The sequence below is a fragment of the Eumetopias jubatus genome, unplaced genomic scaffold (genome assembly GCF_037043125.1).
Source record: "Eumetopias jubatus isolate StellerSeaLion01/CBP00866 unplaced genomic scaffold, mEumJub1_p1.0 scaffold_3, whole genome shotgun sequence".
Classification (NCBI taxonomy): Eukaryota; Metazoa; Chordata; class Mammalia; order Carnivora; family Otariidae; genus Eumetopias; species Eumetopias jubatus.
The window spans coordinates 62965871-63110049 of NW_028274809.1; the positions used below are offsets into that span (position 1 = coordinate 62965871).

Here is a 144179-nt window from a genome sequence, read left to right on the forward strand (position 1 = left end):
AGATTAGATATTTTACAAGACTGATAATACAAAAGGGATCTAGGAAGCAGAGGAGTGGAGGAGAGAAAAGCTTAATGCTTCAACAATAAACTTGAATTGGCAGTGACACATCAGGAATTAAGGGGAGCGGTGAGGGGAAAGTCAATATTCACTTAGGTGGGGGAATTACTGGGAGAAGCCGTAATAAGTGATGGGAATGAAGATTTGAGATGAATCATCAAGGAGCCATTTAGTTAGACTGTTTTTTTCCTTATTTACTCTTCTTACTTAATTTCTTTTTTTAATATAGTTCTTTTTTTAATATTTTATTTATTTATTCATGAGAGACAGAGAGAGAGAGAGAGTGAGAGAAGCAGAGGGAGAAGCAGGCTCCCAAGGAGCAGGGAGCCCGATGCGGGACTAGATCCCAGGACCCTGGGATCATGACCTGAGCCGAAGGCAGACGCTTAACCATCTGAGCCACCCAGGCACCCTCTTCTTACTTAATTTCTTGTGGCATCTTCTGAATTCTCCTTCACAAAACCTGCAGAATGTATAAAATTGTGTGTGCATGTGTATGTGTGTGTGTGCGCATGTGCATGCACCTATACTTCCTTGAGAAGTAATGATGCGGAGTAGTTTCTGGAGCTATCTAGGAATGTAAGGAGTATCAGTTAGCATATATCTGGCTGCATATCCTAGTGGTGGTGACATTAGTAATAAGAGCAATGATTTCACATTGTATGAAATCTGGAGGTATTTGGTTTCAGGGTTGGTTCAGTGGCCCAATCCTATCATCAAGGCCCATGCTCTTTCTTTTTGCCCCATTATTCTTAGCATGTAGCCCTTATAGATATATGTAGATATAATTCCTTGGGGTCTGACTTGGAGGGAAATACTATAACTTAGTATATGAGATGTTATGAGTTGTGCTCTGCTTGGAACACTTGTATACACACACACACACACACACAACTCCATACACACTCATTTATACTAAAAATAAAGACATATGCAACATTCCAGAAGAGAAAGGACCTAGCGACTGTCATTTGTACATGCCCATAAATGACACGGGAAATCCCAAAATGAATTTCTGAGAACTTAGGCAGCCGCCCTTCCATACTCAATAAGGAAGTGAGGATGTGCCGAATCAGTGAACGTGGGATGGACTGTGGTCTAAAGGTAAGCCTGGCTGACTACATCCTGGGAGAGATAAGTATGGACTCTGACATGAGGTCAACTGAAAGCCTGGTCTGAACTGGAAGATTTCCTTGTACTATGGCAGCAACCTCAACATTTCTAGCAGAGTCAGATGCAGGTTTAATTTGGCTGCAAGTCCTTAATTTTATCCTACTTTAGTTTGAGATTTGATGCTTATGACCAGGGTCCCCTAATTAATCACTCTTAATCATTGTTATTTGGAATTGTGACATTTTCAAATGTGTGCCTAGACAAGTGTCAATGAGGAGCAGTGAATTAGTGAATTAGGTCTAGATAGCTCCTTGCTTTAAGGTAGCATTTCACAAACTAAGTTTCCTGTGTAGTAAGGAGTCACCCTGAGTTAGTAAGAGTGGAACTGGGGAGCTCTGAATGGCTATTTGCAAGAGAACAGTAAAAATAATGTAACTTCAATTTTTCTCCTCAAAGCTAAAAATACTAGTTTACCAACATCCACCTGGATTGAAAAGCTTACTGAAAAGAGAAGTAGATTTTGGTTTGATGAGGCTATTAGATTGTTGTCCGAAGATACGATGGGCTAATTTTGGTAAAACTGGTTCCTTGTTGCCAAGGCATGTTGTATTAAAAACGAATTGCCTTGCATTAAGCTAGGGAGTAGTAGATACTCCCACTCACACGTTTATAACCACTTGGCATAGATCATTATGACCTATGCTTGACTATAGTTTCCAAAACTGATACATCACTTTAAGGAGGGAGGTGTTCTGGGTGAAGCTAAGATACGAAAACCCAATCTTCCCAGAGCCTCAGCAGGCTTGTCCCTCTCCCGTGAGAAATGAACTCATTTTACCATTCAAATGACTACTTGACGCCATAGGCACAATCACTGGGTAACAAATGTTGTTCTGTAGCAGGATTGTCTCTGATTTTCTTTCTCTTTATTTTTTTTTTCACCTACTCTTCTCCCTTCTCCAGATACTAATGTTCCTTCATAATTTTTATGAGCCTTCAGGGGAAAATGAGAACTAGCTCACTTGAAGGTATGAAAAGATTTGCTCATGAATAAAGTCTACATTTTTTGTGTCACTTTTCCTCATTAGAGAGGGAATCAGAAATAGAAATTCTGGCCAAGTACTGAGAGCTGAAGAAGATAAATAGCTGTGGATTTCAATGCATCTCATCAGATAATTGTAAGCTACAACTTGCTGAGAGTGTGATGAATAACTCTCATTTGGTGTTGTTAGTTCTATAGGGGGAGCATAAAACACCTAAAAATATACTGAGGTGACCTAATTCACTATTTTTAACTTTTATCTCCATAACCATCCTAAAGGAAGCATGATTTGAAGACCAACATGAAGTGTTTTATGTGCCAAATGTTTTACTCTAAATGGCCAAACAAGTGGCGGTCTGGAGAAGGACCAGGAGCCAAAGCCAGACATGACCTAGGGTTGAGACAGACTGTACAAGAGCCAAAGAGGACCCCGAAGCCTGTTCAGATTAGAGCCAGCTTTTGGGAGAAGTGGGCCCAGGGGCACAGGTCTGGAGTGGGATGGGGCTGCCTCTAGATTTAGGACCACTGGACCATACCACCGAGTAGGAGCTTCACGCACCACCACATGGGACTTATCTGCATTAGGATAAACCAGGATTGCAATGCAGACAGAGACTTCGAATCCACAGAAATTTTGCCTGTGATGTCCAAATGAGGGGTCCATATTTTTTGCAGACACTAGAGGCTTCAGGGAGAAGAGCTCATATTTGGAGAGCATTCAAAACCTCCAGATAGATTTAAAAAATTATTATTAGTTCAAATTTTATTAAGCATTATTTTTGTCATATACTTTATTCTTTTCATTTAATAAATCATATATTAAAAATAGTTTGCTTTTATTGTATACAGTTTAGAAGATGCAGGAAAGCACAAAGAAGCAGATAAAACTCATCCACACTCAATTTTTATAACTTGCAGATAATCACATTTATATTTTTCTGCTAGTCTTTTTTACATGTCTACAAAACAAAATTAGGAATATACGGATTTTGGTAGATACAAGCTATACAAAATTCACCTAACTGCCTGAATGGAGAAGAATCACAGGATAAGGAAAGGGGAAGAGAAAAATATACAGGTCATTGGTTCACAGTGTTCCTACTACACTAACACTGGATCACCCCTGCACAACCAGAGAGCCAAGCTTTTTTGGATAGCACTGACTTATTTGGAAGGGCTTCTGGGAAAATATGTGCTATTAATATCTTATCATGGGTATCAATTGTGGATACCTTTAACTAGATGGAATGAGACTGAGGAAATTCATTAAAAAAATCTTAAGCATGTATTTTTAGGGCAGAGCCAGCCAGACTCACAGTGCAGTATGATTAAGGAGGTTACACCAATCATTAGCTTGGGGCATGTTGGGTCGGGGGTGAATATCCACATGCCATCCAGATAGACTGAAATCTCAGACTCCAAACTGAAACTTACCCATTTTAGGGCATAATCCCTGGGGGTCAGATCAACTAGTGGTGGGCACTTCTAGAGGATTCCTTTGAGGATTAGGTAAAAGGATGTCCCCGCATCCAAAATACTTTCTTTCCCACATGCAGCATGTTTGCCCAGGCTCTTGGCACAGGTAAGTTCAAGCAGACTTCATCACCCTCTAATGAAGCTATTACTACTTCCATTTTACTGATGAAGGAACTGAGGCTGGTGGAGATTAAGTAACCTGCCCAAAGTCACATGGCTGGGAAGTGAATTCAAATTGCTGTGATTCCAAAGCCCATCTCTTGAGATTGGCTAGCTTTTAACCACACCTCCTGGGTGCACAGCTAAACCTCATTTCCTAGTCTCTTCAGCAGTTAGATGGGGCCATGTGACAGAGTCCTGGCCAATGGCATATGGATGCCACTTCTAGGTTTGGTCTGTGGACACTGTCCATATGCAACACTCCATATTTTCTCTTCCACTGTGTGATGGCTAGACGCCAATGTCCAAGACCTAGAAAGTCACACGTTGAGGATAGCAGAGGCTCTATCAGCCTGGATTTCTGAGTGACTTATAGAGCCGAGCACCTTCTCTGGCCATCAACTTCCCTTCACTCAAAGACTGTTGAACTTGATGTGAGGGGGAAATAATTGGTAAGTATCATTACCTAAACTAAAATCACATCACAAGTAAGTGACAGAAGCAGGATATGAGCCCAGTTCTCATTACCCCATAAACCTGTGCTCTTTTCACTGTACGGTCTGTTCTGCCTCCTTTTGCAGTGAACTAAACTATGGAGATTGTATCCTTCCACATGGGTTGCTTTAAAAACAGAAAGTTACCCAAGGAAGTTCTAATTCCAACATTTTCTCTCTACTAGTCTTTATGCCACAACAACACAGCCAATTATATTGTGTCAAGCTGGATTTTCACAATTTATATTGACTTTTCAGGATAGTAATGACCAAGCAAAAGAGCCTGTCTTTGGTGTACATGTGCATGACTTCCTCTGGACTGAAGCTTCGGTCAGACTCTCTGCAACTCATCTTACTGGCACTGAAAACCCTTCTTTGCCTGTCTTCACCTACCTCAGCAAACTTAAACGCCACTGTTTGCCAACAAACAAAACAACCCCACTGTTTTCTACCCTCTTCTCTCATCTGGTTCTTCTTAATGCTGCCTGTGTGTGTTCTATGACCTTGCTCATGCTGTGTTCCTGACTGGCTCCTCCTCATACTCTGACACATAACTCCAATTCCCTCTCCTCGGAAACTCTTTCCCTGGTGATTCCTCTCCCCACTGATGTGTCATTTTTAAAAAAATATTTAAGAGATGCATTGAACATTTTGACTTGATGTTGTTCTGCCTTATTCTTAATTGCTTTTTATGTGGAGCTTTATCTTCCCTTTAAGATTTATACATTCTCGAAGACACTAACTCTAATGTGTACAAGTCGGCAACCAGCATAACATCTGACATGGTATCTTGCAAATAGAAGATGCTCAATGATTTGTGTTTGAATGATTCAAAGAATGAAAGTAATAGTGATTTCGTTTGTTTCTTCCAAAGTGTCCAGAATGATCCTCAATACAGTTTTTTTCTTCCTCAGTACAGTTTCTGGAACAATTGTTGGCTGAATTCTATATTCATCATTTGGGGCCTTCCCTGAGGCATTTTTGGGTATGAGTTTGAACCATGGTCCTAATTGGTCTAAAGTGACCTCCAAGCTTCTATGATAGTGGTTCTCCAACTTCAGCATGCTGAGTGCCACACCAAGAGGTTTTTTCAGGACATCTAAGGTGGGCCCCAGAATTCATATTTTTAACAGCTAACACTGATGCTGCTGGTCTAGTAATCATACTTTGAGAACCACTGCCCTACTGCCATTACAATGATACCATTTACTACTGTTCTCTTTCTTTCTTACTCTACTCCAGCTATACGGACTTCCCTGTGGTTCCTTAAAGATAGCAGGTGCTCCCCTGCCCCAGGGCTTTGCACTTACTGTTCCTTCAGACTCTCATGTACTTCCTCCCTCACCTCAGGTTGTTCCTCATATGTCACCTTCTCTAACCACCTGACTTAAGATGGTGAACCTCCTGCTCACCTCACAAACACACATTCACACATCCACATACTCCCTATCCCATTCCTTTCCTCTAATCTTTTTCTCCGTAGCATTTATCACCATCTGCACATATGTTGTGCTTGTTGTTTACTATCTACCTCTGCCCCTACCCCCACCAGAATATAGGATACCTGATGGCAGGAATTCACATCAGTTTTGCTCATACTGTATCCCAGAGTTTAGAACAGTGTTTGTCACACAGTAAGAACTCAAAAGTGTTTCAGCTGACGTTTTAACTGGAAGACAGCAGGTACCACAGCCCTACCTGTTTTCAGACCACAAGCCATAAAGAAAGCTCACCTACTGCTGAAACAAAATAGGAATGATTAACTTGGTATTCGTCCTGTCCTGGCTAGTCGAGGGGCCAGAGTTGAAGGAGAAGAAGATGTTATTAAACCTCCAAGGCGCTCAGGACAGGTCATTGCACTGTCCTCAGTTTTTGCATCTACAAGATGAGGTGGCTGAACAAAATATCTGCAATATTGTTTCTAGCTCTAGAATTCTCTTTTTTTAATCTTCCCGTACATCTACATGTCACACAAAGGGAAGGCTTAGGACACTGGGGCCAGTGAGAAGCTCCTTTCCATCCTGTGGCTTATTATCAACAATTTTACCAGAATAAAGGTCACAACATTCTACTGAGAATCTTCTCCCAATCAAGGCTACAACCCCCCAGCTGTGCTGTCTTTTTGGTTTTGTGTAGAGAAAATTTCTTTGTCCTGGGTCCTAACTGGTGCCAAACCCAATATCACTACATTTGTGTTGCCTCAGAAGTCAACCTGTCTCAGGGCTTCTCAAACCAGTTCAGAGAGCGGAACATGTTAGAATGTTCTTATGTTTGCTGACCTTGATATATGGAAATTTTAACGTATACATATAATAACATACAAAATTTGGGGCTAAATTATAAACCATCATATATATGGATTCCAGTAGAGACAAACAGTAGTGGATGCTGAATTTTTTTTAAAGATTTTTAATTTATTTATTTGAGAGAAAGAGAGAGAGCACAAGCAGAGGGGGAGGGGCAGAGAGAGAGGGAGAAGCAGACTCCCTGCTGAGCAGGGAGCCCCACGCAGGTATCGATCCCAAGGACCCTGGGATCATGACCTGAGCTGAAGGCAGATGCTTAACTGACTGAGCCACCGAGGTGTCCTGTGGATTCTGAATTTTTAAAAAGTTTATGGCTGACAAATTTTAAGTTGAGAAAATTTAATCTTATTATTTGATCTTCTTTTCTGTAAACTGAGAAGCACTAGCCCATCACCTGCATTTTAGAGCATGGGGTGGAATTTTACAAAGAGTGGTTAGGGGCATAGGTTCTATACCTTAGCTGTAAGACCTTGGGTGAGTTATTTATCTTCTCTGTGCTTCAGTTCCCTCCACTATACAATGGGGATGATGATGATAGTACCTAACCCCTATGGTTATTGAGAAATCCAAATAAGGGGGGTAAAAATAAAACTCTTCACCTGAGCCAGGTACTCAACAAGGGCTTGACCAACATTGGCTATTATTATTCATTGTTGAAGGCCAGAGTGAGGCGCACTCAGGAAAGGATTAGCTCAGGCAAGGAGAGAGAAAAAATAAGAGCATTTGAGAAAATGGAAGAATTAACAAGAAGGGAGAAGAACAGATCCGGATTTGTCTCTAATACGTACACAAAGCCATTGGAGAAGCTATATGTGTTTATTTGACTTGGATTTCTGTTAATTTAAAACTTTTAAAAAATCATTTATCTCTCCTTACACAAGGCTTCCTCTGGCAGGTAGAGTCTGAGGTCATTGACTGTGGAGGCCAGGGTGCAAGGGTCATGTGAGCACGCAGAGTTTTGAGCAAAAGGCTGTTTCAGGTGCTCTTCCTGGTTATCTATCTCCAACAGGAATATCAGGGCCTGCAACATAAGGATTTTCCAAGAGTAATATTTCAAATTGAGGGGAAAAGTCTCAAGGTTTTTCAGTTTTGGTCTTGTCATGTTTTACAGTAACTTCTTAAGACCAAGGGCTTATGATAAGAAGGGGTGGAGGGAGCCAAAATCACAGCGCTCTTGAGGGTGGGGAGGGGCGGGCCGTGCCAGGGTCTGTGTCTCCTTTCAAGGGAATCTACACCTTCCAAAGCCTGTTGGCACCCTCAGACGACTTCCCAAGCACACTGTTGTTTGGGGTTATTGTTTCCAGTGTGCTCAACCTTTCCTCAGATGTCACTGAACTGTGCTTGGGTTGGCCTTCGGGGCATTGACCTGTCAGCAAATAGATAATGTTTTCAAAAAAGCTTGAATTCTGTTCAGTGTTTTATAATGATGAAAACTGAAGTTGGAAAAGATTGTAAAACCCTTTGACTCTCCACAGTAGAGTCTCTTGTTTCTCTGGCTTCCTCAAGTTCACACTCGCAGGTAAGTGACTTCTACTCTCTATAGCAGTGAGGACTACATTCTGCAAGTCCATGTCCTCTAGCTTCTACTTCGTGGGGTGTTGTGTTTCTGGTTCACTAAAGGCTGTCCTCTTGTCATGTGATAAACAATACTGTAATGCTTGGATAGGAACTTGCAGAGTACACCGATAACTTCATAATATGATGTACAATACAGATGGCTCTTGGTCGCTGTCTCATTTATAAAGCAATACTACTTTATGCATCAGCTGTCTTGAGAATCTGTGTGTGTGTGCGTGTGGTGTATGGGGTGTGTGGTGTGAATGGGTGAACGGATCGAATAATCTGCCCAAAGTAAAAAAGCTAGTGAACTTCTAAATCTTGGTTTTATGAAAGCACAATGCTATTTGCACAGATAACCACAAATCCCATCCCAGAAAGCTGGTGCTGGTTTAATAGAGAACTATACCGGCTTTCTCTTTTCTCCAACACCATGCTCATTTCCTCATTCTCTCAGTTTTCAATAATTTAGATACTAAAACATAAGAGCTCTGGATGCATGGCTAGAGGGGGAAAGGTTGATTTCTGGAAACTGATTTCCCTTTTTAGGTTCCTAGCTAGTAGAAATCACATGTTGTTGATGATTTGAACACCTTGATCAAATATTGAATGATATCTGGGAATAAGGTATGCTATTTCCAAGTGTTTTGAGGGAAGACCAGCTTACTAGACATATTAGAGACAAATTATAATGACTGCACCCCAAACTCTTAATATTGGGATGTAATAGTGGTTATCATTAAACTTATAAAGTATTAACTTATTTATAGGCTCTTGTTTAATAGTTCTTTCTGTGTGCAGCCACACCCCCACCTCAGCCCCACATGCCCCCTACCCCTCCAGACTTGGGTACCCTCCTCCTCTGCTCTGTATGTAACCCTCTGCTGTTATCTCCGGAGCCCCCATTTCCCTGCCTGGGAGTTACTGTTTACATGCCCTGCCCCCCCACTTGATTGTAAGGCCTTGGAATAATTTGTGTGTCCTCCTACTAACAGTAATGGCGACAAATATTTGCTGATGAACGCTGGAAGTAGATTAGGAAGTAATTTAGGGAAAAAAAAAAAACCCTGCTCACTCCATGGTTTTAAAAGACACTGAAATTGCTAAAAAAAAAAATAAAAAGAAAAAAATGTCCAAGTTCCATTGCAAGAATTAAGTGTTAGAGTTGGGTGTTGCTTTGCGAAGATGGGAAAACTATGGGTGTAGAGACCAAGAAAAGCTGGGAGTGACGTTGACCTTAAACTCTTTTGTTTGAGAGCAATTCTTTAGTCCTCCATTTAATTTCATTCCCTTGCCCATCAGCTGCAGCCCTCAGGGCTAAAGGGGCCTCATTTTTATCCTAGCCTATCTTCCACATTGTCGACACACACTATCACGCTACAACCGGCTTATCTGCAAGGCAGTAGTTTTCTATTTTTCTTACTTCTTAGCATAAACTAATATTTCTTTCCTCCTTTCAATGATCCTTGGGAGAAACAAATCATTTGCTGGGTTTAATAATATCAAAAGTGTGCTACCTGCATTTCTACATGTCAGCAGTGAAAGGCATTGTCAGGGCTTAAAAAAAAATCAGAATTTGTGGCTTAGGAGGTGACTTTCAAATTCAAAAGGACCAGGAGCAGTTCTGCTTGTCTCTCTGAGCAGTCCAGGGAAGGGGGAGCGTGTGGTGCTGGCGGCCTTGATAGCTTTTACAAAAGCAAAGGCCTCACAAGAGAAAAGCCAAGGAGAATATTCACAGCGTGCTGTGGGGTGGGGTGAAGGCCACTCCACCCCTGAGCTTGGCTTGTACCCCTCACTATCCCTCCAGCACCTCAGTGGCTGGTAGGGCATTTAGATCTTCCTTATTATCTTGGTCTGGATGAGACAAACCTCAGCCTCTTCCTCCTGAATTCAGTAGAAGCAAGATCAACATGTTTCAAAGATAGTATTCGGGAGAAAATGAGATGGAAAGCAGAACAAATCTCCCCAGAGACAACTGAAAACATGAAACACTGATAGAGTAGAGAACTGACAAGAGCTTAAAGTGACAGGAGCTGGGCACTGATGGCTTAGCTATGGGGCACCACAAGCCTATTTCATTTGGTCGCTTCAGGCCTATCTGCCCGGGAGACAGATGAACTGTGTGGTCCATGCCCTGCTAAATGAGGGTGCCTGCTGCCTGGCCTGGCAGAATGTTTCACCCTTCCCAACCAGATTTCCTAGTCCCTCTGTGTGTGGGCTCTCAAGTTCCAAGCCTTATCAGAGCAGTGTCTTTTTTTTTTAACAAGTATAAAAATGATCATATATTTATCTTGCCTAAAAGTCCTTATTAGTTCCCTTGCCATTGGGATAAGGTCCCAAGTCCTCAGTGTTAAAGATGAGGCCCTGAGGAATCCAGCAACCACATCCTTCAGAGATGTCCATCCACTTTCCCTCACACTCACTGGACGTTCTTCTGTCCTTGAGCCTATGTGCTCTCTCTGGGGTCTGGGTCTTTTCATGTGCTCTTCCCTGGCTGGGATGCTTTTCTCTCTCCTGTTTCCTTGGCTAACTCACCCTCATCTCCTATGTCCCATGTTGAAAATGCATTGGCTCCAAAGCCTCCCCCAGCTCTCTAGACCAGGGCAGGGCCTCTGCTTGAGGATCTAGGAGATGCCCATGCTCTCCCTTCACTCACAATCACCATGCTTGTCATTTCTTATGTGGCACCTGTCTTCCCTGCCACACTGTAAGTTCCCCAAGGACAGGGCAGGTTGGAGGACTGGTGCTCCATATGATTTTTAGGTTGGGTAAATCAGGCAATATTTCTCCCCAGGCACCAAGCTGTCCTGAACTGACCTCATAATAGAGGAGTCAGCAAACAGTTTCTGCAGAAGGCTAGAAAATAAATGGTTTAAGCATTGGTGGGTGGGTGGGGGGACGTAAGTATAGTCTCTGTCACAGCTACTCAACTCCTCCATTGTAGCACAAGAACAGCCAAAGACAAAATTAAAACTAATAGACATGATTGAGTTCCAATAAAGCTTTATTTACAAAAACAGGCAGTGGGCCGAATGCTCCTATTATATTTGTATCTTCAGCCTGGAAGGATTCCACCGTCTGAAAGAACTATTTTCACCCCTGACCTGTTTTTTTTTTTTTTTTTCTCTCTCTTCTTTCCTTCCTTCCTTCTTTCCTCCCTCCCTCTCCCCTCTCCTCTTTCTTTCTTTCTTTTTCTTTCTTTCTTTCTTTCTTTCTTTCTTTCTTTCTTTCTTTCTTTCTCTTTCTTTCTTTCTTCTTTCTTTCTTTCTTCTTTCTTTCTTTCTCTTTCTTTCTTTCTTTCTTTCTTTCTTTCTTTCTTTCTTTCTTTCTTTCTTTCTTTCTTCCTTCCTTCCTTCCTTCCTTCCTTCCTTCCTTCCTTCCTTCTTTCTTTCTTTCTTTCTTTCTTTCTTTCTTTCTTTCTTTCTTTCTTTCTTTCTTTCTTTCTTTCTTTCTTTCTTTCTTTCTTTCTTTCTTTCTTTTCTTTCTTTCTTTCTTTCTTTCTTTCTTCCTTCCTTCCTTCCTTCCCTCCTTCCTTCCTTCTTTCTTTCTTTCTTTCTCTCTCTCTCTTTCTTTTTCTTTCTTTCTTTCTTTTTTCTTTCTTTCTTTCTTTCTTTCTTTCTTTCTTTCTTTCTTTCTTTCTTTCTTTCTTTCTTTCTTTCTTTCTTTCTCTCTTTCTTTCTCTCTTCTTTCTTTCTTTCTTTCAGCTCTCCTGCAGCATCAATAGCCAGACTGGTATCTTGAAGTCACACTTAGCAGCCTTGATATAATGGTCCATGGTGGACACTGACATTTTGTATTCTTTGGATTTTTGGTTTGTCCCTGATATGGCTTATAGAACTTTATCTCATCTAATTTTGACAGCTTCAAGTCCTCCATGGAACTGCTTATTTATCCCCTTTCTGAGGTTTGTCAGTGTGCTAGGTTCTGTCAGGCAACCCATTCAGGTGTTACTTTCTGACTTCTCTCTCTCCTCCCCAGTAGTGGTCTTCCAGAATATTGTTGCTAGTGTTCTAAAGTAGAATTATCTGTGATGTGTCTACCAGTAAAGGTCAGGAGACTGTCCTGTGTTGATAAGATTACACATCTTATCAAAGAAAAGAAAACTTCAACCCTGGGTAGTTAAACAGAACTACAGATAATCTGCACATAGACCACATGCCATTTAGCAAAGAGGGACGGTGGTGCTGGCATGGACAATTAAAAATTCTTGGGGCATTCCACAATTAGGTGGCCAAAGTCTGCCAGTCAGTGCTTAGAAATCTTGGTTTCTGACTTTCAACTCCTAGATTTTCTAAGTTTATTGAAAGACCATCTTCCTGGAAGACTTGAAAGTTCTCAATCTGTTTCCAAAGAGATTTTTTTTTTTTTTTTTTGCAGATTAAAATCATTTACTTTATGAAAAGGCAGAGTGAAAAGAAAATAGCATGGTAACTTATTTTCAATTCTGAGTTCTTCTGTGTGGTTAAAGTAAAATTTTGTTATTGTAAATTGTTGGGAAACCTTAATTAAAGCTTCCTGCAATGTGTGATACCCAAGAACCTTTCACACACTTTAGGAAGCTCAAGAACAAAATTGTTAGCTTAGGTACTATAGATAACAACTGAGAGAGTAGAATTAGATGACATTACATCTGCTGATATTGATGGGGAAATGATGTGACAAAACACCATAGCACGCTTAAATGATGGAATGTACCTGGTGAGGAGGAGACACATTCTTGCGACCCTGTGAAACAAACCTGTTTATCACTGAAAACTAGATTCCCACTCTGTTTCCAGGGTTTCAGAAACTATCAGAGATACTTTCCAGCATCTGCTATGTTTCCCGGGATCTCATCTAATAAAAAGGGAACTAACCAGTGGAAGAACACATGGTCTAATGATATACCAGAATTTCATTCTATGCTTATAATGATATGAGGCAATTCAACTAACATCTGGAAACATCGTCTTTCCGGGAAAATATCATAAGCAAGGCTTTTGCTTATTCATTCTAGTAATTTTTGTATCTCATTGCACTTTCCCAGATTGAACATTATAAAATTGCCACTGTCTTTGTGGATGCAGCAAGTCATAAACTTTTTCAACACCATGTCCTTCAAAAGTCATCACTGCCACTTCTGAGCTGGGCAGAGATAAGGGAACTAGCTCCAGTTTCTGACTGAGCAACCAACTGAAGGGCCAAGAACCAGCAGCTCTGACGTCCAAGGGCAGGAAAGGATGGATGTCCCAGCTAAAGTAAAAGAGCAAATTCAACCTTTCCTGACTTCAAAAAAATTAACTTTTTACTCAGATGTATTTGACATATAACATTTTAAAATTTTAAGGTATACAATTTGTTGCTTTGATACATTTATATATGGCAATATAATCACCACCCTAGCTTTAACTAACACCTCTATTATGTCACATAATTGTCATCTCTTTTTTGTGGTAAGAACGTTTAAGATATAGCCTCTTAGCAATTTTGAAGTATACAATGTGGTATTGTTGACTATAATCACTATGTTGTGCATTAGATTGCACAACTAGAAGATGTTGCAAGTTTGTATCCTTTAACATCTTCTAGTTGCAAGTTTGTATCCTTTAACATCTTCCCAATCCCTCCACCCCTCAACCTCTGGTAACCACTATTCTAGTATTTCTATGAGTTCAGCTTTTTTAGATTCCACATACAGGCGATATCATATAATATTTGTCTTTCTCTGTCTGGTTTATCTCATTAAACATAATGCCTTCAAGGTCCATCCATGTTGTCACAAATAACAGGATTTCCTTCTTTCTTATTGCTGACTAATATTCCATTGTATATATGTGTATATGTATGTGTGTGTATATATATGTATATAGTTTTTTATATATTCTATATATGTGTGTGTGTGTATATATATATATATATGCCACATCTTTTTTATCCATTCATCCATTGATGGGCACTTAGGTTTTTTCTCTATCTTGGCCATCGTGAATAACGCTGCAATAAACACAGGAGTGCAGTTATCTCTTCAATATCCTATTTTTTTTTCAATATCCTATTTTAATTTCTTTCAGGTATGTATCCAGAAGTAGGATTGCTGGATCATATGATAGCTGTATTTTTTATTATTTTTTTAAAGATTTTATTTATTTATTTGAGGGAGAAAGAGAAAGAAAGAGAGAGAGAGAGAGCACGAGCAGGGGCAAAGGGAGAAGGAGAGGGAGAAGCAGACTCCCCGCTAAGCAGGGGGCCGGATATGGGACTCAATCCCAGGACACCGAGATCATGACCTGAGCCAACGCTTAACCAACTGAGCCATGCAGGCACCCTTGTATTGTATTTTATTTTTATTTATTTATTTTTTAAAAGATTTTATTTATTTATTTTGACAGAGAGAGAGACAGCGAGAGAGGGAACACAAGCAGGAGGGGGAGTGGGAGAGGGAGAAGCAGGCTTCCCGCGGAGCAGGGAGCCCGATGTAGGGCTTGATCTCAGGACCCTGGGATCATGACCTGAGCCAAAGGCAGATGCTTAATGACTGAGCCACCCAGGTGCCCCTTGTATTTTATTTCTTAAGGAACCTCCATACTGATTTCCATAGTGGCTAAACCAGTTTATATTCCCATCAACAGGGCACGAAGTTTCCCTTTTCTCCAAATGGTTATCAACACTGGTTATTTCTTGTCTGCTTAATGATAGCCATTCTAACAGATATGAGGTGATATGTCATTATGGTTTTGATATGGGTTTTCCTGATGATTAGTGATGTTGAGCATCTTTTCATGTACCTGTTGGCCATTTTGATGTCTTCTTTAGAAAAATGTCTATTTAGTTTCTCTGCCACTTTGCTTTATTCAGGCCTTCAAAGGATTGAATGAATAATGCCCATCTGCACTGGTCAGGACAGTATTCTACAGATTCAACTGTTAATCTCTTCTGGAAACACCATCACAGCCATACCCAGAAATAATGCTTTACCAGCTATCTGGGCATCCCTTAGTTCACTCAAATTGATACATAAAATTAACCATCCCACCAACCTCAGACAAACTCACTCTGAAACCAGGATAAAAATGAAACAAAGCAAGTCCAGTGCATAATTTTGCCCAGGCACAGGCAAAAACAAATTCGTTGTGCAACCCCCCAAAATACCAAACATCCCTCTCTCTTGCTATGAGTGACTATTTCTGCACCCAATCATGAAATTGCTCTGGTTTTCTGACAGCATCCAATTTGGAGCAAACCCCCACTTTCTTGGATCCTCTCCCAAATCACCTAACTGAAGTCCAATTCCTATAAAGATGTTCTTTCTAACACCCTCTTACTGAGGCCCCCATGATCTCCACCACATGTTCTTCCTCACTGCAATAAGTAACAAATCCAGATTGTTCAACTACAGTTGTGCTCCCAGTGGTCTTTGGCTGAAGGGCACTGTCAATGCTATGGGGATGGAAATCCATGTTATAGATGAATTTTTGTGTTTGAGAATATTACTCTTTAATAGTAAAATAGAGATCCCAAAAATCATTGCATTCAGAAAGAAACGAAATGTAAGCAAACCCAGTGTGAAAGCAAGTGTACAGAATTGCGGAGGGCACAGAGAGGGAAAATGAAGAGAGTAGGTTGGTTGATCATCAGTCTCCTCCTTGATAGAGGGTGAGTTACTGCAAGTGACCCCAGAGGGAGGGGTAGGAAGACAGTTTCTAGGCTTGAAGCCCAAAAGGAATGTTAGCCATTTTCTCCCTTTTTGCCAACTGATGTGCAGACACAGTTTCATGTCATTCTCACACTAGTCCTGCAAGGCAGATTTTATCACCGTCACCACCACTGACTTGAATGATGGAGAATCCAGGGCCTGGAGAGAGGTTAAAAAACATATGCAACAACATGGAGAGAAGCCAGAGGGTCTGTGAGACTCTGAAGTTCATGGACAAGACGCTACACCACTGGCCTCTAAGTGCTGTCAAATATTTGCACACCAGTGGAAAGAAACCTTTTTTAAATGAGGAGCTAAGCCAGGAAAAAAAACCATTGAATACTGAATTTTTTTTAAAGTCTTCTTTTAAAATTATATGTAATAGTACAACTATTGTTAAAGTATTCTTATTTTCTCATTATCCAAGTATTTCTTTTCCTTTTGAAAAATAAATTTTTGGTTAAAATTTCAAAAATGATATAACCCGAGAGCATTGCATTCTGTGAATGTAATACTGCTATAGTGAATAAATTTTGTTGGTGAATAAAAGAATTTTGAATCTAGTTGATGTTCTTTTTAAAATTTTACTGATCTCCTAAATTGCTTAATGAAATGATATTTCTCACTCTACTTCTTAATATTGAGTTTATTTTTTAAAATTTATTTTTTATAAATCATGTTGATTGGTACTATTATGTTGATAGTTCCTTTGATAAGATGTAATGAGAAGGGTACTTTACCTCTGTGGTTTTCCTCCCCAAAATATACAACGCCTGTCTAATCCTGAGAAAAGTCCTGAGAAAAATATCAGATAAGTCCCATTTTAGGGGACATTCTACAAAATAACTGCTCAATACTCCTCAAAACTGTCAAGGTCATCAAAAACAAGGAACGTCTGAGAAATGGTGAGAGCCAAGAGGAGCTTAAGGAGATATAATGACTTAATATAATGTTTTCCCTCTACATCTTTGCAATACTTTGTATTACCAGATACTGAATCTTTGCCAGGATTTCAGTGAATGGTTTTAGCATTCGTTGCTGATCATTACCCAAAATCTATTCATTGGAGTTGTAGATAATGATTTCTCTAATTTTATGGGGTTTTAGAAATCAGCAATGGATACTGATTGTTATTGAATACCTTTTTTGCATCTATCAAAATGATCAAATTTTTCAGTAAATGATTATTGCATTCTGGGATCAACATTGCTCATTATATTTTGTTCATAAACTGCTGAATTATACTTAATGTATGTAGCAATTTTAAATCTATTTTCAAAAAGTAATTATAACTCTTATTTTTTCTTATAACATTCTTGTTTGTTTCAATGTCAAGGTTATACTTGTTTTATAAAATGAGTTGAATAGCTCTTCCCCTGGTCCACGTGGGACTTAGCATATCCTCAGTCTTGAAGATGCATTTACAAAGGAGCACTGCAGGTTACTCACCAGTGTTAAGTGTCGTCCTTCCAGACACTGACCCAAGAATGTCACCAGTTGACTGTGCAGCTCTAGTGGTTTTTATTTTTACTCATGAAAGGAGGGAAGGAAGGAAGGAAGGAAGGAAGGAAGGAAGGAAGGGAGGATGGAAGGAAAGATGGTAGGATAGACAAGCAGAAAGGACAAACGAATAAAAAGTAACTCTCCATTCATCAACTAGAGAAAGCCGTATCAATGGTTTGGCTTTATCTTTCCTAATAATTAGACTCATGGAGTTATTGACCGATTAAAAAATCTGCTTTTTAGTGAAGATTAAAATTGTTAGTGAAAGTTATTTCTTGTACCAAACTGTTCTTTCATTTGACTACTTTGTTTAAAGAAGAGAAAAGAAATAATTGCAATGGTTATTTTATTTTATAGGGTTATTGACTGCAGATTGCAGTCACCATGTCTGACTCAGTAATTCTTCGCAGTGTGAAGAAATTTGGAGAGGACAATTATGGTTTAGAGTCAGAAAGATTCCGTAAGTGGCCTTTTTCCTCTTACTGTCTCATATAAAAAGAGGTTAGACAAGCTAGTGAACTTTCAAGGGGCAGAAGAAAACCAACAATAATATGGAGAACAATTACTGGATGCATTTCTTACCCACAAATGGGTGGTTCTCTCCAGAATCAATGTAATGGAATGTTTGAAAATGATAGGAAAAACACATGATGTGTGGGTGAATGCGGGGTGGCTGCGTACACTGAAGGACATAGCCAGTGGAATTGGTTACCTTTTGCAAGACTGAAATCATGGCAGGTGCTACCTGTTAAGTTCCCATGCCTGGAGAAGCTAATGTCACCTCATCGTGTAATTCTCAACCTGTACAGTAAATTAAGAACCTAGGGGAAAAAAAAACGCACAAAGTGTGGGTGAATGAAAGTATCTCATCTGTAAATATCCAACATTGTTATTATTATTGCCTTTATCCATTGATTGTTATAATTGATTATAGTAGTAATTATTTAGTGAGAAACTACCAAGACTATGCTGGCCAGAATGAGATAATGGGAAAGAGGACCTAACATCTAGTGAGCACAAGTGATTCCAAGCAATTATTATTATTATTATTATTTTTTTTTAAAGATTTATTTACTTATTTGAGGGAGGGAGAGAGAGTGCCGAAGCAGGGGGAGGGGCAGAGGGAAAACACAGGGGAAGCAGTCTCCCCACTGAGTGCTGAGGGGGAGCCCAACTGAGGGGGCTCCATCTCAGGATCCTGAGACCATGACCTGAGCCTAAACCAAGAGTCGGACGCTTAACTGATTGAGCCACCCAGGTGCCCTGCGATTATTAGTTTTTTAAACAAATCCTATGATTTTACAACTTACAGAAGAAAAAATGAGACTTGAATAAATTTTTTAAAACTTGACAAAGATTACATAACCAATAATTAATGGAGCCATCATCCTAATCCAGTTCTGATTCCCAAACCCAGGATGTTTAATCTCTATCTGTACTATAAAGTCTCTTTACACTTACTTAAATTAAATGAATTAAAATGGCAGGGAATTGGGATGTGTTGTTCCATGGCGTTGGTTGACATTAGCACCATGAAATTCCCTTCCCTGTTTCTTCCCTATACCCATGACCCTGCACCTCCACTTTCACTTCCTACCCTCCTTTTGCTCTCATCTATGCTGGGGAAAATCATATCCAGCTCAATCCTGTGGTTTCTCCTGGCATGGGAGTGTCATCACCATCTTATTGTCTAGTTAATTTGTAGTCTCAGTTTTAAACAGATAAATTCTGATGTCTCCAAGGAACAAAACAATAAATACTCATTTTACTCAGTAGTTAAAAAAATTAGATTTTCTTCAGCTAACTTAAAAATGTTGGTCTCCAGCTGACATCCAGAAAATACAAATATCTCATATCCTGTAGAAATATTGAAAAATGTAGTCAAGCTAGCAGTCCTGAACCTGCAGAGTGTTTTCTTGTGTAATGAGAGACACACAGAGAGAGAGAATGAAAAAAAAGGAGAAAAAGGCAAATAGTCATTTTGCTGTGTTCCATGAATAAAGCTAATTTATGGGAATGTTTTCCTGGAGCAAAATTGTTAATGATTATGTTGTTTTGTCATTACTAACTGTTTTGTGCATTGTTTTTATCCTGACAGATAACAATGATAAGAATTCAAGGTAAGTGACTATTTTAACAATACATCATCTTTTCTAGAATAACTCCTTAATATTCCTTTTAAAGGCACAAAGCAGAAATAATATTTTCATGCATCTTGTACTTCCTATAAAATGGCATAGGTAATCCATTCCTTTTCTCTTTAAAACATTGCTGTAATTTGATTTCAAAAACCTTTTGAAATATTCCTTCTCTATTGAGTCCAAATCTCCTCCGTGTATCCAGCAACACACAGAATTTCTAACCTATATGGGCAGAGGAAAAGTTGAACAAGTATGATTTCATGAGCACAGGGGAGATCCATAAACCTCAAATTCTTCCCACAGACAAATACTAGAACCCTAAAATTTAATTATTAGATACTTCTCTTTAGTTTGAAAGTTTAAATCCTCATATAAAAATGTCAGTTAATCATACACTGGTATAAAAGTAGGACTAGACAGAGTAATCTGAGAAGACAGAAGGCAGGCACCAGGCAAGTTCCTAGAAAGAGGTGGTAGGAAGGCAGAGGTTGAAGTTATATAGGAAATTCTAAGTAATTACATAGGAAATTCTAAGTAAGTAGAGTGCTAGGGTCAGCCTGGGCCTAGAAGAACCACGCTTTTCTCACTGGGTAGAAAAAAGATAAAAATAGGTGTGGGTGTAGATGAATGGCAATGAGAGAATGAATAGGAGTTTGAGTGAATTCTTCAGTTTTTAGAGGAGATGAATCCATCTTCTGATACATGTGGTAATGTAGAATGAGAAGATCATGGTGAAAGTTTGAGAAAGCTGTGGAGGGAAATGGAACAATCTGTAGACAGATGAAGTACAGCGCTGTAGATTGAGCTAAGACTGGAGATCATACTCATTCATTCATTCATTCATGCATCCATTCATTTCACAAATATTAATTAAGTGCCTACCAGATGTCAGGCACTATTAAAGTGCTTAGGATACAGAAAAGAACAAAATGAGCCAATATATCTGTCCTTGAGGAGTTTACATTTTAGTGAGGGTGACATAATATGCACCAAAAATAAATACAATATATAGCATGGTAGCTAGTAATAATCTATCACTTTCTTTCTAAGAAGAAAAAAAGCAAACATGGAATGGAGATATGGAATGATGTGGGGAGAAAGCTGAAATTTTAAAGGCTTTGGCCAGGGAAGGTCCCATTGAGAAGGTGACTTATGAGGGAAAGTCTGAAGGAGATGAGGGGGTTGGTCATGCAGGTATCTGAAGAAAGAGCATTCTGGCGAGAGGAAACAGCAAGTGCAAATGGTCGGAAGTGAGAATAAATTTGACCTGAACAAAGATCAGCAAAGAGGCCAAGTGGCTCGGGTGCTGAGAATTGGAGTGCAGTAGGAGGAGACAAGGTCAGAGAGCCAATTGGCCATACCGTGGAGGGCCTTGGGCATCTCAGCAAGGACTTGGGATTCTACTCTGAGCTGGAGGGGAAGCTTAGGGCAGCTGACTGTCAGGCATGGCATGTGTTGGCATCAGTTCACATGGTGGAGAGCTTGTCTCCAGCAGGCCCCACAGCCTGGCTTTGGGAGGACAGGGGCAAACAGCTGCATGGAGGCAGAGATGGAGTTTCCAAAGATGTAGTGGGGAAAAGGATTAAGGATGATGGTGATGGTAAGAATGTAGTCCAAATGGCTGGTGTGGGATCTGGGAGGCATGGGGAAGGAAGCACAATCTTGATGGGGTTTTAACATTTGGAAATTAATGAGGGTTTAAAGGACTGCAGATCTCAACTAAGATGACAAACAGGTGTAGAAGGAGGAAGGAAGTGACAAAACAGGCTGCATAGGCTGTCCCAGAATGCCAACGGAGTAGTTTCTGGTGAAAGAAAGGTCCAGGGTGTTTCCATGAATGGATGACTCAGGTGAAGTAGAGATCCCTGGAGTGGAGATGGTCAAAGATGGGTTAGATACAACTTTATGAGACATGAAATGAGTAAGAAATACTAAGGAAATACAATTTTATGGGAAGTATGGGAGTTCTTAAAACTTTCCCATCATATCAATACTATTTAATGTATTTGAAGGTTTTTAAGTGTTAGAAGGAAGCTTTAAATCAGCTAATCCAACCACCTCAAGTTACATTACAATGAAATGTAAACAGAAACAGGTTGAGGGTCAAGGCTGAGGTCCAACAGTTTTATGTTAGAATAACTGGGAGTACAGAGCACTTTTTATTTTCTTTCAATACCTCTCAGAAAAACTTCACTGAATCTCTGCTGAACATGAGATATAGCTATACTGAAATCTCTGGAAGAGGTAAATCTGAAAAATAAGAGCTTGTTTTTAGGATGCCAGGTTTGGCAAGAATTTCTCAGTCAGTGGGGACTTTATTTCTCACTAAAGGATGACTCATAAAATTCTTACCCAGGGAGAATTTCTTTTTGTTTTGGAAAGAATGGTCTATAAATCCATATGTTTTTCTCCTCAGGTTACAAGATGAGAGGAAAGGTGACAGCAGTCCAGTTGGCTTCTTTCAATTGGTAATAAAACTGTGCTGATTTTTGACATAAATTTTGCAACTGCAAATTGTTCAGATCATGGAGGGAGTGTTAAATCTTTAGTCACTGGCAGGTTTTTAAGTACAGTGTTCACTTTTTCGGTCAGAAACTTTATGTAATAACATGCTAAATGGTTAGAGTATATTGGTAATTAAACATAAATCCTGGGGCGCCTGGGTTTCGCAGTTGGTTAAGCATCCAACTCTTAATTTCAGCTCAGGTCATGATCTCAGGGTTGTGAGATTGAGCCCTGTGTTGGGTTCCACACTGGGTGTGGAGCCTGCTTAAGATTCTCTCTCTCCCTCTCCCTCTGTCCCTCCCCACTCTCTCTCTCCCCACCTCTAAATAAATAAATAAATAAATAAATAAAATAATATTAAACACATAAATCCTATCTGATAGATTAGAAATGTGTCCTGGAAAATAATCACTAAGCCCATAATTATTTTAGTAAAGAAAATCATCACAGTAATCATATGATGTATATTTATCCTTATGACATATCTTTGGAAATTCCATAGTGTGGTATTTTCCCCAAATTTTCACAAGGTAGAGGCATCTCTAGGCACGAATAGTCACTCTTGTTTGTCAATATCAGTTCTGGGATAAATTCATGCTATTGCTGAATGCTTCACACAGTCTTTCTACACAGCAATGGCACCAATGCCAGTGACCACTTCCCACTGAAGTTGTGAATCAATGGCTAAGACCTGAAGTCAGTTCTTGAGGTAAAGAGAATGAATTCAAAGACTAGGAAAGAAATAACATAAACTAGCAATGTAAGAGTCTAGTGTTTTAGATAATTGATATATGACTTTTTTTAAAAAGAGATTTTATTTATTTGAGAGAGAGCAAAAGTGAGAGAGATCACAGAGGGAGAGACAGAGGGTAAACAGACTCCCCACTAAGCAGAGAGACCAATGTGGGGCTTGTTCCCAGAACCCTGGGATCATGACCTGAGCCGAAGACAGATGCTTAACCAACTGGGCCACCCAGGTCCCCCGATATACCATTTATGTTGATATAATTAGTGAAAACTCTACTTTTCAATGAAGATGATTCTAATAAAATTTGGTGCTGAATGCTATTTATCAGAATCTAGTAACTAAAATTAAATAGTCCTACTTCTCCTGCTTTTCACCATAGATGATCTCTGAATCCTTTGTTTTTCAAGTTTCGATTCTCTTCAACGACTGACATTTGGCTGATGTTTGTGGGAAGTTTATGTGCATTTCTCCATGGACTATCCCATCCAGGCGTGCTGCTCATTTTTGGCACAATGACAGATGTTTTTATTGAATATGACACTGAATTACAACAACTCAAGATCCCTGGAAAAGCATGTGTGAACAACACTATAGTATGGCTCAACAGCTCCCTTAACCAGAATGTGACAAATGGAACTCAGTGTGGGTAAGCTGCTTTTTTTTTATTTTTTGCTTTTTTTGCTCATATATTAAATTGTAACTCAAAATGTGTAAATGGGATTTTATTAGCTGAACTGGAGTGATATCCAACACAGAGCGAACAGAAACATAAATTTAACCCATATTTCTGCAAATTACTCTGCCCTGAGGTTCTTCCTATCTTACCAGGTTTTTAAATCCTAACAAAAAAACAGAATTGGAAATTATCCATTAAATGTGTCACCCAAATTTAAGCACTTGATAGACTATAGGCTTGAGGATGGACACTACCAGTATACCAGGAAGGTGAGTCATGAATTTTACTTGAGTCCTTGTCATGTCTCATGTCTTATATGCAAGACTTCTTTTAGTTTCTTAACTCCTTTCTGTTTCTTGGCTTCTGTGGCTGTGGCTAATGGTCAACTTGATCTTCCCAGCCTTCTTTCCATAATGGGAAATTCATTAGTGTGCTACAGCACTTGGAGTAGGGGCTGCTTTGTCTCAGTAGTTGAGTTTCTATGGAAGAGTGGTGTGGTGCTATCAACAGAAGGGAGCCACGCCGTATTAACTAGAAACCACTGTGGTACTATTCATTTTGTGATAAGCCCAACAGGCTGCCTTGTAAGCAGTGAGTCCGTAGTGTTCATGGTGCTGACTCACTGTCACAGCATGAACTTTGCAGCCTGGCTCACACTGCCTCAGGGCCAGAACAAGCTCATTTGCATGTATGAACCGGCACACTCAGGTTCAAGAGCCAAGGGCAGGGCACATCCTGACTAGAAAGTCACTTGGAATAGCTCCCTTAGGCGAATTTATATTTTTTACCTTCATTTAAAATTTTTTCTACATATTTCATTTAGATTATGAACAAATCCTTCTAAACCACCGATCTGTTCCATAATATTATCTACTGTTAGGGTCTTTCATTCATTCACTCATTCAACCAAAATTTTTTGAACATCAACTACACGCCAGGAACTTGTATAAGCCTCAAGGATACAGTGGTTATCTTGAGTCATGGTCCTTATCTTCAACATGGTGTTTAGGTCTAGTCGGTAAAATCATCATTAAATCAAAGACCATTCAAATAATTATGTAGTTACAGTTGGTTAGTACTTGACAGAAAAATACAAGACAATGTGCAAAGTGCAGAATTACCCTTTAAAAAATAATAAGCTTACTATTAGAAATAAATTTCCTAATGTGTATGTATTCTAAATTTGGAAGTAAGATTCAGAACAGTTTGTATAAAAGAATTACTGTTGTCAATAACAGTCTTTTAAGTCTTTCTTTTATGTTGCAGGACAAAAATGAATTGCTTTTTACAGAGTAGTTTGACTACAAAATGTAAGGTTAAATTACTTCCCCCTTTGAAAAAAAGGCATTCGGACTTATGTACGATGTAAATTGACCCAAATCATTAATAACATTTATGAAGGTAAAATTTTCTAGGGAAAATTCCTGAAAGTATAGCCTGTTATGCCTTAAAATTTGGTAATAAATGTTAGAGGGGCCAAAATTTGAGACATATCCATGATAACAAGTGCTCATAAATATTTATTAGATGATTTAAAGAATGAATCTACCATTAACATCTGTATCACTAACATCCAGTAGAAAGGAATTTACTGTGGCTACCCATTACTCACACTTTATTTATTCTTACTAGGTCATACACTTGAAGGTGAGCAAATAGTGCAAAGCAAGTAGGGGCTTTCAGAAGCTCATTGGCTTTTGCTGAATTCATATGATACAGAACATGTAAATGGATAATTGTCCTTTTTTTAAAAAATTTCATGCGAGTATCTGGAATTGTGTAGACCACATCTTTCTCAGGCCTTTTCTTTACCAGGATCTCCTTTGATGAGTTAAATACTTTAACTGTGAATTATTATGGTCCCTGACATGACTACTGTTTTACTTCTGGGTAAATATTTGTTTGGCTTTTATGTAGTTAAGATCACTGTGAAAATGGACTTGGGTGGAACAGAATAGAAGGGAGTGGACACTTTCCTACCTGTAAGTAATTAACAAGCCTCCAGAATTACTCAACTCTTTGGCACCTTTTTTCTTGGAAAAAGTATATCATTAAAAGTACAATTTCTCCACCTATTATATTAGGTATATTAGTCTTGGACAAGGCTACTCCATGATTTTATCAACATAAGCATGCATGTGTAATGGTAGGAGCAGGTTTTTCTCTTTCATTTCACTGGTTGGTTTCTACATATCAATTGTAATCCATTGGATGGAATTTTTAGGCAAAGCCTTCCAAATGGCTTTCAGTGCATAATGCTGAAAAGTATTATAGAACATCAGGCCTCCTGATTAGTTTATCAGAATTTATTTGCCCCTAATAGTCAAATAATAAGGCAAAAGAATGAGAAATGACTGAAGGGGAAGTCCAAAGAGTCCAAATACCACAGTGCTGCTTCTTTTTATTTTCTTTTATCCAACTGAAGTGTAAAAACTCAAATGGAAACCACAAAGTCTTGTGACTTAATTGTGGAAGTGACATACCATAATTGCTGCCATTTTCTATTAGTCACACAACCAACCCTGGTATAATCTGGGAAGGGACCATACAACAGTGTGAATACCAGGAGACAAGAACAATTAGGGGCTCCTTAGAGACTGACTACTGCAGCCATTGAGAAGATTGATTCCTCATTTCCCCTACATGTGAATGCATCAAAGTAGAAACCAGCCTGCATTTTCTCTTGGATTTCAGTCTGTTTTGTTAGCAATGTTCAGTTAGTGTAAGCATTCAAGCACTATGTTGAAGTTAGACACTGTAAAACCATACATTTTTAAAACAGCTTTATTGAGACACAATTCACATACCATGAAATTTACCAACTTCAGGTGTACAACTCAATGGTTTTTAGTATTTCACAGAGTTGTGCACCCACCACTATAATCAATTTTAGAACATTTTTATTACTACGAAAAGAAACCCATACCCCTTAGCGATAACTCTCCAATTCCCCCATTCTCTCCTCAGCCCTAGACAACCACTAAGCTACTTTCTGGCTCTGTAGATTTGCCTATTCTGGACATTCCATACAAATGGAATCCCACAATATGTGGTCCTTTGTGATTGGCTTCTTTAACTTAATGTTTTCAAGGTTCATCATACTGTAGCATGAATTAGGACAGCCTAGCATGTGTCTATCCTGGAGAATGCTCCATGTGCACTTCTGGGGAATATGTATTTTGCTATTATTGGATAGAATGTTCAAAAGATGTTTGGTAGATCTAATTGGTTTATGGTGTTATTCAAGTCTTCTATTCCTAGTTGTTCTATCCAATACTGAAAGTATGGAGTTGTGATCTCTGTTATCATTGAACTATCTATTTCTACCCTTGAATCTGTCACACTTTGCTTCATGTGTTTGGGGGCTCTGTTTTTAGATGCATATATGCTTAAAATTGCTATAATCTTTCGATAGATTGACCCTTTTATCATTACCAAATGATTTTTATTTCTAGTAACAATTTTTTAAAGTTTATTTCATCTTATATTAGTATAGCCACTCTTGGTTTGTTATGGTTGCTCTTTACCATGACACATCTTTTTCCATACTACTTTCAACTTGTTCAAATTTTTTAATCTAAAATGTGTCTCTTGTAGACAGCCTATAGTTGGAGCTTTTTTTTTTTTTTAATTTATCCAGTCTGACAATCTCTGCCTTTTGACTGGATTATTTAATCCATTACATATAAAACCAACCTACCTGAGTCTAAAAGAGTGGATAAAAGAAGGTTAGAGATCTCAGGACCCAAATAATGACATGGTTGTGAGTTCCTTGGATTTTCTTTAGGCCTTATATGTACTAGATTGGGTGTTGGGAAAGCTGTACCTAGAAATACCAATGAGCACAGACCACAAAACTCAATAAAATTCTGCTCTTTTTAGATAATAGACCACAAAGACGCAGCCTGACAGATGAATTTCAGGCAATAACTATTCTACTCCAGCCAACACCACAGAACAAAACAAAAGACAAATAACCTCACTCTTACCCCTGCCAGCAAAGGTTGAGTTGGGGGCCTAGACTTTCGTCTTTGCCAGGTATCAATGAGCCCCTGCTGTGTCTCTCCCCTACCCAACTCCTCTGGTGTCAGTGAAGAATATGTGGAGGCTTCAACCACCCCCAATGTAATGAGAAACCTCTCTCCCTACCTGCTTGGGTAGGATCAGAGAGTCAGGACATTCATCACCACCCCTGTGGAAGAGAAAATCAAGACATTTTCAGATGAGGGAGATGAAGAGAATTTATTGCCAGCTGACTTACCTAAAGGAATGGCTAAAGGAAGTTCTTTGAATAGAAAGGAAACAATAAAAGAAATCTTGGATATTAAGTAGGAAGAACATGGTAAGCAAAACCATGGGTAAATATAATAGACTTTCCTCCTCCTCCTGAGTTTTCTAAATTATGTTTGATGGTGGAAGCAAAAATGCAAACACTGTCTGATATGGTCCTATTGTAACACACTGTCTGAGGTGAGTGTGATTTGGAAATATTAAAGACAATTAAGTCATTGACAGGGGAGAGCAAGGGTACATAAAGGGAGTTAATTTTGTTTGTTTGTTTTCTAAAGATATTATTTATTTATTTGACAGAGAGAGACAGCAAGAGAGGGAACACAAGCAGGGGGAGTGGGAGAGGGAGAAGCAGGCTTCCCGCTGAGCAGGGAGCCCGATGCAGGGCTCGATCGCAGGACCCCGGGATCATGTCCTGAGCCAAAGGCAGCCACTTAATGACTGAGCCACCCAGGCGCCCCGGGAGTCAGTGTTGTTATACCCTGTGCAAACTGGTAAAATGACAACACTAGCTGACTATATTAAGTGATATTCCTATAATGGAATTCCTAGAACAACGACTAAAAAAGCTATACAAAGAGATACAGTCAAAACCCTACAGATAAATTAAAATTGAATGCTAACAAATGTTTGAGGGGTACCTGGCTGGCTCAGTCAGTTAAGCATCTGACTCTTGATCTCAGCTCAGGTCTTGATCTCAGGGTTGTGAGTTCAAGCCCAGCATTGGGCTACATGCTAGGCATGGAGCCTACTTAAAATAAAATAATAAGATTAAATAAAATATAAAAATTTTTAAAAAGTTTGAGTAGCCCATAAGAAATCAGGGGGAAGAAAACAGAAAAATAAAAAACAGAGAGAACAAACAGAACACAAAAAATAAAATGTTACATTTGAACCCTAACATATCAAAAATTATATTAAATTTAAATGATTTAAATATACTAAATAAGACAGAGATTGGCAGAATGGGTTTTATGATAATCCAACTACATGCTATTTATGAGAAAATCACTTTAACTAAAAAATATAGGCAAGTTGAGGGGTGCCTGGGTGGCTCAGTCGGTTAAGTGTCTGACTCTTGGTTTTGGCTCAGGTCATGATCTCCAGGTTATGAGATGGAACCCCGTCTTGGGCTCTGTGTTCAGCTGGGAGTCTCCTTGAGATACTTTCTTCTCTCTCTCCCTCTGCCCCTCCTCCTGCTTGCACTTTCTCTCTCTAAAGAATGGAAAAAGATTTATCATGCAAACAATCAAAAGAAAGCAGAAATGGCTATACTGATATGAGATAAAATAGACTTTGGAACAAAGAAAATTCCAGAGAAAAAGAGGGACATTATACAGTGATAAAAGGGTCAGTCTGCCAGGAAGACACAGCAATCTTAAATGTGTACTCACCAAACAACAGAACTGCAAAACATGTGAAGCAATAACTGATAGAATGGAAAGAAAAAAGAGACAAATCAAAATTATAGTAGACCCCTTAAATATCCATCTCTCACCAATTTATAGAACAGGTAGACATAAAATTATCAAGGATATAGAAGAACTCAACACCAGCAACCAACAGGATCTAATTGACATCTATAGAACCTTCCACTCAACAACCACATAATACATATTTTTTTCAAGTGCCTACAGATAGACCATACCCTGAGCCATGAAACAAACCTCAACAAATGTAAAATAACTGAAATAATAGAGTGCATTCTCTGACCACAGTGGAATCAAAGTAGAAATCAAAACGAGAGATAATGGAAAACCTCCAAATTCTTGGGAATCAGACAATAGACTTCTAAAAATCCATAGGTCAAAGATGAAGTCTCAAGGGAAAAGTTTTAAAAATTGAGCTGGATGAAAAGGAAAACAGAAAATGTAAAAATCTGTAGGACACAGCTCATACAGGGCTGAGAGGAAAATTTATAGCACTAAATGCATACATTACAAAAGAGGAAACATCTCAAATTAAACACCTAAGCTTCCAACTCAAGAACCTAGAAGAAGAGCAAAATAAGTCTGCAGAAAATGTATGAGAGGATATAATAAAGGTAAAACAAACAAATAACAGGAAATCAATGAAATACACCATAACCAAGTAGAGTGTATTTCTAGAGAAGCATACGTGGTTCAGTATAAGAAAAACAGTCAATGTAATCCACCATGTTAACAGGCCAATACAGAAAACCACGTGATGATCTCTATTGATGTAGAAAAAGCATTTAAAATTTCAATATCCATCCATAATAAAAACTCTCAGAAAACTAAGAATGGAAAGGAACTTCTTCAACTTTAAAAAGGACATCTACAAAAAAGTCCTATGGCTAACATTATACTTAAAGGTGGAAGATTGAATATTTTCTCCCTAAGGCTGGAAACAAGGCAAGGAGAGATGCCTTCACTGCTATTGTTCAACACAATACTCAAAGTTCCAGCTTATACAATAAGGAAGGAAAGGAATATTGATTTAATACTTAATACACTACTGAACTGTACACTTAAAAATGGTTAAGTTGGTAAATTTTATGTTATGTGTTCTTTATCACAGTCAAAAAATTTTTAATGAAAAAAATACAAATCTAAAAGGAAGAAATACACCTATTTATGTTGGACATGATATTATTGTCAACATAGAAAATTCCAAAGCATCTACAAAAATATCCTAGAACCAATAAATGAGTTTAGCAAAGTCATAAAATACCAGATAAATATACAAAATTTAGTGGTATTTCTACATACTAGCATTGAACATATGGGCACCAAAATTCAAAATATAATGCCAAAAATTAAAAAAAAACAAAACAAAATACAATGTCATTTACAATTGCTCAAAAAATTTATTTAGGTGTAAATCTAACAAAACATGTACAGGATTTATATGCTGAAAAATGCAACATGCTGATGACAGAAATCTAAGACCTAAATAGATGGAGAGACATACCTTGCTAATGAACTGGCAAATTCAGTATAATAAAGATGTCAATTCCCCCAAACTGATATATAGCTATAATAAAATTCCTATCAAAATCTCAGCAAGATATTTTTATAGATATAGACAAGATAACTCTAAAATTTATATCAAAAGGCAAAAGAACTAGAATATCTAAAACAACTTTAAAAAAGAAGAATAAAGTGTGAGGAAACAGTCTACCTGATTTCAAGACATATAGCTACAGCAATTAAGGTTGTGTGGTATTGACAGAGGAACAGAGCAGAGAACTCAAACATAGACCCAAGCAAATGTGTCCAGTTAATTGTTGGCAAAGGTGGAAAGGAAATTCAATGGAGAAAATACAAACTTTTTATCAAATGGTGCATGACTAGTTGGACATCCATAGGGAAAAAATGAACCCATACAAAAAATAGCTCAAAATGGATTTTGGACTTAAATGTTAGAAATAAACTATAAGCTTTTAGAAAAATATGTAGGCGATCATTTTCGTGTCTAAGGCTAGACAAAGAGCTTTCAGACTTGACACTAAAAGTACAATCCATAAAAAGAAAAATTGTTGAATTGGATTTCATCAAAATGAAAAACTTTTGCTCTGCAAAAGACCTTGTGAAGAGGATGAAAAGAAAATCTACAGACTGGGAGAGCATATTTGTGAATTATGTATCTAACAAAGGACTAGGATCTAGAAAATAAAAAGAGCTCTCCAAATTCAATGGTTAGAAAAACTCCAATTTGAATAATGGGAAAAACACATGAACAGACATTTCACTAAGGATATAAAGACAGCAAATGAGCACATGAAAAGGTATTTAGCAACATTGGTGGTTAGGGAATACAAATTAAAATAAAAATGAGATATCAGCACAAATCTATCAGAATGGCTAAAATAAAAATAGTAATAACACCAGAGCTGGTGGGGATGTGGAGGAATGGATCACTTATACCCTGCTGGTGGGAATGCAAAATGGTGCAGCCACTCTGGAAAATAGTTTGGCAATTTAAAAAAAAAAAAAAAGTATGCAAGTGTTATATAATCCAGAAATTCTACTGTTGGGGATTTATCCCAGAGAAATGAAAACTATGTATACATAAAAAGCTATACATAAAGGTTATAGATGCTTTATTTGTAACAAAAACTGGAATCAGCCCAGATATCCTTCAATGGGTGAGTGGTTAAACCAACTGTGATATATCTATACCATGGCATACTACTTAACAATAGAGAGGAACAAATAACTTATGAAACGTTAAAGAATTATGCTGAGTAAAAAAAAATCCAACCAATACCAAAGTTATATACTGTGTGATTCCATTTGTATAATATTCTTCAAATGACAAAACTGTAGCAATAGAGAACAGATAGGAGGTAGCCAGGGACTAAGGGGAGAGTGGAGGCTGGATGCAAGCATGTGTAGATGTAAAAGGGTGACATGAACAATCGTTGGGGTGATGAGAACATTCTGATCTTGATTATATCAATGTCAACATCCTGGTTGTGATATTGTCCTGTTGTTTTGCAAGGTATTACCAAAGGGTGTATATCTTTTTGTATTACTTCTCACAATTGCATGAGAATCCACACTTACCTCAAATGAAAAAGTTGCATGAAAAACAAACCGACAAAAAAATAGCCTCCTGGGTGAAAAAAATTGTCATAGATTCTCTGAAAGGAAATTCCAGCCATTCTGACAGTAAGCTACCACAGTGTACAGATGTTCTGTAAAGCAGCTTTACCCAGTGATCAGCCATTTGTCCACAGGTTGATGTCCTGTGCATTAAGACAGAGCCTCCAACATTCTGAGAGTAGGATGTGGGCACGTTTCTGCCAACCTGTATTGCTCATTTTGGAGTTGACACTGATTTCACTCTAAAATGTTAATGCTACCGGGTCTACTGTGCATGAAAACCACTGAAAGGAAAACTCCATGTTAAGCAATGCACCTTGTCATAAAGACCTCCTAGGTATTTAAAACGAAAGTCCTATGGCTTTAGTAAATCTGAAACCTTGAGGTATAAAATGAGTACTTTGATTTTATGCTGCATTTATTTTTCATTAAAAGCAAGTAAGAATCCACGTATCTTAATAATTTGTAAAATATATCTTACCTTTCCCCCCTAATTGTCATCTTTCTGCCCTCTCCTCTCTTCAACAAATGAGCCAGGAGAATCTTAATTTAGTTAAGTAGATGTACGTCAATTTTGCTGTTAAAAAGAAAGGCACCCATTTGGTGAGCCAAATTGCCTGCATACTTTAAAAAATCCTTTCCAGGATTTTATAACCACAGGAAAACTTTCCACCAGATGATAAAAAATTTGGTGTGCAGTCAAAGGAGCCAAGCCAGCCTGCTTGTTTCCTTCCTATCAGTCTGACAGGTTTGTCCTGTTGTTCCAGAAATATTCTCAAGTAGTTTCTAAAATCCTAATAACTTCTTATCCCCAAGAATAAAATAAAAATGAGTTCACCATTCATCTCTGGGTTGCCTCAGGAATGAACTGAATCATAAACTACACATGTCCTTAACCATACCATCCAGCAATGACATAATTCTCCTGAAGTTTGCCCCAATAAATTCTGGAGCTGGGTCAGTGCTCAGTATTTTCAGCGTGAGTGGGTCTGTTTGTACCTGGCAGCTGTGTCTTTCATGGCAGCCATTTTGTCCCCTCTGCTTAGAGCGTGTGTAGAAGGAATGCACCACAGGAAATCTAAGTAAAACTTTTTTTGACAAATACTCCAAGTTCTCTGTTTTTGGACACCCTAATTTCATTTCACAATGAAAGATTTCACAGAAAACTAAGAGTATGGCCTCATTTACACATTAGAAGTCTTTTTCTTCATTATGCATCCTATCCAGAGATACTTAACTTTTGTGAGAACCTCTGATTGTGGATACTTATATATAAGGTTTTTAGGTCTTGTTCATTCTTGGGGTTCCCTTAAACCATCATAAAAGACCAGAAATGTGGTGAACAGACATATTAGCTGTTTTGGAGACTATCCCTCCAAAGAAGGTTGACCAAGGCAATTATATCCCTTCCATATAAGTATTTTAAAAGTCAAAGCAAAATAAAGAAACATTTGTTGAGGTATTGTGTCTGCTATGTGTAAGGTATTGTGCAAGGCTTCGGGCAGTGTGAGCAAGCAGCCTAAACCAAGCCCTTGCCCTCAAGTGGCTTGCAATCTAGCAAATAAACATAAATCTATTCAGTATAAATACATTCAATGAAGATATTGAATAATAGTGCAAGATGGCAATAAAATCTGGCATGATAATAATAATAGCTTGTTCTGAATTAAAGAAATTTTACTTCACCACGTAGTCCAAGTTCAGTAGAGGGAGAGAACAATTCAAGCTTGTGTTGCAGAAGAGAGGCCTGACGGGAAGCAGAGAGCTCGGAGGATGAGAGCATCTCTGTGGAAGATGCTGCTTTCTGGTTTTCTAAAGAAATGGATTTGCTATCGTTTAGAGCATTCTCAAGGGTCAGAATTGTTATCAACCAAGATGTCAATGTTCCAACTACCCTATTCTTTATTTTCTGAAAGCAATTTCAGACTACTTTGTGCCTCCCCTCCCTAGCCTTGCCAATCCCCAAGCTCTGTGCCACAGCGTGGTAGTTGCGCTGAAAAAAACGCTGTGGAGCTTTCTCGCTATTCCCCACAAATTCTCACCTTAGAAATCGTCCCACAGAGTGAAACCCCCTGGGCTACAGTCAGCAGAAGGACTGGCTGATAAAGTGTTTTTGTCCTTCTTTGGGATGATGACACACACATTTTTTGAGTGTCACTTTGAGATGGAAGAGTTGGAAAGCTGGCTTAGATTCCTGGAGGAGGTAATAGTAAAGCCTCCTGATTTACAGTTCACGTCAGTGTCTTTGCAGACACCAGTCTGGCTTTTTAAAACCTCTCCCTAGCACTGATTACTCCATCACTGAGTAACGAGCTGGAGTGAAGGGCCTCGGTAGACAGAGCACTGGGCTGCTGTCTACTGACCCTGGCTTCCAACTGCCAGTGAGTCATTTCTGCCTATAAGCAGGAAGGGGGCGGGCGCGCCTGGGGGGCTCAGTTGGTGAAGCGTCTGCCTTCAGCTCAGGTCATGATCCCGAGGTCCTGGGATTGAGCCCTGCATGGGGTTCCCTGCTCAGCGGGGAGTCTGCTTCTCCCTTTCTCTGCCCTTCCCCCCCACCACTGATGCGCTCTCTCCTTCTCTCAAATAAATAGATAATCTCTTTTAAAAAAACAAAATGAAAACGAAGGGAGTAGGCAGCTTTGCTGGAGTTGGTACCACACGAGGTCTAGGTAGAGATTTGGTTGGATCGATGATAATTCTACATAGGTAAGAAGCCTTACCCATATTTCATATTTTATTTTCCTCTGTACCCGCAAATGTAATCTTTGGTAAGCTTGACCCTACTTCTGAATCTTAACATTTACACCCCCCCTCTTTTGAAGGTTGCTGGACATTGAAAGTGAAATGATCAAATTTGCCAGTTACTATGCTGGGATCGCTTTGGTAGTACTTATCACAGGATATATGCAAGTGAGTGGTGCCTCCATTTTATTTATAGAACAACATCTGGGCTCAGAGACATTACAACGGACTGCAAAGTGCACTCTTTAACTTTTAAGTTGTTTGGAAACCCTAAGGACTACAGTTTTATTTGGAGGTGGGGGGCGGTGAGAGAATGGGGAAGGATTCTTCTCAGACAGGGAGGAAAATACATGCAGTTGTCTAGAGGGAGAGTGACTAGACTGAATTTCAGTGCCCTGTCCTCCCCCACCCCCTCTATCTCATCTTCTAAACTCAAAAATAGGCCATTGTAGGTGTGTTTGTAAAGGGAGTGTGGGCACCCTGGAGAAAGCCAGGCATGAGGAGTTGGAGGAAAGCAAACTTTACTTTTTTTTCTCTTTCACTGCTAAAATCTCACCAATCTGTGTCCCAATCCCAATTCTGTAAAGTGAATCTAGTCTAGATTTAAGCCATGGAAGGGCCTGGAGTTGCTTAACCCTTATTAAAGAAGAAAAATATTTCATCTTTTACCTTATTCTGTAGAAGAAATAATGAATCCCCTCAACCCGCATTCATTCAAGATTTCCGGGAAGTTCATGTTCATTGTAAAGAGAAATGAATCCATTTTTCCCATTCTGGTACTGAGAGTACCAGAGTACTTTGCTTGGTTGGGGACAGCTAATTTGTTTTTGTCTTCCTTTCTCTGAAAAATCACTGTCCAACAGTCTGAAAACTATGCATACATACTTGTTGGCAGGCCTCTCGGGCGACGGCGGGGGGGAATACACTCAGAAGCTCCTTGCAAAAATAGGGATATAAGAGCAAGAATTTCTTTTTGGCACTGTGAGCCTTCCTTTACACATGCAGAAAGTGAAGCTTGGTAAGGCTAGATCTACAGGTGGCAAAACCAAATTCACACCCAAACCTTCCGGTTTCCCTGGCCACAGCTGTTCTGCTCACCCCGCTTTCAGCAGCAGGTGCCTGAGCTCACACAGCACGTCCCATGACTCGGCATTCTGTGAATCACTTTCCTCTCTTTCTCAAGGCTTATATTGAAAGTATTTTCTTCTGAAAAGAGAAGGAATGAATGAATATTTTTAACACCACAATGCCAAACATCCTTGCTCCATTTTCAGATATGCTTTTGGGTGATTGCTGCAGCTCGTCAGATACAGAAAATGAGAAAAATTTCCTTTAGGAAAGTAATGCGAATGGAAATAGGATGGTTCGACTGCAATTCCGTGGGAGAGCTGAATACAAGATTTTCTGAGTAAGTGGCTGGTAGGAGGTTTTAATATATGTGTCCGCTTTTGATCATAGAACACTTGTTTCTAAATTAAATAACAATTAGAAACACATTTTCAGTTATTTTGGATACATTTTGTCTCTTAAGTTGGGCTTTTACGGGTAGCATGTTTTTTCATAGGTAATGCTTTATCCGATATGATCATTAACAATTGAAAGCCAGGATACTACAATTTTGTTTGTAGGCCCTTGATTAAAATATTAGAAATGAAGGATTACAGAAGAGAGTTTAAAGAAGTAGGGCTATTTGGCCTCTAAAAGAGAGACTGAGAGATGTCACAGTCCATGTGTGTATAGGGAAAAACAATGTACTTAGAATGAATTATCTTGCCTTGTCTGTTGAGGCCATTTCTGCACATAAAAACAAAGACCAAAAAAAAAAAAAAAATCCAAAGTAGTTTGAGAAAGATTGAAACTAAACAATTGGATTTAAATCTGGTTTATACCTAAAGACCAGTTGGGGTGATTGATAGCCCCCCCTTCCCTTCCTCCTCCAAGTATTCTGAAAGAGCCCTGAGTAATTAGAAGCAATTGAACCCTATTGAATTGAACTTTGGAGTCCCATGAGGTCCCATGTGTGTAGTATAGTGAAGATCAAAGACTGAATGTTGGGATACTTAGATTCTAGCACTCATTCTGCCCCTTACTTACTGTGACTTTGAATAAATACTTAACCTTGCTGGAATACAATTGTCAAATCTCTGGGTAATATCTTAGGTCCTTTTTTTGCTATTAAGTCCTAAGCCCTGTTTGCTCCATCTAAACAAGAGATTATGAGAATGTTCCTAGGAATATGAATTTAATGTAATTATATTCAACCAATATTCTAGAGGACTTACCATATGTAAGCCATAAAGATAAACCACACAACTCCTGATCTCAGGGAACTTACAGCCTTGTAGGAGGGATAAAAGTTGCAAGCAAATAAATAAACAAAGCTGACACATTGATAGCTTACTATACTCTAAGCACTCTTCTATATACTTAATATATATTAACTAATCCTCATTACAACCCATTGAGGTAGGTTCTGTCTTTATCCCTGTTTTACAGATGAGGAAACTAAGGCACAGAAAGTTTAAGTAATTTGCCCAGGAAAAGCTTGTGCTCAAATTCAGAGTCTGGCCCCACAGTCTGTGATCTTAACCACTATTCTATACTGCCTATAAGCAGAATGCAATAATTATATACCCGTACACACACAAACACAGACTCATTACATTGCTATGCAAACACAGGGAGGACGATATTAGTTTTTCCTGGAGGGTTTTTATGAATTAGGTAGTGTGTGGGTTGCACCTTGAGGCTGAAAGGATTTAGCAGGTATAAAGAAGGAAAGTAGGGCTCTTCAGGACAGACCAAGAATATGAACTATAAGAAAGAAAGGCACAGATAAGATGGTTTCTGAAAGTCTTTGTCAACATTGAATGGACACCATTTGGCAAACCTGGGTTGAGGAAAACTTTACTTGGCTGTGAGGGAGGGAGAGGCTTGATGGTCTCACAAGCTATAGCAGGTTTCTTCACATGTGAAAGGCTGTTATGTTTCTCCTAGGCAATGGGGTACAGAGATGGCAGTAGAAGGGAAAGGCTGGGATTTCTCAACAAGGCATTTGAATTGACCAAATTCAGTTTTAGTGATCCAAGTCTCTTGTTTCTAGGGATATTAACAAAGTCAATGATGCCATTGCCGACCAAATGGCCGTTTTCATTCAGCGCATGACCACGAGCATCTGTGGGTTCCTGCTGGGATTTTACCAGGGTTGGAAACTGACCCTGGTCATTATCTCTGTGAGTCCTCTCATCGGGATTGGAGCGGCCATCATTGGTCTGGTAAGAATTTCTTATCACTTTTCTCCAGGACATCTGCCCTGAGAAACAGCCAGAAATGTGAAACTTGATTCCTTTTTCCTGTGTATGTTTAGTCAATATTATTTATCACTGTTTTGATTTATTTTGTTTGGTTATTCCTCAGTATCAAATAACATTCCATCAATCCAGGGACTGATGATATTTTAATAACATAACTATTATTGTATTAATAACAATAACAACTACATTTATTGAGCATTTACTCTTTTGCCACGCACTATTAGGAACTTCATATTTATTATCTCTAATCTTTACAACAATCTTATAAAGCATTAATGCCATTTTAAACATAAGAAATGGAGGCTCAGAGAGGTAAAGAGACTTGTCTGGGACTGCACAGCTAGTGAGTGACAAAACTGGATTCAAATACAAAGGAGCCTGATTCCAAATCCCCATCCACTCTCTCATATGCCTGTTGCTTCCCATGGTCTCCCAAGCTCAGATGTTTTCTTCAAAAAGGCCCAACAGATGTACTCAGATCAGTAACAAACACATAAAGGAGATTTCTGCATTCACATCTGTGCTCTCCATGCAGTCTGATCAGTTTCAGGAAGAGGTCACTTGACCCATTCCCAGCGGTATCCCCATTCCCCAGGCATGCAGGCCAAGAAAAAGTGTAGGAGTAGGAATTTTGGGTCATCCATTAGAAAACACTCCCAAGGATTAATAAATTCTTATATCATACTTTTAGAGCAGACACATCAGATAGCAGGTCACAGGATCAGGCAAACTAATAATTTGCTGTAAATGAGAATAGAATTCAGGTGGAAAGCTGAATACACTCCCATCATTGGGCAGCAGGAAACCAATCTCCATAATAGTTTCTAGCAAAATATTCTCAACAATCGACTGGCTATATTACTCAAATGTTTCCCAGGTAGTACAGACTGACAAAGGCAAAGAGCTCACTCCTCTCAATAGGTCAGCCCCTGACTCTACCATCTGGCTCAAGAAAGATATATTTAGCTTGTCAAAACTTTAGCTTCCTCATCTTGAAGAGAAGGATAAAGGTCATTGTGATGACTTAAGGCATAATCCATGTTATGAATTTAGTGTGGCATCTGGCACAGAATTAATTGCTCGAGAGACACTAGCTTTTATTTTTTCCAATCCACCATAACGTGTGAGCTTTTTGATAGTCTTTCCTACTAAACACTCTCAAGCTTCACTCCAGGGAAGCCTCACCATCCGTGGGGGATCTTCAGGGATTCTGCGAACATTTGATTCAGCTTCCCCCCGCCCCCATATACTTAATTTCTTTCCTCAAACCTGTGGTTAATATTCATACTCAGATGAGTCAGATGTCACATTTCAACACAGTGGAGATGTAGCCTGGGTAACTTGATTTTAACAGGCTTAGGGCATGGTTTCTCTTGCTATCTCAAGTGCCCATATTCCAAGTTCTTGTAAATGTGTCACTGATTTGGAATGTTGTAGCTCTGCACTGGTTTCTTCTTGAATTCAAGTCTGTGCATGTTTGTATAAAATGATATAAGCAACTTCACTAAGCAGTTCAAAAGCAGGACCCAAAGGAAAAAAAAAAAGTAAGAGCGGGCAAAATATATGACATGTTACATGTTATTGTGGGTTTCGTATGCCTGCGTCTAACTTTTATATTTACCATGAGAATCATGAACAATCATTAAATATTTTCCAATTTACATCTTTAAACTCCTGTATCAATTTAATGGGAGTATCCTGAGATTATTTAATGTACATTAAATTACAGTAAAACTATTAATATTCACAACTACTTAATTTCGTCAATACATAATTTAGAAATAAATTAGAAGAGGATTGTGGTAAAAACTGTAACGTCATTCGTAACACCTAAATTCATATTTTCATGTTGATGAAAATAGCCCTACTTTCCCTATTGTTGCCTTTTCAATTCACAACTTTTATAAAGTGTGGACTTGTGACATAAATTTGTTGTAACAATACTACATTTACTTATTTTATATCTTAGAATTCCGTTTAAGATTTTGTTTGAGAAGAGTTAAGCTGCTAAAAGTTTGGAAAAACTTGGAAGATAAACTCCTTTAGTCTGGGTACTATATATATTTTAGATTTCTGAGTTAGTCGAACTTCTACAATATTTGCTTTTGTTCATTCTGGTATCTTCATCTGTGCCAGGGATTTCTTTGGTGATTAATTCTAATTACAACTCAGTCCAAGTCCAATTTTAGAAAAAGTAATTTGTTAAATATTAAGTGTAATGTCTTTTTGGTTCCTTTTGTAAAGAGCAAAACTAGTTAGTTGAGCCCCTACAGTTGAGTCAAAATGGTGTAATATTTATCTGGAGCTTTCTCCTGTGCAATTACCTCTGCAGTATCATGAGCCTCTGTATGGTCAGGACTTCTCTCCCAATTATATACTCTTGACTAACCTCCAGTCTCTGTCTCTGGTGTTTGTCCATAAATTGTGCAAACGTCCTGTGGTCAATAGCAATGCAATGTGATATGGAGTCACCTGCAAACTTCATTAGTTTGATGAATGAAACACTGTGGTCTCACAGAATTCCCTATTGGGGACTTACTCTGTGAGGTTTTTGAGGCTGACTTCTAAAGAAGTCATTTTGGTATGCTAACAACCAGACATTCGTGGATGGGGCTTAACACGGGTCAAACTTGGACCAGATTCTTTCCTCCGTGAACACCGTTAACGGCGAGAATCTAGTCTTGTACGAAAGCACACCACGTACTTACTCTGCTAAATGAATCACTGAATGACAGACTGACTTACTTAATTCCCTGGTTTTGTTTTCTTCTTTTGAATTTTAGAGTGTGTCCAAGTTTACGGACTATGAATTGAAGGCCTACGCCAGAGCAGGGTCAGTGGCTGATGAAGTCATTTCATCTATGCGAACGGTGGCTGCTTTTGGTGGTGAAAAAAAAGAGGTTGAAAGGTTGGTTTATTGAAACGTCCGCCACTTTCCTGAATTTCGTCGTTTGGCCTACTACCCTGAATCTTCCTTATTTTGTACAAAGTGGCAGATTTACCTTGGTCTGTTTACCGTGAGAGAGATTTTATTCAAGAGGTAGCTGAGAGTAATTAGTTGGGCAAAGCACTACAAGGACCCCCAAGCCTTTAGCTGTGTGTTTTTGAAAACATTGTAGTTGGAGATTTTTAGAATGCCATTTTAGGTTAGGGATTTATTTCAACTCTGGTGGTGTGTATGTATGCATATGTATGCATATTATACCTCATGGTATGTATGCATATTATACCTCATGGCCCGTAACACTGTTTGCTGCGAGATACCTAAAATGCAGCTCACCACATTTTTATTCAGTGTCTTTTATTCAGCTACTGTACTACATGCTCTTTATAAAGTCTGATGAAATTTCCATTTACTCAAAGAAAATTTAGCGTTGGTATATTACAGACCATCATTCCAGAAGATTAATTCTTAATGAAACCCAAACAACACAGTTGTTGAGAATTTGATTTTGTTAATTCTTCCTCTTACCTAGTATTTTTTAAGTACCAGTGCCAGGTACTGATTTCATAAAATAGCCACCAATTTAATTCAATTCTTATTTCATGAGTTTGAGATCTAGTATGACGATGTCAGTCTCAATTGTTACCAAATAAAAAAGAGAATAGAATTTACAATTTCTATTCTCTTTTCCTTTTTTTTTTTTTGTTTGTTTGTTTTCCTTCTTTTGGTTTATAGAGTGAAGTTACCTAGTTTCTCACAAAAAATTTCAGTAGCATACTTCCTCCACCACAAAAGATACTCATTATTGTTATTAATAGCAGCTTTGTAAATGTTTTGAAAATGGAACATAGGATAGACCTTCACTTTGTCCTGCAAAATATTAAAAGTTCTCCATGAATTTATTTTTTGAGATGAAGGAAGGCAGTTACAGAATGTCTGAACTTCAAGACAATGCCAGTTATTAATGGCTAGATCATAGAATCACTGCAGCCTAGTGCTTAGATTGAATTTCTACATAGTTATCCGTATCCCATGGCTGTGAACCTGACCGGTCATGTTACAACATAGCATTCTTGGTCACGGGGCAGATGGGTGAGTGTACGGAGATGAGTTGGTGCAAACACTGGTTCTGAACCTGGGGGAAAAAGTTGCATCATTTTCTGATAGAAAGCATGCCATGTGACTTGGTAAAAACAATCCAAGCACAAATAGTACTAAATCCCTCACGTCCAAACATTTGTGTTGAAAATTCTTTTCTCTTGGGGTAAAGTTCCCACTTTTCTCACACTGTTCTTTTCCAAGAAGTAATCAGCTGTGAGGTTTGGTTAGGCATTGTTCCTTCAACACATTTCATTGCCAGGTTGAAATAAGCTAAATAACTACACGGAAGTTTGTCATTTTCTTTTCCGAAAGCTGCTGTGTGTCTGGGGTGATTTTTATGACCATTGAGTAAAAGCACAGCATTGTGGCTGATTTAAACATTCTAACTTGAGCTGCTGCTGCTGCTGATGTAGACACAAATGCTTTCTCTTCACAGGTACGAGAAAAATCTTGTGTTTGCCCAGCGTTGGGGAATTAGAAAAGGGATCGTGATGGGATTCTTTACTGGATTCATGTGGTGTCTCATCTTCCTCTGTTATGCACTGGCCTTCTGGTATGGCTCCAAACTTGTCCTAGAGGATGGAGAATATACGCCAGGAACCCTTGTCCAGGTACTTTGATCTTACTGACCTAAACATAACTTTTCCTGCTGGAATCTCGGAAAAACCTACAGTTAAGGCATTTTGTTTATTCATTTAGCGTCTGAGGGAGGAAAGCAGCAACGATTTGATGGAGTCCATCTGCAGAAACAAGCAATGCTTACACATTTTATAGTAAAGGAACACTGAGCATTTGAATTGATGAGACCAGTGATTTAATGATTTCCGCTTAACTAAAAATTCTATAGCTGTAAAACAATGATTTTCTGACTGAGTTCAAAAGATAATATGCCACGATAATGGGAAGTCAGGGATCTCTCAGCTAAAAATTAATAGCTCATGTATTTAAGCTTAATAATAGTACAAGATATGTGCTAATGGATGTATTTGTGAAACACAATGAGTTACTAAAATACCAAGCCAATAATATCTTCAACTGAACAGGTAATACGACCCTATTTTATTGTTCACTTGTGCTAGAGCCATGCTATCATGAATGCCTTGGTTGCTTTAATTTTCTGAATTTTTTCCGTTGTTCTTTCAAGAATTATTGAGCATCTACTATATGCCAGCACAGAGGATTCAATAGTGAACAAAAGAAATGTGATCTTTTCCTGGTGTGATTTATAGATCAGTGGGGAAGAGAGGCAATAATTAAACAACCCCATCAATGCCTAATGACAATGCTATAGAAGACAAGGATGTTAGCAGTGAATAGCAGGGTAACCGAGTGTGGCTAGGATCAGAGAAATCTCTTCTTCCGGCTCACAAACCCAACGTTTTTCCTCCTTAGCTTACAGCTCCTCTCATAACAGTGGGACTCTTGTCATTGTTCTAATTCTCAGCTCAACAGCACCTTCCCAGTAAGACCTCCTGTGCTCACCCAATCTTTTATTCTCTTGTATGGCTTGCTGAACTTTTCCTTCAGAGCCCTTGAATGAAATTGACCATTTGGGTTTGTTTACATTTGTGCCCACCGCTTCCTGCCCCCACACAGGAGGCCAGGGAGATAAAACATGAAATACATGTTTCATTTGGCCTATTAATTATTTAATTACATATATTAATCTTTTTTTTTAGATTTTATTTATTTATTTGAGAGGAGAGATCGAGCACGCACACACAAGGGGTGGGAGGAGCAGAGGGAGAGGGAAGGAGAGAGAGAGAGAATCTCAAGCAGACCCTGCACTGAGGGCAGAGCCTGATGCAGGGCTCAATCTCACAGCCCTGAGATCATGACCAGAGCTGAAATCAGGAGTCGGATGCTTAACCGACTGAGCCACCCAGGTGCCCCGTAATTAAGTATATTAATTTTTAAAGCATGGAGATGTGAAGCAGTTTCATATATGATTCTTAAATAAAATATTTTGGCTCAAGATTCTAGGTGAGGGGGAGCCTGGGTGGCCCAGTCATTAAGCGTCTGCCTTCGGCTCAGGTCATGATCCCAGGGTCCTGGAATCAAGCCCCGCATCGGGCTCCCTGCTCAGCGGGAAGCCTGTTTCTCCCTCTCCCACTCTCCCTGCTTGTGTTCCCTCTCTAGCTCTCTCTCTCACTCTCTGTCAAATAAATAAAATCTAAAAAAAAAAAAAAGATTCTAGGTGAGATAGATTTTCATTGTTCATTAAACAATGAAAAATGCCAAAATCTTATCTACTAGAAATTTGCTAGCTGATAGCTTATAATTTGAGATCTACTGCTTTAATATAAATACATTTCTAGGGAAAGTTGAATGGAATTTTATTTATTTGTTTAAATTTCTTAAACAAATAAATGTATTTATTTACAAATGATTATCAGCGGTGAGGTCAAACCATAGTCAATCTAAGCTACTGACTTTATCTCGTTAACAGCTTGATGATACACTAAGAACAACTTTTTAAAATTCAGTTCTTCTTTGCAAGATGAACAATTGGCATCACTTGAACTTGTTTTAAAAAATTAAATATAAGACGTGTTAAAGTGTCTTTTGAACCTTAAATGGATAGTATAGATGGAAAATGTTGCTGTTATTACAATTTAAGCACTTTCTTAACAACTCTAACATAGCTTTGCACATTTGAAAGTCCAGTGAAAGTATTTCAGGTCAGAAACCTGACTACAAAGTCCCTCATCTTTGTTGGTCTAATGACTCTTAAGAACTTTCAACATTTACCAGTTGACTGCAGTCCCAGATGCTTCTATCTGCTCGTTCTGCAGAAAAACATGCGCTGAGAAAAGACATCCTTCCGTCATTCCATGACTGCAAGGAGAGGACAAAGGTGTGCCCAAATAACAGTTCAGAGGGAAGAATGAATTGGTAAATTGAAAATTAAATAATACACAATTCTAGTTGGAAACACTGAATTTAAAAACGCCTTGGTTACTCTCTCTAGCAGGAATCCAGTGTTATGGTTCTAAGATAAATTGAGGCATACTAAAATTTTTAGGAGATTCTTTAAGCAAAAATAATTCCAATCAGGCAGCATCAAGCCAGAAGTGATGAGAAGCCACTCTCTACCTACAGAGGCCAGGGGTGGGAGGTGGGGGAGACTTTTATAGAGAAGAGGCAGAAGGAAAGCAAAACAGTGATTTGATTGGCTCTGGCTTAAGCAGTTGCCTTGCCTGGGGAAGCTTAATTGACCATTTGTGATTGGATGCCCTTAGGTTCTTGATGTCCTAACCTTGAGGCATTTGCGCTTAGGTTTTGGTTTGCTCATGCAGGCTACTAAGGCATTAAATCAACCTCAGCCTAATGGCCTCCTTGTTTAACGAATCTGACACTCCTCAGCTTCAAGTGTCCACTCTTGTCTATACCTTCTGTAAATAATTGGGATGAGAGAGTACTTATTATGTGCAGATGTGACATACTATGTGTCTCTAACATTTTAGTCATCAATTGTTAACCTTACCTCTTACTCCAACACCTTCCTACAAGCCTCTGCTTACACCTTAAGAAAGATCCCTTTGGGAAAATGAGAGACCTCCCCATTAACAGTATAATCATTGATTGTTCTTTCTCTCTCTTCCTCCCTCCCTTCCTCCACCCCTCCATCTCTCTCTTTCTCTCAGTCATGTTTGCAGGCACATCTTTGGCCATACTTCTGAGTAGCAAACTATGAAGTCTGAGTATACATGAGCTGAGTTGAGTGTTATCAATCCACTAAAGTAATTAACAATTAGGTTAACCGAATATATTTTTTCATGAATAAAATCGTTATTGGCTGCATGGTAATTGAGCATACATGGTAAGTGGTTCACATAAATGACTGTGATTGGTATCACCTGTACACAGACAAAAAACAAACCCTGTGATCTATTAGGAGAGAAGATGAAAGGGAATTGAAGAGTGCAGAAGGCTGCTCTGTTGTGCTCCCCAGGTTTCAGGACTCAATAATAAAAAATAACAGCAGGAATAGATAGTAACATTATTCAGTGTGTATAAGGTGTCAAGCACTAAGTAGCATATTTCATATAAATACCATATGTCATATCAAAACTTCATTCTGTATTGATGTCGTTGTACTACCACTTAAAAATGAAATGGAGCCACGAGGTTGAAAAATATGTGTTGAGAGGCATGCAGGGGGACATAAACTCACATGCCTGTGCCTCCGGGGGCCTGACTCATTAACCACTGTTTTCCTGCCTCTGGATCTGACTTCCAAGGAGCCACCTTTTCCTCAGCACACCCATAGATAGATTGTTCCCCAGTGGTCTCCCGGGCCTTTCGCACTCCCACGCTGCTGTCCACGGGGCTAGAGTAAAATGTTTGGGGTGGGAAATGATGGTCTGTTGGGATGGGTGCTAGCCATTGTGATGATACTAGGTATAGGCCTCTGTCCTGTCCCACACACTCCTTCCCTAAGTACCCCGAGGGAGACATTTGCAAAGCCAGGCTGAGCAGGGTTTGATTGCAAACCTCAGCTTAGGCCCCTAGTGATTCAACCTAGAATCTAGAGCAGGAGTCAGCAAACTATGATCCCCCAGCCAAACCCAGCCTGATGCCTGTTTTTGTAAATAAAGTTTTATTGGAACACAGCCACAATTATCTGTTCACTATTGTCTATGGCTGCTTTTGTAGTACATAGCAGAGTTGTGTAATTGCTTCGGAGCCCATTTGGCCTTAAAAAGCCTAAAATACATACTCTCTGGCGTGTTATAGAAAATGTTTGCTGACCCCTGATCTAGGACATGTGGAAGGTTTCCTTTGCTCAGTTGGAAAGAAATCTGATAAATGTGGTCTTAACCCAATTTAGAGATGTACTGTTCTGTCTATTCACTGTATCACTTCCTAAGTGTGGAATCTTGCTTCTTTCAACATCACTATTATTTATGTGGCTAACACTGGATTCATCACCTTTAAACTAATTATTTCATTTAATGCTCATAAAAGTCCCATGGGGTGTATGCTTTTAGTACCCCTGTGTTACAGATAAAGAAATTGGGGCTTGAAAGATGAAGTAATCTGCCCATAGGAGGAACTACTTTGTGTAATTCAGGACAAGGAACAAGAAAGATGAAAAGGGAATGTTTGTCCCACACATGGAGCGGGGAATTCAGGGAGAAGGCAAGAGGGCACTGGTGTACATCATCATGATATGTGGAATGGAGGTTACTGAAGACGAAGGGAGGTAGCTGGGAGGCTCTGAGGAGTCTCATGGTCCAGACAGAAGATCGAAAGAAAGCAGGGAAACCATCACAGACTGGGTTCATTTGACTGCCTGAAGACTACATTCAGGCAGCGGCCGATCTTCAGCTCAGCAAGTAACTCCGGTCCATGAAGGATGGTGGTCAATGAAACATCCCCCATAAGCATCATGTGACCAGCACCCATTTGGTCAAAAGAACTCTTGTGCTCCTCCTAGAGGCACGGGACAAATTGCCTCATTGCTTCTTCCTTTAGAAACAGCACTGATAAACACAGAGCGCTATTTGGTAGGAACATCTGCTCATGATCAAGTCGCCTTCCCCTAACTTAATGAGATGACTGGGTTGGTGAGTTAAAGGACAGTTTCCTCAGCATTGCCCAGGAACCTCGCCATACCAACTGCATGCCACCAGCAGCAGATGGGCCTGTTTGCGAAACAGAATGTCAGTCAAGAGCCTGGGTTCAAATACTGCTCTACCACTTAATAAATGTTGTAATGTAGGGTAAGTTAGGGAACGTCCATACACCTTGGTTTCCTCTTCTGTTGTATGGATTAAGTGAAGTAATACAGGTAAAGCACTTAGAAATATACAATAGTAAAAGTAGTAGTGGTAGTAACAGCGGTGGTTATCCTAGTAATAGTCTACTAGTAGCAACAATATAGTAGCAAACCTATATTGCTTGTACCTATCTCTAGAGCAATCAAGCTGATCACTGTCTTCATTGCTGCAGTTACCCTTTAACCAGAAGACTATATAAGCCTGTTTATATTACAAACTGAATTATCATATCACTATTCTAACTCACTTTGTGTCTATATGCTGCCTTGCTTAGACCTCATACTCATTTCAAAATATGTTCTTCTTTGTAGAATACTGTTCTACACTCTTGTAGTGTCGTGTTCTACACATAGATGGTCATTTAAATATAATGTAGTCTTTTAAACCATAACAATAGAAAAATTGGAGATACTTTGCAGAACAAAAACTATTCCAGGTGTTTCTAAAGAGCTATTTAGCTTTCAAACTCCCATGGAAGAATATTTCTGAGAAATATCTGAGCTCACGTGGATAGCCCAAATGATGGCACTATTTACAAATTGACAAAAACACACGAAAACTATGTTTGTCTCTTTTCATTTCAGATTTTCCTCAGTATTCTATTAGGAGCTTTAAATCTTGGCAATGCATCTTCTTGTCTGGAAGCCTTTGCGACTGGGCGTGCAGCGGCCACCAGCATTTTTCAGACAATAGACCGGGTAGGTGAAAGCCAAAGTAAAGGCCATGAACAGGTTGGGGGTGGGGAGAAAAATGAAGTTCTGAGGAATTTACCCTCAATGTTAAGAAAAATGAGGGGCTATCACAATGACCTTAATTCAGCAATACTTAATAGGGGCTGTCATCAGCCAGACCCCATAGTGAGATGGGACTGCAGGAGTGAAATAGAACAAATAAGGCCCTTGCTCTCTTATCATACTGGAAAACAGGCAATAAAGAAGTAAGCACGTTTATGGATCTAGAGGGTATTATGCTGAGTGAAATAAGTCAGACAGAGAAAGACAGATACCATATGATCTCACTTATATGGAGAATCCAAAAAGCAAAGCAAGTGGACAAACAAAAAAACAGAAATAGACTCATAAATACAGACAACAAATGTGGTTTCCAGAGAGGAGGGGGCTAGGGGGTTGGGGTGAAGGGGATAAACTGCCAGTTGTAAAATAAATAAGTCACTGGGATGAAAAGTACAGCATAGAGAATGTAGCCAGTGATACCATAATAACTTTGTATGACAGAAGGTAACTACACATATCTTGGTGAGCATTTGGTAATGTAATTGTCGAATCACTATGCTGTACACCTGAAACCAAACATACTTCAGTGAAAAATAAAAGTTGAAAAAAGAAGTAAGTACATTCAAAGCTAGGATAATATCAGTGCAATAAAGGGAATAAAATAGCGTGGTAACGGTTGGGGTGAGGGGAGGAGTCTTCAAGTGAGGGGAACATCATCTCTGAGGAGGTAGTATTTGCGCTGAGAACCGCAGGGAGAGTCAGCCATGCAAAGTGAGGTTTAGGGGAGGAGCCGTGCGTGGGAAGTGAGGGCAGGGAGGCTATTCCTGGAAGAGAGCACTTCTGGTTGGAAAAGGATTGGTGAATGCAAGGACCTAAAACAAGGTCAGTGTGTCTGAGCAGAGTGAGCAAGAGTACAGAGGCTGGAGGGAGAGGAAGGGGCCAGATAATGCAGGTCTTTAAAGCCAAGTTCATAGGTTTAGATTATCTTCTGACTGTGACAGAAAGCTTCTACAAGCTTGTAAAGGATTCTGGTAGCCTAGCTAGGATTTAATCTACTGAAGCGCATTGGAGATCCAGCTAGAAAGTCAAAATCTGAGAATAGAAGGAGGAAGCGGGCAAGATGTGTTGTTCTTCCTCTCTGGAAGCCATGGAAAGCCGGAAGTGTTTCTTTGGTCCCCTAAATCTTCAGTATTTATGAAGCATAAAACCTGCGTGAGGAGACTGCTCATCGCTTTATCTGTTTTATATCTGGGGCTTCATATATTGCAGTATAAACAGATTGTTGAAAACCACATAGACACATTGAGTTATCCAAATTCTACCTCATTCTTAGGGTTATTATATGCTCAGATAAGATGATGAGTCTAAAAGGCCTTTGAAGCTATTACAAAAAACTAAGGCCTTTAAAAATTACTTTATTGTCTTTACGAGAGACCCAAGAGGAAGAAAGTAGATTACACTATTGCCCCAGATAGAGATATGATGATGAATTTCTCTCACAAGTGTAGAAGGGAGAAGAAGCTGACCCTGGAGTGTTCTGGTGGCAGGGGGTAGCCCTCATTCTTGTCTGATTAACTAGAATGTTTAAATTCTAGATTAGGCTCACACTAACAACAACAGAGGTGAAATTCAGAATAACCACTAAAGGTTGGTAGTATTTGAGGATACCACTTAAGGACATTCAGTTAGTTTTAATTATCATCTACGATAGGTATTCAGATGTAGAGTACTATTGGACTCCAGCTTGGCTGACTAGTTGTGTGGCTTTAGGAAAGATACTTAACCTCTCTGAGAGTTCTCTACTTCCTCAACGAACAATTGAGCGTATCACCTGTCTAGTTAGGTTATAGTGACAATCACATAAATGAAAAAAGACAATTGTAAATTTTCTTCCATGGTATCGCAATAATATAATAATACATAATAATAATATGTTATATACTAACATAACTATAGATCAATACTACATATTATAATATTGTTATATATTGTTATTATATTGTTATATAATAATATATGTCATAGCAATATATCAACAAATGGTAATAATAATTAAGTTAATTCCATTTAATTAATGTGAAGGTATATGTCAATTATATATTGACATGTACTTCATATTCATTATAATTAATTATGTATTAATTCTTTGCGTATATTTGGTTATCTATTAATATATTATGTGTGTAATATGATATGCTAATACTATTCATATCTAGTAATATAATATGTCATATTAATATCTCAGTAAATGTTAGTATTATTACTATTATTAATAAATATTTAATCTGGAAGCACCTTTGGTGCAGTGTTTTACCTGGTTGTTGTTCTGTTTTATGAACAAATTCAAACCAGGATGGACAACAGATGCATATACCTTTGTTGTAGCTATATTCCTTTTATATTCTACTCCAGAAACCCGTCATTGACTGCATGTCAGAGGAGGGTTACAAGTTGGATCGAATTAAGGGTGAAATTGAATTCCATAATGTGACCTTCCACTACCCTTCCAGGCCAGAGGTGAAGGTAAGTGTTCATCTTTTCTCTAGGAATGACGGCATTTTTCTTCTTTGATGATTCATATCCAGGGCCACAAGTTACTTGTTTTTCTGAAGCATGACAGTTTGCAGGAAGAAGGAATAGAAGCACGTTTGTCTAGAAGTACCCTTAGGCATCATGTCATTTCTTAGGCAACAAGTCACATTCCTTTGGAGTAGACAATGTGCAAATCCCTCTGGGGAGGACACAGTCTGGCAACCCATTCAGGTTAGGTCAAATTAAGTACGATCCTCTGTTGAAATGAGTGGCAGGGCCTGTCATTGTAAGCATAAGCTGAATAAACTGCAAGGCAATCAGAACAATCCAGAAGTACAGATGCAGAAGGCGGAACACTGAGTGGGTAGGGTACTTCTGGCAAAGAAAAGCTGCTGCCTTTGTAGTTTTTCGCTTCCTATCTGTAAGTTCACAAGGGTCACTAGATCAGTCTTTGGAGGAAGGGTAATCTTGTGGCCTCATGCTCATGTGTCTTGGGCTAGGTGATTGCCCAGGGCACATGCGGAAGAACATTTAGTTTTCCTGTACCTACAGAGCAAGTATTTTTAAAGGCAATTTCATCTATAGGAAAATTAGGATCTACTCTCCTTGAGTAGGTTGACTTCAAAATGAGATTTATTCCTAATTTTTTAACAGAATACCTCTAGCCGGGGCGCCTGGGTGGCTCAGTCGTTAAGCGTCTGCCTTCAGCTCAGGTCACATCCCAGGTCTTGGGATGGAGCCCCGCATCGGGCTCCCTGCTCCACGGGAAACCTGCTTCTCCCTCTCCCACTCCCCCTGCTTGTGTTCTCTCTCTCACTGTGTCTCTTTGTCAAATAAATAAATAAAATCTTAAAAAAAAGAAGAATACCTCTAGCCACCCTTTGTTAATATTTCTGTTATGGGAACTAAATCCCTTGCAACTTAATTCTGATACTACATACCTAAAACATAGGTAAACACATACATACACACACACAAACATACACACATACATTATATATATATATATATATATATATATATATATATATATATAAACACAGGTACCTATATATTCTGATTAAATTGCTGAAGTATATTTTCTATTACTGTTACATATCACATATATATGGAAACATTAAATGTCACAACATATGTCAAAGTACCTTGTGAAAGATAAACCACAAGATAGTACTCAGTAAAGATTTTTTAATGGATGGCTAAAACTTGCTTTAGAAAATCTGTTCAGAACTAGCTCATAATAGCTGTTTCATAAATACCAGTTGAATTAAAACACATTTATTTCATTTCTGTTTTATCCTCTATTCCCAACACCAGTGGTTTGTTTTAATAAAATCTTCTTACTTACACCTATATGTACTCAGCCCTGCTGGGTGCCGCACGTCCCGGGCTATAATGAGAAAAAGCACACACTACGCTTGCCCGCCCTGGGGGAGATTACAGTAAATGAAGGTATATTTGCAAGCCTAACTCTCTAGTGTGAAATGAAAGACGTGAGATTCTGTCACACAAAGGACCCCAAACCACCTTTACATAAGAGGTATAAAAATCACCACTGAATTGGTGAAAATATCCAACAGATGCTTCTGAATTAGATTCCTGTTCTTCCCTTTCTAGACCTACCAGCATTCAGTCTCTACCTTTAACAGTGCTTTAAACTTAATAAACACATCACAAACATTTGTTAGGGAAAGTTTTTCAGATAAGATGTTCACATGCAATACAAGTGTATGACAGCTTAAAATTTGTACATTAGTTTATTGTTAATCCATGATCAGTAAATTAGTATTGTATTTCTAACTTAATGGCTTTCTTTCCTTAATTGGGACAGTCTCCTTGAGGCATCCTAGTATATCAGAAGTGTTTCGTTTTTTTTAAAAGATTTTATTTATTTATTTGTCAGAGAGAGAGAAAGAGAACACAAGCAGGAGGTGCAGCAGGCAGAGGGAGAAGTGCGCTCCCTGATCAGGCGCTGGGTCCCAGGACCCTGGGATCATGACCTGAGCCAAAGGCAGACACTTAATCGACTGAGCCACCCAGGCATCCCTATCAGAAATGTTTTAAATGTGGATTCTGGAGCGTACTTTTACAAGTTGGCGTGGTTTATTTACTTCAACAGTGTTACCACACATCATTTTCTTTCTTGGGTGCCACTATCAATTTATTAATGAGTAATGTGCTAAATGCTAAAACCTCATCATAGGCACTGTTTGCTGATTTTCTGGTTATTGACAGATATTGATAGTTACTGCTTTGAGGGCATAAGTAAATACATACAGAGTTTCGTCACAAAGCGTCCTAACTTACAAGTCTAATTGCTGACAATCTGAACATTGTTCTTTTCTTTTCTCTGCAGATTTTAGATAACCTCAGCATGGTCGTTAAATCAGGGGAAATGACAGCTGTGGTAGGATCCAGTGGATCCGGCAAAAGCACAGCCTTGCAGCTTATTCAGCGTTTCTACGACCCCAGTGAAGGCATGGTGGGTGTCTTCCAGAAGCCTCTCAATGCATGGGGATGGGAGAGTGCAAATGCGGATACATTGGTCAAGCACAAAGGCCTAGGGTACACAGAGACCGTCCTGACGCACACAGAATTGACTTCCTGAGGTTTTGACTGAATCGACTGGACTGATTCCCTGCACGGCGGTCGTGTTCAATGAACGACCAGCCCGTTTGCTCAGGGATGTGCACACACATTCAAAATGGTGTTGCTGCCTTGTCAGTGAATTTGCATTTCCATTTCCTTCTTTGTATTGTAACAAAATCATTATTGTCTCTTCAAGTTTTCCAAATGCCAAGTATAGGAAAAGTTGCATGGCTGGAATGAATGAATGAATGAATGATGACTGCTTTGAGAATTTAGGTTTTAAAGACAAATCATATAATTTCACCAACTCCTTCATCTCTTTTTTCCTCGTGTGTTTACTTGCCTATAAACATAGACTGAAACTAAGAAAATAAATAGCCACCATTGCCATTTGTTTATCACATATGTCAAGTCCTTTGTGAAGATGATTACTTATTTTCAAAATGAGCCCCAAGGTATATATGCTCATTTTATGAAAAGGAAGCAGAGTCAGAGAGATTGAGACCTGCTTCTGATTTGAACCCAGGGCCCTGAGATGTCAAAGGCTCTGCTCTTTCTACGCTCTCCAAGTCATTCTTGTCAACATCTCCTTGATGCTTTGAGATAGAATCATCTGAGTGTGTATCAAGTGGCTTCAATGCAAGGCGTTCCCTGTCATGGGTGTGCTGTTACACTGACATGACAAACATAATGGAATGTTTCTTTGTTATGGACGGTTCATCCTACAGGTATTCTTTGCTACATACCAGCATAACTATACTCTTGAATACATAGAAATCATGGTCTCTTGATGTAAGATTTTTACTTTTTTTGCTAATAGTGATTTTTGTTTATCCCACTTACATTTTCAATTACTTTTGAACAGTAAAGTTCTATTTGATGAATCTGGCCAGAAAGTAAGAGTTACTGTAAACCATACCTACACGATAGGGACCATGTCTTCTTTTCTTTGTAGCTTTTGAAGTCCATTTTAGGTCAGAAGTCAAACGATAATAAAAATATATAAAGTATGGTGAATAACTGACTTGACTCTATTGAAGAATTAGATTTTTTTTTCCATTCCTGGGCCAGTCATATTACATTAAATGACCTTTATATCATTTGTGTTTTTACAACGAATTGTTCTACAGCTAGACTTGATTTCAACTATATATCAACACTCCTATATAAACAACCTCGTTATGGGAGGAATGATTTCTGTTATAATCCTGTGGGTCTCTATTATTTCTCCCCATAGGTCAAGTAGAACATAACATTTTGATTCAGAACCCTGAAGGGTTCCAAGAGATGTGACGTTGTGCTTATGGTCTCTAGGTGACTTTAGATGGCCATGACCTTCGCTCTCTTAACATTCAGTGGCTTAGAGCTCAGATTGGGTTGGTGGAGCAAGAGCCCGTTCTGTTCTCCACCACCATTGCAGAGAACATTCGTTATGGCAGAGAGGACGCAACAATGGAAGATATAGTTCGAGCTGCCAAGGCAGCCAATGCCTACAGCTTCATCATGGACCTGCCACAGGTACCCCTGGCCTCTCATCCTGGGTGGGGTGGGGGAGCAAAACTCAGAAAGTTGTAAAAGGAAAAAGAAAAAGTTACACGATACTATACATTTCTTTCCATTTGAATCCCAAATCATTAAATTCTTAATGCCATGCTAGGTTTCATTCCTGGAAATGTACCATGAGTTTTCCCCTTTGCCTGAAAGCGTATTGTTGTTGATATATTAAAATCTACAAACAGGGGAACTTTCTTTTAAAAGCTCCCTTTGACAGAGGTACAATCTTCTTACTCCATCTGTTGAGCATTTGTCTAAGCAATTGATAAATTTGTTATGTGGCAATGACTTACACAATGTTCATTGATGCCTACCAGTGTCATTGTTCTTTCATTTTCTTGGGCTTAGGCAGCTAATTCTGTGGCCTCAGTACTGTATCTCACATATTCAAAAATTCCTCATTTATCTTCATTTTAGACAATGACAACAAAAACCAACTCTATATTATTACACTTATATGTATTTTGTGGCTTCTAAGTCAAATGGTCTCCTAAGTCAAAGAAGAGCTGTTATTACCAGTTAACATATATATAGTGCTTACTACCTACCGGACACTGTTCTAAGCACTTTACATCTCATTTAACTCTCACAACCATCCTGCTGGCAGCTACTATTATTATTTCTATCTGTGAAGAGAGAACTAAGGTTCCAAGAAGTCAGATAACTTGCTCAAGGCAGGAGAGTCAAGGTTCACATCCAGGTGGTCTGGCTCCAGAGTCTGTGCTCTAGATCATTTCCTATTCAGCCTTCTAGATTACCTGTGTGAATAGGATTGCAGCTGTGAGTATGATATAGTCCAGTGGTAAAGAGTATAAAGCTTTGGAATCAGACTGCCTCCATGAAAATCCCAGCTTCTCCATTTGCAAGCTCTATAAACTTGGGCAAGTTACTTTAGCCCCTTACACCCCAGCATTTCCTTACCCGTTGATTGAGGAGAACAGTAGTACCTGCCCCATGGGGCATCTGGGAGGACTAATGAGGTGATATGTGTAAAGAGCTCAACTTCATGCTTTATACATGGTAAATGCTCAACTCATGTTGGCTAATAATAAACAAGACAAGAGCCTGACATCATTGTGAGATTCCAATATAATGCTAGACATGAAAGATACTCAGTAACTTTTTGCTGTCGATGGTAATGATTGTACAGCCAGCTTGATCTTTCATTTGTAATATAGAGACAGCTTTAATATTTCTTTTTCTGTGTTGCTTAGCTAGAGAAAAGAGGGAAGAATTTGATAGGTGCTTTAACCCTTTAAAATGGGTTTTCAGGACCCTGATCAACCTTTACTTTGGTGGAAACTTTTTTTTTTTTTTTTAAGTAGGCTCCACACGCAGTGTGGTGCCCAACACAGAGCTTGAACTCAGGACTCTGAGATCAAGACCCGAGCTGAGATCAAGAGTCGGATGCTTAACCAACTGAGCCACCCAGGTGCCCCTACTTTGGTGAAAACATTTTATTTGAAGTTGAGCTTGAGAGAAACATTTATACAGCCCAGTGAACCCGGGAATGAAAGAATAAATTAGTTTCTTTTTTTTCTTTCAAAGATTTTATTTGTTTATTTGGCAGAGAGAGAGAGAGAACACAAGCAGGGCGAGTGGCAGAGGGAGAGGGAGAAGCAGGCTCCCCGCTGAGCAGGGAGCTTGATGTGGGGCTCCATCCCAGGACCCTGGGATCCTGACCTGAGCCAAAGGCAGACGCTTAACTGACTGAGCCACTCAAGCGCCCCAAGAATAAATCAGTTTCTTTATCTTACACACAAATATCGATCAGATAGTAACCTGTTTCAGGAAAGGGTATTTCTTTCAGTGAAAGTTGCGCCTGTGAAAATTCATGCTTGAGAAGGGAGCTAGAAAGGATCTTGTAATGATCACTGCCAGGAGCCATCAAATTGTTCGTCTTCATTACCGGTGTCATCTTCTTCCTAGCAATTTGACACTCTTGTCGGAGAGGGAGGAGGCCAGATGAGTGGTGGCCAGAAGCAAAGAGTGGCCATTGCCAGAGCCCTTGTCCGAAACCCCAAGATCCTGCTTTTGGACATGGCCACCTCGGCACTGGACAACGAGAGTGAAGCCATGGTACAAGAGGCACTGAGTAAGGTCTGTTGAAAGTCTGAGTTCATTTTACAAGACCATGTGGAAATGTGCTGTGGGAAAGGCAGCTCACTGAGAGAGGAGGGAGAGGGGGAATGGAGGGATGGAGAAGGGGAGGGAAAGAGAAGGACTACATGGGTCAGTGTCTCCAGTCTGACTGTTTAGAAAATACCGACTAGACTGCTCCTCACAGTTGAATAGAAGTCAGAATGGCTTGCTTCCAAAAGCAACAAATGCAAAATTTTAAATCTTATTAAATCTAACTTATAATATGGGATTTCAAAAATTTCAATTTTGATTTTAGCTGTTGATTAATAGCAGCAGCTGGACCAACGTGTGGGGTGTTCATGACCTTGACAAAGTGCGCCGGCCTTTTCTAATGCCTGCAGAGTGCCTATTTGAGGGTTTTCCCAAGGACCCAGGCTCTGATCACTTGTGGGTTCTGAGACCATCCAAATGTCAATGTCAGCTCTGTCTTACCGTTTGGTTAACAGTGCAATGTACATTCTTACAGATTCAGCAGGGACATACGATCATTTCAGTTGCTCATCGCCTGTCCACAGTCAGAGCTGCAGATGTCATTATTGGTTTTGAACATGGTACAGCGGTGGAAAGAGGCACCCATGAGGAACTGTTGGAACGGAAAGGAGTCTACTTCACTCTAGTGACTTTGCAGAGTCAAGGTGATCAGGCTGCTAACGTAGAAGGCATAAAAGGCAAGTGTCTTTTCCATTACACTTGTACATTCTGTAGAGCATTATGTTTGTTAGCTCTCATAGTTTCGTGGATTTCTATACATTTTAATAAACACTGTCTTATTTGTTCCCCCAAAAGCCCTTGGAGGCATTATATAGATGGTAAGAGAAAGGACAGAATCTCAGGAGGTTCAGTTACTTGATCGAGTCAGAGCTAAAACCCAGGTCTTCTGGGGAAGATGATTTTAAGGCCACCCCCTTTGTTCTCCTCTCCCCACTTTGCAAATCGGAAAGCCTTCCTAGAGTGTCCGGCGCCCAGTAGGACCTCTATTCTTGCTGATTGAGTAAAGCAATCAGTGACTAAACACTGCTCATTTTCACTAAAGCAAATAGCAAATAGATACATCAGGCCCTAGTGCATCCTTTGTTTTTTAGCTTGAATTTTCAGATTTGGTAACTTATCCCAACCTACATTAACCAACCACCACTTCAAACTTTCTCTACCATACCACATACCACATCTCGATTTGTGAACCCCACCGGGTAAAACTACTGTGTATATTTAACATATGTGATCTCTTCTGAAAAGATTTTTTTTCTTTTTCTTTTTTAATTTGGTGACTCTACCATAGAAATGACCTCTAGTGGGTTTCCCTTCCGTTTTTTATGATTCATTCTTTCAGATATCTATTTGTTGGAGATAACACAGGGGGTATCACACAGCTCAAAAAATTCAATCCTGAGTATTTTTTTAAGTTTATTTATTTATTTATTTATTTACGTAATCTCTATGCCCAAGGTGGGGCTGGAACTCACAACCCCATGTCCAAGAGTTGCATGCTCTTTGGACTGAGCCAGCCAGGCACCCCCTGCTGAGTATCTTGACATTTTATTTTTGTTAGAATGTGCTGGATACGCGTTAAGTTTTATTTGCCACAATGAAGTTAATAGAATGTTTTAGCATCAGACATAGTAATGATAGGCTAGGCAAGAGCACAGTAAGAAGTTTTCTTTTGATATGGTTCTCCTTATTGTATACACTAAGGAATCGTTCATGTTCTGTTGAATAGGAGAAGATAAAACGGACGGGGCCTCACTTGACAACAAACAGACCTTTTGCAGAGGGAGCTACCAGGCTAGTTTAAGGTAAGTTGAAGGCATGGGGCAGATGTTAAGGTTTTAAAAATATTCTTAGGAGCCCTCTGCACCTATGATCCTCAGGGAATATCTTAGGTAAAACCAGGATAGCCTTGAGCATAGCCCCAGGTTTCATGTGATATGAACGTGCAAATGAATCCTTGGTTGCTATATTGACATTTTCTGTTTCCAGTTCATGGGGATTTTTTGTTTAACTTTAGCTTCTTGTCTTATTGTGGGTAGGGTCATGACAGAGATGCTTTATAATTAAAATGTTGTTAATTGAGCTTAGAAAGGGTATTTAAAAAATCTGTTTGGTCTTGTCCCCTAGATCTAACCATGGTATAAACCATTGTTTTACATGGAGGTGAAGTTCATGGTTTTAGGGCCATTCTTTCACTTGCTGAGCTGCAGTTGAAATACAAATATTCCTGCTTCCAGAGTGACCCATCTGAATTCAAATCATTACTTAACTAGATGAAAAAAGAAGTGTTTTTTTTTTTTTAGCATTTGAAAAGAATTTCCTTAAACCCCAGCTATTTATTTATTTATTTATTTTGTGGATGAATATAGGGGTATTGACTTTCAAACATATTTTTGGAATATGCTATTAGCAAGACTGTAAGTTTTAGTTTTTCATCCTGACTTAAGAGTTTCAGTAAAAAATTCCCTTAATGTTAAAATCTGCATATTAGGAAGAATTCTGCCCAAGAGTATCTCTCTTCATGAAGATATTACTTAAGATTTTTTTCCCTAAGTTAGGAGGCTGTTCATAAACAATGGGTGACAGCAGATTTCCTTACTGTCACCTTTACCATTTCTAGGATGTTTAATTCAAGGCTGTACTCTGGGCAAAGGCTCAGTTATAAGACTTGCTTTTTCAAGGTAGTATATTGCTTATTGAAAGCTGGTTTAAAGAGGCTTAAAATAAAACATTTAGGTAACAACCCCAAGTAATTCAAACACAGATTTATCTTTAATATTCAAAGAATAATGTATATAGAGTTGTTGAATCACTATGTTGCACACCTGAAACCAGTGTAACATTGTATATCAACTATACTCAAAAAGAAAAAAAAGAATAGTTCACTGAGCTTATGCTTAGTTTTTATTTTTCCTTTTGAGAATAAGTCTATTCATAAAAATTTCAAGAAATGCTGGTTTTGTCAAATTTATTGAATTTGGAAAATAGTAAAGCAATAACTTCAAGTTACTCTGTAAAGTAAAAGCTAAAAAAATTGCCAAAATTGTTAGGTGATTTTTATAGATATTAGGCATTATGTTTAACCATGCTTCTCTGATTGGAGGAAAAAAATTATAAGGGTCATTGGAATCACAACCTGAAGATACTGACTACCTTCTTAAACACAGAACATGGCTAGGCACCTCTTTTGATTACTGGGCTAAAGGTTGTAAAGAGGAAGTGATATATTTCATCATCATGTCAACAAGAAAATAAATATTTTCTTAACTTTTCAGATGAACAAAATTCTACTTGTTTTAAGTAGTTTACTTACAGTTTATTATTAGGACCAAGTAACCATTTTTAATATAAACATTTCCTATTTGGCTATTAATTCTCACAAATTCTACATTTTGGTGACTAGGACGAGAAATCCAGAAATATAATCTATACCCAGAAAGTAGCTATTAACCTCCTGCAGAGAAAGATTTATAAGTTTAAGTAGGAAGGTCTGTTAAAAATATCTCATTGTGTATGCTGACAGATACTTTTGCTAAATGATGACTAAATTAAATGTTAATTTATATCTTATTTCCTTGGCTTTGGTCTTTCTGACAGCTCAGTCTCTCTTTAGTAATATATTTTGGGTTCAAGAACAATTTAATGGATAACAGGAACTAATTTCCTGAATAATAATGTTGAGAGAGAGAGAGAAAGTGGGAGAGTTATTTAGTCCCCGAATTAGCTGTTTTTATTTGCAGAGAGAAGTGCTACACAGCTTCTGAGAAAGGGACTGGCCTATGTTGTCGGTTTCTTTCTTTTTTTTTTTTTTAAGATTTTACTTATTTATTTGACACACAGAGAGAGAGAGCACAAGCAGGGGGAGCAGCAGAGGGAGAGGAAGAAGCAGGCTCTCCGCTGAGCAGGGAGCAAGGAGCAGGGAGCAGGGAGCAGGGAGCCCAACGCGGAGCTCGATCCCAGGACCCTGGGATTATGACCTGAGCCGAAGGCAGACGCTTAACCGACTGAGCCACCCATGTGACTCATGTTGTCGGTTTCTAAAAAGGCGTGTGATAGAATTCTAACTCTGGTGCTTATGGTGGACCAGAGGGAGCTGCCAGGTGGGCCCAGGTTTTCAGTGGGACAGGCTATGCTAGACAGGTAGCATGGTCTGTGAAGGATTCAGGTAGTAGAAACCAGAAGGAACAAGGGTATATGTTTTGCCGTGCTCAAGACTGGGAGGAAGTCAACCATATTTCCTTTCCCACATATTCTACCGTGGCTTCCTGTGCTCTGGGAGTCTCTCTAGGCCCATGACCTTACGTCTCAGCCCTACCATGTACTCTGCTCTGTCCGGTTGACACACGCCTCTTCCTCGTGCATTCTGAAGAAGACTTCTTGACCTTAGTTAACTAACCCAAAGAAGCAACTCTATTGCTGGAGAGTCTCGAGCCAGGCGGGAGGGAGTTGGGGAGTCCCAGTCGGCAGTTTGATAGCAGGGAGGTGGGGTGAGCAGTGGTTCCAGGCCCGATCATCATGAGATGTGGCAAGAGTGTGAATGTGCAAGAGCAAGGAAGAGGAAGGACTCGAGCTACATGCACCTGTTGAACCTGGGTGACTAAGAGGGTGGCAGTGCCACCAACAGGACGTGGGAACAAAGCAGAGGAATGAAGGTGTTAGTGCCTCCCCAGGAAGGCCAGATGAACATGTGTCATAAGCAAGCAGCCCCTGACGTTTGTCTTCACCTGGATACAAATGAGGGAGAGGGACTTGTGGATGGTTCCATCTAGATCCTTGGCTCTATGTCTCTCTCTTTACACCTTTTTATTGCAGATTAGGTGCTTTAATAATGTAATGCCCTCCTCTCGTCTTCAGCATTGCCTCTTACCACTTTTGCAAATGACTGGAAACTTAACTCAACCAGGAAGAGAATCAGTTTACCTGACGAAGTAGTCCAAGGATGTCTTAGCTTCAGGCAAACCTGGGGTTTTAATCAGGTGTCCGAGATGCACGCAGTTTCTCTTTCTTTCTCAGCTCTGCTTTGTTCCCCCCCTTCTTTTTTGCCTCATTTTTCAGGAGGCTTCTTTCCTTGAGGGTCTTGACATAATTGCCAGCAACTCCTAGCGCTGCCTACTTTCACGTTTAACCTAGAGGAAAGTAGGAGTCTCCTTCTCAGAAATCTCAGGAAAAAGACAAAACCACCTGAACCAATTTCTTATGTCTGTGCTACACTAAGTATATGTACTAAGGAACCCTGTTCTCTCCTGTCTCCATGCTTTGGTTTATATTATCCTCTCCATCAGAAATGCTCTTCCTACAAATACCCAAGTCCTACCGTAGCCACATTTTCCATGATGCCTTTCATGGGAACACCTGCCATATGTTTCTTTTTCCTTTAAATTTTCGTACTTTCTATTCAAACCTGCTTTATAGCACTTAGCACATTTCTTCCTTACAGGGTTAGGGTTGAGTACATGTTTTGCTCTTCTGTAAGATTTTAAACTCCTTGAGGGTGAAGTCTGTGTTTGACCAGTGTCTGTAATCCCCACACCGGGCATTGGCTTGCATGTCATAGATGCCCAATACGCTTCTGTTAAATGAATAAACGAATCAAATAAATTTTATTTCAATAAGATATTTGTTAATTAAATGCATTTCTAGGGGCAGTACATAGCCTAAAGAAAATCTCACTTGGGGGGGCGACTGGGTGGCTCAGTCAGTTAAGCGTCTGCCTTTGGCTCAGGTCATGATCCTCGGGTTCTGGGATTGAGCCCCGCATCGGGCTCCCTGCTCAGCAGAGAGCCTGCTTCTCCCTCTTCCTCTGCTGTGCTCTCTCTCTCTTTCTCTCTCTCTCTCTGTCAAATAAATAAATAAAATCTTTTAAAAAAAGAAGAAAGAAAATCTCAGTAGGGGCCCTATTTTCCTCCTACTAGCTCATTTGTATCCAGGTGGCCTTACACTAAAGTAAACATCAGGTGTAACTATAGAAAGAAAGAGGTATCAAAACTACAACCTACAACCAAAAGGAAGGTAAAGGCGCTGGGCCGTTGCCATGGTAGCAATTAGCAGACCGTGTGGATTTGGAATGGATTTGAATCTTGGACCTTTTGTTGGTAGACTGGTGGGACAGCTTTCTTCTCCTTCTCTCCCTCCCTCCTTGAGCACACTCTGAGTCAGAGTCTAGCTCGGGACTCAGAGGATCCAATTGAAATAGCTACGCCATAGGAATAGTTCTGTGAAACCTAAACAGGAAGCTCCCTTACCTGGTTGCGATGTGACCTGTCAAACATTCCTGTTTATTTGATACGTGTGATGTAAGCTTGAACAAGAGTTAAGTCCTGTTCCAACCTGCCCATAATCTACAGACTCTTTCATGTTTCTGTTTATTTGCAGAGCTTCAATCCGAGAACGCTCCAAGTCTCAGCTTTCTTACTTGGTACATGAACCTCCATTAGCTGTTGTAGATCATAAGTCTACTTATGAAGAAGACAGAAAGGTCAGGCACCAGTCATTCTTGGGGATTGGAGGAGTCTTTCGGGGACTATTGCATGACCTATAAACCTGAGAATATGAGTTTTCAAGGCATATATCCAGTAATGTTCACTATGTCAGATTAAATGGGAGAACCCACGAGGACCTGAGAAAACTCTAAATTCTACACAATATATTAAAAGAAATGCAGAGTAATTAATTACTTTAAGAACATCTGGTAACTAAAACTGGACTATAACATTTATTCAATGGTTTTTAGATGAACCATTGAAACAGACACAGACAAATTACATGTGCTTAGATTATTTGATCATGTATGTATAATTTTAAAAGTTTTTAAGAATACTTGAAAATAATTTTTGTCAAATTTTTAAATCTCCTCCTTAAATTATAACTACCTTGGCAAAAGTGTTTATTCAGCAAAGGTATTTGAGAACGTTAGCCCTTATAGAAGTTATCATGATTTTTTAAAAGATTTTATTTATTTATTCATAAGAGACAGAGACAGAGAGAGAGGCAGAGGGAGAAGCAGGCTCCCTGCTGAGCAGGGAGCCTGATGTGGGACTCAATCCCGGGACTCCGGGATCATGACCTAAGCTGAAGGCGGTCGCTTAACCATCTGAGCCACCCAGGCCTGCCCCGGTTGTCATGATTTTTGAATGAACAGGTTTTATGGACAGTTGTTTACCTCACGTAGTGAGGTAAATTTTTAAAGAATACATCTAAAACTAACACTATTAATGTTAATATAATTCAAAACAACACAAAGATGAAAGAAATAGGAGAGGAATCAACAGATAGAGCAATATTTCTTCCTAAGGATGCAGGTCCTCAAAGCTGTCATGGGCATCTTACTTTCACAGCAGGTACCCATAATCTCCCTCCTCGAAGCCTTTCCTAATGCCTGCACTTTATTCTTCGTCCTGAGGGTCTCACTTTTGATCTGCCACTACTCTTTATTTGAACCTTTCCATGACAGTTTTCTTATTGAGCCTCATTTGGGGTCATGTTGTCTTAGTCCCTTACTAAATGACAAGCTTCTTACAGTTAGTGACCATATATTCTTTGTGTTTGTATCACCTTAGGCCCTTAGGCCAGTGCCCTGTAGCTCTGAGGCTATCAGGGGATTTTAAAACTAGGCTGAAAAATTGTATTTCTGCAATTAAATAAGCTTTGCTAAATCCTGTGGTTTGGGACCCAAGATTTATCAAAGCAAGTAAGTCAGAGAATATTTCAGTTACAAGCACATCCATTATGCATGATGTCAATTCAAACTGGCTTTAAAAAAAGTTAAATGAGAATCTGTTTTGGAAATAATTAGAAGCCTTTGTTCACGCTGACAAACGTAGAATAAAGTACCGTCTTCCTTATGATCTTGTGACTGTGACAGAGGGATTATCAAGGCTCTCTTTGTTCTAGCGTATTAAGAATGAATAAATAGATGTCTCAATAGAGTTGGTTTAAGTAAATTTCATAGAGAAACACTTTTTCTCAGGAGCAGCAGAGAGAGGAAACGTATTTAGCAAGCATGATTGCTTACTGCATCTTGCCATTAAGGAGTCAAATCTTCTTCTAGATCTAGAGATGGGTATTCCGTTTATGTCCATGGTGTTGCCACTAATAGGGCAAGATGCCTTATATAAGGAGCCTAGTAAAGCTTCACTGACAAAGAACCAAATACTACATTGAGATTTCAAATGTGAGAGTATGTGACTTTTACATTATTTTTTTCTAGTTTCTGTAACTATTTGACAAGAAAAGCAAGAGAAAGGAAGGAAGGAGGGAAGGCAAGACAGAAGGAAGGGGGGAGGGAGAAGGGGAGGGGAAAAAAGGGAGGAAGGGAGGAAGGAAGGAAGGAAGGGAGGGAGGAAGGAAGGGAGGAAGGAAGGGAGGAAGGGAGGAAGGAAGGGAGGAAGGGAGGGAGGAAGGAAGGAAGGGAGGGAGGAAGGAAGGAAGGGAGGGAGGAAGGAAGGGAGGAAGGAAGGGAGGAAGGAAGGAAGGGAGGGAGGAAGGGAGGAAGGGAGGGAGGAAGGAAGGGAGGGAGGAAGGGAGGAAGGAAGGAAGGGAGGGAGGAAGGGAGGAAGGGAGGGAGGAAGGAAGGGAGGGAGGAAGGGAGGAAGGAAGGAAGGGAGGGAGGGAGGAAGGAAGGGAGGAAGGAAGGAAGGGAGGGAGGGAGGAAGGGAGGGACGAAGGAAGGAAGGGGGGGAGGGAGGAAGGGAGGGAGGAAGGGAGGGAGGGAGGAAGGGAGGGAGGAAGGGAGGAAGGAAGGGAGGGAGGGAGGAAGGAAGGGAGGGAGGAAGGGAGGGAGGGAGGAAGGAAGGAAGGGAGGAAGGGAGGGAGGGAGGAAGAAAGGAAGGAAGGAAGGAAGGGAGGAAGGAAGGGAGGAAGGGAGGAAGGGAGGGAGGAAGGGAGGGAGGAAGGAAGGGAGGGAGGAAGGGAGGAAGGGAGGGAGGAAGGGAGGGAGGAAGGAAGGGAGGAAGGGAGGGAGGAAGGAAGGGAGGGAGGAAGGGAGGAAGGGAGGGAGGAAGGGAGGAAGGAAGGGAGGGAGGAAGGGAGGGAGGGAGGAAGGGAGGGAGGAAGGGAGGGAGGAAGGGAGGGAGGGAGGGAGGGAGGGAGGAAGGGAGGGAGGAAGGGAGGGAGGAAGGAAGGGAGGGAGGAAGGGAGGGAGGAAGGGAGGGAGGGAGGAAGGGAGGGAGGAAGGGAGGGAGGAAGGGAGGGAGGGAGGGAGGGAGGGAGGAGGGAGGGAGGGAGGAAGGGAGGGAGGAAGGGAGGGAGGGAGGGAGGGAGGGAGGGAAGGAGGAAGGGAGGGAGGGAGGAAGGGAGGGAGGAAGGAAGGGAGGGAGGAAGGGAGGGAGGAAGGGAGGGAGGAAGGAGAAAAAAGCTGATTTTGTTGTTGCTGTTGAAACTGGCAGGTGGCCCAGCACAGCTGCAGAGATCAGATTCCTGGAGAGCTGGAGATCAGATTCCCACAGGGTTCCCATGACATGGAGGAAACCATTTAAATAAAATGAAACTTAAATCAAATATACAGACTAGTTTTAGAGAAATAAAAATGCTCCACATAATAGTCTACTTATCAGTCTTGTCAATTAGAATGGAATAATTAAACACAATTGAATGTAAACCAATGTAATGTTTAAAAGATGTCACTTCATATTCTCTCTCCAGTTAAGAGAGAAAGAGGAAGACGGGGCAAAAAGGGATCTTGCTAAAGCTCCAAGAAAATAAGATCTTAATCTTATATTATTACTGCTCATTTGTATGGTAATGATATCAGAGTTTTTTAGATTTAAATTAACAAATTTTTTATTTAAAAAAATTTTTTTAAAGATTTTATTTATTTATTTGAGAGAAAGAGAATGAGAAAGAGAGAGCACAAGAAGGAAGAGGGTCAGAGGGAGAAGCAGACCCCTGCCGAGGAGGGAGCCCGATGCGGGACTCGATCCCGGGACTCCAGGATCGTGACCTGAGCCGAAGGCAGTCGCTTAACCAACTGAGCCACCCAGGCGCCCTATTTAAAAATTTTTAAAAAATGATTTTATTTACTTATTTGAGGGAAGAGGGGATGTGGGAGAGGGAGAGAGAATCCTCAAGCAGACTGCACGCTGAGCGCAGAGACCCATGCGGGGCTTGATCCCAGGACCCTGAGATCATGACCTGAGCTAAAATCAAGAGTTGGACGCTTAACCGACTGAGCCACCCAGGTGCCCCAACTAATGTTTTAAAAAGAAACAATGGAATTAGGGTTGATAGCATTTAATTTATGGAATTTCTAATCCCAAGTAATATTTTAAAGTACTTTAAATATGTAAAATATTCTAATCCCAAGTAGATTCTAAAGCATTTTAAAAGTTAACTGAATTCCACAAGCCCAACACTGGCAAAATTCCTTTCTTTTTCTCATCTTATGGAGGAGTTCTAACCTTAATCTGTTAATTGGGAAGTGTTCTATCTTATGTTGCCATGCGAAAGGTTTACTTACACAAAGGAATTATCTCCACCTTGTGGTCTCTTAAGAGTTTTGCCTCTGGGCATTTAGAAGAGATGTTTGCGTGAGAGGCTTGTATTTCCAGACGCTAAGCGGGGTTACATGAGACCAGGGTCTCCTAGTTAGCTGATAACAGAGCTAAGACTGCAGCCTGTTTCTTCCCACTCTCCAAGTTGTGCTTTGGGCTCCCATAAGTGGAGTGAAATCTCAGCTATAACGCTGATAAAATTAAGTGGAGGATTAGGGGAAACCTACAGGCCAGAGGTGCCAGTGTCTGATATTGAGACATGTCTCTCAGGGAAACAAACAAAGTAGAATCTATGGGAGTTCAAGTCAAGTTCAAAGGTTTGAAACCCATCACTTCATCGCGGCCAATTTAGAAGATAGGGTTTAAGGATTGTTTAAGAGGACAGAGACAGGACCCTTACAAATTACTCTCAGTATATGTCCATTTGGAGAACCTCTGCTCCTTTGTCATAGTTACCATTTCTTATCATCAAATCTTAAAGTCACTATGGAGGCAGGAGATCCCTGTGGATTGGCACACAGAAACCAGTGTAACAAAGTATAGAAAGCAGAACATAAGATTTAAGCAGGAAGTTATATTTTCACTTGACCTATAGGAGGAGATGGAAGGAAGGAAACTGGGAAAAGCCCAGTGTCTACTACTGAACCATCGGCATAGTAAGGGGAGCTCCGTATTTTTTTTTAAATAAATTTTTCGATGCATGTATGCACCATGGGCATAAGAGTTTCATTCATTCTTTCATCCAATAAATATTGATCGTACATCTGTTGTGGGCCAGGGATTGTGTTATGGATGCAAAGATGAACAAGAGCCACCGTCCCTCTCCCTGCACTGGAGTTGCTAGCAGGATACTTCTTTACATGTGATAAACACATATGCATGGTGCAACTTGACCTTGCTACAATAAAGGGAACATATCAGCTTTTAAAATTTCACCCCTCTCTGTGAGTTACTGGTTTGCCCCAAATACCGGGAACATGAATAAAATCATCTTTGGCTTTTTTTAGTTGACTAAATTTGTCTTTAGCTTTGCAAAGATCAAAGGAAAAAAATCTTCTATACATAATGGCTTTATATTTTGTGTTCTTTTATTCTTCTACTATTCTTTTTTTAAAACTCTCCTACTTTTTTTTTTTTAGCTATAGAATATAAGTCAATCAGAAGTCAACTACTCAGGGACAGATTTTCTAGTTTTTGCATCATTCAGGCTTGATGGTGCATCTTTTTGGGTGTGGATCAGGGGACAGTTTCCCTTGAAGTCCAACTCTAGTGAAAGGGGACAAAAGACAATTATTCAAATCAATTAAATTTTGCCTCTTGTTAGTTTATCTTGGAATGATATCTACTGGAAAAAATCACTTCATATTATTTTTACATGTCTCAGGTATTATTGCTTAGGGCTAGGGATACCTTCAAGAATCAGGTCAGGGAAATTTCTGTCATGTCAGGCTGTGAGTGGGCTGTTTCGTAGGGCAGTGGTTCTGGGAAATGTCGGAGTTTAATGTGCCTGGATGGTACAGCGCAGCTGACACTTTCCAAACCTATAATCATGGAATCCTAGGCATTCTGCTCCTAAAGGAGTCTTGGAGGTTACATACTGCTGGGAATCTCGAAGACTGAGCTTTATTATTAGAATTATCTGAGGAGTATTTTTAAAACACAGATTCACACTCAGACTTACTAAATTTGAATTTCTGGTGATAGGGACCCAGGAATCTGTATTTTTAATCATCGATCCACCCTAAGTCCGGCAAGCATCCTGATCTGGACACCAACCACTGTCTAGAAGTGTAAAGCATCTAAATTTTGCTTTCTTGCAAGCTTCCAAGTTAGCCTGACACAATTTCATGGATGCTGGCAGAATATACAAAGGCTCTGAGCCAGAGACAAAAAACTTTATTACTCACGGCAAGAGTAGTAACCAGAGTCTATCACTTGCACTGGTTCCCCAGGCAAACCCCCACATTTAAAGAGGGCCAGATGATACCAGCAAATGAAAGGAATGTGTTACAGGAGAGGAATCCTGAGCTGGAGGAGCATGATTCTTTTATAATGGACAGTAAACACACCTGCTCTTTTCTTGGGATGGAGATACCATCTCTGTCCTCTGAGGCTATCTGATATGCAAACATCCTTAAAAAAATAGTCTGAATAGAGGTGGCCAATGCCTCTGCCTAAGATGGGCAGAAACACAAGACACCCACAGAGAGTTGTCTTCCCAAAGCAACTTAGGCCAATGCTCTCATTTTGAGGATGAGGTCACTTGAGCCCCGGAGAGCTAAGTTGCTTGGTGATATATTCCATGGGTGGCTCCACTGGGCTCGTCCAGTAACCCCGTTCTTTCTATGCTTGTCCTGTTCATGCTTTCCTAGTCACCCCTCTTCCTCCCTGGAATTGATTTCCTAGAGTTAGTAGGTTGTCAGAGATGAAATTATTGAACGGAAGGATTTGCCACATGAATGTAAAGTGACAAGTGCAAATGTTAAGGGCAGACCAAGAGAGAATTTGAAATGGAGGCAATAAGAAATCCATCACCAGCCAAGCTGCCTTCCTCTACCCGAGTTGGCTTGCAATGATAATGCCGTAACAAGACACAAGGTTTTACGTAAACTAAATTGGTAATGTGGTCTTTGACTTTGGAAGTGAAAGGAGAGTATTTGAATTTCCTTGGAGCTTCTGTTCCTGACATCCAACTACCTGAAGGGTAAATTACCATGTATTAATGAAAGAGAGCGCTAATTAATAGTTTTGTAGTCAATTTGTTATATTTTTTGTATATTTTAATAGAAAGAGTAAAAAATAATGCAAATCTATACAAGCCACCTAAGATCCTTTCTTAAATAAAGTCAGTAATACATTTAACAAATGACTGAACAATTAGTCCTACAGATCAAGCACTGAGTAATATCTATAGCGAGGAAAAATGATAGGAAAAATGATGGAATTCTGAGTATAATATTTGCTTTCAAGAGGATAAAAATTTGTTAGCTCTGACACTTCAATGACAACTAAAGAGATCAGAATAGGGAAATATTAAAAAAGTTTTCATGCCTTGCAAAGGATACATAGAATTTAGAAATCCCAAATGGATTACCATTTATTTCTGGGCACTAATTAAGGAAAATCTTATAGAAAGCATGTAAATGATAACTGTTGACACCGTTTAATACATTTTGATAATTACTTTGCCTTGTGTCAGATACACTGCCCTGCCTTAGCACATTAGTCAGTTACTAGATTGGAGAACTTTGCCATTTATGAAGGATGTACCTTGAAATTGTTACGAGTCCTCAAATATGTAAACACCACCATAGCACAAAAAACTTTTTTAAATTAGAGGGACTTTTTTTCAAAGGTCCAACATACTTATTACTCCCCTAGATTCAACACATATCTAACTGTGAAATGAAAACCACAAGCTCGCCTTCAGATGAGTGTCCAATCTAGTGCATCCCTTCCAAGTCACGGCATTGTCTCCAGCAATTCAAAACCATTTCAAACAAAACAACGAATCACCGCATCTCATAGAACTTTGAGGTCACTCGTAACCAATCAAACCATGACTTTTGAATCTCTGTGAATGCCAGAGGGTCTGCTGTATAAGAAAAGAACATATGCAAAAACGTCTGCGTGTACCTCGGGATGACTAATGTAACCCTTTTTCCCCTCAAGGACAAGGACATTCCTGTGGAAGAAGAAATTGAACCGGCCCCAGTTAGGAGGATTCTGAAATTCAATGCTCCAGAGTGGCCCTACATGCTGGTAGGGGCGGTGGGTGCTGCTGTCAATGGGTCAGTCACACCACTCTATGCCTTTTTATTCAGCCAGATTCTTGGGGTAAGCAAACGCTGGATTAGCTTTATTCTTCTGATAGTTTTTGTTTTTCTATCGGGGGATATTGTCATTTTTTGATAGGTTGGCTCTGTATTTTGATGGATTTAGCTTTCTTTTCCTCATCTCTAAAGGATTCCAAGTGCCCCGAGTCTCCATGACACAGCAGGTAGGAAGAGGGAGCTGAGCACTCTCATTTGGGCTGGCAGGACGCTCCTAGTCATCGTGTCTGTAAAAAACTGCACGATGGCTGCAAAGGTAGTGTCAGGAGAGGGCAATTTCCCTATATGCAAACAAAATCGGAATGCAAAGTAGGTTCGTTGAATAATACAGAAGGATTTTAGGGCCTTTTTGATCTTGCTGAAACAGCTGAGGTGCAAAGTTGGCCTATAAAAGCAGGTGTGAGTGCATGTTGTAGGATTGTCTGCTCTGCTGATTGCACCATTGAAATGGCAAGGTGGGGAGGAAACAGGAAAAGGGAGAAGTAAAACAAGGCATGGATAAATAAGCTCATTTCACTTTTTCACTCCCTAGGAGTTTTGATAGTCTCCATCTGACTTCATTGCTACAATAAAAATAATAATAACTACAAGCATTATTTGACACTCTCTAAGCACTTTATATATAATAGTTCACTAAATTTTCCTAGTAACTACCCGAGGTAGGTATTCTTATTGTCCCCGTTTTTACAAAAAAAAAAAAAAAGCGAACCAAGGTATACAGAACTTAAGATAGCAAATAATGGATCTGAGATTCAAATCCAGTGTGACTGGAGAGCCAGGTTCTAATAAAACTCTCATTGCAAAATTAGTTATCGAAATGCTGCCAAGTTTTTTAGTTGAAATTTACCCACATACACAGATCCCATGAGATCAACAAGGGCAAACCGAGAATCTAGATAACCTAATTAATTTGTTCACGGTGATACAGGCATTAGGTGGTAGGGCCAGGACTAGAATCCAGCTTTTCCGAAGCCTAGGCTAAAGGATTTGCCAGCACACCACACTGTCAGAGCTTACCAAGAGTCCTGAGTGTTAGTTTACCCTCTACTTCTCTTTCTTTTTTGGCCTCTCTCAAGAGGTCCTGACCAGAAAAATGTCCGCATGGGCATGAATCATACAGAAAGGCCTGGACAGTCCACAAACAAAATCAAGTCAATTGGGTCGGGAAGGCCTCAGTCACCGCTTTAGCTTCCATACTGCCCCCTTGTGGTAAGTGAGGAAATCACGGTAGTTTCGCAGAGGTAGGAGATCGGAAACGAGGCCCTTCAACTCTGGTAAATTGAATTTCTAGTTGTGTGAAGCCGTTTGTGATGACAATCTTTTAAATAATTAATTTATATTCCTTACTTTCTGGTAAGTACAATGTCCTAAATACAATGGAAATGTTCTTTTATTCACTCAACAGGTATTTGTTGATTATCTCCCATAGACACTGTGTTCAAGGGACTTGGGATTGCATTCAGTCATGCTGCCTTCTCTAATAGAGTTTCTAGTCTATGAGGAAGACAGACATTAAACATAAAAATCTACTCATAATTCAGCAAATATTTATGAATCACTTATTGTTTGTCAGACATTGTTGCTGGGATTGAAGATAGAGGGAGGAACAAGAAAACCAAAGCCCCTCCCTGCTCTCATTACGCTAACATTCTAGTAGGGAAAGGCTCTGGAAATGCATCTCAGGGCACAGTGATGAGATGTAGAAGGTGTGGTGGATAGGGTTGAATTCTGTAAAGACCCAACTATGCTGTAGATGTTTGCTTTTAAAATAAGTCTGGGATACCATCTTCTTTGCTGATCATCACTTTCTTAGAAAAACAGAGCAAAGAATATACTCACTCAGCCTTATCCAAACCCTGTACATGAGCTTCTGTGGAAAGAGTGCTGGACTCCCAACCAGGAGATCTTTTTTTCTGAAACTAGCTCCTCTTCTAGATACTTATCAAGCACTATATGCCCTGGGATCCCACCATGCCATTTCTCTGGGCCTTGCGTTCCTCAGCTATAAAACGAAGGATTGACAAAAATGGTTTCTAAGATAACTTCCAGCTCTATTAGTCTATGAAATGGCCAAGTCAGAAAAAAATTTGATGATTCAGTTATAACCCCTGCTTTCCTAGATCACCCACCAGTTGTTGGTAGTGAGAATAGTTTCTGTGATTCTTCGGGTCATAACCAGAAATCCTAGGAAAAACTTAGCTTAAGCAATTAGCTTAAGGGCTGCAGTACCAGAGTAACAGGATCTAGTTGGTGAAATCCAAAGTCTGCTCACGGTTAATGTTCTCACAGGGTTATATTTGCTAAGCAAATGATGCTAAACGAAGTACTATTTTTCCTCTCTGATAAAGAAGATCATTTCTGTTTGTCTCTTAGCATAATTACCACATATTCATCAGTAGATTCATGATACTTCATCTCAGAGGGTATAATCATGAGTCAGATAATAGTCTGTTTGTAATTATGCTATTTTCAACCTGACATACCTAAAGGGCACAATACTCACATTTGGTGTATTGAGACCACAGTTTGGAACGTAGACCCAGCAAATGATTGCACACTATTAGGAGCCTGGTTGTTAATCTAGTGAAGCATCAATTCACACATAAGACATAATTTATCTGATTCGCTTTCCATCGGTCTAGTTGACTTGGAAAGTGTACAAGTGTTCCAAGCACAGCAATGTGTATGTAGCATGCTGGGAGAAAACATGAACTTTGGTGACAGCCAGCCCTGGATCTCTGCTCTGTATTCTCTGTGTGCATTCGAACAAGTGGCTTTTCCTTGATGAGTCTTAGTTTCCTCATCTGTAATAAGGGGCAAGAAAATCTACGTCACTGGGTTGTTTTAAGAAGCCTAACTTAAGGAAATCTTCATTTAAGTTAAAATAGGCTAAGTAACACGTTTGGCATCTGGTAAATAGCAAGAGTTTAGTGAATGTTTCTTTTCTTCTTAAACAAACTTATCATTACAAAAATGGCACAGATGTATCATAGAGGAACCTATGGATGGGTAGCTTTTTGTGCTGCATTTCAGCAAGGTTATACCAAGGACTCATGGAGTAGAATTTTGTGAAAAAATGTTATGGAGAGACAGATGCCCAATCTTGAACTGGAGAGTCATGTGGATTTAATATTAGCCTAATACTTGTTTAACACTGACAAGATGAGTAATGCCAAGAGCCAAAAGAGGCTGCCAAGAAGAAAACCACTGGAATCAGAAAAATAGACATTTCCTTATCTAATAATAACCACTAGCTAAATGAACTTAGAAGGTTTGATATTTGGGACTCTAGTTTTCCATCTATAAAATAAGAGTTAAGCTGACTCATCTGCACTTCTCTGGTCCTATAGTCCATGATTATAATAGGTGACATGAGGGGGCGATGAGAATTGTGGCGTCACAGTTTGGGGGATTTGAATAGTGATTTTTTAAAACAAAATGAAACAGGTCTTTAAATCCCTGAATTTGTAAACTCTGTTGAGTAAACACATGAATTATTCTATCCTGGGAAGAATGACCGTGGAAACTTCTGAACCTACTTCCATCTGTATTAAGAACATACTATAAAGACCCTAGAAACTGTCCTTGAAACAGTTAATCTTATTAATCTAGAACCCCTCCCTCCACTTTGGAATTTGTGATGATTTGAATATGTTACTTTGCTTTACAAAAAAGGATTTGTTAATGGAGTAGTATACATTGTTTTCAAGAGATTTATTTGGTATGTGGCAGGCACTCAATACATATTTATTGAATAAATGGTTTCTTTTGAGCAACTGCTTGTATTGTTCTAGTTACTTAAATTAATTTAGAGCAGTGAATAAGGCTGTCTCATGCATACTTTTTCTGAACTCAGGGTTCCTTTACTTAGCCCAAGTTAGGAATTTTGTTGTACCTGGAATCCATTTCATTATAGGGCAGTGTCATTAGAATATGCAGCTGTTCTCCCCTTGTTTTATTGCAACAGCTGAGTCCCCAGTCAGTTGCTTGAGCATACGCCTGCAAGTTCAGAATACACTTATGAAGTATAGTTTACTCCTTCTTATGGACTCAAAAAACCCCATTCACAACTTCCATAGTTGTTTGGGGGGGGGTGGGGGATGTTTTCAACTTCTCCTGATTTAGAAACAACAACCTCAGCCTCAGATGGATGGAAAGTGTTTTTTCTCCTAAGCCAATTCCAGTTAATGACTTGACAGCTGGTTGCTTTTTTAATGATGCTACTATTCATATATATATATATACATATATATATATATATGAAACTAATAACATGTAGGGCACCTGAGTGGGAAAAGTCATCTTTATTGTTTCTATTATTTGAGAAGGACAGAAATCATAATACTCTGGGCTTTGTTCCAGATAACATTCTTCTCTTCCTTCCTATCTTCCTTCCTTCCTTCTTCCCTCCCTCCCTTTCTTCCTTCCTTCCATCTTCCCTTCCTTATTTCTTTGCCTTATTACATAAAGGACTTGAGATATTTAATCATGTTTTTCATCCGTATCAATGAAAAGCCAACACAGTTACCTACATCAGGCTAAGAAACAAGACCAAAATTCTGCGAATTGTTGCTATTGGCTTTCATTTGCCAAGTTTCCTTTCCCATGGGGAATTAAGGTACACAGATTCACAGCTAACTTTGGTTTAATTAACTAGTATGTTCTCTTAACCTAATGCTTAAGAGAAATTTCTTTTCAACATATTTTATTTCTTTTGCTATTGTTTGTAATAATAAAGTAGTATCTTTGCTTACTATCTTTCAAAGACTTTTTCACTTCCTGATAAAGAAGAACAAAGGTCACAGATCAATGGTGTGTGCCTGCTCTTTGTACTAGTGGGCTGTGTATCCTTTTGCACTCAGTTTCTGCAGGTAAGGAATTTTATTTTTTAGTAAGTGATTTAGCTATTTCCTCCCATTTCATGTTAAAATATCACTAAAGACTCCTTTATGTTTCAGGAATATGCTTTTGCTAAATCTGGAGAACTCCTTACAAAAAGACTACGTAAATTTGGTTTCAGAGCAATGTTAGGGCAAGACATTGGCTGGTTTGATGACCTCAGAAATAGTCCTGGGGCACTAACAACAAGGCTTGCTACAGATGCCTCCCAAGTTCAAGGGGTAAGCTCTGGGGGAAAACCAGGGGTGTTATCAACTGGAGTAAACATTCTTTCCTTTGAGCATTCTGATAATCACCTATATGTTTCCCATGAAATAGGAACTCATGGGACTGAGATGTCTCAGAGCCACATTTCCCACCATTTCCGATGCTGACAAACAGCAGTCTCTCCCAGGCAATGTCCAGACTCAGTGCCACGGGTCCAAATCTGTCAGGGTTTTAGATTTCCTGGGAGTCTAGCAACTGAGAGCTTTCCTGAGACTTATTTCTCAGATCATTTTCAGGCCCAGAGGCTCAGATTCTATAAGACTTAATGGCGCCCCCCAGAGGTGGAAGCAAAACTTCCTTACACAGGTGCCCAGCGTGCAGGTAGTCGTAGGAAAAGAGATCTGAGTTGCCTCTGTAAACGCTAGTCAGAAAACTGAAGAAAAGAAATAAATGATTGCCATCCTAGAATCCTGAGGCACTCGTAGAGACAGAGCTGTGGTTTCTGAAACCCAGAACCGGCAGCCTTGTTCAGGTGACTCAGCCATTGTAAGGTGAGGCAATGCTTTTAGAAAACCAGGGGTTTGTATGAAAGTGACGAGAGTCAAATGTGCAGTCCAGCACCTCTACTCACTTTCTGTGGGAATAAAAAGAAAGAGAGAGAGGAAGGAAGGAAGGAAGGAAGGAAGGAAGAGGAAAAAGGAAAACCACAGTTTGTGAGGTTCTTGGAAGAACCCCCTCCCCACCCCCCCACCCCTGCCCGGATTGAAAAACTGAGTAATGTATGTCTTGACTCCTAGCCAGTTCAACCAGAAATACAGACAATGGTGTGAGAGACTTTCAGAGGAGCATGGGATCCTCTTCCTCAGAGCTTTTTTCTAGGTATAAATGTGTTTCTCACAGACTTTGGGTCACACTGTACATATTGTTTTGTAATCTTTCTGTTTTTCCCCTACAACAATCTGATGTGGGCATATTTTCGTTATTACATATTCTTCTAAAGTAGATTTTTGATGGCTGTATAATTCATCATCTTAATGTGTCATCATTTAAGAATTCCTTATTAAAATGTCTGTTTTTCTGCCTTATAAGCAACTTATGTCATTTTACATCAAGCTTGGCTTATCCTTGATTATTATTTTTTTGTTCTCAAAATATAATCATTGGATCAGAATGTACAATCATTTTGAAGGGTTTTAATGTGCATTGTCTTACTGTCTGAAGGAAGTCTGTAGCAATTTCACTTTTACCATCTGAGTATTCTAGTGTCCAGTTTACCTGACTCTTGAGCTTAGGTCAAATAAATAAGCCATCACCTTCTCTCTTCTATTTTTCCATCCTTCAATCTGCAAGGGCCTTTTTAAGGTTATTCACTCTCACTTGAATTCAGAGAGTAGCATCTAACCATCTTACAAAAATTTTACTTATTTTTTTAAAAAATGAAAAGTTTCTAAGAGTTTCTCTAATATTTTTGTTAAACTTTTTTTTTTAAACGAGATTGCTAACCTGGGTCAAATTTATTTTAATATTGGTGTAAAGTAGAAATCTGGCTTTTTTTTTCTTCAAGCTGAATAGAAAATATTCCCCCACCAAAATTTAATGTAGATTTCATTTTCCAGCTGTTTGAAATCCTCCTGCCCTTTGTGACTATCAACTTCCCATGGATACTTGGGGCTATGGGGTTTCTCTATTCTCTTTCACTGCTCAGTTTGATTTATTCTGTGCCAGGACATTACTGTTTTAGTTATATAACTTTATGATAAGTGTTTATTATCTGGTAAGGTAGATCCTTGCACAATAATTTTTCCTCTTCAAAATTCTTTTATTTATTCCTGGACATTACTTATTCTAATGTACTTCAAAATCATCTTGGCTTCTTCAAAAATTTTATTTTAATTCCCATTGAATACATCCATGCAGCACCCCCCGCCCCCCCCCACACAAAGATTGCTGTTGTGGGGATGCTAACAGTTCCCAAGAGAGACATAAATAAGAATCTTTAGTTTTTAGTAAGATTTATAACTACATGATATGCTATATGCTATGTATAGTATGTATACACAGATACATTAATATATCACTCTATCTTGTTCATTTTTTCTTATGTATTTTTTTCACAATTTTGAATGAATGTCATAGATTGAGATTTTAGCTATTACTTTTTGTATATTTATCTTATTGCCATCCACTTTTTTAAGTTTTCTTATTAACTAATTTTTAAAAAATTTAATATAGTCTTTTGAATTTCTAGGTATATAATCAAATTATATGCAAAGAAAGATAATTATATCTCTTTTTTTCTTTTTCAATTCTTATACCAACTATTTTATTTTCTCATTTTATTTCAATACTAGAAGTTTCAAACACTTGAGTAGAGTGCTAAGAGGAAGTAGAGGAGATTCTCATAAGCAAGACAAAAATACATAAAGTAGACTTGTCAGACTACGTAAAAACTTAAAACTTTGTATAAACAAATGATGGATTATGAAAATATTTGTAACAAGGATTAATGTACCTAATAAGTCTAACATGCATAGTGTTCCTAAAATTGGTTAAAGAATAAAAATAAACCAAATAATAAAGATTAAAAAAAGGTATATGGACAAGCAACAAAAAAAGAAATGCAATGGGACAATTAACAAATGAAGAATTGTATAACCTTATTAATAGAAAAATACTAATAAAACATTGAAACACCATTTTCCACCTACCAACTCAATAAAAACTCTCATGAATGACAACTTCCTATATTTGTGAGGATGAAGAGAAACTGACAGTCTTGTAAGATATTGGTTACAGTTTGAATTCTTCCAACATTTTTTAGAGAATAATCAGGTATGCAAAGCCTCTGACTAAAATTCATATGAGTAAATTCTCTCCTATTTTGTGACAATGTCATTCAAATGTATGTTTATATTGATCAAAAAAATTAATAAAATTCCCTGGAAACTACCTGAATATCCACCAATAAGAAAATAGTTGAGTGAATATATCCATACTAAGGAAAAGTAGGCAGCTATTTTTAAAGGTATTAAAGTAATGATTTGGAGGGGTGGTAACGTTACACCAAGTGAAAAAAATCGAAGTACAAAGTAATATCTAGACTGATCCCTTTTTTATGAAAATGTTTATTGTTATGTATGTATATATATTTTACATGTCTTGAGCTGTATTACTTTTTAAATTTTTAAAAAATATTGATTGACTAAAATGTGAAAGAAAACAAAATAATGAAATTCCAAAGAACTATGCAGCTATTTTCCAAATTCTCTATAATGCCTGACCGTCCTTGCCAACTAGAAATTCTTTTGTTCTTTTTAACTATAGTAAAATATACAAAACATAAAATTTACCATTGTAACCATTTTTAAGTGTACAATTCAGTGGCATTAAGTGTATTCACATTGTTATGTAACCACCACCACTGTCCATATTTAGAACTTTTTATCATCCCAAATAGAAGCTCTGTACCCATTAAATATTAACTTCCCATCCCCCCAATCCCTGATAACCACCATTCCATGCTGACTTTATGAATTTGACTATTCCAGGAACCTCGTATAAGCAGAATCATATATTTGTCCTTTCATGATTGGTGTATTTCACTTGGCTTAGTGTCCTCAAGGTTCTTCCATATTGTAACATGTGTCAGAATTTCATTTCTATTTAAAGGCTTGGATAATATACCATTATTTGTATAGACCACATTTTGTTTGTCCATTCTTCTATCAGTGGACACTTGGGCTGCTTCCACCCCTTAGCTATTGTGGATAATGCTGCTATAAATATAGGTGTACAAATAAATTCTTAATTTCGCTTTTCCTTCCTGTCTTCAAGGAAGTTATAACCAATATATGGGAGTTCTTGGGACCAGAGAGTTCATATTCCATTTGAGTCTTCAATACAGTATGAAGATGCAAATTATTCTTGCATAGCACTTCCTCAGTACCTATGGTTACCTAAAAGCTTACCTGTGATTGTTTTGCCTTCTTTATTTTTTAAATAATGCTAAAGTCTCTGTAATACTGACAAAAATCTTGCAATTGTACCCAGGCAAGTCTTTCCTACACAGAAGACACCAACCTGTGGTCACATCTGCACAATTGCAACTGAAAGGAGATTTGGAACCATCAAATAATTTTGATTATAAATAGTAATTACCACCAGTGTCCATTCTCCACCTGTATTGCGACTGAATCCGTTTTCTCCATTTTGTGTTGACTGAACAGCTAGTTATTAAGTCTGCATGTGATTTTGCACCAATGAGCAGGTTAACTTCAATGAGAATCAAAATCTTATAATAGTCTTGTACAAATTTCAAAACTATAATTAAAGAACAAGCATCAATCTTCACCGAATAATCAGAACTATTACCATAAGACCAAGGCCTGGGTATTTTCAAGCAGACCAAATGCCTAGTCACCTGACATACATGCCGCCCTTGCTTAGGGCTGAATTAGTCTCATACTGACTGCTCTAACTCTGACACCCATGAAATAAGATCAGTCAATAGATGAGCTTCCACAAAGCTGTGAATAAAATGGACTTTTATTAATCCAGTCTTCAAGTGCATTAGGGAGCTCATTATTTTAAAAAATCTTTTTAAACATAGAACTACCGAATGACCCAGTAATTCCACTCCTAGACATATATCCAAAAGAAGGAAAGCAGGGTCACAAACAGGTATTTGTACATCAATGCTCATAGCAGCATTATTCATATGGTCAAAAGGTGAAACAATACAAGCGTCCATCAACAGATGAATGGATAAATGCAATGTGGTACATACATATAAAGAAATATTATTTAGCTTTTCAAGGAATGGAATTCTGATATGTGCTACAACATGGATGGACCTTGAAAATGTTATGCTTAGTAAAATAAGGTAGACACAGAGGCTATTGTACAATTCCACTTAGATACTCAGAAGAGGCAAATTTATAGGGACAGAAAGTAGAATAGAGGTTGTCAGGGGCTAGGGAGAGGGAAGAAGAGGGGTTATTATTTAATGGGTACAGAGTTCTTGTAGATGATAAAAAGATTTTAGGCATAGATGATGGTGATGGTTACACAACACAATTCGTTAATGCCACGGAATTTTATACTTATGAACGGCTAAAATGAGAAACATCATGTTATGCATATTTTATCAGAATAATTTCTTTTTTTTGTATAAAATTGCCTTTTCACATAGTGATATTTGGTAAAAGAGACTGTGTGTCTCAGATCGGTTGATTGCTTTTGGTTTGCAGGCAACCGGCTCTCAAATCGGAATGATGGTCAATTCCTTCACGAACGTCACTGTGGCCATGATCATTGCCTTCTTCTTTAGCTGGAAGCTAAGCCTGGTCATAATGTGCTTCTTTCCCTTCTTGGCTTTATCGGGAGCCATACAGACCAGAATGTTGACAGGATTTGCCTCTCAAGACAAGGAGGCTCTGGAGATCGCTGGCCAGGTAATCTTGCAGACCCAATTTTCAAACTGCTTACAACTCAGTGGCTGTCAGACAAACCGTTAAGGATGAGTAGTACAGAGAGACTTAAGGAAGGTGTTAGCCTACAAACGTTCATCCTTGGAAGCCTCCCACTAGCCTTTTTTAAGCTGTGGCAATAAAACTGATGCAGTGAGTGTGAGCAGATGTAGAGAAATAGCGGGGCAAACAGAGTGGGTTACATATTCAATTTCCTCTCCAATGGTTATTTTCTCCACCTCCCGTTTCGGTGTATTCTTTTTTGCAAGAGTGGAGATTTCAGTTTTCTGTCTGCTTGGTTTCTTAGCTAAATGGTTTCCGCAGGTCATGTTGCCCACAGAGAGAGGCACTATCATCTTTTGAATGGCACACACTTTTAATTTTCACACTTTAGTGCCTGCTAGACTTATAACAAATGTCTTTCCCAAATGGAACTATGACATTCAGTTTAGGTCTCAATTACTCTTAGTTTTCAGTGATGCACTTTTAAAAGTGTGTTCTAATGAATATCTGGTTATCAGGTAAATGAGGAGATGGCAGCATAAACATTTATCAGATATAAGAGTCATGCATACACATATACACACCTTTACTCTTTGAACAAATTTACTGTTATCTAGGTTTTGTCTCTTAAGGGAGGAAATGTGAACATTGCCCAAGTAGACAGAAGCCAAGAAGATTTCATATACCTATGGGAGAGAGTGGACCACCTCTGTGCTATTTTAGGATAGAAAATGCAAATTCAGAAACAGTGATGATTTACCCTAGCGTATAGACTGAAACAAATACAAATTCATAGTATAGACTAAAGATCAACTTTAAACTTATGTAATATTTGGCCAGATTAATGTTTTTTAAGATTTTATTTATTTATTTGACAGAGAGAGACACAGCGAGAGAGGGAACACAAGCAGGGGGAGTGGGAGAGGGAGAAGCAGGCTTCCCGTGGAGTAGGGAGCCTGACGCGCGGTTCGATCCCAGGACCCTGGGACCATGACCTGAGCCGAAGGCAGACGCTTAACGAATGAGCGACCCAGGTGCCCTGGTCAGATTAATTTTTTAAGAAAATAGAATCGTATTTTGAACTTACATTGTTCAGTATCTTTTGTGCCGGAAGACATCTAAAGATATCATTCTAGACATTTCAAATAAATTCACAAAAGAGCTAAAAGCTTTCAAGGATCAGCATGGGTACATTTTCCCCTTTCTCTCTTCTACAAGTGGAGGCAACAAAGCCATGTTAGTATTAAGTAGAACTTGAGGTTAACCAACTCATGATCCAGGTAAGCTGACCTCAGACAACTTCTTTGTGTTCCCAGATAATGCTTCTGCCACAGATTCATACCACCTTCTGCCATTCGCACCAGATTGAGTCCATGTAGCAGCTGAAATGTCATGAGAGTAGTTATTTCTGCTCTTTTGTTCCTAAGACTCTTTTTCACTTTTCAGATTACAAATGAAGCCCTCAGTAATATCCGCACTGTTGCTGGGATTGGAAAGGAGAGGCAGTTTATTGAAGCATTTGAGGTTGAGCTGGAGAAGCCATTCAAGACTGCCTTTCGAAAAGCGAATGTTTATGGATTATGCTTTGGTTTTTCCCAGTGCATGGTGTTTGTTGCTAATTCTGCTTCCTACAGATATGGAGGTTACTTAATCCCCAACGAAGGGCTCCATTTCACCTATGTGTTCAGGTGAGGACTATCAGGCCAAGGTCATAAAAGACCAGCACTCTAGGGAGGAATAGCCTGGCTCTGTAAGGTAGGCTTTGCTGCTTGACAAACCATACCAACCTTGGTGTCTTAAACAGTTGGGATTTATGATTTCTCAAGATTCTTTGGGTTGTCAGGGTGGTTCTTCTGGACTAGACTGATTCAGTCAGGCTTCTGCATGCCTTTCTTCCTATCACGGTCTCAGTATTCCAAGCACAACAAAAGAGAGCAAGCCCCGTTGTGCAATGTGAAAGCACTTTTCGAGTCCCTGTGGGCGTCACATTTTCAAATATCTCTTTGGCTGAGGAATGTCATACAACCACCCCAGATTTAAAGAAAAGAGAATGGAATCTACCTTTTAATGAGAGGACATGAGTGTGTTTCTCCTTTACGGTCACACTGCTGTCACACACACACTTCTGAACCCTGATGGATCCCAACTTAATTCCGACACCATCTACCAGGAGATAGCGTCGGATCCCACAGGTTAAGGGCTCCGTCCTGCCAAGACTGCCCATATCACCTTCCTTAGACCCTTCAGACACCCTACCTTTCCTGAGGTCAGGGGCAGGGAGAGGACTGAAATTTCCACCTTTCTAATTGTGTGGTTACTTCCCTTGGCAACTAGCAGCCTTCCAAAGTCACCTCATTAACATTACCAAAGATACCTTGATCGCTCTCCAAATTTAGGAACTTCCGAGGATTTAAGAGCTCTGTGCCAGGAATGGGAGCCAAAGACCAAATAGATGTTTCTTACTATAAATCACAGTATCACAGAGGAGTGAAAAAGTCATATTGCAAAGGGATTTGTTCAGAGTAATAGGATAAATGAACCATTTACACAGTCTGTCATACTGGTTAATGCTAAGAAAATCTAGAGGTCTTGAATCAGAGACTTCTTTGAACCATCTACTTCTTGCAAGAAGGGCATGTTTCCAGCTTAATCCTCCCAGGTAGAGAAAGCAAAGGCCAGGACAGGGGAATTATGTTCCTTTTTTATAGTCTGTGTCTGCTCTTCTGATAAGATTAGTTTCTCACATTTCTAGAGGTGAGAGCCAAAGGGTGTCAGGGTACCAAGGGACTGGGGGTGGGTGTATATGGCTATAGTGTGGTGGGGTGGGGGATGTTAGAGGGATGAGAGAGAGGTTGTCTGAGAAGGCCTTGGGAGGACATTAGGAAAAGTGGTCCCAACAGAAATCTGTTCTTTTGGGGTCATTCTCAAGCTATGAGATCTGTCTTCTTGCCTTCTATATCTCTTCTAGAAATATAGAAGAGCTTTTTCTCCTGCCCCGCTCAACCCACCCCCAATCAGGAAAGCCTCTTTTCTAAATTTTGGCATATTGAGAGCTGTGAACCCCCAAATCAGAAATCACAAACTGTTGACTTGTTAGTTTATGTGAGATATTTGAAGAATTATTTGCCAATATGTAAAAACTGGGAAACTATAGAAAATTCCCAACTTCTGGCTTCTCTTAAAAAACTGGTGAAAGGTAGAAGGTGAAAGATCACCTTCCACCATTTCCCATTTTATTCCAGGTGCTTTTCATTGCTTTAAGTTTTGGGCTGGGCTCCTAGAGATGTTTGGGTTTGCAAGTCTGGCCTAAAAGAATTCCTTGCTTATGAACTGAGCAGTAGAACACACAATGTAGTTATAGTGAATATAGTGACTATAGTTAAAAGTTTTAGAAGCAAACAGACAATTGTATCTTTCCCATGGTGTCTGAAGCATGAATGACATGCATGCTTGGTACAGAAGGATGCTTATATTACTGATCATTGTCTTTTACACACTTACCATAGATTCAAAGAATGTTAGCTTTGTAAGAACTCAATGCAATCTGGTGATCTTTCAAACCCCCTCCCTCTCCTTTTTTTTTTTCTAAGAAGTCTTTTTTTTTTTTTTTTCCCAAACAAGTTTTTGAATAAGAGGCTATAGTAGCTAAAGCAGGGTTTGGAGGTGTGAACACCCCTTGTGCAGTTCTCCCCTCACCGTTTTTACACAGAACTCATTGCAAACTGCTAGTCTCTCCCAGCCCCCATTCCCAGACAAGTCTAAAGCGACCTGCTCAAGGCTGCTCTGTTCTTTCCTAGCAGAACCAGGGCCAGACCCCCCCATACCTTCCTCTTAGGCTGTCATACCAATCACCCCATACTCCTTCTTCACCCGGGTGTCTGGTCTATTGCAGGGTGATCTCTTCAGTTGTATTGAGTGCAACAGCTCTTGGAAGAGCCTCCTCTTACACCCCTAGTTATGCCAAAGCCAAGATATCAGCTGCACGCTTTTTCCAACTGCTGGACCGACACCCCCCAATCAAGGTGTACAGTAGTGCAGGTGAAAAGTGGGTAAGTACTGAGGGGGATAAAGAGGGGGTTGGGGGGGCACTGTGCTTATGGGTGTGTGTATGTGCAGAACAGCCTTTGGAGCTGGTCAGAAGATATCACTTAGTTTTTCAATTCCTGAAGTTTATGGGTTCATTCATATGCACTCAGAATGCACAGACAGTAGATTTATAAATGTAAAGGAATGAAGTAAATTAGCATTAAAATTATTCATAAAGCTGGCATTTGAATAAGGCAATGATATCCAGTGAATGCTAAACTCTGTGTAATAGAAAACACACTTAGTTCCAGAACGAATGAAGCTGGATATCTTTTGAGACCTACTCAACCACCATGTTTTCTACCAGTGTTCTGGTACGGGATGTAGAAAAACCAGTTCTTCCTGTCCAATAATATTGATTCAATTCATGTTTATCTAGGCTCAAGTTTTAGCTCATGTGGATCCCCAGAACACTAATTTGATCTCAACAAAATATCTTTTCTTCTGATAGTCCTCACAGACGTTTTTTAATATTCCCTGCCTATTTTTTTAATATTCCAGTGTTTTCAAGAGAGCAAAACAAAACTAAACCCTAGTAAAGCTGAACAAAATTCAGAAATCTTTGTAAATTGGTCAAGTGACCTGTTCCTTCTGTTGTTATTAAGTTCTATCCCTTTCTGGAATTCATAATTCGGATAGTCCAACTGAAGGTATCCACCTTCGCAATACAGGGTGCAAGTAACTTTCTGAGTCATTTGAAGCATAATGTTATTATTAGAAATCTTTAGGGGGAGCATAACTCTAGGGGTTTGGACAGTTCTTGGCTTCTGTGATGGAATCATATCTTCTATTTGTTCTTTTCCACTCGGAATGTCAAGGAAAGGATGACGAGGACATCCCTTTAGGTTAGAATGGGAATGAGAGGTCACATATCTTTCATTTCACTGCTCAAACCTCCCTTTATTCTCTACCTGCCAAAATAAGGAACAGAATGGCATTTCATCAAGTGGCTGTCTTTAGACTTTGCACTATGGCTGCGTGCTGTTGAAGGTATCTTAAGCAAGGACTTAAAACTCAGATTTAGGTGCATTTTCAGTATTCTGGATTCTAGTAGGAACCTATGTAAGTCCCATCTTCCCATCCACAGGACAACTTCCAGGGCCAGATTGACTTTGTTGACTGTAAATTTACATATCCTTCTCGACCTGATATACAAGTTCTGAACGGTCTCTCAGTATCGGTTCGTCCAGGTCAAACGCTGGCCTTTGTTGGAAGCAGTGGATGTGGCAAAAGCACGAGTATTCAGCTGTTGGAGCGTTTCTATGATCCTGACCAAGGGGAGGTGGTAAGTAACGCAAATGCCTTAGAGAATTGTGCTTTCTGCAGAATATCTCCAACCCCTTCGAAGTGGTTTCAAGATTCCGCCTTGCCAGATTCACTCTAAAGTGCTTGCCTCGGACACTTACCCCTGTGGATACTTTCCGGTTCCCGTCATTTGCTGGTTGACCTGATTCTACCTCACACTTTCTAACATCATATTCTTCCCAGTTCCAGATGGCCTGCTGTCCAGTTAGACAAAGCAAACTGGGCGCACGGCAAAGCTGGAGATGAGTGTGTTTAACAGAAGTGTTCACTTACCTGTAAATGGAGCAGAAAGTGCAAACTAATCAGGAAACTAGTGAGCGCGAAGGGAAAAACTGACGGGGTGATAAGTAATGCAATGATAAATAAGTGGGGGGGGGTTGAGTACGAAAAACCTGACACAATCCTGGTTCGAGAAGCTTATGTCTACATGACATAAAGAACTCAAATTGGTAGTTATGTGCCAACAAAGCTTTGGCAAGGAGATTTGAAAAATTGGTGAACTGCTTTGTTGCTCATTTTCCAGAGCATTTCTTTCTCTTTTCTGCCTTTTTTCTTGTCTTTCTTTCCAAATAATATATGCAGAAGAATACAAAATAAAATAGGAAAGATTTGTAATAAAAAGCAACCTCTTAGTTTACCCTTTCCACTGCTCCCCATTTCTCTGTTCAAAGACAGCTATTTTTAACTACACGATGTTTTTAGATCTTTCAATGATTATCTCAACATCTCTGCAGAATATGATTACGCAGCTGTTTCACGATTTAACAGATTCAGACTCTCTGTTGACTTACTCTCGAGAGATGGAAATTTAGCTTACCCTTCCCTCTCCCCCTCTTTTTACACACCTCCTCCCAATATAGATATATCACTTTAAACAGTTTCTCTGCTTGTAAATTTAATTAATATAATTCTGCTTCTTTTCCACCACCTTCAGATAGTATCTCTTGAATTCTCATCTTTTTGACATGATAGTAGCAATCCTATGTTTATTTTCACCTCTTCCTCCCTCCTTTTATTTCTCCAGTCCTAATAACTGTACTTTTATATTATCAAAATGCAAAACACTAACATTCTGTTTAAAGCATTTATTATCTTTCATGCTTTCACTCTAGGCTGACTCTAAAAGTTAAAAATCAACTAACGACTTTTGTTATGATTATGTAAATATTGTTCATCCCATAGTCAAGTGGTGAGGTACATCAGCATTACATTTTCTTTCCTGATCGTTTTCTTAAAGGCTTTCTTTTTTCTTGCACCCTCTGCCTTTATAAAATGTTTATATTCTTCCAATGTCTCTATCCTGCTACCTTTTCTGAGGGACCAGCTTTTTTCTCTCATGCCTGTCACTGCCTGGACTAATTAACAACCTGTGGCTGCCGAACACTTGTCACCCTGTGAGTTTCCTGCCTGTTTTCTTGGGATTAGATCCATCATTTCCTAATTCCCATATCTTCCTCTTTCTTGGGTTTCACTTTCATTTTGTTGGAGTGCATCCACCAGTAGTTTTCTAAGAAATGATTCAGAGGCATAGGTCTGAACATGTTTTATTCTGCTCCACACTTGATTGAGTGCTGAATTCTAATATTTTGGGAGAAAAAAGGCCTTTTTGAGTTCCCTGGGTAGTATGATCTTCATTGCAATGAGGACAGGTCACATTATGAGGAGAAATTCTGAGAGAAACTCGAAGGAGGCAACTAAAGACTCCCCTGAATAAAGTAAAACAAAGAAACAAGTGAACAGATATTGGTAGAATCCAGGAAATTATGCAAATAAGGAGTAAGAGTTGATTATATATAATTTATAATCACTTTTTAAATTAATTTTAGGTATAAAGATTTTAATTTGTTTAAAAGTACATAGTGATTGGGGCCCCTGGGTGGCTCAGTCGTTAAGCGTCTGCCTTCGGCTCAGGTCATGATCCCGGGGTCCTGGGATCGAGCCCCGCATCGGGCTCCCTGCTCAGCAGGAAGCCTGCTTCTCCCTCTCCCGCTCCTCCTGCTTGTGTTCCCTCTCTCACTGTCTCTCTCTCTGTCAAATAAATAAATAAAATCTTTTAAAAAAAAAGTACATAGTGATTGAGGAACCTAGAAACGTCATTGCACTGGGGTCTGATCTCTGCAAAGGAGAGGGTCCAGTTTCCCAAAATGTCAGATCATCCCGTCTATCACCCTAGGTAGACTGTGAGCTATGAGACATACAGGGACCCAAATTCTTCACGTTTGACCTTTCCGACATTAACATATACATTAAGTATATTTCTCTCAATGTGCTCAGTGCCTGTTCTGGTCATAGGTAGGAAGCAATGCCCATGAAGAAATCAGCATGATTCCTTGCATCTCATAAATACAATATATTTTATTGTATCATTGTAAAACATTTCTGCGAACTCTTTTTAAGTGGAAAGATACCATCTTTTATGCAATTTTTAAAAAAATTGTCTTTGTTTTTAAGGAAGCTACCAAATGCAACTTTCAATGTTTTCAACATTTAATTCCTGTGATATGCAGTACCGTTTTAGGCCCTGTGGGAGATTCTAAGGAACGTGAAGCATGTCTTCTGTCTTTTAGGAGCTTACGATACTACCTCATGTACAGTAATTAGCAAACAGGTCCAGTATTTACTTAGATATCAAATTGTGCTTTGCAATTTATAAGTACTATGGAAAATAAGTAGAGGAAGATGAGCCAGGGCTAATTGCTGAGGAATGCCCTACATTTTTTCCCACTCTTGTTTGCTTTTTCCATTGTTGAGTATTTATCTAAAATATCTTATGTTCACAGCATTTAACATAACCTTTTTCTGAAATCAGAAGGCCAAACACTTTATAGTAGTATATTAGACATACCGTCTCTTTACTATCTTAAGGCTTTTAAGTGAAACAGCTCAAATGGTAGATATTTGAGTTCCTGTACTCAAGTGTCTGGCCCACGAATAACAAGAACACAGAAATTATTTTTTCATTATTAGCAGCCATAGCACGGTGCCCTTGTGGCAGGAAATTCAATATATGTTTGTTGACTGACTAAGTGAATAAATATACTTGTTTCTTACTTGGGTCTATTATCTCATGTTAGTGTCAGTAAAATCAAGGAAACAGCTTTAATTCTTATATTGTCCAATAGTTTTACATAGAAGAGCCTGTTCTTTTTTTTAAGATTTTTTAATTTATTTATTTGACAGAGAGATAGAGAGCACAAGCTGGGGGAGCGGCAGAGGGAGAGGGAGAAGCAGGTTCCCCGCTGAGCAGGGAGCTCGATGTGGGGCTGGATCCCAGGACCTTGGGATCATGACCTGAGCCGAAGGCAAACGCTTAACCGACTGAGCCATCCAGGCGCCCCAGAAGAGCCTGTTTCATAACCTGTGGAGTCTCAAAATTGAGTAATTCTTCATACTTGTAGAGCATGTGCTGCACCAAAGTATAAGGGGAAATTTTTTTTTAACAAAATACTGTCCTGAGTGCCTTTCTCCTTTGTATTGCCTGTAAAGCTAGAGTTTGGGAAACAACAAAAACCATAGTCTGATCATAACTTTGACACCACTCCTGACACACGCTACCTCCAGAGGTCAAAGGCAACATAACTTCTTTATAAGATTCCTGGGATTTTTATCTCATAAGCAAAACAAATGTCTTGTATAATACTACCTCTAGAATATGAACTTTCTTCGCTGCTGGCATTCTAAAACTTAATGCTCTGCTGGTCCCCTCTATTGGCAGATGATAGACGGGCATGACAGCAAAAAAGTCAATGTCCAGTTTCTCCGCTCGAACATTGGGATTGTTTCCCAGGAGCCAGTGTTGTTTGCCTGTAGCATCATGGACAATATCAAGTATGGAGACAACACCAAGGAAATCCCCAAGGAAAAAGTCATAGAAGCCGCAAAGCAGGCACAGCTGCATGACTTCATCATGTCCCTCCCAGAGGTGAGGACTAGGTCAAAGTCTTTCCCTATGGGAGACAGGGATGTGTAGAGGTAGAATGGCCAGAAAGTGTTATGACTGTGGCTCAAGGAGAGGGTCAAAGGCAACACGGGTCATTTCCTGGTGCTCTGGGATTGCCTCTGTCTTTTAAGCAAAATAAATATCCGTCATCAACATACTCTTTAGTGTTGGAAAGTGTTATTTTATCCAGTGCAAAAGACGCCATGAAACTTATTGTACATAAAGCACGACTACACTGAGCATCGGTGTAGCAAGATGGGAAACAATCCTGAGATTTGGAGCAGGTATGGCTTTGAACCCAAACTCTGCCACTTACTAACTATAACAGTTGCTTATCTTTTCTGAGACTCGGTCATCAGCAAAATGCACAAAATAACATTAAAATGAGAGAGTACACATAATAGCCATCCAAAGAAAACTGTGGCCATTATTATGGTCATCATCATGATTGCATTACTTGGCAGCATATACTGTGCGTGGTGGGGTGAGTTGCATCTGCCTTCGTGCTTCTCACTTTTCCAGAGCCAAATTTAAACTTAGTACAATATTGACTCTGCATTTTTCCATCCACCAAGAGCCTCTTGGGGGTCGATCACAAAGAAAATTAACACAAGGAAATGAAATTTTAGGAACCAAACTTTTCACCTTTTCCCCTTCTTTTAAATCCCACTGGGAAATTACTTTTCTTTGTAAGTGATTATGTTTATAAATTTTGTGCTGTTTGTGGTGGGCTTTTTCCTTTGTTCTTTCTCACAAAGGCTCCTAAGTCTTAGCCTGGTTCTAGCCTGGGTAGTGAAATCCACAAGCATGTAGAAATTACTGAATGAAAAGCAAAGCTTGTGTGTCCCTGAGAGATTCATTTATTCCATGAATCTTTGCTGAGCACGTCCTCATTTTGTGGGAGACAGTGTCTGGGAGGCAGTTTATGGCCTCTTTCTCATACGGACTTACCCATCGTACCCCTCACTGAGCACTGTTTTTCCATGAGGACAGAGCAGGCTGTCAGGAGTCTCCCCTGGCTGGTTAGCATTGTCAGGAGGCAGGGGAAACGGGGAGGAAACACACTTGTTGTGGAAGGCAGGGGAGAGTAGTGGTCAAGGGCAAAGTCTCGGAAACAAGACGCACCTGGATTTAGAGTTCACCTTCACTGCTTTGTACTTGTTTGTCTTTGCACAATGTTCTTACCTGTCTGTGCCTAAGTTTTGTAACCCGTAGAGAGAAAATTATTTCTGTGAATGCTAAATGATCATCTGCCTGGAATAGTTAATGCAATACCCAAAGCATGGTAAATATTCTGTGAATGTTAACTATTTTTTTATGTAGTCATGCCAGGCATCTAGTTAGGGATTTTCCTTCATAACTTCACCTAAAACAGCAAATATATGAACTAGTTATTAATATCTGCATTTTTCAGACAAGTTGGCGCTCAAAGAAATTTAAATAATTTTTCATGCTAATAAGCAACAGAGTGGAGATTCGCACATAGGTTTGTGATCCAGAATGATGCCTTCTCATAAGAGGATGGACCAGAAGATCTCTCAAAGGGCCCTTGCATTGGTAGGAAGGATCATTCCACCTTGGAAAGATCTTCCAGACAAGAGTTTGGAAATCAGGGAATCTTAAATCAGAGAGATCTCATAGACAGGGAAAAAGAAAAAAAAAAACACAAACTTAAAATAAATGCAGAGAAGGGGACATAAAATCCCCTATTTTCCCAACACACCCCATATTTTTCTTATATCCCTAAGTGGATTTGACATCCTTTAGAGAAGGACTCATTTATTATTCCCAATTTTAAAAAACAAAAAAATTGCTTAAATCCACAGAGAGGTCCTTGATGTGGGCTCCATACAGCATAGGAGAAATGACTGTTTCTGTGTCTCAAACTTACCATACTTTTTCCAGAAATATGAAACTAATGTTGGGGCCCAAGGGTCTCAACTATCTCGAGGAGAGAAACAACGTATTGCTATTGCTCGGGCCATTGTACGAGATCCTAAAATCTTGCTACTAGATGAAGCTACTTCTGCCTTAGACACAGAAAGTGAAAAGGTATGTATTGATTTTCTAAAGTCCCTTAGATCATTATAAATGAGTCTTTTGCTGTAATATATGCCCTTATAAAATGGCACTATTTTCAATTTTCTGATTCATTGACAGTATAAATGGCCCTACTTGGTGGAACAAAAAGACAATAATCTAGAGGAAGTGAGGGAAAATGGGATTGTTTCAAATAAAAAAAATGCACATTTTAACTTTAAAATAAGAATTGTTTTTAAGACTGTCTAAGCTAGGTGACACTTTTTCAAGGGTAAGTAATTAGCTTTCTTAAGTGAAATAAAGTAATCTAGGTCATCTGTTAGGCATTTCATATTTTATAATTTCAAAGTTACACAGCAGAGCAGGTAGACAGCATACAACACAACGTAAGAGGTGGTGTCTAATGTGCAGCTTGCATGAAAGCAAATGCAATTGGGCAAAACAAAATTATGAAATTTACCATTTACAATTAACTCCTTAAAAATCAGGATTCCTTTTGGAGAAAACTAAAATGTCCTCAGCGAAGAACAATATCAGTAATGACCACTTAACTGCTACCTTACACGGTTTCCTTGGTTGCATTTTTGCCAACTAGACCATCAAGTATTGTAAAATTACATAGTGACCTCCAGTTTGCTTCATTCTTGCTTCACTGAAATTTCTCAGCTTGTAGAACACAATTGAAATCACTGATGCATTGCAGTCAGCAAATACGTGTGTCATCCTTGCCCTCTTGTGAAGCCTTTGGGTTTAACCCCTGAGTATCGCAATGTTACTCAAGTAGCATTCAGCAGAATTCTTGCAATATCGGGCCAAGGAACAAACGTGTGTCTTTGCATCAGCTTTCCACCTTCTCTTTGCAGATGGTGCAGGCCGCCCTGGACAAAGCCAGAGAAGGTCGGACCTGCATTGTCATCGCTCATCGTTTGTCTACCATCCAAAACTCAGATATCATTGCTGTCATGTCACAGGGGAAAGTGATTGAAAAGGGGACCCATGAAGAACTGATGGGCCAGAAAGGAGCCTACTACAAACTCGTCACCACAGGAGCCCCCATCAGTTGAGCTGACTCAAGAACGTCGTGTACAGATGAGGCACCAATTACAGGAGGGACGTGGGTTTTTTTTTTTCCTTTAAGGAGAAATGATAATATTTTACTTTTACAGACATTGTCATACACTCGGATCCAAGCTAATTTCTAATGACCTTCAATAATATCTTAGTTTTAAAAATCTGTATATAGAAAATGAAAGAAACTAGGGTTAGTGTGAGTGAGAATCCAATGTCAAGCAGGTGCTCAGCCATTACCCAGTGGCTTTCTCCATGCAGAAGCCAGCCCCAGTTACTACATGGGAATCAACAAGAAGTCACAGAGTAAATGAGACTTTGAATTCCTCAAGGCAGAGGACTATCCTTCGAATTTTTGAAACTTCAGTGTACACAGAGCCTAGTGCACTTACAATAGGCACTCAATGCCTGTTTATCAAGCTGGACCAAGGTCATATGTGAAGAGAACAGGAGGACTGACAACCAACTATTTCTTGACTAAAATTTTCTTGCAAGTGAAAGCAGATTCATTCATCTGTAAGGATGAGGACAGGAAAGGGAGGGCTTTGAGGCTGGGAAAGGCAGAAAGGGGCAAGAATTTGCAGGGACTTACCAGTTAGGAGTGTGGATTTATAGATTCAGGGTGTAGTAGGTGGGTGGTGGAGTCAACATTGACTGCACTACAATTGGCCAAGGTGGCTTTTTTTGTATAACACTGTATGAAGCTACAACAAGATAAAAGGCACTGTCTTCATTTCAGGAATAGACTGGAGAGGCAAAGGACAGCACGCTGGGATAAAGGTTCCATCCCAGGCCTTTAATCCTTGTCACCACCGTCCACACTGGTTGCCTGTATGGGAACAGAAGTACACACCTCTCCTGCAGTAGGATGGCTGCCCTTCTCTAATTCTAGCAAAAGAATTGGGGAAGCTCACTGAGAAACATGCACTTAGAGACCCAAGTCACATTTGAAGGGGTGGCTAAAGACAAGGGGATTGAATATAAAGCGATATATGAACAGAAAAAAAAAAAAAATTCCAGCTCCCTCCTCCCCTGGCAGGAGATTTTAGGAGTAGCCTCTGGGGAAACTGGAGAATCCAGTTAAAAGGAAAGAGACTATCTTTTAATGAGGTATAATGAGGTATAAAAGAGACTACAGAAAAGAGACTACCAGGGGCAGAGAGCCTCCAAAGAAACTCCCCAACCAGATTGCTCTACCTTGAAGCCCACCTGCCAAAAACACATACCCTTTGGCTTTTCAGTGTCTCACCCTTCCATAGGAATAGATTGTCAAGAATCACCAGGCACTGAGGAGATATTTTAACACAAAAAACAAAATGACAACAATAGACTGCCCAGAACAAGGACATTAGAGGTAACAGAGCCAATGCAAAGATTTGGAAAACAAAGAATGCCCATAAATTCGCATAATGAGATGAGAAAATAGTCCCATCTATTTAAATAAAAACAAGAGTTCATAAAAATGAACATGCAAATAAAATACAAAAAAGAGCTCTTGACAACTGAGGTGAAAAATTCAGTAGCAGTTCCTATCAAGTCGTCCCGCCCTCAAGATGTCTTCCTGCTCTATCTCTTTCCCAAATGCACTCGATGTGTATATATATATATTTTCTTCCCATGGCCAACAAGTGAAATTCTGCCTACAAATTAAGCTTGAGCTGTTGTATAATGAGATATATTATTTATGTGTCTGTCCAGTGTTCCCTGGTAAATAACCATAAAGGTGGTTTAGCAAGGTCACTAGTCAGGTCAGAAGAAATGATGGTTGCCAAGTCAGGGGGCGGAGAGGGTAGAGGACAGCATTTTAGTTAAGTCAAGAAAAATGGCAGGGACAAGTACATTGCAGAATAAAGATGCCTGCAAGAAGGAATTAAATTTTGCAGTATGCATGGGCTCGTCCTGTAATATTGAAGAAAGGAGACCAAAATCCATTTGTGTAAGTGCGCATTTCAAAGAAGAACATAAGCTTCGTGCTGGGAGGCTGTCAGTTTCCTGGCGTGCAACGTGTGAGGTGTGAAAAATGAATGAATAAGAGTCATTTTTCAAATAAGGTACTTGAAAGTTATTGATGAGTGGGATAAGGTTGACCACAGAGGGTTTGAAATAATGTGGGAAAACATTTGTTTTTTGAGGCTCAGTGACAAGGTAAAGGGTTATAACCTTAAAAATATAGAATAAATAAAGTTGCAAATTTATTTTACAACACCAGGGAGCGCCAATAATTCCATATCTATCCCACATCCAATGTTGCTAGCCAAAGATTTGGTCTCTGCAATTTTACATTATTAATGTTTCTCAGATAAAGGGGGTACTTGCTTTCTCTGTTCTATCTGACACTTATCTCAAGTCTTTCTATGATTTCTAATGTTTTCAGGATGGGTTCATGCTATAACCCCAAATAATAAAAGTTTACAGGAGAAAAAATAATTGAAGAATTGGAAGACAAAGTTGGGGAAATTTCCCTGAAGGTAAGACAAAAATATAGAGCCAAAAAGTAGAAAAAAAGAAAAAGAAAAATTTTAGAGGAACAACCCAGGAGGTATAATAATTAGCTAATTGCAGTTCCAGAAAGAAAGATTAGAGGGGAGTAAATTATTAAATGGTCCAAAGATATTTCCTGTAACTGGAGAATATAAACTTTCAACTTGAATGGGTTCAACAAATGTCGAATATAATAAATAAGGAAAGATCCTCTGTGGGCACACTATTAGGCAATCTTAGAAAACTGGGAAAAGGAGATACTCAAATTTTCCAGGAGAGGGTAGAACATGTTACATATAATAAAGAATCATAATGACATAGAATCTCTTGACAATAACACTAATAAAAGTCAGAAGATGTAAAGATTTGCCTTCAAAATTCTGAGGGAAAATTATTTCCATTCTAGAATTCCATATCCTGAAAACTCTTCTCAGGGGTGAGAGAAACCTAAAGAAACTCTCAGTCATGTAAGGTTTCAAAACTTTCCCTCCCCATACATCTTTTCTTAGGAAGCCACAGGAGGCTTTCCCTAAAATAAAAGTAAATGAAGAAAGAGGAAGATATGGGACCTAGGAAACAGGTGATCTAACTCAAGAATGAGGTGATGGGGGGGCGCCTGGGTGGCTCAGTTGGTTAAGCATTTGCCTTTGGCTCAGGTCATGATCTCAGGGTCCTGGGATCGAGTCTCCCTGCTGATCGGGGAGTCTGCTTCTCCCTCTCTCTCTGCCTCTGCCTCTCCCTCACTCTGTCTCTCTTGAATAAATAAATAAATAAAAGAATGAGGTGATGGGAATATCCGGGATGATTAGGAAGGCAAATCCCAGGAACCCGGTTTGCTGGCGACTCAGTGAGCAGCCAAGCCTGACTGAAACAAGGAAATGAGGTTCCACAAGAGTTGTGTCTAGGGAAAAATGTGATGCTGCTAGACTATGGTGACATTCCCCCTGGCAGAGTTTGCCGATGTGTTAGCAATGCAGACAGACATAGAGAGAGAGAGAGAGAGAGAAAGAGAGAGAAGATTATTAGCTATTAACTCTGGAGTAAAAGAAAACTTATACATGAAAGGAAATATATTTATATTATACTACATGACCCACCCAAGAATGTTATTTACAAAGCCATATCAATGTAAATGCTGAATGCTGATCTAAACCCAAATTAGAGACAGGTTATGGAAAGGGAGAAAAAAGGTGTGGGGAAGCTTGTATAGCTTCTACTATGAGGATATGTGTGTATTCCTCATAGTCCTTGGGTATGGGTGTATTCCTCATATTCCCTGGTAGAAATTAAACACTTAAAAATTTAAACAAATTTAAACAAATGTCAATTTGTTTAAATTAAATTTAACAAATTTAATTAAATTGAACAATTAAATTTCAAAAATTTAAACAAACGTCAATAAAACATATTGCTTTAAGAGACAAAGGTAAATATAATCTTTTATGTCAATTATATCTCAATAAAGTTAGAAAAATAAGTTTTTTAAAAAGATGAAAGTAAATACCAAAAGAAGCAGCTGAAAGATTTGTGTACATGCATATCTTTAATTTAAAATTAAAGTTAAAAAGTTAAAACAAAAGGAGAAAAAATATAGCACAGAGGCACAATATTTAAAACAGTAGATACTGAAACAGGATTTGAAAGACACATCACAGGAAAAGGAGAGTCCAGAAATAGATTCACCAGGAATCCCAGTTCTCATAGTGTATGCTAAATTTCTAATCACAAAAGTGAGCATGGTCGTCTCTTCTTGCATTACTCAGAAAAACTTGGAAATAATCTAAAACCTCAAAAAAGGAGGATGGGGCAAAGATAAAATTAGTTGAGACACATATACATATATATAGTGATGTTTACCATGAAGCCAACAAAATGATGATATTGACCTATGTTTATTGTTTTTGTGGAATGATGTCCATTATATGTTGTGTAGAAGTGAGTTTCGGATCATTATGGGTGGTATGATGCCATCTGTCCCTCTGTCTCTCTCCCTCTATCCACACACACACACACACACACACACACACACACCTCACACATCTGTTATGTGTGTATATGTGTCTGTGTTTATGAGCTTATATGGACCTGTATGCATAAAGAGATATCTGGAAAGATTTCTACCAAAATTTTGGTAGACTTTATTTCCAGCCATTCATCCGCTACATGGACAAAGCTCCCTGCACATACTAAATGTCTGTGGTCCTTGAGGACTGGGACTGTGTCTAGTTCCTAATATCCCCAGTAATTTACTCAGTACTTGGTATAAAGCGATAGCTCAATACATCGTGGCTGAATAGTCATTTTAAATTTTTACAAGTAGTCAATAATTTGTCAGCCCCAAGATAACTAATCCATTAGGTTAGACCAGTGTCTTCCAATAAAAATATGAGTCACTAATGCAAAGTACATCAGTAATTTTAAATTTTCTAGTCACAGCAAGGAAAAAAGAAACAGGTGAAATTAATGTTAACATATTTCATTTAACCCAGTATGTACAAAACATTATTAATATATGTAATCAGTATAAAAATTATTAATAAGATAGTTTCCTTCATCATGTTAAATATTCAAAATCAGATGTGTGTTTATACTTACAGCACAGCCCAGCACTGACTAGCCACTTGTCACGTTCCTGCTAGCTACAGGTGACTAGAAGCTACTATATTGGAAAGACAGGGTTAGAATATCCAGTTTCCTGAATTTCCTGGTCTAGGCCTCCATTGATCCTACATGATTTGACTCTTACGAAAACATGAGCCCAGCTTCTCCCTTGGAACATGTTCTTATACCATACCTGGAAACTTGGTAAAACTTGTTTCGGTTAAAGATCATGACTCATTTGGACTAACTAGCATTATGATAGGACCTAGCAAAATCAAACATTCTGATGTCAGAAGTTACAAACAGAATCATATTGCCCCTTATCAGAGTGATTAACATTCTTTACATCATTTATTTTACTTGATTTACCTGTTTGAGTTAACAAAGAGAGAAAACTAAGATTGTTTAATGTAATACAATGTAACGGCAAAAACTGCCATTTGATCTAAATCCCCTTGAGTTCCCTTCCCAAGACATGTTTTCTTTCAATTAATTTAGGAGAACCGTTTACGGTTTTTTTTTCTATGAACAATTCTTATAAACAACTGGAGCAGCATGTTTCCCAACTTATTTAGAGAAGAGATCTTGAGTCATTTGATACATCTCAAAATTGCATGAGAGTGGATGACCACAAACCGGATATGCTATTATTTGAGCATGATTTTGTCTAGAAACTTTTTTCCATATAGTTACTCTGGGTGTACTCTACATATACTCTTAGGAAATTATTTCAATGAAAGGACATTTTGAATTTAGTAGTGCATTCATGCATGCAGTTTTTGGCAATTATACACTCATTTAAAAATGTAAACCCTGGGATATTTTGATATTGTGTCCTGAAAGAGGAAAATACATAGGATCATAATTAGGTATAGTTGGCCACATATTTATTCATGAATTAAATATAAATTTCCTATCCTAAGAAAATACCAGAACGTTTCCATCAGGTTGGTTTAGGATCCCACCTCATATTTCCAACTAAGAGTTGGATTTATTAATATCTCTTATGCGTGCAGAATCTTTCTGTAATCAGGTCACATAAGTATGTTAGTGGAGATAAAAAAATTGCAAATTTGGTTGCTGTTTCTGAACACATCTTGAGATAAATTTACATATGCGTGTGTATCATTATAAAATAAGCGTTTAGTCCATTTGTATTTGCTCTAAATTTCCAGATCAAGTGAATAATCTCACCTGCCTATAAGAGATGGGAGGTGAAAATAACTTAAATAAACTTTAAAACCCAATTCCAATTTCTTTCACACTGTGTTCAATTAAATGCCCAATTAATTTAAATGGATAGACTGTAAATAAAGCAGTGCACATGATTATCATCTAATTAGCACTGGCCAGCATTATAATGTGCTCATTAGCGAGTTGTCTGGTATCCTAAGGCTCATAATGAGTAATCAGGGTACACGTGATTGGCATGTAGCTGTCTGGATGCAACTACTCAACCCGATAAAGTAGCACGAAGACCGAATGTGCAGGAGAAAAAGGAAGAAGAATGCATGGCTGGTGAATTGGCAGTTCCCTCCTTTGTATGATTCAGGTACAGCGCCTACTCTCGGATACTAAAGGATAAATTTGAGAACAACAGAATGGCTGGAGATAGAAAGGGAAATGTTCATCCAAGGTGACCCAGAACAAGTGCCTAAAATTATTATGAATGATTACAGGAAAGAAAGAAACTACTCTGAATTTATTTGTCCAGAGTACGTATTCCTAATATACCAAGTACGGAATCAAACGAAGAGATGAGCTTAATAAAAGTTCTTGGAAGATGAAAATCCAATTAATCATTTAAATCTACCCCGTGGTAATGTTCACAAAGCATTTCATAATTTTAAAAAGTCTTTTGCCCTCATAGTTTTTGTATGTTATTGTGAAACCAGTTAGCAGGCTGCAGGGAAGGGATGCCGCCCTAAGTTGCGTTTACTGTTAAATATGCAAGAAATTGCTCTGGTGGGTATCGTAGGCTGGCTGGCTTGACCCCCAATCTACATCGCTTTCCTTTGCTGGCCTCTGTTACAGAGGCTGGAAAGTAAAGTCTTTACCTTTCCAGACTCCCTTGAGGCTAGGGGAGGCCAGATGATACCGTGATGATTAGTGAAATACAGGCTCAAGTCTCTTTGGAGGCTGTTCCTTCTGGAATAAAGTGTGGGTTGAAGAAAGGCTATTTCCTTCCTCATTTCTTCCCTCCTGGAGGCAGAGCAGGCATGCTGTGGTCATCTGGTCAGAAGCCACACACCATGGCTCATCTCACATATGGAATTGTTGTTAGTCTGGGAATGATCTAGATTCTACTGGCACAATATAGCCAGAGCTGAAAAGAAAGTGATGCAAAAAGAAAATGGACTTGAACCACGGTGGGTTGGAAGAGGTGGGGAATAATGTTACCATCGAATCTGTAGCTGGATAGAGTCTCAACCCAGTTCTTCCAAGCCCACAGGCCTATGTTGAACTCATCCTTGCACTTTTAGTACATAAAGTATTTTTCAGGTAGGCACCCAGGGAGATTCAAGAGGAAATATAAGCATGGGAAGAAGGGGTCCTGTTTGAGCTGCAGATCTTAGAAGCAATTTGGAATGAGATCTCTAATTTTCATTTAGCACGGGCAGTCCTCAAAAATCTTGGCACCGTATAATTTGGTGTTAGAATTCGTGTCACATTCAAGAAGCACAGGTTTCGATAGCCATAAAGAGTTAAGAAGTAAATTTTGTCTTTACATCTTCGGGAGATCCATAACTAGTCCACAACAAACCTACTAAAATGCTCTTTCAAGCCTCTAGTCACTTTCTCCACATGGTACAGTTGGTCAAGCACTTCCAATCTCTCTGCCACAAAGCAAACTTCCCTTCTCCTTCCCTTCTCTTCCCTTCTTCTCACTCAGCCTGTTAGTATGTATACCCCCTTATTATCTCTACCTGCTAGGAAAATTTCCTCATTAGGTCGTTGAAGAAGGGGAAATGGAGCTGGTAATTTAATTATAGGGTCTCTTTTGTAAGATAGGTGAGCAGGAAGTCTGAATATTCTCATGTTAATTTTGTCCAGTAACATCGGTTAAATTATTCCATGCATCTCTTTCCATAGCTCTAAAAATTGGATTCTAATTGGAATAGAATGTTTTAAAGATTGAAATGGGTTCCATAAATCTAAAATTGTTTATTAAAGTAGCAAATTAAAAATGGAGTAATTTTTAGAATTTACAGCCTTTTTCATTGCATATAAGTAAAATTTAATATGCTCCGGCTCTTCTTCCGATTTGATTGAATGAGACCCTCAGGGTTGCAGAATGTCAGAGCTGGAATGCACATGAACCCTCCATTCTAAGCCCATTTTAAGTCCCTTACTGGAGAAATTACTCAACTGAGGCCTCCAACATTAACTGGCCTCCCACCATCACAGTGGTTAGATGCCGAAACCCATTAGACTAGCCTGAATGCAGGTCCAATGACTCCAGTCCGGGGTGGTTGTTGCCCAAATCCTCAAAGTCTTTCATACATCTATCCGTCTTAGAATTTTCTAGCACCTCTCCCGCTGTGTTCTGATCCCCTTTGGGATCCACATAGGGATGTGTGACAGTGCCTCTTGACTGGGCCAGCATGAGCAGGGTGTCAACATTTCGAAGCTAAGAGAATGAGATGCACAATAAAATCTCACAAAGTCAGACAGGAATACTTGCCCTTTTTTTAAGTCAGTGCAATCTTCATATAGAAGAATAGCAACACCTCCACTTCTTTCATTCAAAAAACTGTAAAAAGGCAGAGTTTGGAGCGATCCTGTAGAAAAAGGAATCTCAAGGACCAGATGCTTTTAACGTGGAATTATTGAGCTTGAGGGCAAGGCTGGTGTCTAGGAAAGGCAGTGATATGTAAATGCAATGGCCACCTTTAGAAAAAACCCCGTTAATAGCAGAATGTGTGAGCAAGGATGACAATCTGGCCACTGCTGTTCATAAGACACACAGTGAATCCAGGGAGAAGTCAGTTCCTTGGACAGAAGTTAAGAGTGTGATTGGTCTAAGTGATGTGCACGGGCAGGTGACAGCTAACGGAGGAAAGAAGATCTTCATCTTAATGAGTTCTGGCTTTATTTTCCAGGCACACACACGGCTTGCTGCTCCTGCAGAGTATGCAGATTGTCCCAGGGAAATGGTTTCTTCTCTCTCCTGAGCCAGCCCTGGAACTGGGCCAGGGTCCTGCCTGAGGGAACGCTCCTCTTGCTGGGCCCTGATCTGTGCCCTGAACCCCACCCGGCAGGACCACAGCTGCTGCCCTTTGCTCATTACCTTTCTCCGTCCCAGCAGCTCCTTCCGAACGTAGTGCTCTTTGGGGGAAATAATCACAGTTTCTGAGCTGAGGACAGATTCCTTTTCAGTATCACATGGCAAAATATTAGAAAAAAAATTATAAGAAATTAAAAAATTCAAAACAGAAAATAATTAAGCGCCTTTACGCTAACCTTGATAACCTCAGTCTTTGAATTTTCTCCCTCCCTGAGAGCAATCACTTTTGTGCTGCCAAAAGAAATGAAGTGTGATTCCTCCCAAGTCATTACTGTGATCTCCATCAAAGACTAGCAAAGACAGTAATTAGTACTCTACCCCAAACCAGCCTCAAATTTGATGGAGACCGCACTTGTCCTTTGAGCGGCTTAAGAGAAGCATTGCTAATTCCTAGAATTTCCCCATAAGTAGCTGTCATTTGGCAGAAGTTTCTGGAATTGCTGCTTCTTGTAGACCTCTCCTGCTGCTAACAATTCTTTTCAAGAAAAAAAGAAGTCTTTTTTTTTAATTAATAAGCGGCACCACATTACTTTCATTGTGAAATCACCATCAGAAAACATTAAAGTTAAGGGAGGAGGAAAAATCTAAAACTCCACCTTGGTTTCTTGGCAGCACTGAGGTCCACATATTCATCCAGAAAGCTGTTTGCAATTTCCAGAGTGGCCAGGACAGCCATTCAATGAGAGCAAAATCCACACGTGCAACTGGACGCTAGGGATCCTATTTTGACCAGTTTCCGAATATACACGGAAGTTCCGGTGTGCAGCGTACAGGTGCGGTAGGCCCAGACAAGCAGGAAAGCTTGGTCAGAAGGTCATCCAAACTTCCAGAATGTGGTCATGAATAGTGGGTAAAACTCTACCCAACTCTGTGGCCCTTTGAGGGTTCTAGGACACAGTGCCAGAAGAGGGAACCTAGAGCCCCGGATCTGAGGCAACAGAGAGCTGAGAGTCCAGGGAGACCAGGGTGGCTCGAGCTTGCAGGACAGAGGGAGAGAGAAGATGCTGTGTACAGACAGCACCTTAGATCTTCAGGGGGTCCCCAGGGAAATGCAGCGGAGTCTACTGCTCACTTTCAAAAGGCACACTCTGGTCCTTCCAGCCTCAGAAATGTTTAGTGTCAGTTACCACACAAGCTGATTTTTTTTTAATATGTAAATTTCACAATGGGATTTTCCTGTCACCATACATGTCTTAGACCTTGTTAACAGTAATTAGTATTATTTTCCTCTGGCAAATAACATCCATGGGTTAATTAAAGATCTCTGGGCTGGGGTGAACGTACCTTGTCCATGTTATGTGAGCAAATCACTGATGCTTTCTTCATGTAAAATAAAGCAGTTAATACCCTTATACCCTTCATGTTGTCTCACACAGGATGGTGGACAGGTGACAATTTAAAAAATACTTTATTTTTTTTCAGGGAAAAGCACTATGCAATTTGATCTGTCAGTAGCCACTAGACACACATGACTATTTAGATTTAAATTAATTAAAAGTAAATAAAATTTTAAAATGCAGCTCCTCAATTACATTAGTTGCATTTCAAGATCCCAAGAGTCACATGTGGCTAGTGGCTACCATATTAGACAGCACAGATATAGAACATTTCCATCATTGTAAAAAGTTCATTGAAGAGTGTTAGAATATACAGTTTTATAATACTTAAGAGATGAGGCACATTTTAAAACCAAATCTTTGACTTCCTCTTATGGCAAGGTTTTTTTGTATATGTATGTACCAATTGGATCTTGAATTTATTTACAGATTGTATATAAATATAAAGCATTTAGAAATAAAACTTTCAAGGGCATCTTATAATGTATTTTTTAAAATCTCCCTTCTGTTATACTGAAATAGGTCTAGAGAACGCACCAATTTAACATTCCAAGGCAGATGTCCAACCAGTAGTTTGTCAGAAGAAAGGGATTCAACACTCGTCTTGAGAGCTAGTTTTGGCAATAATAAATTACTTCGCTTTTCTTTACAAATGTATGTTTGATTGGACAGTTTCTCAAGTTGCTTGTCTTGATTTTCTCATCGTGAAAGCTCATGATATTGACATTTTTCTCCTGAATATGGAGATGTAGGCATTTTGAATATATGGATATATTAACAATGAGTCAAATGAGCTCAATTCCACTTACGTTTGGCAAATAAATTGGAAGCAGAAGAGTCTTTTCCATCATTATTAAAGGGAGGCATTTTCTCCAAGGCTGTGAGAAGCTGTTCCTCTTGCTGCCTAAGCAGTTTCCATTGTGAAAGCAATTTGCCTCCATATGGATTCCTCCAGGAGACTTCAACTAGAGTAAAATGGGAAATCTCATCACCTGGGGGACTTTTGGGCTTTATGGCAGATAGGGGTGGAATTGTTGGGGATTAATTATAGATAATGAACACACATCTCATCTTATTCCCCTTCCAAAGATCACATGTCACCCAACAGATAGCCCTCAGTATGGGTGGGTGAAGAAAGCTTCTCTCTGGGAACCGAGGAGGAATATATGGTGGAGTCAGCACTGGAGCAGAATCCCCTGGCTGTTAATGCCCCAGTTTTCTCATGCTTGGTGACAGCAGTCTGAGACTGTGTTGAAATGGAGGATTCCTCCAGACTAACATTACTAATCTCAAATAAAGCTTTGACAAAGGGATCCCAGACAGGAACGAGCTCTCTGACAAGTGCAGAAGAGTATGAGATGAGACAAATTCATCATAAAGTGTTAAAGGATTGAAGTGAACTTCTGAGGAAAACACTGGGGGAGGGGGACTTGAACCAATGACCAAGGGTCACCACGTTAAGAACATTTTTTTCGGGCGCCTGGGTGGCTCAGTTGGTTAAGTGACTGCCTTCGGCTCAGGTCATGATCCTGGAGTCCCGGGATCGAGTCCCACATCGGGCTCCCTGCTCAGCGGGGAGTCTGCTTCTCCCTCTGACCCTCCCTCCTCTCATGCTCTCTCTCTCTCTCTCTCATTCTCTCTCTCAAATAAATAAATAAAATCTTTAAAAAAAAAAGAACATTTTTTTCTCCCCTTCAATGTCCCATCAACACGACACAAATTTCATTCTTAAGATTATCTTTCATCATTCCTCAGCTTCTTGCTTAGGAATCACCTGACCACTGAAATCAAGTTATATTACCTTTAAAGACAAAGCTGTTATGTGCGTTTTGTAAAAACAATAGTATATACTCTATAAATACATTTAGAAAAGAAACAATAATTACTTTGATTTTTAGAGGTTTTGTTATCTTCAACTAATATTTTGCCAAATAGTACATGCTTTAACTGTTATGTTTTCATAAATATTTATGGATGATTTAATACATCATCATCTAAAATAATTCATGTCTTTATCTTCTTGAGAAGAGCTACATAAAACATTGTGGTGGACCACAGGTAACAAGGATGTGTAGCAAAATCTGACTCAAAATGTACTTGATTGAAATGACATAATTATCAACTTAAAGTCCAGAATTATTAGATCCAATGAGGGAAAAGAAGAAAAAAAAAAACTCTTGTTGAGAAATTCTTAGTATAATATCAATATTCTTTCAATAATAATTTCATAAAGTAAAGCTATAGATCTTCATCACAGCTAAGTATATACAAAGATTAACTCAATTAATGGTTTTCTTGGGTTGGAGCATGACCTTGAGGAAAGCACTTGATTTCCTAGGCTTTGAAAGACTGGTAAATAATGTTCTAAGCAGGACATCTTCAGCAGCATTTATTGAAATATTAGAAAGCACTACTGTAAAACAGAGACCAGGAATTAAGCAGAGGTTCAAGTCCAGACAGTAACCTGACCTGTTTCCCCTGTATATGTAGCCATACCTAGAGCCATGGCTGGCCCCATCAACACTCTGCACAGTGCAAGTCAAAGAGGATGTGGGATTTTAATGACATTTCTGGAAAAACAGCTGATTTACATGGCAATCATCACAGAAGCATTCACTCTTAACAGATTTTTACTTCTTAAAAATGAAGAAACAAAACAGTGTAATGAAAATACCCGTGAGAAAACTTGGGTTCTAATTCCTGTTCTGACAATGGTGTGACAACAGCAAGTGCTTTCACAGCTGAATGAAACTCCCTCTCCTTATCTGAAAACTGAGAGGATTGGGTTTGACTGGGGCTCCCACTAAAATGCCCACAGGAGCCATAAACGGCCTGACCTTCCTATGATGAACGTAACTGATACTGAGGCTCCCGTTGGGACTGTGAGAAAATGGAGAAGGCTGCTCCTTACTGGGGATAATCGGTCAGCAACGGTAGATTGTTTCCAGGTAGGAATGCAGGCCCTGAGGTGCCATATTGTCAGATTTGTCAAGAAAATACAGAAATTCAGATTTTTATGTCAAATATTCCAGTTTTCAAATGTTGGTAACTAATTTAAAATGGAGGCTGGGGGGAGACCACCGTGAAGGCAAAACTAAGCATAGGTTAGGATGGGGTCTGTGGCCGCCGTTTTGTAACCTCTGCTTGGAAGCCTCCCGTCTGCCCCTGCTCTGTGGTTCTGCTGGAAGATGGAGGAGGAGCTGGGACCACTGAGCACTAAGCCCCTGCACAACTCTAATTAATCTTCTTTTCACTTGGTTTCATTAACACATGAATACAGTAGGGAATCAGAGCGACCACAGTCAGTGGGATGGATGCACTTTTACAGAAAGACAGGACGTAAAATAAATGCTCTGCATGAGTGGGGATCTTGATGAAATGGTAGAGCTGCAGTGTGATCAACGAGGCCACGGCACAGAGCAGCCGGAAGCTCAGCTTGTAGCCATTTTCCCCTCGGCAGCTCCTAAGGAACATCTCTGAGTTGATTGCAAAGCCCAAGCCAAAGAGCACCCCAAGATTCCTCACGAGTCCGGCAAAAGGCGTGGTGTCAATGTGGATCCAGTCAGGGTTGGCACACCATTTCTTGGCTATGGGCAGAGACCACAGCAGGTCAATGTCAAACAGTCTGAGAAGCAGGTAAAAGCCGAGCGCAAACAGAAAGAGGAAGAGGTTGGTCTTCAGATATGTGCTCAGGCCGGCTGTTTGGATGCCTGGAGTGTGTTCAAAGGCCTCCGCCACAAGCATGCCTGGGGATTAGATAAAGACACTGCAGATGACCATGTGCCCTTGAGCTCCTCAGGAATCATTCCTCTCTGTATTAAAGAATTTACCATCGTGTTCATGATAAAAGGCTTTAGACATCTAGGTCCTAATCATTTTACAAAGCCCTTTCCCTAGGCAGTAGCTAAAATACTTGCCCCATGCTTTTTCCACCATCCATCCACAAGTGAATCGTTCAGAAGTCCGTGGCACTGGGTGGCAAACACTCTACAGGCAGAGCCCTAGGTGCTCGCAATTAATATTCCAATTGCCATAGCCAATTAACTAAAGAGCCTTTGAAAGGTATGTGGGGCTAAATGGCGGAAACTCAAGCACGTTGAACGCCGCTTCAGGAATACAAAGCAGCTGCTCAATGAAGTCCAAGGTCATGTAATAATCACTTCAGGTGTATCGAAGAGAGTGGCGTGGCATGCAGCCTGGAGGGCCATTATGAAGTCCCCCAAACCAAGATACCAGCCCTCTGTCTGGGCTGATAGCTTGGGTGTTGGATGTGGCGCTAGCCACCCTTCAGAGAAGCCCCACTCACTGAGAGGTTATGTCTTTATGCCATCGAATGAGACCATGCCATCGTGTACATGGAGGATTTGAGAGGTGTGTGGAAACTCCTTATGCTCCCAGGGTAGCATTTGGTATCAGTGGCTTGACAGAGTTACCTGAGACTGGGGTACTGACTACCAGGGAGAATCCGACGACATAAAACAAATGACACTAAAGCTTTCCAATGACACAACTCAAGGTAAGTGATCATATTTACCACCAAATACTCCAAGAATAACTTGATGAGGAAAATGTGTTGCTATGAATACTCTGGAGATGCAGACACTGATTTGAATCAACCAAAAAAGACTCCAAAGAAATGACCAGGTCAGTCTACGATGGAAGAATAGATATAAACGTAAAAAGCAAAGAAATTGTATCACTCTTAAAATTAAGGGGGTGACACCAGAAGATCTTTCTCAGAGGAATCCATCTAACTGTGACATAACTATGATTCGAGAGTCATTTTTTTTCACAATGTTTTCATGTGCTCCATAGGATCTGAAAAGCTTCAACAGAGGTTTTTCCATTTAGCAATGCATTAAGCTTAACCAGTGCAATATCCTGAGATTTTAATAAGTGCTATAAAAGGAAGCCAATTTGACATCCTGATAATTATTTTAATGGAATATGGGCAGTTCAAATTCGGGGGAATTACTCATAATCCAGAATGACCTAGAATGGATCATATACACTTTTACTCTCTGTTGTATGTGCTGCCTTTTTTTCTGTCCCAACATGTTTTTGTCTGAAGAAAACTCACTGGAGAGGCAGCTACCACTCTGATGAAAGTCACACAAGCATTTCATCAAGGACAAATTTTCACTGGGTTTAATTTTACAGATGCTCAAGAGTTCTGATTCTTTGTTTTTTGACAAATGGAAAATAAGAGACAAGGGAATTGACTTAGACATTATATACTTCAGATTGGAAGCAGCAATTTGCAAAAAGCTTACAAAAATACTAAAGTCCAAGCTCATCATTTTCATAAAGAATTAGTGATATTCAGTTATAGGAATCCTTGGGTTTCTGCTGCTGAATGTTTTTTACTGATAATCGGAGCAAACTGTTATTGAAAAACTAAGAAATAGAAAGAATGAGACTTTCCAAGAGGAAGTAAATAGAAGTTATCCATATGGAAGAAGAATAAACAGGGATTTGGTAATATTAAGATAAAGAATAGGCACTCAGTAAATACGGATGGACAAAGGAAATGTTGCAGTTACAAAAATCTAAAGGGAATTATAGAACTTATTTTTTAAAAGAAACAAATGTTTCGCAAGGTCTGGAACTTTGAGGAAGAAATTAACTGCAGAGAAAAGGTGAGGATTATTTAGATTCTCTTTCAAAAATGTGTCCATGGATAGAAAATGTTAATTTCTTTAAATTATAACTTTTGACTGGTTGTTTGGGGTTGGATAACGAACACATTAAGGTGTACAAGTTGTGGTCTCATTAGAATAAACTTTGTGAAAATACCCAAATTTCTTTGGTGGCTGGTTTCTTATATTGCCCAATAGTACTCTAAAAAGTGCAATATGTGATGGATCTTGGAATTTTTTTTTTTTTATTTTAGAAGAACTTTAAATAATGGTATATGTTATAGTATTTTTTAAGCAATTAACTGACAAATCTTATCTCAGTAGCCTAATAATGTATGATTAAAGTGGTGCTCAGAATTGTTTTAATGATAGGTAAGTATTTCAGGAGAAAAGAGAAGGAAACATCCCAATTCTTATAAGAGTTATGAATAATCTTATATTAAAGTTCCAGGTCATTCTAAACACTATGATTCTACTAACATTAAGTCTACTAACAAATTTAAGTTTGCCTTTAGAATGTTTTTAATTAAAAAGGTTGCTAGTCTTTAAGGCTAGAATATATGTTATTGATGTCAAAAACATTGGTTATTCAAAGAAGGAAACATAATTTTTCTAAACTGATACATTCAAGGGGAGTGATAATTCCCAAACTTCTCGTTAATCTTAAAGCAAGGGAATATGCATGCAAAAATACTTCCTTATATAATTTTAGATGACTTATGAGCTACCAAAGTGATTATTGTATTATGGAAACCTAAAGGCACTTCCAGCGAGTCATTAATCAATTAAACATTTCCATCCTTATAATGTGGCAACAGCTCTGAGCTGATGAGGACATTATCTTAAAGCAAAATATTAACTTTCTATTCATTTTGCTATTTTGGCTATGATCGAATAGAATAAGCACATTTCAACAACTAAAAATACACCAAAGTAAATTTTTAAAGGGCTTTCTGTATTCAAGACTTTCTGTATTCACATTCCAGTGCTACAGAAACTGGAGCAAAGCTGACCTGTGCAGGTAAGTTGTCAACGACTTATCCATCTGACTGACAGTGTGGCTCAGGGCAGCGGTTACCATGACGTACCAGACACACGATGAGCCCATTGCATGGCCAGATGGACTTCCTGCAACAACAAAGTGCCGATCCATTTGAAAGGTGGTTAATAGAGTATCGGTATCAGAAATAGACAGTAGAATATTAGCCATGAAAGTTACACATAACTTGGAAAAAAAACCACAGGCTACATGTAATGTTTAGAAATAGATAGAAATAAAAGAAATCGAGTCAAATGGAGCCTCAAAACACTATTTCAAGAAAAATTTTTTCAGATATTTTCAAGTTCATTAAATGCCAGAAATCAAAATGTTCGAGGCTAATTAAGAACTTAGGCTGTTGTACCAAAATCTGTCACAGCCCTCCATGTCTTTCATGCCTAATTGTTTTTAATTGATGAGAAAATTAAAGTACCTGCATTGGATCCTCAATCAGTTTATTCTCCTTGGGCTGAAAAGTCAAATATCTGAAGGATATCATTACTATGTTCTGCTTTACCAATTGACTTACAAGAGACTACCATGTACCAGTGGCTACCTCTGGGCCTACCTTGTGGCTGGTCACTGCAACAGGTGTCTTTGTCATTAAATGAATGAGGGAAGCTGTAAAGGGCATCAATCCTGACAGAAGCCGGGCAGCCTTCCTACTTCCAGAATGTGTTTCCCACGCAGCTTGATTTTTTAAAAATTCATTTACTTTGATGTTCACCATGAGTTTTTACCAACTGGAGATTTATTCAGATTAAACACCAGTCTGTTTTTTAAAAACACTACATTAAACAAAGACAATCTATTTCTTACAGCTATAGTTCTTTCAAAGCTATATCTTATACAGGATTTTTCAGAGCCTCTTATATGCTTACATGAGTTGTAAATCTTCAGGGAGTGAATGTAGAATACAATCTCTCTCTCTCTTTTTTTTTTCCTTCAGAAAATGTCTTATGAGGTAGAACATTGCTGGGAAATGCTGGGATAAACCAAAGTAGTCTTTCAATGGTCTCAAAGGTTACCCATCCATCCATCCATCCATTCCACATTGGTTGCACAAAGATAAAATACACGTCATCCCTGTCCTGATGGGACAGGTTATTGGGGGAGCCATATATATGTAAAGAATTAATTATAGTACAGTGTGATAAATAGTATGACAAATGGATGTATACTTTTATGGGAGCAAGAAAGAAATATATTTGGGGAACTCATTAGGAACTTATACATTCACTATATTCAGTGTTAGTTTCAGGATGTCAAATGGCAAGAATTTTTTGCTATGTAACAAACTGTGGTAAGGTACAGTATCACACATTACATAACATGCAATTTTCCCTTATATATATATAAACCTTTTCATAAACTCAACTTTCATAGCAAAGATTTTACATTCGGTCCAAGAAGTTTACTTATATGCTATATACACAAGACAAAAAAAGAAGTTTGAAAGAAAGAAATTCTAAAATTAGAAATAATCTCTACTGGCAATAGTAAAACCAGGAAGTCCTTACCTCATTCATGAGATTCTCAGAAGATCCATAATAACTTTGCAAGTTGCTCAGCAACAGATAAATCAACATTTCTAGGATTTTAATACAGTTCTTTGGGAACTTCTTCTAGCTAGTTGTTTTTTGTTTGTTTTAGAATCAAACCATTACATTCTTCCAAGAAATAAATGAAAATATAAAATCATTTGGAAAGTAGTCTCCCAATTTACCCTTTTACAAATAACAAAATGATTATTCATAAAACTTCTTTCCTTTTCATTAGCAATTTTTATGCTTATGAACTTTTAGCATCCATGACATTTTCTTTAATACCCTATATAATATCATATAGTAATTAGGTAATAACCATACATAATGACTCTCTGTTGGAATATCTTTAGTAACTTGAAGCTGCTATAATTGCTTACCTGGACCTGTTTCACATGTAGTGGGGAACTGTTCAAGGCATGGACTTGAGTGATTTGGGTAAATCTGAGTTTCTTGGACCCACCAGTAAGGCCGATGACCAAACAATATCCTGTATTTAAAGAAACATAAATATGCATACATATTTAAACACACAACTATTGCTTAACTGAAGACTAGCTATCTCTCCTATAAAAATGACTCAAGCAGAGGGTTGACAGGGAAAGCTCATGATTAAGAGACTTTGGGTTCTGGTCTGTCTCATTATAGAGGATGACACAGTCATCTGGAGTTTTTGGCATCCTAGTTTCCAAGAAGAACAGGGGCTTTTTTCCTTGTAGGGAAACTTCCGTGGGTGCTTTGGATTCTTAGACTGGGAATATCCAAGTGGTCCCTGGAATTATCAATCCGTTCATTATGGTGCTGTTCATTTAACTCTCTTCTTGTTTAATCACAGCATATGTGTTACAGGGTTTGGAATTTACTTATAAGTCAAATAAAGTATACATTTCTATGCTTTCTGTAAGTTCTATTTATGAATAGGTGTTTCAAGTTAACTGACACGTCTGAAAGATTTTCCAAGTAAAACTATACACATCTGAAATGTGATCATTAAGCCAAAGCTACAAATTTAAGAATAAACTTTACAAAAAACAAACAAACAAACAAACAGAAGGCTTACCATTTAAAAATAAGATTGAACCAATCCCCAATGACTGCTACCCATATCATCTTGGTTCCAACTGTCTGATTAAGTTGAAACCAAAGTGGAAAATAAATAGAAAAGATATTCCGGGGATCGCCAACATTGGACATAAAATTTAGAAAATTGTAGTAAGCTCGATAGTCCTTCTGCAAATGCTGAATAGCGAGCACTCCATTCCTATGAAGGAAATCCATCTCGAAAGAGAGGCAATTCTAAACATAGAGCAATTGGAGCTGAAATGCTCTGGGTCCCACTGTTTTTATACTCTGCCCTCATGGCGGGTGTGGCCATTACCGCAACATGTGACGCTGACCATCTGTGAGAGGGCACGTCAGCCCTCCTCTGCCGAAAAGCTCATCTGTTGATGATTTTAATTGGTGCCAAAGAGGTGAAGTACATGCTGATCTGTGGCAAGTCGAGGGAAAATTTGGGTAGAGACACAATGAATTTCTTATGCAACCTCCCTTTTATGTGCACAGTTGGATCATGTTTGCTTGAAATTTTTTGCACAGTTCATTTCCTTCAAGGGCAAAGACATTGGCAATTTCTATGCTTGGCTAGAAGACTACGCAAATAATTACTGCATGTCAAATAGTCCTTAAAGCCGTGCATTTTAATTTAAAATAGACTGTGGCTTTTTGACTATTTTATTGGGTCTTTGAGAAAAATGGATGAGTAAACATCTGGGCAGGAAAAATTTATGTGATATGACAGGTTATTTTCTGGATACAGGCTTTTAAATAAAAATATTTTGATATTTCTTTATTAGCAGAGAGAATGACATATACAGACAGAGAAGGAAATACATGAAATATATGAAATCTGCAAGGAAACCTGTTTTTTGGCTATAAGGCAAGAATGCAGACAAGGAGGTCACTTGGGTAATAGAACTGTATTAGGAATGAGTCATATTTTTATGGACAAGAGAATACAGTTGAGAACACCGGGGAATCATTCATGTAATAGGAAGATAAAAATGATCTTTAAGGGGCTTTTCACTGATCAGGAAAAAGGTTTGTTGAAAACAGCATTCAGTAGAAATATGAGGGAAGCACCCAAACAAACATGTAGATTGGGAATAAACAGAAGGGCAGCTCAGAGAGACCCAGGGGTCCAAGTCTGCAGTGAGGTGCTGGAGCTAGAGGACGAAGTCTGCAAGGATTCAAGAGTCCCTGCAAAGCAATGAAGTCCGAGCCGGCAGTGGAGGGGGAGGGTAGGTCGAGTGTTTGCTCTCCTACCATTCAGATCCTTGTCTTCTCTCATCATGTCCTCCTCATGAGGAACCTTCTTCACAGGCTACGAATGGCACCTTGGATTTCTCTTGGAGGCCTGCCCCATCATTTAACAGCGCCATCATCATGGGGATCCAATGTCTATATGCACCTTCCCAACCTCTGCTGCCACCCCTAGAGGAAATGCTTTGACTGCCTGTTAAAATCTTTTTGGATTTTTTTTAAAAATTCAGGATCTTCGTCCTACCCCAGACAAATTAAGTTTCTGGTGATGGGCCCCAAGCATTGGTAATTTAAAAAATACTTTTCAAGTGATTCCAATGGGCAGCTGGGGTTGAGAATCATTATTATAAAGCAATGTATATATTATCTGTTCTCCTTTCAGCCTTAAGCCCCTCCTCCTGCCCAAAGTCAACCTGAAAGAAGTTTCAATGACATCGAATATGTAAATTATTGCATATAACTGGATTTTCTTGTTCAATTCAATTTTTACAACAACTGATGTATCTTCTCAAGACTTCAGAGAATCTCTCTGTAATGAAAGAACCCTAATCTAGTGAGAAATTTATAAAGCTGGTAACAGTTGTATACAACCTTGGTATTGTGGTCCAGAAGAAGTGAAGCAATGGTGACGACTGAAATATGTGCCTCGTAAAGCAGGGCATGCTGATGGCAACCTCCCTCACCAGGTTTTCTGTGGTGCTCCTCTGGAAGGTGGTTAAAATACAGCCTTGTTTCTGTGGATGAGAACTCTGGTTTGACAGTCAAAGGGGGATGGCAAGTGGCACCAGGTCATTTTTCAGAAAGTGATTTTATTTTATTTTATTTTATTTTATTTTATTTTATTTTATTTATTTTATTTTATTTTATTTTATTTTATTTTTTTATTTTATTTTATATTTTATTTTATTTTATTTTATTTTATTATTTATTTTATTTTATTTATATAAGAGGAGAGAGGGCGAGTGAGCATGAGCAGGGGGAGGAGGGACAGAAGCAGAGGAGAGGGAGAAGCAGAATCCCGGCTGAGTGAGAAGCCTGCTGCAGGGCTCAATCCCAGGACTCTGAGGTCATGACCTGAGCCAAAGGCAGCCATTTAACCGACTGAGCCACCCAGGTGCCCCCCCAGGAAGTGACTTTAAATGGCTACCAGTAAATGAATATTCATGTCTATCCACAGTGAGAGATTTACCAGTCTCCTTTATCATTCTTATCATTTCAGCAGGAGGAGAACCAGGAAGAGGTGAGCCAGCACTGGCTCTCTCCACCGGCAGAGAGTTTTGCTCTTCCCCCAGGCATCCCAGGATTACACCTTTGGTTCTCCCATTAGTGTGCTAATCTGATCTGAGTGATGTATGTGTTGGGATAAAATCAAATGTGCTGAAAGCTCTGTTGTGCTTTAGAATCCCTTGCATTCTATGCTCTTCCAATTATTTGCCTTCAAAAATACTCTCTCTTATTATCCAGTTTTAACTTCACAATAGTTCAGTAATCCTCGTTTTAGTGTTGGAAAATGTGCAAGCAACCAGGCTCAGGTCATTTCTATAGTGGAGGAGCTCTGTTTGGAGACCAAATTTTTATTTCCAGACCAATGTTTCTTCTTAGTCTAGGCTGTGTCTAGGTTGTTCAAAGCCAATATTGGTGAGATTTTAAACAGTGGCAAAATGAATAAAAGCTAATGCTATGACCAGCTTATTTCAAATGTTTTCAACTACCCAGACCCCCAATTCACCTGTATCGTTGTTCTAACTATGAAGCTTTTCTGTGTAGTCCTGAGAGAAAATTGGTTGACAGAAGCACATCTGACCAGCTGCCAGAGCATGAGGAGAACTTCATAGATACAATCACCACTTTGAACTTCTCTTGGATGGCTTATCCCATCATTGGACAGCAGGGACACTGTTGTTAGGGGGACTCAGGGGCCACTGTTACCTTCCCAGTCTCTGGCATCTTCTCTGAAGGAAGTATCAAGTAGCAGTCAGATGGACACTTCAGAGCTTAAAGCTGACTCTCATTTCCATCCTTTGCTGATAGCCTTGCAACCCAGCAGGCATCTTCTTCTCTGGGGACAGACAAAAGAAAGCCACTCAAATGAGAACAGACAGAGGTTATTTATTCTGAGTTTGCTATAGCAAGAGTCAGCTACCATCACTTGCATCTGACAAAGATTCAGAAGCAGGCAGGGACTAGAAAAGCTTTACTGTGTAGTGGGAATAAGGAGAGGCCTCAGGCATGCTCTGATCAGAGGTTGTTGGCACAGGCAAGCGGGAGATGAGTTAACTAGAAGCTGCACATTTTATGTGATGGGTTTGGGGAGCCTGTTTAGCTTTCTCTGGTTGATCCTGAGTAGGAAGCTGGGGCAAAAATAGGGAAGCTGGCAGTCATTGACCAAATCCTGACCATTCTGGGCAGATTGCTTCAGAGGTTTTGGGTCAGAATTCTGTTGTCATATTTGGTCTGGCCATTGTCCACTTGAAAATTCAGTCCCTCACAAAACAAATTGAGTAAGTATGTGTCAGAAGAAGTTGATGTGGCATCCCACCAAGAAATAAGGGAATCCCTTGTCTATCCTATAATTCTACAATTCTTATTATTCATTGAGTCAAAAAGAGAGCATAGTCTTGCTTACCAAAGATAAATGAATTTATTCAGGTATGCGCTACTCTGTATGAGGCATTAGCCTTGACTAATCAGAGTCTATGCTTCGGCTTTTTTGTTTTTCATATTCAGGTTCTATAATTTCCATAATCTCTTTAATGAGCCACGAGGAAGGACATTACTCCTCTTTATTCTTTTTCTGAGAAGAGTTTAAGGTACATATTTCATCATATTCATTTTCTTCAGAAATGTCTTTTCCCTAAACCAGGGTATGAATGACTTCAAATACATTTTGTCTTACAATTAAGAATTCAACTTCATGCTCATTCAGTCCCTCAGAGTCTGTGGACTGTGATGAATTTAGCTGCACATTAGTTTTTCATCTTAGGTAGTTAATTTAGAGAGACTGTCTCCTGAGGACTATCTAGTTCTATAGGCTGTGGTATAATTAACTGAAGTAAAAGCACTTTGATTTCTTTTGCCTTTTAACAAGATCTGCTTAGTCTTTTTGTTCCCTATAGTTTATCATTTTTAGTCTTTTCATATCTCAGCTTATATGCACTTCCTTAGAGATGCCATCTCTGACCAGCATCCTTGCCATTCCTTTGAGAGTGCTTTCTCTCAAACACTCTTTTCTTTTAACGGATTATATTAGTCTGTTGGGACTGACACAGAAAGCAATAGACTGGGTGGTTTAAAGGACAGAAATTTATTTTCTCACAGTTCTGGAAGCTGCATGTCCCAGGTGTCTGCAGGAATAGCTTCTTCTGAAGACTCTCTCCTTGGCTTGTAGATGGCCATTTTCTTTCTGTGTCTTCACATGGTCATCCTTTGTTGGGATGTCCACCAGTCATATTGGGTTAGGTCCCATCCTAATGACCTCATTTTAACTTAGTTAACTCTTTAAAGACCCTATCTCCATTGTCACATTCTGAGGTATTGGGGTTAAGACTTCAATATACGAATTTTGGGGGATGAAATTCAGCCCGTACCAGGGATTTACTTAACAATGATTTGAGCTTATGTCTTTAATCTCTCTTTCCTGTACCATAGTGCAAGCTCCATAAAATAAGGGATCATGTTTGCTTTGTGTACCAGCCACCAGCATAGACCCCAGCACAAGACCATGCTGGGGTTGATTTCCCGGGAATCTTGCATGAGCCTGTCCTATGGCAGGTTATTGCTGGGAGCTGCTGGGAGTTGTACAGCATATTAATAATTTTATATTCTTTTTTATTAAAGAGAGGCCCCAATATTAGAAGAGTTTTACCTCTCACAAAATCTGGACCTGCACCTGGGTCTTTCCTTGTTATTCACTAAATATCTCTTTATTGAATGAATGAATTATTAAACAAAACTTGATGTGAGTGCTAACTTATGTAAAGAGGCTTAAAAAAAGGTTTTTTATTCAGTTAGTCTCAACTCAAATGCATTTTTTCCACAAAGATGTTATAAAGTGGCTGGGTCAAGAATGCTTCTTTAAGATGGAGAAAATTATATATAATGTTTACCTAAGAAAAAAGTAATATATGTTCACATCTGCTTGTGTTTAAAGAGAGTAGAAGAATAAATAATTTTTTAAAGTTCTCTATAAAGAAAAGAAGGGGATAGAGTGAATGGGAAAAGCTAGATTTCTTTAAATATACTTATTTTCTAGACTTGACTTTGAAACCATGTAAATGTTTCACATAATTATAAAGCTAAAATTTAAAAAGGAGTTAATGTAAAATTTTGCCATCTGCCAGCAGAGTTGCCATGGCTTGGGGTAAGGATGCTCTCCAGTACTTATCCTATGTGGTTCCCAGCAAGAGAGAGAGGCAGGGAATTTGTTCTTTTCTGGTACTAATAATCTTCACATAGAGTTTTTCCCTTCAATAACAGAGCCTGCCTCATACACTGAGTCATCTCAAAGTCAAGGTTGTTAGGATTAAGGTCTGTCCCAAATCAGTTTACCAAATGATGGAACAAAGGCATGTCTAAGTTATGCAGCCCAAGATCCAAAAAAGTGGAGATCTACCTCTATCCTCCTTTTGAGGTTTTCTTTCTCAAAGTGTGGTCTATGGACCACCTGCTTCCTGCCACCTGCATATAGATTCCCAGGCCCACGCCAGACTATGGAATCAGACTCTTTGGGATCGAGGTCCAAAAATGTGCATTTTAGTAAGCTTCCTGTGTGGTTCTTCTACACATCAAATTGTTGAAGCTCCATCTTAATTCATCTCTGAATGAATGATGAATGATGATACAAGCTGTCATACACCTCCTGTATGTCCTGTGTGTAGTTGACCCTTTCTTATACTACTTTCTCTACTTCTATGCTAAGGCATTTTTTTCTCAGATCCCTTATTTGGGGTCTGTATCATTCCCCCTTCTTCCCCATGGATGCAGATTTGGTGTGTTTTTGTTTCCCTCCTTTGGAATCTCCTTTCCATTCTTTCTCTCTCTTTTTTTAATTAAAGCCCATGGTAAACACTAAAAAAATATTAAAAATAAAAAAAAATTAGCTATAATTAACATTTGTTGTTCTTATTTTGCCAAACAGTTTGTAAAAGTGAAGTTGACCTCCAATCATGAGATTCTTGAGCAGAGTAGAAGGAGGGCAAAGTGATAACATTTCAGTCTTATACACAAACATTCTGTTACTTCTCCTTTGAGCTCTGACATATCTGCCTCTTCCTCCCTCCCTTTTCTCTCTCCTTCCTTTCTCTCCCCTTCCCTCTATTCCTCTTTCTCATGCTAAATCCATCCTCTCTCTTCTTTGTGTTAAATACTTACCGAGTTCAGTCTTTGAACTGGTCGCAAACTTCAACCTTCCCCTGTACCCTGAGAACGAAGACAACTTCAAGACAGCAGAGCCAAATCCGAACGGTTCACCACCGCATCTTAGAATCAAGCCAGATGTCCTCCACATAATGAGAGTCTTCAGAAAATTGCACACCCACCCTGCTCTTCGGGATCAAGAACTTTTCTTCCCGCTGTGGTAGAACTCTCCATTTAATTCCTTGGTGTTTTGTTCAAGGACTAGAACTCTGCCGTGCCAGTTAAAACACTTTTGAGTGGAAGCAATCTTTAAAAGTGTGTGATTTGGTTCTAATGGCCAACAGACACATGAAAAAGTGCTCAACATCGCTCAGCATCAGGGAAATCCAAGTAAAACCTCAATGAGATACCACCTGACACCAGTCAGAATGGCTAAAATTAACAAGTCAGGAAACGGCAGATGTTGGCAGGGATGCGGAGAAAGGGGAACCCTCCTACACTGTTGGTGGGAATGCAAGCTGGTGCAACCACTCCAGAAAACAGTATGGAGGTTCCTCAAACAGTTGAAAATAGAGCTACATTACAGGGTGCCACTGGAGAGATTTCAAATACAATTTGAAATCGATCCAGTAATTGCACTACTGGGTATTTACCCCAAAGATACAAACCTAGGGATCCGAAGGGGTACGTGCATCCCAATGTTTATAGCAGCAATGTCCACAATAGCCAATCTATGGAAAGAGCCAAGATGTCCATCGACAGATGAATGGATAAAGAAGATGTGGTATATATACACAATGGAATATTATGCAGCCATCAAAAGGAATGAGATCTTGCCGTTTACAACGACGTGGTTGGAACTGGAGGGTGTTATGCTGAGTGAAATAAGTCAATCAGAGAAAGACATGTATCATATGACCTCACTGATATGAGGAATTCTTAATCTCAGGAAACAAACTGAGGGTTGCTGGAGTGGTGGGGGGTGGGAGGGATGGGGTGGCTGGGTGATAGACATTGGGGAGGGTATGTGCTATGGTGAGCACTGTGAATTGTGCAAGACTGTTGAATCACAGATCTGTACTTCTGAAACAAATAATGCAACATATGTTAAGAAAAAAGAAAAAGAAGATAGCAGGAGGGGAAGAATGAAGGGGAGTAAGTCAGAGGGGGAGATGAACCATGAGAGATGATGGACTCTGAAAAACAAACTGCGGGTTCTAGAGGGGAGGAGAGTGGGGGGATGGGTTAGCCTGGTGATGGGTATCAAAGAGGGCACATTCTGTGTGGAGCACTGGGTGTTATGCACAAACAATGAATCATGGAACACTACATCAAGAACTAATGATGTAATATATGGTGATTAACATAACAATAAAAAAACAAAAAAAAGAAAAAAAACTCCTATTAAATAAACTTTGAGTTACCTATTTAGGAAAAAAAAAAAAGTGTGTGATTTGGTTCTAATATTAGCTGAATCTCTTTGGCCACTAGCCCAAGAGTCCATGACCTGAATTTGACCTATTTAGAGGTCATCAAACTTTCTGAAATCATATGCAAAATATTAGTGCATGTGCATGTTACTTGGAAGAAGGCCACGGCTTTCACAAGATTCTCAATGGAATCCCTGGCCCAAGTGAGTTAAGTATAGTGTAAGGTTCACTGGAATCCCATCTAATTTCCATGGTGCCTACACCCAGGATCCTTTCATTTCCTGTTTCTTGAGTTATCTTCAGTACTCCAATCTCCCCAGCATGATTTGCTTGTCTGAATGACTCCCTTCCTCTTAATGACTTTTTAAAAATCTTTTAATACTACAGCCAGTCTCAAAACTCTGTACTGTTGCCTTCTTTCCAGTTAACTCCAATGGTTGAATAATTCCAGTTCTTTCTTTTTTTTTTTTAAGATTTTATTTATTTATTTGACACAGAGAGAGAGAGAGAGAGAGCACAAACAGGGAAAGTGGCAGGCTGAGGCAGAGGGAGAAGCAGGCTTCCTGCAGAGCCAGGGGAGCCCGATGTGGGAATTGATCCCAGGACCCTGGGATCATGACCTGAGCCGAAGGCAGTCACTCAACCAACTGAGCCACCCAGGCGCCCCTTTCCAAAACTTTCTTACTCTGATTCATTTAGGTTTTCCTGGGGTTTCGATTGGCAGTTAAGTCCTGCCAGTTTTACTTAGATTGCAACCTGTAGGACAGAGGCTAGAATTCCTTTAATATGCTCCGCATGCCAAATATATAGCCACAAGATACATTCTTATCATGAGATGAACCATTCATCTCTGAGGTATAGTGCTCTTTGCAATTCAATATCATTCAGAGATATTTGACTTTAGCTTGTGTCACTGGTGCAGTGGTAGTAAACAAAAGCGTATTTTGGAGGCATTGACCTTTATGTCTTTGTGCGTGGTCATTAACATTTTACTACAAGCTTATCTGCCTGCTGTCAAATAATTGTATTTGAAATCTCTCCAGTGGCACCCTGTAATGTAAAATGGATTTATTTCGGACTGAGTTGAGACCGTAGTGACTTTCAGAAAAGAATTACTTCCATTCCGGTTAGGATTCCGGGAATACTGGCATTCCATGATGACACTGTTATAAGTGACCTGGCTTTTGATTTTCTAGGTACCCCCTCCACTTGTCTCATTATTCATTCTTCTCTACAAATGGTCGTGAACTATACATTCATAAACTTTTCCTTGGATCACCAAAGGACCCCACAGAGCAGCCCATTGGGCAATACTATTCTTTTTCTTCATAGTACAGTTAAGACACTTTGCACCTGGGTTCCTTTTTATAGATGGCCCAAAGAATACCTACTGTAGGTATTCTCAAACTTTACTGTACATCAGGATCTTTATTACTATATAGAATGTCTTTTGTATGTTTGGAAAATGTACACTTTCTTTTCTTTGAAGTGTTGATGTCCTTCATATTTTTTATTTTAATGATTTTGAGGTATAAATGAGCAATTTGAGGGATAATTTATATATCATAAAGTTCACCATTGTAAATGTACAATTCAGTTATTTCTAGTAAATTTACGGAGTTGGGCAACCATCACCACAAACAAGTTTAGAATGTCTCCATCACTGTGGAATGTTCCCTTGTGCCCTCATGCAGTTAATGTTTGCTTCCACTCCCAGCTCTAAGCAAAGACTGAACTGTCTCTGTGGATTTGCCTTATCTGGATATTTTATGCAAAGGGTATTTTACGCAAAGGACATTTTATGCAATGGGAGTTATATAATATGTAGCCTTCTGTCTCTGACTTGTTTTTGAGTATTTTTAATACTCAAAATAATTATGTTTTTTAGTATTTTTTTCAGGAATAAATGCGTCTTAGTTTGCTGTAAGCTTTTGGGTTATTTCCAGGGCACTGAAATGGTTGTTTTTTATAATTTTGTCCAGTTTTATAGTTGCTTTTTTGGGGAAAGGATTTGGTGACTTCTTCACCCCACCATGCTGGAGGTCCTAGCCCTTTTTTAAATTTTAGGGAGGAAATGAAAGGCTCCAGGTAAAATCTGGCACTAAAGGTTGACTTCACTTTGGATATACTGTGCTTTGATCATAGCAATTATCATAAGAGACATTTTCTTGAATCATCTTTTCCAATGACTCCTGACATAGGCCATGCAGAGATCTAGAGAATTTAAAGTTTTTGTTCAAGAGTCTTTTGAACACAGGCATTTTCTATTACTTGTTCTTAACCTGGAATCTGCCCAAAGAGCTTTCCTCTCTTCTGAATTCATAGTAACTCTTTATCATTTTTAATTTTCTCAGTGAACAGATATTGAAAGTACAAGTACTAGTTAGCATTTGGGGAGTTCAGTATAAATGTATATGTCATAAAGGGATCCTTATATCCAGAAAAGTGGAAAACTTTTAATCTTAACCATGGCATTGCTTTTATCATTTTAATCCTGAGTTCTGCCCCAAGATTAAAGGTATCTACTCAGCAAGGGTATGTGCCATAGAGGACAATGACCTTTCTTCTTGTACCCCATGATCCTTCACCCATTGGAGAAAGAATCAAGTTTCCAGAGAAGGAGCAATGGAGTTTCAGTCAGTCTGACCAAGGCTCCTGTAACCTTGGCCCAGAAGCTCCCAGACTGGAAATACATACCTACTTCCTACTACCCCCTCCCCTGACCTGGGTTACAGACCATATATATCCCAGAGAATAAAGTGCCCCTCTCAGCACATGGCACATAATAGATATCCCGAAACTCCTGGCTGGGTTGAAATGAAAGGCAGGTATGTATGATGATAGTGATGATGGTGGTGTTGTATGGAGTTGTGATAGGGGAGCTTCTGCTTTTTCCTTTTTAAAGCCAAGGAAGCTGTGCTGAACAGAAAGAAAAGCTGGTTGTTTCTAACTGCATTTGGTGGAATAGAGAGAAACCATTCACCTTTTCTTCTAGAGAGGATCATTTTGACAAATGACACAGAAGTTTCTCCCTCACTCCTTGGTTGGGGATGAGCTCTGAGAAAGAATAAAAGAGAGTGGACACCCAGGGGCTGCCCTAAAGTCTGCACATCAGTGGGACAACCACTTGCCCCAGTCCAAGGTCCAGTAAGTAATTCATCAAGCTGGTGGTCCAGTCAGCACCCCTCCATGAGTCTTGTTAAGTACTGTATTCACTAGCCTGGACCAGTGAAAACCTTAGAAACAAGCATCATTATTCATTCAGCTCAAGTTCTGAGATGCCAATAGATACGATTTTGCTTTAAGATAAATATTATCAGAAATCAGAAGTCCTTGAATAAATATCTGTGAAATGAAAGGAGATATTACAGCAAACTATATGTCTAAGCTTATTAATAACAGTCCCTTGGCTGGAATCTGACTCATGTTGTGATGTGTTAAATGTTGGTAATAATTTGTCCTGATTTTGTTGGTCTGAATTAGCTCTTAGGATAGGGTACCCAATACCAGGTACCCCTGAGCATGTTATTTACACATATGTTTTATTGTTGGTGTTTGAATCCTTAACAGTAATGAAAGAAAATAGTAGTAAAGACTTTTTGACCTATAATCAAGGGTTTATTTTCACAAACATGCCATGGTCAGAGATGAAAATAATAATTTTAACTCCATCGTACAAGCCATAGATATTTTCCACTCTTTAAAGTGTATATCCTCTGTGTTCTTTTCCTATTTTTCTTTCCTCCTCAGCTTTATCAAGAAGGATGCAAATAGTGAATCAATTTCATTTACTTGGAGTTCCTGACCAGTATCCCTGCATCTTGTCCATCCTTTAGGAAATTCAAGTTGAATAGCTTGTGCCTCTTTCTGGTCCTCAGATGATTTTAATGGAGTTCTAGTTCCTTCCCGTTTGAAATTCTGCAAGATAGCAATGTTCTATAGGCCCCCCAAAATAGTGTCAGAAAAGCTGGAAGAGTAGAAAAGAAGAGATCTTCTGTACACCACAAGAATCGATTCTGAGGACCATCTGGATGTTTCTGCCCACTAATAATTGGAGTCAACTTAGCAAGAATAATCCACTAAAGAAGGCAGAAAAATGAGTCAGCTGCAAGATGTTCACCTTAGTCTAAGAGATATAGTTGTAGCCTTGTGTCAGTGGTGAATATCTCAAAGCCTTGCTAATAAACTCTTTTTTTTTTCCATTTTGCTCATAGATTGGTCATGCTTTGCCAGATTCTATCAGGAATGCATTAGAGAGATGGTCCAAGCATTATTTCAAGCTGGGGAAATAATTTATTATCTTGAACTAGTAATGGCCTAAAGAAGTTACTGAAGCTGTTTTCAGACTATTGTTTGAAATTTAGTATCTATATGTTGAAACTAAAATTGTTATATTTGTGAGATATTGGCAAATTCTTAAATGGAGAATGCTAAATAACCACACCTAACTAATTAATTCAACTTGGATTGGGTGGAAGGAATATATTCTATACTTATCCAGACATAGCAGAATGCATGTTTCCTTAAGATCAAAATTCAACAAGTAGTGTGATTGTCTTGTAATGGGAGCAATATGTTTTGCCTTGGCTAAAGTGAGTATTCAATTGCAATAATTTCTCTTATTCTTGGCCAACTTAGATTTTGTTCTATTTAAAGTCTTACTTATATGTGTTTTAATATGACAGTCTATTGCACAGGAAGTAGGTAGAGTATAAAATCATGAAAACAAGAAACCATTTTGAGTACTTATAGGGACCTCTTCTAAGGCATTTACATTTATAATCTCTTTCAGTCTTCATATTGGGTATACGAAAGTAGAAGGTATTATTATTGTTACCCTCACTTTACAGATGAGGAAACTGAGGTCCAATAGGCCAAGTAACTTGCCCAACATAAAACTTAGTAAATGATGGAGCCTGGATTTCAAACTCAGGCAGTCTTACTGCAGAGTTGGAGCAGTTAGCCACTGTTGAATTGACTAAAGAAGTAACATGCCTACGGGATATTAACACTTGGATCTCCCAACAATTTCCTCTCCTGCCTCACCTCTCTGCATCACCCTTCCCCCAGCACACCAAACAACCATGAAGATGATTTCCATCCCACCAATAGCATCACCATTCGTACAGATATCAGAGTTGAAAACCTTGAATTACTTCTGGCTTCCCCGCCTCTTTTCACTTTTATCAGCAACACAGACTATCAGAAAGGGTGGGTACCAAGAAACTTGTCCATGAAAAGTTTTGTGTCATTGAGTTTCTGCTGGGGCAAGGAATACCAGTATTAGGTATTGTGCTTTGTTTCTGTTTCACATGGTCAAAAACAGAGACTTAAGAAATTTTGGAAATGTTCATATTAGAAGCCAGTAGACAGGAATGTTCCAACCACTTCCCAATGAAAAGTTATTAAATGATGACACAGATTAAGCAATGGTATTTTTATTAGCTTTATTTTTTTTAATTAACTTTAAGACACAGGGAGTATTAAAGAAGAGGGAATATACTTGGCAACAGAATGCGATTAAAGTTCAATATTGATATTTGTTGCAGAAGCCTTTATTTGAAACTGATGAATGCCTTGTGCTGGGGCGAGTCCCTCTGGAGCTATTAATTAGTATTTTAGAAGCAGAGCTGAGAGGCCGACTGTCTCAGAAAAAACCACAAATCCCAGAATGCACTTTCCCCTATTTTTTCTCGCGAGAATCCCGGAGGGCTAGATCAACCAATCCCTTCATGAGGAGTCTAGCTATCAGCCAATCCGAAGGCGAATGGACGCCCGAGGGCGGGAGGAGCAAGGCGCCCTAAGATTTGAAATAGGAAAGTCGGCGCGGCTTCGGGACCTGCTTCTGGAGATCCAGTTTTGGCTCGAATTGGTTCAGGTCTTTTGTGGGTCTTTTGTGGGTAGGTGGCGGGGCTCAGGCCTCCTGGAGAAGGTGAGGGAGGTGGGAACTCACCAGGGCTCCCCGATCCGCCTGTGGCGATAAGGAAAAGTGGGTTTCCGGGCGGGACTTATTTTCGGGAACGAGGTCTGAAATGCACGGCTTGTTGTTTGCACGTCGGGGTGGGCGGCGGTGAGGCTGAAAGGTTCCGGGTTTCAGCGAACGAGAGTTCTGTGGCCCTCCTGGTAAGGTTTTAGGTTTTTGGGATGGTTTTAGCGTTACAGAAAACTGGTGGAGCCTGCAGTCTTACCGGACATTGCTTTACAGAAGAGGACACCAAGACCCAGAGAGTGCAGGTGACTTGTACCTTTCCTGGACTAAGCTCACTAAATTCCCACTCCAGTCGCCTGTTTAGTGCTACTTTTCCTGATCTTAGTGGGAGGGAGAGACAGGCTAGATGTGGGGTCTTATCCTATGAGAGGGGGCCATCCATCTGGGACCTGGCAATGCAGGCGAGAATTCACATGGTCAGAGTTGGAAACGCCTTATAAGTTACCAATTTTACTTGTGAGAAAACGGAGTCAGAATCTTTTTCCCAAGGTCATAGAGCTGTGTGAGTGTCTTGTGCAGTTACACTACTGACGAGTCCCTCGGAGATAAAGATGTCTTTCCTGGAATCTTGCATCTTAACGGTGGTTAAGTCCAGGTGGCTTGATCTGCCTTGGAGTATCTAGAGTTAAAAGTAAGCTGCTATTTTCTAGCAAAGGTCACACTGCCAAAATATGCTTGATTGTAATATGAGCCTGATTTGATTTTAATGACTCATAAGAAATATAATGTTCTATTTGTTTTGTAGCATTTTCTTCCAAAATGATAGAGGACGAACTTGCACTATTTGATAAAAGCATAAATGAATTTTGGAATAAATTCAAAAGCACTGTCAGTGACACTTCCTGTGGGATGGTGGGGCTAAGAGACACCTACAAAGACTCCATCAAAGCATGTGGAGGTAACTGAAGTTAACTTGTAACATGCTGTTTTGTTGTTCTTGCTTTTTACGTTATTTCAGCTGAATTAAAACTTCAATTCCAATTTCTCTTTCAGAAAAGCTGTCCGTGAAATTAAAGGAAGAAGAACGAATGGTTGAGATGTTTCTGGAATATCAAAATCGTAGGTGACAAACTGTAAATCACAGTTTTTTTAGATTGAACATCTTTAGGCCATCCCTCATACAAATAAAACAATGTATTGTGTGTGTGTGTGTGTATATATATATATATATATACACATACGTATAAAACTAATAAACATTTGTGTACCTACAACCCAGCTTGAGAAATAGAACATCCCATGTATACTTTTCTCTTCTCCCACCTTCCAGAACTAACCTCTTAGTATTTAGTATTGTGTTTTTGAATGTTATATAAATGGCATCACTTTGTGTATATTCTGTCCCTTTTTTTATTCATCAGTATGCTTGTGAGATTCATCTGTGCTGATGTGTAAATGCCAGTTATTTGAAAAATGAGTTTTTCTCATTGGAAATCATAGGCTGGGGGTTGAAAAGCTGGAGTTCCTCAGTTCTTTGGGGGTAGGGTTAGTACTCTTGACTGTTTTCTCCATATTTTTCCTGTTATTCTTGCCCTCTCGTTTATACCACTCTGGAGTTTCCACGGTGTATATGTAGGTTTTATTGAATTCTTATACACAGATCACACAGATCACAGACTTGTGGCCAGAGGCCACAGGCTAAATTTCATGGCACCATGTTTTAAACACTATTAATGGAATGTCTTTAGATGGAACATGTGTCCTTGAATTTGCTACAATCCCCAGTAATTTCTTTGGCTTTGTTTTGCCCACTTTACTTATTATTTGGCCCCTAAAGCCGTTCGATTTTGGAGCCCTGGTAGGCTATTATGCTAGCCTTTTACCCGTATTTACTGTCTGAGCTGCCCTGAAGCTTCCTTGCCCTTTTATTGTTTTCATTTCTTCTGTAACCACAAGCAGAAAGGAAAACCACTTGTGTGTATATGTGTGTGTGTGTGTGTGTGTGTGTAAACATTCTTGGTTTGTAGAATTGCTGGGGATTAGAAACATAAGTTTGAAACTATCAATTTTTGCTACTCTGAGTCTCAGTGTGCTCTTAAAGATGACCTATAGTGAAAATATGCTCTAAATAGTCTAAAAACTAAAAACATTATCAATTGTTTTTCTTTAAAAAATCAGTTTATGCTTGAACAGAAATATAATTTACCTGTGTAATTAATTCAGTGAATATTTGACTGATAGTTGCCTAGCACAAACAGTGCACAAAGTATAATGTCTACATACTGCTTACAATTTAGTGGAATACACAGGGAATCCACAATTAAAATACATTGTAATAATTGCTATGATAATGGAATGGGCTGAGTGAGCACAGAAGTTTTTTCATTTTTAAGGTGTCTACCCTAAAATGAGCATGTTTATTTGCTGCAGGAAAGAAGTCAGTGGAGAAACAGATGTTGAAAAAAGGGGTCAGGGGACAATGAGTAGTAGAATAGAGGGGAGGGAATCTGGATTAACCATGGATTGGAGAAGAAGCCACTGGTACTCTGTCAGGAGAGGATACTGATATAGATACATTTGGGGAGTCGGCAAGCTTGAGGGAACTTACCACGTATTTGTTGAGCAGCTACTCTGTGCAGGTACCCTTCTAGAAAGATACTGCAGAGAACAAATTAGCCAAAAATTCTGGCCCACCTGGAACATCTGTTCTATTTATCGAGAGAAGGAAGATCTCTGTTCAAAGTGAGAGGCATTTACTATGGACCAGGCTCTTAAATCCTGAAATCTTTACAAGACAGAAATTTGAAGCTCACTGAGGTTAAGAAACTTAGCTAAGGTCATACATTTGATCCAGTGTACCATAAAACAACCTTTCCACATGGAAGGAAAATTCAAGGGAGTGTTTGTGTGGTGAGTGGTAGTGAAAGTTTGAAATACCTGCCCTAGAGAATAAAAGAGACGGCTGACTGTGTACACATAAAATAATAGTTATGCAACATCAAGGGCCCTTACATTTGTATTGGCACAAATCCATACAGTTCATTCTTTCTTCTCTTTTCTTTTCTTTCTTCTCTTTTCTTTTCTTTCTGAAAGGTTCCAGAACTTTTTTTTTTTTAAAGATTTATTTATTTATTTATTTATTTGAGAGAGCAGGGGGTAGGGGGGATGGGCAGAGGGAGAGAATCACAAACCGACTCTGGGCTGAGCACAGGGCCAATGTGCTTGATCCCACAACCCTGGGATCACGACCCAAGCCAAAATCAAGAGTCAGACACCCAACTGACTGTGCCACCCAGGTGCCCTCATACAGTTCTTTAAATATTATAATAAATACACTGACATGTGTGGTATTTATGTATCCTTAATAGTTTAGAAGTTTCCATATTATTATTATTGGAGACTCTAGCCCTGTGAAGTAAATAAATGGAGCAGCCGTTATTATCCTTGTTTTATAAGCGTCGCCGAAGTTGTAATTTGACCAAGGTCCTTGGGTGACAACTGAGGACCCAGAATGGAACCAAGACCTTTGGACTTTAAATATGCATCTTTTTTGTCATACAACATACTTATCTTTTTTTAAAGTAGCATTTTTCTGTAGCAGCCACTCTGGAAAATAGTATGGGGGTTCCTCAGAAAATTAAAAATAGAACTACCATGTGATCCCCACTATGGCTGTTTATTAGAGGAAAACGAAAACTAACTCGAAAAGATATCTGCACCCAGGTGTTTATTATTTACAATAGCCAAGTTAAGGGAACAACCTACGTGTTCATAGATGGATGAGTGGATAAAGTGGTTGTGGGGGGTGTGTGTGTGTGTGTGTGTACTATATATATATATATATATGATAGAATAAAGCCATGAAAGGAATGAAATGTTGACATTTGTGACACAGATGGGCCCCGGGGGCATTATGCTAAGTGAAATAAGTCAGGCAGAGAGACAAATACTATATGATATGTGTGGAATCCAAAAAAAAACTTTTTTTTAAAACAAAAAAGCAAACTCATAGATAACAGATTGGTGGTTGCCAGAGCAGGGTTTGGGAGAAGAAATGGCTGAACTGTTTTTGGCTTTGGTTTGGGTTTAAATTGAATTTTTTTTTAAAGCATTTTTCTTTGTTAATTCTGATAAAATGTCTATTTTTAAATTATACTTGACAATATATGATCATGCCCAAATTCTTGGAAAATACAGAAAAGTAAACAAATTATCTGAAACGTTGAGAATCATATTTAACAAAGTTACGTTCTTTTTTCTTTTTCATGTGCTATGTAATATTTCTGACAATTTTGTTCATGGTATCTATATAACTTTTTTTTAGAGTATTTTTCCATATTGCTAAATTCTTTGAAAAAATATTCTGCCTTACTGATATACTGTATTTAATAATTTACCCATGAGCCATTTAGGATATTTTCAGTTTTTCACCATTATAAATAATACTGAAAATAATCTTTTGTATATAAGTACTTGCACACATCTTGTTTTCTTAAAGTAACTTGTAGAAATGGAATAACTAATCAAAGGACATGATTTGAATATCCTTAAGACTTGTTTTGCAATGTCAAAGATATGCCATAAGAACTCTTAGTATTGGGGCGCCTGGGTGGCTCAGTCGTTAAGTGTCTGCCTTTGGCTCAGGTCATGATCCCAGGGTCCTGGGATCAATCCCCGCATTGGGCTCCCTGCTCGGTGGGAAGGCCTGCTTCTCCCTCTGCCACTCCCCCTGCTTGCATTCCCTCTCTCGCTGTCTCGCTCTCTCTGTCAAATAAATAAAATCTTAAAAAAAAAAAAACTCTTAGTATTTTGCCTTCTTCTCAACTGCTAGCTATTATTTTTGTAAACATTGTACTAAATTAAAATTGGTATGTTACTGCTTTATTTGCATTTCTGTGATTACTACTTGGGTTAAATTGTCTTTCATATTTATTAACCATCTGCAATCTACATTTCCTTTGTTTATTCCTTTGTCTGTTTTTGTCTTAGGAATTTATATTTGTGTCTTCTTTAGATTAAGAACAGTCAGGGGAGGGGCACCTGGGTGGCTCAGTCAGTTAAGTGGCTGCCTTTGGCTTAGGTCATGATCTCAGGGTCCTGGGATCAGCCCTGAGTCGGGCTCCCTGCTCAGCAAGGAGCCTGCTTCTCCCTCTCCCTCTGTCTGCTGCTCCCCCTGTTTGTGCTCTCTCTCTCTCTCTCTCTGTGTCAAATAAATAAATAAATAAACAAATAGTTGGGGGAGAATATTTAATGCTCAAAAGCATGGTCTTTGAAGTCAAATCTTGAGTTTGAATCCAGGTCTTCTATTTATTGCATCGTAGCAAATAAGGCTTTGGGTACATTAGTCATCTGCTGAGCCTTTTTCCTCCTTTAAATTAGATCTACAAAATGTATTATAGTGAAAATTAAGTAAGTTTACAGAAATAGACGGTGTTGAACAAAGTTCCTAGCATATAGTAGAGTTTAATGCTTATTTGAATCAAATGTGAGGCTTTTCGCCTACGTACTAACTTTTATGTAGCTGGTATATGTTTTTCTCTTTGATTTCTTTTTGCCTTTGAGTAAAAAGATCTTTCCCCATAGAACTAATTTTATATTCAGATACTGCCTTTTAGGTTTTGCAAGATTTCATTTTACATTTAAATATTTAATAAATATGGAATTTATTTTGGATTTCAGTATGGTTTGGGGAACCATCTACCACTTGTTTTCATATTTCATTTTTCATATTAATTTCCTAAATATAGCAATGTTTGTTTGGAAATGCCGTTTTTGTTTAAACTATATGTCATTTCTTCAGCTGGTACCCCACTATTGTATTAAAAGTGTCACAATCACAGATGTTAAATTTAATAGGACAAGTCCCTTTCCTCATTATTTTTCTTACTGTATTTCCTTAACTATTCTCACCTGTGTATTCATCAGATAAATTTTATAGTTACTTTTTTAGGTCTTCCCTTTCCCTTCCCTCAAATTCCATTGGGACTGCATTAATATAGAAATGAATTTGGGAAATAGTGACATCTTTATAATATTTAGAAGCATAAAATGTCTTTCCATACATCCAGGTCAAATCAAATACATGTCACAGACAGGTTTTGCCCTTTTTTTCATATAGGGCCTACATATTTCTTGGTCTAGATTATTCCTAGATGTTTTGTTTATTACAAATGTAAATGAGGTTTCATCCTTCCTACCTGTCTCCCTTCCTCTCTTCCTTCACTTCTTTCTGTTTTTTTTTTTTAGTATCTTCCAGAATCGTTAATATAGCATTAGAATGAACTCTTTCTTTAAAGCACTGAATAAAAATATTGTCCAGATTTTGGTTGTCTTTGATGGTGAGCTTTATTTATGTACTTATTTGAAGAGTAGAGCTGCAAGGGTCTTTTATTTTCAAATGCAAATAGAAAAGAATAGGATTTCTTTCTTTTTGTTCTTTATAATTTTTGAACCATTAGGAAGCACTTACCAATTAAAACATTATTGATCTTATGAAAGTCAATATTTCTTATCTGTGATAGATGTTGGAGAGCAAAGTATATATATTCTAGCTAACACTTTGTGTTTCTTACAGAGATCTGTAGGCAGAATAACCTCATTCAAGAAAAAAAAGATAACTTGTTAAGGTTGATTGCTGAAATAAAAGACAAAAAGCAGAAACTGGAAGTACTGACTGCAAATATTCAGGATCTTAAGGAAGAATATGCTAAGAAGAAGGAAAGTAAGTTTCCAGTTATACACATATTTAAAACATTAACCTAAATTTCAAAGTGGTGATGGTTCACAGTTCTGTATCTCTTGCCTTCTTTCCAGTTCATTACTAAAAATGGATGACATACCTCAGGGGCATAGCCAGCCACTCAGTTCTGCAAGGAAGCTGTGTGAAGTTAGCTAAGTGGGCTGTATTTTCTCTTGTTTCACTTAAAGGTCCTTTTGATTTCTAATATAACCAGAGTCATAGTGCAATTGATATGGCAGCTTAATTAAGCAGAGTGGGAGACAGTTTCACTAAAGATTTGTCTGGAGAAGCCATAGTATAATTTATGCAATAGAGTTATTGATCACACATTCTCTGCCAGGAACTATTAAGCACATTTTTTATGCTGTGAAGTCTCTTTGTCTAAAAAAATTTCATATTCAAATATGTGTATTTTTTTAAAAATCATAGCTATTTCTGCTGCTAACAGAGCTAATGAAGAGAGGTTGAAAAGACTACAGAAATCTGCAGACTTATATAAAGATCGACTTGGACTAGAAATTCGAAAAATTTATGGTATGTATATTAACGTAAGTAAAACATACAAGATTAGAAAGGCATATCTTAAGTAGCGAATTTAAAAAATGTTTTCAAAGAAAATAATGACAACATCATTAACTTTTTAGAAAATAGGAAAGAATTTAAACATTTTTATCATCCAAACATAATTACTGCTGCCTTGGTTATTTATCATCCAGTATTTTAATAAATGTATTTTTGGCATGACTGCCACCACGAACATAATTTTTTTCCTTGTTCTTACTGGCATTGTATGATTAGCATTTTTCCAGTTGCTGTCGCCTTCCTATGGTAGTTTTAAAATGGTAGTGTAATAATTCATTCCATTAATGTATCTTAATTTATCCAGTCTTTTATCTATCATTTAATACAGGTTTGTTTCTAACTTAACCTTTGGATTCTGCCTGTGGTTCAGTTTTAGAAGTACTACAGTGAATATAGACTTCTCCATTTCTTTTGTATAATTTCCATGGAATTCCCAGAGAGGCATTACTGGGTTAAAGCATGTAAATATTTTAATGGCGTTACGTGTAGTATATGTGCCAATTTATATCAGTATTCTTTGTGTTATCAGTCCCCAAGATCACCATCAGGTTTGGTGATTCCCTGGAAAGACTTACAGGACTCTGCATATAGTCATATTCATGGCTCAGGTTTATTGCAGAGAGGACACAAAACAAAATCAGCCCAAAAAAGGCACTGGGCTCAGCAGTAAAGAAACACTTTTTTAGACATAATTTTTTAAGAGTCTTAAGCCAGCAGAGTCACACAGGATGTGCTTAATTCCCTTAGCACTGAATGTGACAATACGTGTAAAGTGTTGTCTACCGGGGAAGCTCATCAGAGACTCTTGCAGCTTGTGGTGGTTTTCTCTGGACTTCACCCCATGTGTTTTTCCCTTTGCTGATTTTGCCGTAGCCTTTCTCTGTAATAAATCATAGCCCTGAGTATGACCCTATGGGGAGTCCTGTGAGTCCTCCTTGTGACTCTTCAAATCTGGGGTGTTTTGGGGGGCCCCAACACCAGCCAACGACGAACTTGCAAGGAGACCTTTCTAAAATTCTTAATGATAGCAGCGTCAGGCCTGCCATATTCTTTTGTGCACACCTCTCTACAATGTAAAGAGTATCCATTTCATTGTTTTCTTGCAAAAATGGTAGTTTTTTAAGTTTGTTTGTGTTTGGTTTTTTTGGCAGTTGACTAGATATAATTGGAGCATTTATTTTTAAGTGCATTTCTTTGATTATTAATGAAAAGGTAAACTTTTTTTCTGTATATTTAATTATATTTCTTTGATTGTCTGGGCTCTTCATTCATATATCTGTTAGTCTTGTTTCTGCCCCACCCCTTCATCTGTTGGAATAAGCTTTTAATAAAAAATAACCTTTTGATTAGAGGAAAATACAGGGTCCAACTCTGAATTTTTGATCCATTGGACTTAATGTCATCCTGAGGTGCTTTTGAACCAGAAAGCTTTACAATTATTTCAGATTTAAAAATAAAACTTTCTCATAGCCCTCAAAGTCAGGAAATGTTTTTTAAAGAAGACAGCCCAAATTAAAGCCTTCATTATCTTAGGAAGTCTTTCTTCCTTGGCATGTTTCCCTCCCATTACTACTAACACTTTTAAAAATCTGGTGTCCTGGGGGCGCCTGGGTGGCATAATCAGCTAAGTGACAGACTCTTGGTTTCAGCTTAGGTCATGATCTCAGGGTTGTGAGATCAAACCCTGCAACCTGCGATGGGTGTCAGGCTCTCTACTCAGCATGGTGTCTGCTTAAGATTCTCTCTCCCTCTGCCCTTCCCCACCCCTCTCATACATACATACATACATATGTACATACATACATAAATCTTTTTAAAAAAATCTGGTGTACTAATGTAATTATTTCATTTTGAATAAAAATGTAAGACAAATGTTTTTCAATATTACTTTTTGTAATTAAAACTTTTTTTATTTTAATAAATGTCTATTTTAATGTTTTTCACAGTAGAATAAATCCTTCTCTTGATGACTGCAGATATGTAAGGCTGTTTGGTAGTGTTCAGAACCACCACAGTAATGGTGGTCTCCCTGATCGGTGTGTAGTCTTCAGTAGTTATAAGGATTTTCTTGTCTGAAACTGCTGTCAAACCAGCAGGACTGCATTTATGCATCCGTCATTTTCAGGACCGTTGGTAACCTGGGCATATTTTCCGCAAATAACTTTGCCTTCTTGTGTCACAAGGCCCAACTCAGGTTCACCTCAGTTACAGTACCTTTGGTAGTAACCCCCAAAGTTGTATATAGTGGGGATGAAGGCTTCTTTTTTACACCAAGTATTGGCAGGCAAAAGGTGGCTTTCAGTTCAGGGTGTGTTACATGGGCCTTTTTGAAACGTAAGCCCATTGGTCTAATGAATCTTTCATATTTAGGTGGTTTTCCAGTAAAGCTGTCTCCGACAAGGCAGACTTCAGTGACCACCCTCTTCCATGCTTGCTTCTTTCTCTTTTGTGTTCGAATCACTTTTAATACTTCTGTTTCTCCCTGGGCACGGACTTTGGGTAAAGGAACTTCCCATTTTCCCGCTTTCTCTTTTTGTTTTTGTTTAATCATATTGGAAAGTACTTTAGCTTGGGACTGTCCCTCTCTGTCCAGGTACTGCTCCTTGTGGAGTCTTTTCATCATTCCTTTTTTTGGTGTTTCTCTTTTCCTGCATCTTGATAGTCTTTTTCATTTGTATTGTCTCAGCATGGCACTGTTTATGGTAGAGCTTAGCTTTCAGACCAATCATCTTTTTTGCCTTCTTTGATCGTTCATGAGCCTCTCGACCTTCTTTCTTTTTTTTTTTTTTCATGGTAATCCAAACGATAACCATATCTCTTCCGGTGCAACTCAATGTATTCATTTTGTGGCGTGGTGACGGCCGCAGAGCTGTCGGGTGCAGCTGCTGGGGTGCGAAGAAGCTCTCAATTTTCGGGTCTCCCAGACCCGTGAGCTGACTCCACACAAGCCGTGACCTAATTAAAGCTATTTTTAAAATGAGATTTCCTAATTTTTTATGCTGTAGAGCAAAATTAAAATGCATGTGAGTTTCTACTTTGTGGCTGCGATTTTTAATTTCTAATGGGCATTTACTCCTTTGGGAGCATTTGGAGGTCTTTTGGAAAATAGGCATTAAGTCTGGATTACTGTGTAGAAAAGGTCAAATTAAATCTGTTCAGTAGTACATTTTTTTATTGTGGTAAAACTATGACCTAGAATTTGCTATTTTATCTATTTTTATCATACAATTCAGGGACATTAATTACATTGACAATGCAGTGCAATCATCACATTTCCAGAATTTTTCATCACTACAAACAGAAATTATGTACTCATTAAGCAATAACTTCTTATTCCTCCCCCCAGCCCCTCATAACCTCTAATCTACTTCCTGTCTCTATAATTACCTATTCTATTTCATATAGGTAGAATCCTATAGTATTTGTTCTTTTGCATCTAGATTATTTTACTTAGCATGTTTTCAAGGTTCATTTATGTTGTAGCATGTATCAGAAGTTCCTTCCTTTTTATGACCAAATAATACTCCATTGTGTGTATATACCATATTTTGTTTATCTGATCATTCATCAGTGAACACACGGTTATTACCACCTTTTGGCTGCCGTGAGTAATGCGGCTATAAACGTTGGCAAAGTTACAGGAGTCCCTAGTTTCAGTGCTTTTGAGTACGTACCTCGGAATAGAGTCACTGGGTCCTATGGTAATTCTTAATTTAAACTTTTTGAGGCACTGCCAAACTTTTCCACAGCCTCAGCACCATCTTGCATTCGTCTTCATCCACACTTTTCTTTTTTGTTTTGTTTTGTTATAGCTGTCCTGGTAGGTGTGAAATGATATCTCATTGTAGTTTGGTTTGCATTTCCCCAGTGATTAGTGGTTTTGAGCATCTTCCCATGTGCTTATTGACCACTTGTGTCTGTTCTTTGGAGAAATATCTATTCAAGTCCTTTCGGTCCATTTTTGAATTGGGTTGCTTTTCTTTTAGTTGTTCAGTTGTAGTTTTTTAAAATATATCCTATATATTAAATCCACGTCAGAGATACGATTTACAAATATTTTCTCCCATTCTGTGGGTTATCCTTTTCACTCTTGATAATATCCTTTGAAGGACAAAAGTTTGTATTTTTTGATGAAGTCCAGTGTATCAATTATTTTCTTTTGTTGTGCTTTTTAAAAATCGTATTTAGAGTTCATTTAAAACTAATTTGTAGCTTGTACATTTGGAGGCTTTGTTAAGTATACATATATGTATGTATGTATTTAGCATATAGATATTAAGGACAGAGGTGAGAAAGCTCATCTCCATTGGAACCCTTGGCACGATAAAATACTCTTCATACCAAATAATCTAATCTCTCTTTTCAGGTGATAAATTACAGTTTATATTCACTAATATTGACCCTAAGCATCCTGAGAACCCATTTATGTTTTCCCTCCACCTAAATGAAGCCAAGGAATATGAAGGTATGTATTCCTATCTCTTAACTGGTAGTTAAGATTGGCATCCGCAAATGTTATCTGACTCCACATAGAAAGTAATAGGAAGGAAAGTAATTCCCACAAGGTAGTGCTTTCTTTGCCAGTCTTGCTTCATGGGATAGTGTCTTCTAAAGCCTGTGAGTATAGTTGTGATTTATAGTTATTATGTAGGTTCCTAAATATGTACCTTTTCTTCAGAATGGCATGGTGCCACAGTGGCAGAAAAGTGTTAAAGACCACAGATCAATGCATTTCCTATACCAGTTTGAATTATCCTTTTAGAGAGCTTAAAGCTATTATAAAGGATATAACTATGTAAATATGAATATTATAATTTATGCAAGTAGTTGATTTTAAAAGCAAATGCTAAGTCATCAGAATGTGATCATTTATTTTCCCAAAAATCAATTTAAGAAATATTACTGTCTCCTGAAAAATCCCACACATTGATAATTTAGCTCACTTACTGATTCTCCAGCCGGCCAGAAGGTCATCAATTTATGGGGAATATATATGATTGATAATAGGGGGAACAAGAAGAGAATGGAAATATATTTATTTCTTTTTAATTCTTCTAGTGCCCCCTTTAAAGTAATTTTTCATTTATCGGAATTGAGGAAAATGGTTCTCAGCTCATTAGACCTGTGTTCTCATCTTAAAGCATTTATAGCAGATAGACACTCAGGAGAGCTGCTGAGTTGGCTCCCTAATGGACCTGGGGGACTTGGTCCTCGTTCTCATGGAATTACTATTGTAGGAATTTCTGTTGTATATTGTATTTATATATTCTCTCAGTAAATATTTTTTAATGAGTGCTAAATTTTAAAAAGCAAACCCAAAAAAACCACATACCTAGGTTTTTAGTGTTCTCCAAATTGTATATTCTCTCTTGCTACGTAGTATCACAGTATTTGATAGTGTATCAAAATAGAATCTACAGTGTGATTTTGAACCAAGTGCTCCTTGCTATTCTTTCTCTTGTGGTCATGGTCCTTGTTTCCTAAGCGATCTCAACCAGAGAGCTGGAAAGCTGACATGGTCGGATTTCTTCTCCTTGGACAAAGGACCAAATTGTTGGGAGAGAAAGCTGGATCATTCCTTTCCCTTGACCACCCTCCCTGGAGACTTGGTCCCAAGATGTACCGTCTTGTACAACTACGTGGAGAGCCGTACGGTTACTTGTGACTTTGTGTTTCATTTGATTAGGAAGCCCTATAATTACCACTTGTAGAACAGCAGTCACGTTTTCTAATGAAAACTTATAAAAGTTAAGATTTTTTCCCCATAATAAATTACTAAAAGTTGGCTTTGAAAGTTGTTCTCTTTTGATCTAGTGACCAGAAACTAGAAGTCAAGCCAAAGTTTACAGAGAAAACTGACTTAACCGTTTAAAAAAACAACACACACACCTGTTAAAACAGTTTAGTGAAAACAAAATGTATAGAAAGATGATGGGAAATAGCATTCTGTTCTTTATCACTAAGCTCTTCAATCCCTTGACTACCATCTGTTTACCTTTAAAGTAAGATTGTAGTACTTAAGATTTTAATATTTAGAGATTAAACAAAGAATAGGTCCAAAAGATAGTTAGGATATGAAAATCAATTGTATCTATTGTTCTGTGCTCAAAGCATTTCAGTAAAATGGACTTGAAATGATTTGAATCAGATGAAAGCATCTAAATTAGAAACACTTCTCTTCCATAAAAAAAATCTCATTCAAATTATCTTTTTTTTTTTTCTTTTTCTTCTAGTGTCAGATAGTGCTCCTCATCTTGAGTGCCTGGCAGAATTTCAAGAGAATGTAAGGAAGACCAACAATTTCTCGGCCTTTCTTGCCAATGTTCGGAAAGCTTTTACTGCTATGGTTTATAATTAACGTATGAATAGTATATAAAAATTGTTCATTTTTCTTCCCTATTGTGTATCTCGCTCTCTTTTTTTTTTATCGTCGTGTATCTCTTTTAAAAAGAATTCTCATTATCCATTGTTTGCCTATAATTTTTTTGTATTTCTGTAACATTTCTGTGTGGTGTATTTCTTTAAATTATTTTAATTAAAATCTTAAGAAATAAAATTTATAAAGTCAAATGTGTCCTTTCTAAAATGAAAGTTAGTGTACTATGTGTGTATATATATATATGTGTGTGTGTATACATATTTTTTAATGGCAGGCATGGGCAGTTTAAGGCTAGCCTGGAAATGGGAATTTGTACAACCAACACTGTGTCTCATTGGTTTCCAAGCTTTTTATTTTTTATTTTTTTTTAAGATTTTATTTATTTATTTGCCAGAGAGAGCAAGAGAGTACAAGCAGGGGGAGCAACAGGGAGCCCGATGTGGGGCTTGATCCCAGGACCCAGGGATCGTAACCGAAGCTGAAGGCAGACGCTTAACTGACTGAGACACCGGGGTGCCCCTCCAAGCTTTTTAAGGTCATGGACTAGTAATAAAAAATTAGGAATGTGGGTCCAAGCTAAGGTTAGCAAATTTTGAAATGTACTTGGCAAAAGTAAATACTACTATCTACTATCATTCTAATATCATAAAGGAAAGAATGTTTTTCTCTCACACCAAAAGGAATCTATAGTTAAAATAAAGGGCAAACCTTCACATCAGAAGGTTGGCAGGATTCTACTAAGATACTCAAAGAAGGATAGATACACTTTTGAAAATCCAAAAGTGGAAAATTTACAATCCATTTCCATTTTATAACATTTATACTGTTTAATTGTGGTCTGGATATAAGTTTGCCATCTTGGAATCTTCTTCAACACAGACTAAAGTTAAAATGTCAACTTGTTCTAAGATTCTGGTTTTTGGGGCGCCTGGATGGCTCAGTTGGTTAAGCGACTGTCTTCGGCTCAGGTCATGATCCCAGGGACCTGGGATCGAGCACCGCATCAGGATTCCTGTTCCGCGGGAAGCCTGCTTTTCCCTCTCCCACTCCCCCTGCTTGTGTTCCCTCTCTCTCTGTCTCTCTCTCTCTATTAAATAAAATCTTAAAAAAAATAAAAAAAAACAGTTAAGATTCTGTTTTTTGTCACTATCATTTCCTTGCGAATTCAGTTGTATTTAGGTATGCTGTCTATAATGGAAGCCACATAATACTGGTTCAGGATATCTTGGGCACAACTAAAAGCCACAAAACAATGGCCATGCCTCCAGTTCCTTCTGCTACTCCCTGAAGTCTAGGGGGAATTTTCCAGCCAGTTATCTAGAGTAGGAAGAGAGTTTCAGAGCACTTCCCCTCAGTTGCCTCTCATGCCTAGGACTTGGCTCAGAGCTCTGCTCACCATCATATAGCAGTAGAATTTATCTGAAAAGAATGCTATGGGTTGG

General features: G+C 38.9%; 3 protein-coding genes and 1 pseudogene across 10 annotated transcripts; 2 read left to right on the top strand and 2 right to left on the bottom strand.

Annotated features, from left to right (window-relative positions):
* Positions 1 to 17766: 17766 nt before the first annotated feature.
* ABCB11 (ATP binding cassette subfamily B member 11) lies at positions 17767 to 95108 on the top strand. Of its 2 annotated transcripts, none has more exons than XM_028123215.2 (27): positions 17767 to 17842; positions 19481 to 19502; positions 21940 to 21991; positions 23184 to 23422; positions 35136 to 35223; positions 36330 to 36463; positions 38159 to 38330; positions 41153 to 41277; positions 42851 to 43025; positions 48785 to 48898; positions 51347 to 51457; positions 53823 to 53948; positions 55370 to 55573; positions 57539 to 57709; positions 58218 to 58419; positions 59469 to 59544; positions 64112 to 64214; positions 71899 to 72063; positions 76826 to 76930; positions 77018 to 77179; positions 82415 to 82618; positions 84083 to 84324; positions 86529 to 86685; positions 87810 to 88007; positions 91743 to 91949; positions 93873 to 94019; positions 94871 to 95108. In XM_028123215.2, the coding sequence occupies exons 1-27, from the start codon at positions 17767 to 17769 to the stop codon at positions 95069 to 95071; spliced, it is 3978 nt and encodes a 1325-aa protein (XP_027979016.1). In that variant the 3' UTR covers positions 95072 to 95108. The 2 variants fall into 2 exon arrangements, with proteins under 2 accessions (XP_027979016.1, XP_027979024.1); XM_028123223.2 differs by having other exon boundaries at positions 59475 to 59544.
* A 13908-nt stretch (positions 95109 to 109016) lies between these two features.
* On the bottom strand, positions 109017 to 115282 carry G6PC2 (glucose-6-phosphatase catalytic subunit 2). The gene is made up of 5 exons (XM_028121384.1): positions 115065 to 115282; positions 114385 to 114494; positions 112435 to 112549; positions 110317 to 110432; positions 109017 to 109528 (listed from the first exon to the last, which is right to left on the bottom strand). Exons 1-5 carry the CDS (start codon positions 115280 to 115282, stop codon positions 109017 to 109019), a joined length of 1071 nt encoding a protein of 356 aa, XP_027977185.1.
* A 13638-nt stretch (positions 115283 to 128920) lies between these two features.
* SPC25 (SPC25 component of NDC80 kinetochore complex) lies at positions 128921 to 142757 on the top strand. Of its 7 annotated transcripts, none has more exons than XM_028123949.2 (8): positions 128921 to 129008; positions 129587 to 129728; positions 129843 to 129995; positions 130091 to 130156; positions 135612 to 135758; positions 136206 to 136310; positions 140725 to 140823; positions 142592 to 142757. In XM_028123949.2, the coding sequence occupies exons 3-8, from the start codon at positions 129857 to 129859 to the stop codon at positions 142714 to 142716; spliced, it is 681 nt and encodes a 226-aa protein (XP_027979750.1). In that variant the 5' UTR covers positions 128921 to 129008; positions 129587 to 129728; positions 129843 to 129856; the 3' UTR covers positions 142717 to 142757. The 7 variants fall into 7 exon arrangements, with proteins under 7 accessions (XP_027979750.1, XP_027979729.1, XP_027979774.1 ...); XM_028123944.2 differs by lacking the exon at positions 128921 to 129008 and adding an exon at positions 129028 to 129342; XM_028123928.1 differs by lacking the exon at positions 129587 to 129728.
* LOC114223313 (ribosome biogenesis protein NSA2 homolog pseudogene) lies at positions 138443 to 140119 on the bottom strand (annotated as a pseudogene).
* Positions 142758 to 144179: the final 1422 nt, after the last annotated feature.

Excerpts from the sequence above, each read along its gene's own strand:
- ABCB11 (XM_028123215.2), top strand. The coding sequence starts at position 17,767 with ATGTCTGACTCAGTAATTCTTCGCAGTGTGAAGAAATTTGGAGAGGAC. Across the intron at positions 41,278-42,850 it reads GAAAAAAAAGAGGTTGAAAG|GTACGAGAAAAATCTTGTGT; the intron begins GTTGGTTTATTG and ends TTCTCTTCACAG. Across the intron at positions 86,686-87,809 it reads GTAGTGCAGGTGAAAAGTGG|GACAACTTCCAGGGCCAGAT; the intron begins GTAAGTACTGAG and ends TCCCATCCACAG.
- SPC25 (XM_028123949.2), top strand. The coding sequence starts at position 129,857 with ATGATAGAGGACGAACTTGCACTATTTGATAAAAGCATAAATGAATTT. Across the intron at positions 130,157-135,611 it reads GTTTCTGGAATATCAAAATC|AGATCTGTAGGCAGAATAAC; the intron begins GTAGGTGACAAA and ends TGTTTCTTACAG. Across the intron at positions 135,759-136,205 it reads ATATGCTAAGAAGAAGGAAA|CTATTTCTGCTGCTAACAGA; the intron begins GTAAGTTTCCAG and ends TAAAAATCATAG.
- G6PC2 (XM_028121384.1), bottom strand. The coding sequence starts at position 115,282 with ATGGATTTCCTTCATAGGAATGGAGTGCTCGCTATTCAGCATTTGCAG. Across the intron at positions 112,550-114,384 it reads TACATGTGAAACAGGTCCAG|GAAGTCCATCTGGCCATGCA; the intron begins GTAAGCAATTAT and ends TTGTTGTTGCAG. Across the intron at positions 110,433-112,434 it reads TTGACAACTTACCTGCACAG|ACTGACCTGGTCATTTCTTT; the intron begins GTCAGCTTTGCT and ends CTTCCATCGTAG.